We start from the raw sequence: 122,478 nt of genomic DNA, 5'->3' as shown, positions 1-122,478 counted from the left end.
CTACATCTTCTTCCTACGATGCAGTTTTCGCCCACCTCATTCAAGCCTTAAGGTTTACTTCCATTCAAGACTGTAATGCACACCCCCCATTCGTCAATTCCCGATCGACCAACGACCCGCACTTCGTCTCTCTCTTAGCCCAACAACTTCCTTCCCAATTACAACAAGGGATTGGTACATCCGACATGAGGCCTCATGTAGTCTCTGCAGGTTCAGATTCTATTCATATGTTAGATGCACCTCGCCCTCGCTCCTCGGGTCAGCACATGACCTTCCCAGATTCCCCACCGACGGGTGGTTTTAGACACAATAACTACCAACAGCGCACCTCACAGGGTAACCGTAACCGTAACCATAGGGGTAGATCTTCGTATTCCATCAACCGTGGTGGCGGTTTCTCTACCCGCCAGAATGTACATAGCCAATTCCACATCACAGCACCTTCCGAGGCACACATCACATACAGGATGGTGACGGCCGTAATTTTGGTGGAGGTGGGAGAGTCCATTCTCGACGACGCTACAACCCCAATACTAACCGACCTCGTAGTGATAATCACTCGTTGTATTCTCCCCCTAACGCACACCCCCGCCAATCACGTTCTTACTTATTGCCTATACACACTAACTACAATCCAAATCGCTCCTCCTCACATATCCCAAATACCTGGCGACCAGATCTATTAACTCGACCTAATCAACCTACCAACCTCTCCCGACCACTTTCCAATTCTAACCCTCTACCTTCTTCACCTAGCCAACGCCTCGCCCCCCACACCGCCGGTGGCAACATTCCTTTTCCTTCATGCCCCGATTGCGTCGCCTCACGACACACGAATTTCTCTATCCCACATACTTTTAAACCAGGCAGCGTTTGACCAACCTCTGCCCCTCGGCAAAGTTCTAAATTAGAGCACCATATTACACTAGCTGTATTAATTATATACGTATCACGGCGAACCCAGGATGGTCCCCTTGACTATCCCCGTAGTACAATAGTAATAAATGGTAATAATTACCGGTCACCCAGATAGCTGTATTAATTCTATACGTATCACGGCGAACCCAGGATGGTCCCCTTGACTATCCCCGTAATACAATAGTAATTAATAGTAATACTTACCGGTCATCCAGATATATATATATATACGTATTCTAAAACCTACCTATAGGATTTACAAAAAAAAAAATATATAAAAATCCACAAGAGAATTCTTTCTCCTGTGTATTTTTTTGCCCTTTTCCATAGGTGATTTTCGATATCTAGGATTACGTGGACATCCTTCATTCTTTTGTACCACATAACTATTACTTAGAAGCGAAAACCGGATAGTCTACCATATTATACAGCGGTCGCTCTATGGTCCCCACAACCATTCGCCGCATTTAATATATAAGAGAACTAATGACGCGATAATCATTAATCCACAGGAGAGTTCCTTCTCCTGTGCATTTACGTTGCATATAGACTTCCATGGGCATCTCCCCTAATGAGTACCCTCACTCCCCTACCTTAAGATTTAACACTAGTAAACTCCTCCTGGTCACCTTCGTCTGCACATTTTTCCAGTATTAGGCAATCTTCGATCTGTCATTCAACCAGTAGCGAATTGTCGGCTCAATTACATTAGTTTTCTTTCTTAAACGCTACTACGTACCTCCCCGTCTGTTCACGAACCACGTACGCGACTCAGCAATACGTTTAGTATAACGGTATCTTCTACTCTACCTCTATATACTCAATTGCTACAACACTTTGTCCAATCTCACTTCACCGGTTGACTCAACACTTTACTCGCCCCCGATGTTATTCTCAATCCATATACCTTTTGGACCAACTGGACCACAATATTACTCTCCTCGCTTCAGGGCTCATCTCCCATGCTGTTCAAACAATTAGCCGTCTCACTTACAACGATCCGACCCACCGACCACAATCTAGTTCCAACCCACCTTCTACCTTTTATCACACACCTGAACCTCACCAAACCTGTTCTCCGCATCGACAGGACGGCTCGGCCAATCTCATCTCCCACGAGGAAGAACGACCTTCCTCTCAGGGACGCCCTCATTCTCACCTGATTCTCTCCCCTCAAAACCAGTCTCCCTCCTGCCTCAATTGTGCATACTCATCCTGCAGACCATCCAACTCGACCCTTCCTCAGGCCATAACACCCATCACCCACCAACCCATATTCTTCTCCCAGACGACTCTCTTCTCCTCGCAACCTGCAGTATCGCCCCAGACACTGGCTCCTCCGTCTTGTATCTTCCACCTTGTGACAGTGAACGACGTGCAGTTCAACAAGACCACACAACTTCTCTAAAGGAGGATTTCATACTCCCGTGCCATGGACCAACAAGTTCCCAAGTCGCCTAAGGCCACCTTCTCGTCCACCCAATTTCGGGCGTACAACAGCTCAATCCTCCTGCTGACCTATCTCGAAGAAATGCAATTGGCCTCCGAACTTCTCCGACTTTTTGATGCGAACTTTTTCTTCACCCGCAACCACCTCCTCCAAAATTGTGGAAAATTTACGTCCAGCATTTCACCTCCACGCCCATTTAATTTCACCGACTCTACAGCTGTGGATGAAAAATGGTACAACGAATTTACAGCCAGACACCCGGAAGTATTCCGCAACCCCAATATCCTCACCTATTATGGCGCTTATGGATTCTGCACACGACACAATGAAAAACTCACCATTGTCCCCCCTTCAAAACTCATAACGGTGCCAGGTAACCTACGTTTACTTCCTCCACGCCCTCCCAAAAGGGGCCTCCTGTCATACACGTACCAACTTTGTTCTTGTTCTCACTCCCCCCGCTATCTCCCGCGTCTTAAACCGCGTCATACCACGTATCAAGATCACGCCGAACAACCAATCGAAACCGAGGAAACTTCTCCAATCCCCCCCACTCTACCCGAACATACCCGCCGACGGCTCCAAACCTTCCCTGCCACTTCCATCCACTCCCTCAAGGCCTGTGCCGGCTAACAGTAGGCCGTCCCCACCCCCAGATTCAACGCCATGCTCTCCAACACTGCTATCTCATCCAGCTGATCCGCCTCAACAATAAAACAAAAATAACATAAAAAAAAATATATACTTAATCCTCACCCCTCTTCTCCACCTCACCCAACCAGCGTGACAGACAAGGAAGAACTTTTATTGGTCTCCGAATTACGTCGCCTGTTCAAAATGGGACTCCACCTCACCCATCTTCACCTCAAATTTTTTATGTATTCGCCACAACAGTGAAACCCCCACGCTCCAACAAGTTTTGTCACGCCACTTCAACCGTTTACATTGCGTGGTTCGACGAATTTTGCAATAGACACCCAGAAATTATCTCCCACCCTTCAGTCCTCACCCACCAAGGCGCTTTCGACACCTGCAGCAGGCACAATCAAGCTTTGTTTACCCTCCCCTCCTCAGCCCAATATACTGAGGAGGCACATGGGTCACCAGTTATCACCCCCACGACCGCCCCTTCCTCAAATCTACCCCAGACTTTTAAGACACGCCCCGGAATTCTATCTTATTCCGCCTCTCGTCGTCACTCCACACGTCCCATCAGATATCGACCACGCCATAGACTCTTACACACGTCCGGCCTGGCGCAACAATTTTTCAATCCTCCAAAGACCACCCCCCCCCCCCTTCAATTTACAACGGATATTTCTTTTCTTTACACCGAAGACCTCCTCATCCATGCCCTCCCTAATCTCCCCCTGCTTGCGGCTCAACTTCCGGCGACTATATCCCAATCTCTGCCGTCCATCTGAAACCCCACGCCCCACCCTTCCCGTTCTTTCAAGCAACTCAGACACCCGTTTTACCCACTCAGCACCATCAATTTCATTCACAACACCAACACTTCACCACAGTCAAAAATTATTGGAAATATTGGAAATTTTGTCAATTTTATTTCAACAACAAAAAAAATCAACCACGGTTACAAATTATTGGAAATATTGAAAATTTTGTCAAATTTATTTAGACAGCAAACAGTTAACCACAGTTACAAATTATTGGAAATATTAGACAGCAAACAATTTACCACAGCTACAAATTATTGGAAATAGTGCAAATTATTGGACACAACACAAACTTATCTACGACGACGATAATCTACTTCTGGATTAGGATTTCCTTGGCATCCTATCAGATGACATCTTCCTGGATTGCAAGAACCCCCGTTGCAGTTCTTCAGGTGATACCTCCATCGGTCCATAGCGATGAAGACATGGCCACATGGACACCTCCTCCGAAACCACTGAAATCATCAGGACAATTAATTATTATCTTCGCCATTACACCTCTGTCCAACCCCTCCAACAACGGTTCTCCCTTACTCAGTTTCACTTACTTTTTTCGACCTGTCCTTTATCCTCGTTTTTCCTTCCGCCATCACCCTCCCGCTACCACCGGCCTGGTTGGCGCTCCTCTCGGTCTCCTCACCTGCACCAGTGGAAGACTTCTTCTCCTTCCGGACACGTTTCACCTGCCAAATTCAAACAATATCAGACCATCACTTTTTCTCTTCAAGCAAGTACGCACCCCTTCATCCACACACTACTAGCCCCGCTTCTTACCTTAACAAACAACGCCTCCAAGTCGTTCTCCTCCTCCGAAGACACCGGCCCCGAATATTGGACCTACATACAAACCATTTCCGACCGTCAATCTTTTTATCAGGTCATCTACTCAGGGGTTTCATCTTTATTAAATTGGCAAACAACTCATCCCTTACTTGATGATTCCTGCCGCCTGTTGCCCCTCTTCCACCACTACTACCCGGCTGCATCTCAGTTCTGGGGCCCACCTCCTAAACACATGTCACCATTACTTCTCCACTCGCAAGAGAGAAGAAAAATAAACCAACACAAACACAACCACCCCCCAAACAAAAAACGACATAAATAATAATATAAACAACAACAAAAAAAAACAAATAAAAATCAATAAACACAGACCCAATCTACAGACATCTCTACGATAACCACTTACCACCGTACCAACTGCTGCGGCGTCATCATCTAACAAGAAGCATAGATAATTAGATAATTAGATAATTTAATAGCAGTAGATAATTCTTCGATTACCACCATGGTCTAAACACATCAACCAACACATGTTACTTATAATTTTTTTTATCATCATTATAATCCCATCTTAAGAACAGGTAACCATAACTACTCATAAGGACAATATTAATTTCCGTAATTTTTAGCCCAGTATTAATCACCATTATTGTTTACCAATTTTTTCTTTAATTGTTAGAGTACTTTTTATTTTACATTAATTTCTGTTACATTCTAAGACATTTTAATTGTAGGATCTATGAACTAATTTAGATAACTCTTGGCACTCATAACTCATCGTCTATTACTTTTAGTATTTTCGTCATCACACCATTGTTTTCACATCTGGCACTCCTCTGTCTTTGGCTCACTCTGCTTCGACCTGCCGGGCACATATATATTTTTCAGACAGCTCCAATCCGGTCCACAATCGACTACACACATACAGTCCTCCTCACCCAATTTTAACAATTTTCCTATCTAAGAATTTTAATTTTTACAATTTTTCAAACTCCCAATTATAACAATTTTCCTATCTAAGAATTTTAATTTTTACAATTTTTCAAACTCCCAATTATAACAATTTTCCTATCTAAGAATTTTAATTTTTACAATTTTTCAAACTCCCAATTTTAACAATTTTCCTATCTAAGAATTTCAATTTTTTCAATTTTTCAAACTCCCAATTTTAACAATTTTCCTATCTAAGTATCTTAATTTGTTCCATCAAAAATCTGCTGCCTCAGTTTTTATTTTTTCGTTAATAATTTTCCGACTTTCGTACATAAGTTTTAAAATTTTGTTTTAGTTTTACCAGCCATGCACGCATTTATGCATGCATTTTATTCTGCTAAAATACCTCCCCATTATATTTCATTCACGAACACACTTTACGTCAACAAAGCTTACATGCAATTGACCATCCACCACCATCTTGGGGGAATACATACCTATCCATTCTTAATTGAAAAAAAACAAATTTTCTTACCTAGATTTTTGACGAATTTTCCTGACTTTTCTGAATAAGCTGACGCCAAGTAGGTACACAGAATCTGACTGAATTACATCTCGCATTTTTTTCGCTTGTTGCGGTAGGGCCACCGCTTACTAGAGGTGAATATTGTGAAAGAGCAGGTTTGGTCAACTTCATTAATGCCAAACCCCTTAATTACTATGCCACTCACCTCCATCATCTCTTACAAACAAGAGACAATGTTGCAAACCAGCTTCGTCACAACCTCATCTGAGATATCTCTATTCAGCGTGGCCAACCGGTTAATAATCGGTCAACACATAGGTATCAATTAGGTATTGCTAGGATATATAAGCGAAAGCGCAGCCACCAGACGGGGGAACGGTGGAGGACGGGTCGAGGAAGTATTCTGTGCTACTGCATGTTACCTCTCCCAATATTATTGAGAGAGGCAGAGTTCTGCCTGTTTGTACAAGTAATAAATAAAACCTCTCTAAGAAAAGTGCAACCAAGTCTCATCTCGCCTCACAATTATTACGCACACACAACAACAACGACGACGATCGTCTCATCTGCCTCATCACCACCATCAATGCAGTCAACCCCCCATAAACGGAACTTCACATAGCATATTTCATATTATACATGCATGTATAAATAAAAATGAGTAGAATTTACTCAAGGTTGGGTAAAAAAGAGGATGACACAACCAAAAGGTAAAATTTGTCCAACGTTTTGCCCAACGATTTAGAAAATTGTACCTTGTGGTTGTGTCATCCTCTTTTTTACCCAAACTTGAGAAAATGTTACTCATTTTTATTTAGAGTAGGTATGTATATCTTATTCAGGAAATATATTTATATTCAAATTACTCACAACTGTCCAAGCGATTAACTTCGTCAAAGAAATTTGTAAAACAGTTCATTCTCCTAGTGACAACCTCTCCATTGGTAATCACGAACATGGATATCGCCGTCGGTATGATAATGGCATAGATTAGGATATGTACCGTCGTCACGGCACGGATGGGATGATAAGCATGTCGCCCAATGACATACCCACAACATCCCACGGTTAAGATAGTAAAGAGAAAGAAGACGTTAAACATCCAAATTAGAAATTCTCTATAATTTTTTCCGGAAACTTTTTCAAAGTGAAACTTATGCCGCAAGTTTGAGTCATCGTACTCAAAGGTGATTGGTATCCTGCATAAGTACAGGTTCGAGAGGAAATTCCAATGGAGGACTTTCCAAATTAGGGGGGTTGGCATAATGCGGGTTTTTGTAAAATATATCCCTGGTGGCCGGAGAATTTGGAAATGGAACAGTATCGTGTTCATATGTTCAAGATAAGGAATATGGGTTTGACCTTTAAAACCGATTATTATCCGATCGTTCTTAGATACGATCAGTCTCGTATTTACAACGTTAGGTATACGTTTCTTATATCTAAGAATTAAAATTAATTATTTATCTAAAACTTTCTTGGACAGCATGAGCTGATTAAACGTTTCTTCTTAAGTTTGTATATCCTTCATTCGTTTATTAGATTAAGGTTAAATTAGACGGGTATTCCTTTCTATTTAAATATTTCTTTATACGAATGAGCTAAATTTACTACAGTGGCCGAAAAATTGTTCGATTTTGTGCTGAAAATATTTTCTTGACGTACAGTACAAGTCAATTTCTGTAAAAGTTGAACTCTATGTGAATGAAGTGTATATGCACATACATTGCTATGATATATTATCATATATATATATATATTATATATATATATATATATTATCACATATGTATTATCTATGTACATACAAATATATGTAAGTATATATGTTGATAAATCTTGCTTATTTTTCCCCCTCAAATCTTTATTTATGTATAAGTTGTGATTACATATAGTTAAGACTTAATTTAAATCTCATTTTAAATTCGTAATGGTTACTTCAGCCTAGTCAGATATAATTTTTCGTACCAATCAGTTTTTATGATAACGTAAATGAGTGACAGTGCATAATATTAGGGAATGGCATAGCTTCCCAGAATTCTCAATTTCTTTAAAAGTTCATGTGTGAATAAAGAGTATGCACATGCATTACATACATATTTACATACATAAATAAGTAACTGCAGCTACATAGAGGGTGTCCTAAAAGTTTCTCCCTATGGATTTTCCGATTGTTTTATGTTGGTAGCTTTTACATGTGTGACTTTTGTTGTGAATTTTTTTTGCAATACGATACCAAAGGTAAAGTCTTCTCGCAATCACAAGGAATTGAGTATCCCAGCAGTATCCAATGCAGGGGATGGATTTAAGTGGAAATGCAAAAATCTGAAAGATGTTAGGATTGCGGAGTGATAAAAAATATTTTAAACACAAACGCAGTTCAGATAGTTCGAGGATACTCTATCCATCAAAAAATTACTAACTTACATAAATAACATACATACAAATTACATGCAAATTATTCTCAGCTGAAATTATGTAGAGTTACGAAAAAACTTTTCCAAATATTGATGAATTTTAAATTTGCTATATCTTTAAGATTCCTTCATTTATCACAGAAGTTAATGTTGCTGTTATTCTTGCAGGGTCAATAACAATTTCAATATTGTCTTTCAATCTGTTTTCACGTGACTTTGAGCAAAAAGGAGCGAAAACAGTTGCAAGAACGATAAATCAATAATTATTATTTCCAGTTATAAGAAAGTAACACTTGCAACTATGTAAATAACGGTCTGGGAGGGAATGAGTACATACATATACAAATACCTACTTAAGTTGCATAATAATATGGGTATATTATGTACATGTGTGTAAATATATATTTAAATATAGGTTACCTTTAATGACTTCAATATATGCTTAGATATGTAGGCATTTTGCCCTGCTATTTTGAGTATATTAATAACCTAACGTATGAATGTACCCATTTTCACGTCGCGTTTTCCATTAATCCTTCAACGATAAGTGGCAATTATTAATTGCCATCCCTTTCGAAAATACTAGCAAGTATACTTACTATAATTCACGTAGATACGTACATATGCATACATACATGACTAGGTTCACATAAACCGGTACATGGTGTGTGCAGAGTTGTCGAAAAACCAAAAACGCTCTTACACATGTTCAATAAAATCAAAAATTAGTGTACACGTGTAACAGCGTTTTTTCTCAATGTGCCCCAAATTTTTCATGTCGCCCCAAATACTGGAAAAAATGATTGCAACCTTACTAGTAAGTTAATTTCGTCCAAACTTGGCATGCTCTCCTCATTTCGGATTGGCTACATCGCCCTAGAAAATTGGCTACCTACATTGAAATTGGTAATGCCATCTACCTGAAAATTTTGACAATTTTTTTCGTTTTTTCGAAGTAATTTCGAAATTTATGAAATGGTATCTTTCTAGCTTCATATCTCTACAGAAACCCTATATTCTACGTGGAATGCCGTTTCGTTGAATCTCATAGGTCAAATATTAAGGGTACTTTGTAGGAAGATCGATTTTGATATAAGTTCTCATGAAGTACCCTGAATGCTGATTTTCTTCATTACAGTTGGTTTGATGTACCCCAAATTTTGACATGTTCTACACATTTAGTAGTCGAACAATTGTGAATCACACGAAACGTCGAAATCGACCTGTATGACCTTGCTCTAAGGGTCGGGGGTAAAAGTCCGGAGGTCAAGTCTCACATACCCCCATAAGTGTGGCATCGTTGAAAAGGTCTCGGCGTGTGGATTCAGAATATATATACTTTGTGGGGTCTATGACCACTCCGTAGTGTTCCAAAAGTGGATGATTATTTTTGAGTTTTTGCCTATCTATTTGCCGTGTTAGCTTACTATCTAATGCTGTGTTAAATTCTGGAGAATCAGAAATTCTTATTCAACCGCCTCTGGACATGCAAGGAGTGATCATAGACCCCACAAAGTATATATATTCTAAATCCCCTCACCGAGACCTTTTCAACGATGTCACACTTATGGGGTTAGGTGAGACTTGACCTCTGGCCCTTTACCCCCGACCCTTAAACCAACGTCATACAGGTCGATTTAGACGTTTCGTGTAATTCACAATTGTTCGAGTACTAAATGTGTAGAACATGTCAAAAATGGGTTACATCAAACCAACTGTAATGAAGAAAATCAGCATTCAGGGTACTTCATGAGAACTTATATCAAAATCGATCTTCCTACAAAGTACCCTTAATATTTGACCTATGAGATTCAACGAAACGGCATTCCACGTAGAATATAGGGTTTCTGTAGAGATATGAAGCTAGAAAGATACCATTTCATAAATTTCGAAATTACTTCGAAAAAACGAAAAAAATTGTCAAAATTTTCAGGTAGATGGCATTACCAATTTCAATGTAGGTAGCCAATTTTCTAGGGCGATGTAGCCAATCCGAAATGAGGAGAGCATGCCAAGTTTGGACGAAATTAACTTACTAGTAAGGTTGCAATCATTTTTTCCAGTATTTGGGGCGACATGAAAAATTTGGGGCACATTGAGAAAAAACGCTGTTACACGTGTACACTAATTTTTGATTTTATTGAACACGTGTAAGAGCGTTTTTGGTTTTTCGACAACTCTGCACACACCATGTACCGGTTTATGTGAACCTAGTCACATACATACCTACTTGCATATGTCACTCACTTTCTTCATGACCAACAGCTTAACAAATTTCATTCCATATGTATGTACATACATGAATACATATGTACACGTTATTGAAATGTGATTAAGTCACATGTTTATATGTATGCATAAATATATATACATATTTCCTAGTACGACATTCGTACTGGGATTGCTTTGGTAGTACCAAATTGGTACATAATAACTTCTTACCGGGTTGGATGAACTTATTTAAACATGAGATTTGCATTATGTACATATTAACATACTCCACTTGAGATTTATGTATTTTGCATGCAATACTTACATTTGCATGAGTTTTGCAGGATTCAGGTCTCCACTCGAAAATCTGAGACAAGTTTTGGTGCGAGTTTGAGTTTTCATATGATCTCTCGTAAACTTTATACACATTTTTTTTATTCCAGGCCGAAATTTAATTGCTTCCACGAAAAATGTAAAATAAGCAATGGGGTTAAGATTCGTTAGTCAACTCTAGAAATTGTGAGGACTATTTACTCGTATGGATACAATTTACCAGGCAGTTCGTACACATTATTGTTTGGTTAATTACTAAATTTTGTCTGCCCGTTGAAATCAAATCTAAAATGTAAAAAATATTCAAATATGTACAAACCAAGAGTGTATGAATTAATCTAATTTTGTATTGTCCTTTTTGTCTAGATTTGTTCATCATGTCGAAGCAAGTCTGCCTGCTTTGTTTACAAATTTTCAGCAATGAGGAAAAATTCCGGAAAAAATACCAAGTCGCCACTCTCTGCAAACTGTTAACATTATGTCATCATAATTACAAATCTTCTCATCATTTACCACCTGAATTTGAAGATATCTTTATATGCGAGTTTTGCGATGATTGTTATCCCCTCTTCAGCGCAATGAAAGAAATTAGGAGGCAAATTTCACTCCTGGAAGAAGAAATTGGGTCGAAAATGAAGCAAATTCGGGACACGATTTTGCACAATTCCTCCTCCCACGTGCAAATTAATGGAAATGAGAAGATTGTAAAAATTCGTGACATGTTTCTCCGCGTGACAGGTTTGCAAAATTCAATTTATTACCAATTACTATAAGTAATAACTATTTACCTTGTCAACTAGGAGAGAATATGGACAATTTTGTATCAGACGAAGATGAGGTTCAAGTCAAAGTAGAGGACGAAGAGGAAGAAGGCCGTGACGTTGACGTCGACCCTCTCGCAGATGTGGGTGACCAGTTCTTGGATGATGACCCTCAAATAAGCGTCCCAGAAATAAAAGAGGAAGATTTTCTCGACGATGGTGACGACGAAACTGCTTTTTGTATTATTCCTGATTCTCAAATCATCTTGACAAAACCCAAAGAAGCTCCTGAACGGTACGAGAATAAAAAAATATACTATTTCATGATTCATCTCACAATTTGTAATTTGTTAGCATATTTTAAAAATATGAAGTAACAAACACTAATTATATTTGTACACTAACTAATTTTGCATATTTCTAGCACTACGAAACGAAAAAGAGAAGATTTACTCCCTCTACCAAACAAAATTACGAAATTAAGTAAACTGCAACCCGATAAAGCACCCACCCTTGCAGCGTCAACGCCACGATCCTCAACCCGTATCAAAAAACGAACCACACGTGTCGAAAGTCTTGTCTCTTCTCCCACAGCAAAGATAAGGTCTAATCCAACCTCAAACTTGGAATCATCAGACGAACATGTAAAATCTGGATTCGACAGCGATGATAAGGATTCGATTCCCGACGCCATCCGCCCCCGTATCTACAAATGCGCCACGTGTTCCAAATCTTTCTTGACACAAGACGCCCTTACTCGCCATGTCGCCGGCTACCACAGTTTCTCCTGCATCGTGCCGTCATGCACCGACAAGTTTGCCTCTGTAGTAGAGAGATCCGCCCACGTGAAATCTGCCCACCCAGGTTTTGCACCGTATCCATGTCGAATTTGCAAGAGAAAGTTTTATTCTCCCGGCGCCCTCGGTGCTCACATGGTGATGCGACACGAAACCGGGGAAAAGAAATTGTCCTGCGTCAAATGTGGGAAGAAATTCTGCCTCGAGGAAAATTTGGCGCGACATTTGAAACTGCATAAAGTCGAGTGCACGAAACCTATTGTTTGTGACCTGTGCGATAAGCGATTTGAAAGTGAGGAGCGTCTTCAAAGCCATTTGGAGTCAGCAGTACATTCAAACCGTTTCGAGTGTACACAATGTCCACAAAAGTGCAAGAACAGGTTGTCTTTGGAAAGGTGATAAATAGTTAGTTTTTTTATTATGGATTTTAATTAAATGCAACGGGGGGGATTTATTGAGAAATTTTTGTTCATGCTTCCCCAAAGGACGAAGTTTTTAAGGGGAATCTTTGAAGGAGAATCTGGCCTTGATTCACGATTTGAAAGACTAGAAATTGCACAAATAAATGTCTGATAAAACTTTACTATTCCAGACACTTGATGACCCACAGAACCGAAAAAACTGACAAATGTCCTCACTGTGACCACGCAGCGTGCGATAAGCCCACCCTTCAGCTTCATATTGCACGCGCCCACCCTGCCGGACCTCCTAGTCATATTTGCCACATTTGTGGGAAAGGGTACTATGTTCCCGTCGACCTCAAGAACCACCTTGCCCGTCATGAAGGCAGGAAATGTGACACTTGTGGCGAAACATTTCTAGACTTAAACAGTTTACAGGTTCACCTTGTCAAGGTGCATGGCAAAGATCCGATCGTTTGTGATGAATGGTATTTTTATAACTACATTGTCCATCCCACAATAAATTTCCATGCGGATGATAACTAATATTGTTTTAATTATTTATGAAATAGTGGATGCACTCTAACCTCTCGGATAGGATTGAAACGACACAAGCTGGCACGACATGCGGGTGAAAAAAGTGGCCGTCACAATGGCAAGTTTGACAAGAAATGTGACACTTGTAACGAAACATTTTCAGGATTCAGTAGCCTACAAGTTCACCTTATCAAAGTGCATGGAAAGGACCCGCTGGTTTGTAATGAATGGTATTTGGCTACATTTTTCCAGATAATACATTTTGCAAGGATGATTTTATTAATTGTTTTACTCATTTATGGAATAGCGGAGCTACTTTTGCATCCCTTCGAGGACTTAGGCTTCACCAGAAGGGCCATGCGGGTGAAAAAAGGCACAAATGCGAGGTAAAAATCCGAATAATTTTTTTATAAGATGAAAAAACATAATTTTAACGTTTCTGGGATTTGACAGAAATATAATGAGCGTACTCACGTCAACCTTCGCATATCTCGCAAATTGTGCATTGCAACATAACGTGCAAAGTTTTGCGAGATATGAGAGATTCCGCAAAAATTTTACTGGGATTTCTTTAAAATTTACCCAGCAATTGGTCATGTTCTTATTTCGCAAAACTATTTCTCAAACTCATCCTCACCATGCATGGTGAGGCTTACTGGCCATGGCCAGTAAGAGAAATTACAGAAATCCATGGAAACACTACCAAAATAGGTATTTTCAGTAGATTTGCGAAATTGGAGAGATTTGCGAATCCCCTCACATCAGAAATATTTTGAAGTTCGCAAGTTTGCTAAATGAGTTGCGATGCGAAATAAGACGTCGTGAGTACGCCCAATGATTTCATTTCCAGAGACAATTTCTGGAAAGTATGCAATTTTCCGAATTTATGTAGGAAATGGAACATTAATTTTTGCATCTTTAGGATTGTGGGGTCCTCTTAACCAGTAAGCAGAATCTGAAGAAACACATGCTAATCCACTCGGGCGAGCGACCTTTTCCCTGCCCCCATTGCGACAAGGCGTTCAAGTCCAGCGCGTCTAGGAAGAGTCATGTTAATGTTATCCACACTCCGGGCTACGTCGCCCCTACCCCGCACAAATGTCCCCACTGCGATACACGGTGTCAAAATCCGTTCTCGCTAAGAGTTCACATTCGCAAAGCGCACACGGGGGAGCGGCCCTTCGTTTGCGACCAGTGCGGTAAAGGGTTCGTGCTCAACTCAGGCCTAACTGCGCATTTCAAAGCGGCTCACGGCGTCGTTTCGGGGAAAACGAGGGAAAAGTTGGCAGGATCGAGAAAGGATCGAAAGTCATGCTCAAGAAGAGTAAAATTAAATTAATTAATTAAATTCTTACTTAAATTTGCAGTTACTGGTAATGTTAAACTTCTATAGTTAGTTCTATTTTCTATTGTACTTGAAACCATAAAATTACTAAAGGATCAATACCATTTATTCATAATCTCCGAGACTCTGCTCTGATTAAATCACAGATTAAATTACATAGTAATAAAATAAGGACAGATTAATAACTGATGCAAAGAATAAATCCAATATATTTTGTTGGCATTCACGAAAGAAAAATAATAAATATGAATAAATATTAAACAAATTTACATTCATAAGTTCCTAAAAATGTCTCTTAAGAAAAATAGTAATTTTAAAAGATTAATGATAGTTTCATGTTTTCATGAAAAACTCTTCTCAGCCCGAGACGAGTTTTTCATGAAACTTCACTTTGTTCATTTTTGAGACGTGCTTTCTCCTTTTTCTTGGCACGAGTTTGAGTTCATCATCTGCTTTGCTGACAACTTTCAACTTCAAACTTTACAAAACTGCATGTTCGAGATTTTTATCACCAAATTATACTCAAAAACAATTAATTTGCAATTTGTCTTCTCAAGCATAAAGTGTCCTTATAGTCTTACGGTATGGGATGAAAGATTACACAAGTTCAAAATTTCTTAATCTGCCAAAATTTAATTTGTTTTTCAAATTCTAACGTCAACGTAAATTAATTACATTTCTATTTATTTGATATTTCTAGGTGCCAGGTTAATTCGACATGTCGAACCAGCAGGTTTGCCTCTTGTGTTTACAAACTATCGGCGACAAGGGAGCAAAGTCCCCAAAAAAGATCAGATTCGAAACCCTCTTCAAATTGGTGACACCGAATTCCAAAACTTCTCATCCTCCACCTGAATTTAAGGATGACGAGATATATGAATTTTGCAACGATTGTTATCCTCTCTTGAGCACAATGGAGGAAATTAAGAAACAAATTTCCCTTCTGGAGGAAGTAATTCGGTCAAAAGTTAGGCAAATTAAGACCACAATTTTGCACTCGTCGTCCTCCTCCCACCTGCGAAGTAAGGAAAAGAAGAAAATTCTACAAATTCGTGACATGCTTGTAAAAGTGGCAGGTTGGGCGTATTTTAAAAAAATTCTACTTCAATTACTTTACACAAATGGTAACTAATGAAGGTGTCAATTAGGAGAGAATGCAGAAAAGCTTGTACCAGACGAGGGTCGAGTCAAAGTAGACGTGGAAGAAGAAGGCGATGATGACGTTGACATTATCGTCGACGGCGACAATTTCTTTGACGATGACCTCGATTCCTACCCTAAAACAAGTGCTGAACAGGAAGATGACACCGCCTTCTGTATTATTCCCGATAATAAATCGCCAAATAAGCATGAAAAGTCCCGGTATGATTGTTATAACTAAATCTTTGAGTAAATTCATATTGCCGATGCAGACACTTAAATTATTAAATTAGAATTAGACACTTCATAATTATGAGCTAATTTCTCCACTAACTTTGCATATTTCTAGAACTACGAAACGCAAAGGAGAGGATTCTTCCCCTCCTCCAAAAACAAGCACGAAACGGAATAAGCTGCAGCCCGATAGGCCTGAAACGTCACCGACACGATTCTCTCCTCGTATCAAAAGACAAACCGCTCCACTCACACGTGTCAAAATTCGTGTCGCTTCCCTTAAAAAGATAACATCCAACTCGGAATCTTCAGAAGAAGACGACGATGCAAATTCTACACTCGACAGCAATGATAAAGATTGGGCTCCCAATGAAGACGTCGATCCCATCACGACTTCTGGTGCTGTCCACAAATGCACCGAGTGTGCAAAATCTTTCCCCAGCGAATGGCTCCTTAATCGCCATACCGGCCGCTTCCACGGTCTGCCCTGCCTCTCATCGTTCTGTACCTCCACATTTCGATCGGTGAAAGAGAGATACGTCCACATGAAAACTGCTCACGAAGGTCTGGCCTCTATTCAGTGCAGAATTTGCAAAAACAAGTTCAGTCACCAAAGAGAGCTCGGTACGCACATGGTGATTCGACACGAAAACGGGGAGAAGAAATTGTCCTGCGACAAATGCGAGAAGAAATTCTGCCTCGAGGAGAACTTGGCGAGGCATGTGAAACTGCATGAAGTTGAAGGGATCAAACCCGTCGTTTGTGACCTGTGCGATAACCGATTCGAAAGTGAGGAGCGTCTCAAGAGACATTTGGCGTCAAAAACACACTCAAAACCATTCACGTGTTCTGAATGTGGAATGAGGTGCAATGGGAGGGTGGATCTGGAAAGGTATTACTTGTTATTTCGTATTTATGCTTTTATGAACATCGATTCCAGACGTAATAAAATTATTCGGGCGTGTCAGTCACATTATTTGGACACATTTGAGAAAGACATCCTGATCCTGTGACATAAGTAGTGATCAGCAAATGTATTTTGTTTTATTGTATTTGTCCCTGGTCTGTCACGTATTTTAATTAAATGTCCTGCAAATCGATGCTTTGGTGGAATATCTGAGATGCGGAATTTTTATTTCCGGTTTCACACAAAAAATGTGAGCGGACTCCGAATGTCCGCGACAGATTCAAGTGTTTGCGTGACCTGAAATCTCACAAACGTTTAATTTAATTTGATTTCCTTCACTATTCCAGGCACTTGAGGAGTCACACTAAAGAAAAAGCTGTGAAATGCCCTCACTGTGACCTCGCCGTGGGGGACAAGGACACCCTGCAGCGCCACATTATACGCGCCCACCCTGACGGACCTGCCACACATATGTGTCACATTTGCGCGAAAGGGTTTTATCACCCCGTCGACCTCAAGAAGCACGTTGACCGTCACGAAGGCAAGTTTGAAAAGAAATGTGACACTTGTGACGAAACATTTTCAGGATTGAGCAGCCTACGAGTTCACCTTATCAAGGTACATGGCAAGGACCCGCTGGTTTGTAATGAATGGTATTTGGCTACATTTTTCCAGAAAATACATTGCAATACAATGCAAACAAGTATGATCAGTAATTTATGCATTTACCAAAAGCGGAGCTACTTTTGCATCTCTGGGAGGACTTAGGCTTCACCAGAAAGGCCACGCGGGTGAAAGAAAGCACAAATGCGAGGTGAAAATTCGGAATTTTTTTGGATAATGAAAATATGCACATAATTTAAACGTTTCTGGCGTTTCTCTTCAGTTGTTTCATTTCCAGAAATTAGGAATTCTTGAAATTATTTCTTTCATTTTCACTTTGAAAATTTATTTTATCTTTTGTAGACTTGTGGCGCCCGTTTTATCGCCAAAGGGGGTCTGAACGTTCACATGAGAACTCACACGGGCGAGCGACCATTCCCCTGCCCCCACTGCGACAAGGCCTTCAGGACGAGGACTTGTATGAATAAACATGTCAAGGTTATCCACACTCCGGGCTACGTCGCCCCCGCCCCCCACAAATGCCCCCACTGCGATAAAGGGTGTCGAACTCCATACTTCCTGCGGTGTCACATTCGCCAAGCGCACACGGGGGAGCGGCCGTTCGTTTGCGACAACTGCGGAAAAGGGTTCACGGTCAGATCGGCACTGACTAACCATTTGAAAATGGTCCATGGCGTCGTTTTCGAGAAGAAAGATAAGTTACCAAGATCGAAGAAGGATGCTGTTCATGAAGAAGACGAAGATGATGATGAAGAAGAAGAGGAAGAAGACAGTGATTAGATTAAGATTTTTTTAAATTGATTTCTGTTTTTGTAAACTGATTTCTATTAACACTTGAATGAAGGTTTGAAGCAAATCAAATCAGATTTTAAACCAATGATTAAATTAAAATTGGTATTTTATAAGTATTGCTAAATTTCGATCTTTATCAGTTAAATAGTTACCTTTAAGTTAAATAGATTCTTAGAGAATTAATAACATTTGTCTATAATTAAAGTCTGTCGTAATCAGATTTAAAAAATATTAGCCTCACCTGCCCCTTACTTAACATATGTTTGTACAAACCCATGTACAGCAAATTCTGTGAATTTTTTTATGAAAGCAACAGTGTATTTAGGTAACTGAATCAGTTAAACTGATCAAGCTGAGAATAAATTCAAAATATTTTATCGACATGTCCAGACTCATGAGTTTTGCATAAACAATGGTCAACTTGGTGTTTTTCAATTTTCATGAAACTTTACTTTGTTTCGTAGAGTAATTGTTGAGACTTTTTTGGCGCGAGTTTGACTTCAACCGCCCATCTGACAAATTTGCAAATAAATAAACGAAAAATTGCAAATATTCAAATGTAAGGAACAATTGTAAGAAACAATTATTCCTCTTTTCACGCAGTATACTTGTTTAAAAGATTGTTCAAAATTTTGTTTTAATCTTATTGTGCATTTTTGCCTCCTTATTGTAGATTAAAGCGAGATGTCCTCCAACCCACTCTGCCTTCTTTGTTTACAAGTTATCAACCAGGCGGCGAAACCCCCACGAAAAATCAGACTCGAAGCTATCTGCAATTTGCTGAGCCTGTACTATCAAAATTACCAATTTGGTCTTCATTTACCACCTGACGTTGAAAATAACAGGATTTGCGAGTTTTGCGATGATTGTTATCTACTCTTCAGCACAATGGGAGAAATTAGGAGGAAAATTTCACTCCTGGAGGAAGAAATTGGGTCAAAAATGAAGAAAATTCAGACCACAATTTCTCGCACTTCCTTCTCCCCCCAGCTACGAAATAATGGAATGGAAAAAATTCTACACTTTCGTGAAATCTTTCTCCGGTTGGCAGGTTTGGGGTTTTTAGACATTTTAATTCATTAACAATTACTTTAAATACTAATTAAACTATTGGGTTCATTAGGAGAGAATGAGGACAATTTTGTATCAGAGGTAGACAAGGTTCAAGTCAAAGTGGAGCAGGAGGAGGAAGAAGGAGGCGAAGATGACCTTGACCCTCTCGCCGATGTGAGTGACCAATTCTACGTCGATGACCTCGATTCCTACTCTCAAGCAAGTGATGAAAGCAACAATGACGACGTTGACCCTCTCGAATTCGTAGATGTGGTGGACCAATTATTCTGTGACGACGTTAATTCTTCCTGGGAGACAAAAATTGAAAAAATTGAGGTGCAAGATTTTGTAGATGAGGACCAAACTGCTTTTGATAGTATTTCTTGGGCTCAAAACAACCTGACAAAACCTAAAAAAAATTTCAACTGGTATGTAATCAAAAGTATTCGAGTATTTATTTAGATATTTGTATAAGTCAGCATATTGCAAATACTGAAAACTAGAGTATTAACTAACGATATAGACTACTAACTAACTGCAGATTTGCTTATTTCCAGCGCTACGAAACGCAAAAGAGAAGATTCTCCCCCTCTACCAAAAATTACGAGTAAACGGCGGCCCGATGCAGTGTCAACGCCGCAATTTTCAACCCGCATCAAAAAACGAATAGCTTCACCCACAGGGGTCAAAAATCTTGTTTCTTCCCCCAAAAAGATCCGTCCGGTTAATCCAATTTCAAACTGGCTATCAGTAGAAGGCGACGATGTAAAATTTACACCGGATTGGACCCCCAGCATTGAGCACGTCGACTCCATCGCGACTTCTGACGCCATCCGCTCCCGCAAATGCACTCAGTGTGCCAAATCTTTCAAGGCGGAATCTACCCTTATTTTGCATACCGCCCGCTGCCACGGTACTCCCTGCATCGCACCGTTATGCACGGCCACGTTTCACTCCATTACATTGAGGGACGCCCACATGAAAACTGTCCATGGAGGTCTGACCCCTTACAAGTGTAGAATTTGCACAAGCAAGTTCCGTTCCCAAAACGAGCTAGCTGCGCACATGGTGATGCGGCACGAAAAAGGAGAAAAGAAATTGTCCTGCGTCAAATGCGGGACGAAATTCTGCCTCGAGGAAAACTTGGCGAGACATTTGACACTGCATGACGTCGAGGGGATCAAACCCTTCGTTTGTGACCTCTGCGACAACCGATTTGAAAGCCAGGAACGTCTCAAGAGACACTTGGCAACACTAATTCATTCAAACCCATTCCAGTGTTCTGAATGTCCACAGAAGTGCAGGACCAAGGCGGCGTTGGAGAGGTGATAAATAGTTTTATTTGATGGTATTTGTATTTTGAAACTATGCTGTATAAGAAACACAAATACCATGAAATATGTATGTATCATGGTATTCGTGTTTTTAGATCCCATCGATAATTACCCATCGATCTATCTGATCTATTTGATTTTGTAAATTCCCCACAATTCGTGAACGCTATGTAAAGTAACTTTACAAATTAATCTCTCAATTCGTTCAATCATAGATATGTGTGCGATCCCGTTTTTTTGGAAAACGGAATTTTTGTTCACTCACGGTATACCCAAAAATATGGTCCAAACTTTTTTAGAGGGAGGGATTCACGGCGATTCACGCGTTGGAACGAGAAATTTCATGACGTCAGTGAATCCTTTTTTGTGCGAGACTCATGGAGCTAAATAGTTTACGTAGCTTGCCAACATTTTATGATGCAGTTTCGATACAATGATTTACTTTTTAATTACTTTATTTTTTTCTTTCACCATTCCAGGCACTTGAGGAGCCACACTAACGAAAAAACTGTGAAATGTCCTCACTGTGACCAAGTCTATGGCAATAAATACTCCCTACAGCATCACATCGCACGTGCCCATCCTTCCGGACCAGCCACTCATATTTGTCACATTTGTGGGAAGGGGTATTACGTTCATTCCGACCTCAAGATGCACCTCACCCGTCACGATGGGACGTTTAGAAAGAAATGTGACGCTTGTGGCGAAAATGTTTTATCATCAAGCAGCTTACAAGCTCACCTTGTCAAGATGCATGGCAAGGACTCGTTTGTTCATGACGAACGGTAAATCACTATTCGAAACAATGAACTTTGTATTGTAGTAACTAATAATTTATTAAATTAGGAATAGGGGAGCTGGTTTTACAAGCCGGGAAGAATTTAAACGTCGTAAGAAAATCTACACAGGGGAAAAACTGCACAAGTGCCAGGTAAAACTTCGGAATAGTCTTTTTTGGAAGAGAAAAAAACATAATTTTAACATTTCTACTTACAATGGAGGTCTCCCAATGTATGCTCACAGATTTGAACCAAACTACTGATTTGAAACTGGTGTCACTCGATAACAAATTTAATTAGTATGTACATGCAATTTGTAAATGAAATGTATGAAATTATAATTAATCATGTATGAAATTTGCAAATGACACTACCTGCAAATATCTCCCCCAATCCTGCGCATTGGCAGATAGTGTCGTTTGCAAATTTCATGCTAATGATGTGATATCAATTAAGTCTGGTCTGGTCTATTAAATGAGACCTTTAATTAAATTTGAGATCGATTGAGGCCAGTTTGGTCCAAATCTGTGAGCATGCGTCGGAATACCTCAATCCTTAGCATTTGACTGCTGTCAAATACTCATGTTGCGATTCATTCTCCCTTCCTTAAATATTTTTTTTTTCAATTAGTAAATGTCATTTTATTTATCTTTAGACTTGTGGGGCCTGTTTTACGGAGAAGACGAGTCTTGACCGACATACAAGAGGTCACACGGGCGAGCGACCGTACGCCTGCCCCCACTGCGACAAGGCCTTTAAGATGAGGAGGGATATAAGGAACCATGTAAAGGTTATCCACACTCCAGGCTACGTTGCTCCCACCCCGCACAAATGCCCCCATTGCGATAAAGGATATCGAACTCCTTTCTGGTTGAGATGCCACATTCGCCAATCGCACACGAGAGAGCGGCCCTTCGTTTGCGACCAGTGCGGAAAAGGGTTCACGGTCAAGTCGGGGCTATCTCGGCATTTGAAAACGGCCCATGGTATCTTTCCAGAGAAGACAAATCGGTTGCCAAGATTGTAAGAGGATGCGTCTCATGCCAGAAGAAGCCAATGATTAAGAAGTTGAAGATTCAAGAGTTGGAGTTGGTATCTGGCATTGTTAAATTTCAAGTTTTATCAGTATTAAGTAACTTAAGCTAAATAATTTAAGTGACTTCAATTATTTAGCTTAACAATGCTCATGTGCTATTTAACTTATGTTAATAAGCAGACAAGTAATAGAGTAAACAAGGAACTAATTTATGTACCAATATCTACAATTTAAGTCAGATGGCAACTTAAATTATACAAGACAATGCCTTAAAATATTTATAAATACATTAATAACCGGTAAAGCTATTGAATACCAATTAATTCAAAATGTTTTATTGTCATGTCAAAACACATGGTTTTTTGTATAAAAATAAATATTATTAACGTAACTAACTAAATTTAACTTGGAGTAAAAAATAGGACTTGTATTTTATAGTTTTTCATGAAAAGTCTTTGCTTTTGTTTCCGAGAAACCATAATTCGATATTTGTTAAAAAATGCTGCTTAATTAGAGTTAAATTTATATAACCATTCCTGTTGCAGTTCTGCATTTTGTTTTCAGTCTTACTATTAATACGCATAAATGCTTATACAAATAGGCAATCCATCTTCTTCAATAGTAGTGTCCACCTTTTCCACTTGTTTCCTTGTCGAAGAACCATTCTTTTTGCCAGTCGTCGCTTTCATGTTTTTTCTCGTCCTCTTCCTCATCTTCCATGGATTCGTCATCTTCGTTATCTTCTATATCTTCTGAAGCAGGCGCAGGTTCTTCCTTAGCCTTTGCTGCCGGTTTGGCCTTAGGCTTCATCTTGGCTTTTTTGTCACCTTCTTTTTCTTACAGGATTTAGACACAGAGGGACGTCCTACCCGTCGTGGGGTTGGTGACCCGGTAATTTTTCCAAGCCAACTGAATATGGTTCCCAAGGGGGGAAGTTTAAAACCCATTTCCAATAAACAGCTATATCCCTTCTGGCTCAACCTGGAGTACAGGGATAACGCCAAAGTTTTTTCCTTATCGCTCCAACGACTATGAATTTTTTCGTTATACCGTTCGAACTGGATATTAACAAACTCCGCAAATGATTCGTTGCCAGGAAACGAATCTAAAATAGTTGCGTAGTCGAGTTTTTGTCTCTTTGATTTCGAATAACGAAGTTTCTCTTGCAATGACTTATTCGTTTTCTTTAGTTCTTGAATTTCACTTCTCTGCTTACTGATGATGGACATTAGAGAATCTTCAGCCGTAACATGCAAATCACTTTCTGTCTTGATCTGCTCAGTTTTATTGCTAGTGGAAATTGGGCCAAGGGGTTCTTGATTTGGAGAAACTGTAACGGGGGGATACGGGTTACTTGTCGAATCCTACGTCGTCGAAAAGGTAAGTCGTCGAAATCAGGTCGTCGAACGGAAAACTTGTCAGAAAGGCAAGTTGTCGAATTTAAGTGGCATGAAACTCGTCGAATTTCATGTTTAATGAAAATTTCATGTTTCATTCATGAACTTCATGAGTTAACACGTATGCACAGGCAATCACACTACATGTGCATCGTGTGACGGATATACGCTGCGGGCATTCCAAAATACTCAGCAGTAATTGGGAGTATTTTATTAGATGTAAGAATGGCATTTCGAGAAGTGAAAGTATCGTGCAATTTTAAGGGTCAAACTAAAATTGAACTGGATGAGTTTTTTAGTTATGTTCAAAAAACCTACATCGGTTCTGTGTGTCCAATAGTCTTCTGGAATGTGCACCAATGTGTATTGGATAACATTTCCAGAACCAATAATGCAGTGGAAGCCTGGAACAGGCGGTTTGGCATTCTTGCTGAGAGTTCTCATGTACCACTATATAAACTAATAACTTTACTTCAACGAGAAGAGAAGCATGTAGAAGTTCGGCTCAAACAGAGGTTGGCCGGAGCCTCACCTAATTCAAACCGAGGTCACCAGAAGAAACTTGACCAACGACTCCATAACTTGGTGTCAAATTATTCTAACACCGAGCTACAAGACTTCGTAGTCGGAATAGCGTACAATATGTCCACAGGAAAACTCAGAAAAGGCCGAGCCGAACTTAATGATCCTGAAGATATTGATCTCTCAGAGCTATCCACACAACCATCTGAGATTACCATATCCAACCCTGAAATCCCTTCTTGTTCCACCAAACCTGGACAGTTTGCAAAAACTTATAGTTCCACCATTGTTAAGCGGCCAAGAATTAAACGAAAAGCGCCCGCTTCTCCAGAAAATGTTTGTAAAAGAAGTAAAATCATGTAAAAAGTATTATAATGGATCTATCAAATAAAGATATTTTAAGAATATTATTTTAATAAAAAAATGTTTTCGACCGCATTATTTTCGACCACTTGCCTTTACGATGAGTTACCCTTCAGACGACTCGTCCTCGACGAGTTACTCTTTCGACGACCATGTTTTCGACGAGCTACCCTAGACCCGTAACGGGTAGGCATCCAGGGATGAGTAATTTAGAAATTTTGGTGGTATATGAACTCGGTGCAAAGTGTAGATGACACACATGAGGTCTGATTATCTCTGAAGGGTTCAAAGTAATTCCAAGGACTTTGCACCAGGCGTCGGAGCTATGAGTATATTTTGTTTATGTAATTTTCTACAATTAAACAAAAAAGTTTTTTTATAATTGAAATACCTGGCAGGATCCTTGGGAAAAGAAAAGAAGCTTATTCCATTATCTCGCTCCGAACTCCCACAAATAGGGATGCAACACCACTTGGTCATCCTTGAGACTGGAAAAGGAACAGAATTAGTACTTAGTTGAAGGGGTTGATGCTAAACATTTGCATAAATTTGGCATAATAATTTATAAATTGAGCGGAGGGAAATATTCCCAAAATTAATAAAACCTTTCAAATAAATCTCTTGAAGAAGACCTTGACTTTTTGAAATCGACGACACCCGCAACCAGCACGTCCCTCGAACCAGACGACTACACCTACAAAAAATCAACCATAAATAATTAATAGTAGCGAGGAAAAAAATTATGTCAACATAATTTCCAACTGGAAATTATTGTGTACATATAACATTTAATTAATAAATGGATTGTTATGATATCTTATCACGAGAAAATAGGGACTCACCTTTCCAAAGATTCCAATTTTAAGAAATGTGGACGAAGTGGTAGGTTGGAATTTTCTTTTACTTTATTAAAAAATACAAAAAAATTCGAATTTTGTAAGTTTATTGAGAAACTAAAATACTCTACAACTCGGGATTTGTGATTTGAGATCCTTCTCCTGCGAAAATAAATATTTCGCGGTGGTGGTGGTGGTTATGAACAGAGTTCGGTTATGTATGTATTTTGTATTATGTTTGTAATACACAGAGCTGGGAAAATCTAGATTAAAATAATCAAGATTAAGATTAAGATTAAGAATAATTAATCTTAATCCATAATCTTAATCAAGAAATTTGTTCGTATTAATCAATAATTTTAATCTTAATCTCACGTCAATTTAATTTAATTTAATTTATAATTTTTAATCTTTCAATATTCGACTTTAATTTTAATCAGGATTAATATTATGATTAAAATTATGCCATCTGTTACTTGAGTCCTTGTAAATCTTTAAATTTCAACGCACGATCATCTCTCAGCACTGGAACCATTTTTAAAAATCAAAACAATTCTAAATTGACAGGTTCTCTTTTGAAAGGAACGTTATTTAAAATTGTGTTCTTTAAACAGATTAAAAAGTTTGTTGCCATTAAAAAAATTAAGTTAATTTAAAAAAATTATTTTTTGAAACATAAAAACGCGTTGCATTTGAGGTGAGACTGATTTTTACTCGTATTACAAGTTATTGTATTCCCCTTAATTTACTAGATAAAACTTTAATAATTTAGAATAACAATTATATGAAGTGCTGATACTTCATGCTTTTCTCAAATTTTAGAACTTATGATATAACTAGCGTAGAAGCCCGTCTCCCACCGGGCGAGAGTGAATTTAGTTTTTACAATTCTACCGACTAAAATATTTTGTACAGTATTATTAACTGGAATTCTCTGATGCCGACGGAAGTGAAACAAATTTGCAACCAATGTCAAATTGGAAAGTTCATATTGAACAACAAAATAATAATCTCCAAATATTTCCCATACTTTGCTTTGCTATAATCACTAAAGATTTTCACTACACCGTACTATACAGTTCTCTGCTATATCCCGATATCGGGATATTGGGATATCAGCAGGGATATCGGGATATTGCGATAGCGTGAGCTAACCCAGATAACTGCCACCCCCACATAACCACCACCCTAAGATAACCACCACCCAAGATAACCACTACCCCAAGATAACCATAAGACCACGCCACAAAGAGCATCACCCCGTATGACATTTTGAATTTAATTTGTTTTAAATTTTCGTGCCATTCGAAACTTACTTTCCTTGCTTTCACTTCCGTTGTAGGAACGCATTTCCAGCTTATAATATAGATTGTTTTCGACCAACCAAACAACTGAACTATTATATAGGTGCGCAATTTGTTAGTCTTAGTTCCTCCCCCTTGCACTAAAAACCTCGGCAACAAAGGTTCGCAAGCTGCTAGGGTTCCCCTTTTCTGCACTCCTTTACAACTTAACGCTAGGGGCTGAACTGCGGCCTAGTACTACTCGCAACCTAACTCCAAGGACTGATTAGGCTGGGGCTGGGTTAGGGCCCATTACTACTCGTTACCCGATATACCAATATCCTAATATCGTAACAGTTGAACGACGCTTAGTATCCCGATATCCAAATATCTAATCCCAATATCCCGGCAGATATTCCAATATCCAAATATCCTGATATCCCTACCGATATCCCAATATCCCGGCCGATATCCCGATACCGGGATATTGGGATATCGGGATATCGGCCGGGATATTGGGATATCGGTAGGGATATCAGGATATTGGGATATCGGTAGGGATATCGGGATATTGGGGGCATATCTTACCCAGATAATCTCCACCCCCAGATAACCACCACTTCTAGTTAATCACCACCCCTAGATTACCACCACCCCCAGCTAACCACCACCCCTAGATAATCACCACCCCCAGATAACCACCACCCCTAGATAATCACCACCCCCTGATAATAAAAATGGCACGCCCAAGACTTTTCCTGCTTTCACTTCCGTCACGGACAAACTTCCGTCACAGACAAATTTACTTTCACTTCCGTTGCCAACAGACATTCTCGCTTATAATATAGATAATATAGATATCGATGTAAACTCTAAAAAACTACGAAAAAATAAAATTATTCTTAATTAATATAATTAATCTGGATTAATTAATCTTTAATCTTTAATCTTCGTCATCAAAACAGATTAATTTAATCTTAACTAATTTAATTTAGTAGCGGAAGAATAATTTTAATCTTAATCTTAATCTCTGATTCGGGGATTTTCAATCTCAGATCTTAATTTTTAATCTGGAAACTCATTAATTTCCCAGCTCTGGTAATACAAACATACTATGTATCAGGCATAAGGTCACACGGTCGAAAAAATGCTTTAAAATATTTTATGTACATATTTGGAGGTTTCGATACATGTAAATGTTTTTACATATTTCGGTGATTTTGTCAAAAATATATTATTTTAGAAAAACCCTAATTCCCAATAATTAATAAATATTTTACTTTCTCCAAATGCTGTTGCGTATTTAAAGTAATAGTATAGACAAGCATAATAGTTTTAGCCAAAAAATTATTTTGTCCGATCATCCCAGAAATATGACCTAAGAGTATGTTTAATCATGTTACTAGTTTGAAATGTTAAAGCATTTTTGGCATTTCCGCAATCAAATAAATTAAATTTCAAGCAATTTAAAAGAATTCAAAATGTTTTTATACATTTTTCGGCGTTTTTATTGAACATTTTGCATAAACATTTCGGGTTTTCAAGTACATAATTAACCGCACTCTGATTTTTGAGATTCTTTTTTTGGCACGAGTTTGAGTTCATCGGCTCATCTGAAAACTTTGTAAACAAATAAAAACCAACTACAGTAGCTACATTCACACCTGATTTTTATATTCAAATTAAACAATTATTTTGTAACTTGTCACCTCAAGCGTAATATGTAATCGCCATAATCCTATACATCATTCGCACGGTACTTGGTTAAATTATTAAAATATGAAATATGTCAAAAGTTTGTTAAAATTCTTGTGTCTTGTTTTCCAAAATTTCAAATACTCACAACAATTATTTAATTGCATCGTATTTATTTCTAGATTCATTCGACATGACGAGCCAGCAGGTCTGCCTCTTGTGTTTACGCCTTGTCGCCGACACGGCAGTAAAATCCCCCCAGGAAATCAAAATCAGATGGTTCTGATTCAGAACCATCTGCAAATTAATAACAACGTGTCATAAAAATTACCAATTTTCTCAGCATGGATGCCCGGCTGAGAACTAACTTTTCAGAACTTCAAGCTTTGTAAATACCACAAATCGTGCAACTACATTTCCAGTGGAAATTTTCCACCAGATTTGTTACTTTAAATTTAACTGAATACAATTAATTTGTCTTCTTAAGATTCTTGGCGATAAATTTCTCACAGTATTAGATACACGGACACGATTAAGGTAGGAGCTTAAATTAAAATTTGTCAATCTGCCTAAACTTTCAACTTCATTTTTCAAAATATTATCGAGAATTAATTCTACATTTTTATTTACCTCTAGACTAAATCGACATGTCCACCAGTCAACTCTGCCTGCTGTGCTTACAAATTATCGACAAGGCAGCGAAACCCACAAGAAAAATCAGAATCAAAACCGTCTGCAAATTGATGACACCGTGCCATCATAATTCCAACTCTACTCATGATTTTCCACCTGAATTTGAAGATGACGACATATGTGAAGTTTGCGATGGTTGCTATCCCGTCTTCAGCACAATGGAAGAAATTAGGAGCCAAATCTCACTCCTGGAGGAAGAAATTGTGTCGAAAGTAAGGGAAATTCAGGCCACAATTTTGCACGCGTCTTCCTCTCACTTACAAAATAATAGAAACGGGAAAATTATACAGATTCGTAACATACTTCTAAAACTGACAGGTTGGACGATAAAAAAATTAAATAATGAATGACTGACTAATTTATAAATATCAACTCAATTTCATTTCAATTATATTTGTAGGTGAGAATGAGCAACATGACGAGGCCCAAGTCAAGTTGGAACACATTTTCTCAGGTTCCATATTTTGTAAATTTAATTATGTTTTTTTCTATTAAATATTCTTTGTTTTCAATTAGGAGAAAGTGGTACCGAACGTGACACAAATTTCGTACCAAATGAGGATGATGTCAAAGAGGAAGAAGATGAAATTGATCCCCTCGCCGATCTGGGCGATCAATTACTCTACGACGACATTAATTCTTTCTGCGAGGCAAGCATTGAAAAAACAGAGGAGGAAGATTTCATTGAAGATGAAGACGAAGAATCTGCTTTTTGTATTATTCCTTGGCCTCAAACCAGCTCGACAAAACGCGAAGAAAATCCCAAATGGTGTGTAAGAGAGTTAAAAATATTCCAATATTCAAATTCATGTCATGGTTTGCAGTTAGTTAGGAAACAAGAGAATTGTACATTGAGGAAAAATTTACTAATGTAATGATTGGCTACTAACGCACTAAATTTGCATATTTCTAGTTCTAGTCCTACAAAACGAAGAATAGAAGGTTCTCCTTTACCAAAAACAAATTCGAAAAAGACTAAACTACAGCGAGGAGCAGAAGAAGCGTCGGCGCCGCGAATCTCACCCACAAACAAACAAACCGCTCCACCCATACATTTCAATAGTCTTGTGCAGGTCCGTGTCATTAAAAGGTCCAATCTAATATCAAAATCGGAATCATCAGTAGAAGACGACGATGCAAAACCTGGACCTGGCAGCAATGATAAGGATTTGGCTTCCAAAATTGAGTTCGTCGACACTTCTGACGATATCCGGCCCCGTTTCCACAAATGCACCCAATGTGCAAAATCCTTCCCCACAAAACAAGCCCTTAATCGCCACACCCCCAAGTGCCGCATTACTCTCTGCATCTTTCCCTTATGCACCGCCACTTTTTACAGCAAAGGAGACAGGGACGCCCACATGCTGACTGACCACGAAGGTCGCGCATATCAATGTAGAATTTGCAAAACCAAGTTCCGTGGACTAAAGGGCCTCGCTGCTCACTTGGTGATGCGGCATGAAGACGGGGAGAAGAAATTGTCCTGCGTTAAGTGCGAGAAGAAATTCTGCCTCGAGGAAAACTTGGCGAGACATTTGAAACTGCATGAAGTCGAGGAGATTAAGCCGCTCGTTTGTGACCTGTGCGATGACCGATGTGAAAACGAAGAGCTCCTTAAGAAACACATGGCCATGACAACGCATACTAAACGATTCGAGTGTACTCAATGTCCACAGAAGTGCAGGAATAGGGTGGCTCTGGAAAGGTGAAAAATATGTAGTTTTGGTTTTACGGTATTTGTAATTTTAAATCAATGAGGCTTATTTTCCCGTTGGTCTGTCATGATCGATCTGTCTGATGATTTTCGGATTTTCCCCATAAATCATTAAGACCGGAAGTAGCTATATTTACGAGCCAATCTCTCAAATCGTTTAATTCCGTGAGTTAAGTATTTTGGGAAACGGCATAGTTTTTCATGGTTTCCTCCCAAAAATGTGGTTTAATTTTTTACGGGACTTTTTTTTAACTTTTTTAAAGAATCCAGCATAGAACGCTGTCTTTTCTTTAGATCTTTGTGGTCCAGCCTCTGGCCCAGCCAGATTCATTACGATTCGCCGTAAATTTGCACGAGCACGAGAAATCGAACCTGACGACTTTATTATTCATTCACTATTCCAGACACTTGAACACACACACGAAGGAAAAACCTGACAAATGTCCTCACTGTGACCACACCGCGGCCGATAAGTATAACCTGCAAGACCACATCGCACGCGCCCATCCTTCCGGGCCTCCCACCCATATTTGCCACATTTGTGGGAAAGGGTTTTATGTTCATGCCGACCTCAAGACGCACCTCAGCCGTCACGATGGCAAGTTTGGAAGGAAATGCGGTACTTGTGGGGAAACATTTGCATCATGGAATGACTTACAATCTCACCTTGTCAAGGTGCATGGAAAGGACCCGTTCGTTTGTGATGAATGGTATATGACTATATTTTTCCAGACAATAATTTGTATGCGGATGTATAATAGTAGTAATTTTTTACATATGAAAAAGCGGAGCTTCTTTTACAACACGGGGAGGATTAAACCACCACAAGAAAATCCATGCGGGTGAAAAGAAGCACAAATGCGAGGTGAAAATTCGAAATAATTTTTTTTGGAAGATTAAAAAAACAATTTAAACGTTCCTGACAATGCATTTGCGAGAATAATACTTTCTTTATGTCACATTTCAATTGTTATTTCTTTGATTTTGATTTCCAAAATTGTATTGATCTCTAGACTTGTGGCGCGTGTTTTTTCGGCCTCTCGTATCTCAACGTTCACATGAGAACTCACACGGGCGAGCGACCTTTCCCCTGCCCCCAGTGCGATAAGGCCTTCAAGTCAAGGACACATCTAAATAATCATGTGAAGGTCATCCACACTCCGGGCTACGTCGCCCCCACCCCGCACAAATGTCCCCACTGCGACAAAGGATGTACCACTCCTTTCTTCCTGAGATGTCACATTCGCCAAGCGCACACGGGAGAGCGGCCCTTCATCTGCGACCAGTGCGCAAAAGGGTTCGCCGTCAAGTCGGCGCTAACTCTGCATTTGAAAACGGCCCATGGCGTCGTTCCGGAGAAGAAGAACAGGTTGCCAAGATCAAAAAAGGATGTGTTTCATGCAGAAGAAGACAGTGATTAAAGTAAAGTTTCTAATTTGTATTGTTAATTTCAATTTTTTTCACTTTGGATAGTTTGTGTTAAAGAATTACTAGGATCTTTAAAGTGATATCAGAGTACAAATTAAATTATAAGAGTGAGTCCCTTAAAATATGCACACACATATTAATATGTTTGTGTTAGATAATATCTAATAACTGATACAACTTAATGATAATACTTTAAATTAGTTGATTCACATGTTAAATATAATGTATGATTGCAGATTATAGGAAAATTATATTATATTATAATATAAATGATTAATTGAAGGAATTATTTAATTCACTATAGTGCTCGTAGTCGTAGAGTAAAGTTTTGCATGAAAAGATGAAACTCACATTGACGATGTCAGCATGGATTGTGCTAATTGCAAAAAGTATGTACATAGTCGATTTGAAAGTGGGGTAGCGGTCCAGACATCCTATCCGGCCTTGTTTAATGTCACAAGGTGTTCACCAGGGGAGTGGGTAAAAAACATCCAAAATTGCTGACATGCTTTATGTACGGCCCCAGACGAGTTTCTCATGAAACTTGACTTTGTTTCGTGATGTAAATAATTTCGTTTTTGAGACGTGCACTCTCGTTTTTTGGCACGAGTTTGAGTCCGCTGACAAATTTGTAAATAAAAACAAACCTTGCAGCTGAATTTTCGCCAAATTTTTATACTTCAATTTAACAAGAGACACGTACGTAAGATGAGTGGTTGGCGCCCAAGAAAATGAAACCTCAGAATTTTTACCAGATTTTTATCGCCAAATTAAACTAAAAAACAATGAACAATTAATTTGCCTAAGTATGTAGTAAAGTAAAATACTTATTGAGGTATTACATTCTTGTGTCTTGTTTAAACAAAGCACGTTAGTTCAAAACTTATCAATTTGCCTAAATTTAATTAATTTTGTTTTTGAAAATACCTACGTCAATTAATTATCTTACGTTACATTACATTACATTTTTATTTATCTCTAGAAGATTCATTCGACATGACGAGCCAGCAGGTCTGCCTCCTGTGTTTACGAGTTGTCGACGACACGACAGCCAAATCCCGTCAGAAAATCAAAATCAAAACCCTCTGTCAATTAATAACAACGTGTCATCAAAATTACAAAATTTCTGAGCATGGTTTTGATGCCGACGAAATGTGTGACTTTTGTACCGATTGTTATCCTATTTTGAGAACACTGGAAGAAATTAGGAAGCAAATTTCACTCCTAGAGGAGGAAATTGAGGAAAAATCACGCCACAATTTTGCACGATTCCTCCCATGTACAAAACAAGTTGTGCGGTAAAACCGCGGAAAATCATCTATTTTTCCGTCCTATTTTTCAACGTTTTGTTCTTTCTATCAATCCACCTACCTCAAACTAATATTGGATGGCATGAAAACCTTCTACAACGCTAATCATATATATACTTCAACGTTGCAAGGAAGTAGATGGAAAAAATAAGTGGCTATCAGCGGTATTGTCGCATAATTATTTTTTTTTTCCGCTGAATTGCAATGATACACATATTTATTTCATATTCATTATAATGAATAAGTAAATGTATACATTTACTTATTCTTAGTGAACCAACAATTTTCTAAGTCTTTGAATTTCAACAATTAATTTAGCATTAGGCAATTGGCATAACTTTGAGTCGTCCTGTTGTAGAATAGCTACACCATTTAGTGTCCTAGCACGACTTAGGGCCACATATGCTTGTCCATGAGCAAAGAGTTCGGGTCCCAAGTATATGACCGCTAAATCCACCGTTATCCCTTGGACTTTATGGACCGTAACAGCCCAACAAAGCACGATTGGAAGCATTCGGCGACGGATTTCTTCACCGCCACGTCCGTTGTTGTAGACGACGTCATCAGGTCCCAGCTCGAATACACCATCAGCATTTCCAGATATCCTAGGATCATCAAATCTGACGCGGACTGCGGAGGGCATGTCACCAATGTGGTGTTGCTCCCTGGCCAACATGCTCCACGTGAACCCAACAACTGTTCCCATCGATCCGTTCACTAGATACCGATTAGAGGTAGAATTACGGATGACCATAATCCTTGAACCAACCGCAAGCTCGATTGAAGACGGAAAACCACCACATTTATTGCTATCACTGGAACTACGTGATGGAGGCGCGTGATATCCAAGCTTTGCACCAGAGTTAAATGTGTCTATTGCTCGGATCTTGTAGACGGTCGTGTTGGGGTCATCGCGGAGAAGGTTTGTCCGAAGCTTATTATAGCGTGCCGCTTGCGTCCGTGTTGGGTAGATTCGTATGGCCTGTTGAAATTTCTCATGCATCTTTTTCATGTGATCAGACGTGTCATCATCGCGTAGCTCTCTGGTCCTTAGGGTTTCAAGGTCTTCGGTTGTGATGTTGCCCTCACGAAGATTGTTGCAAATTTGCAATAGCGGATCTGTTCCCTGGCGCATGTTAGCTGTTAATTCTCTAAATTCGAACGAATTCCAGATGTTAGCCTCCCCAGTGAAGAGTCGCGGAGTATCGTAGATGCAGTGTCCGTTTACAGGTTCCAGTTGGAATAGATCACCGACGCATATGATATTCTTCCCTCCGAACGGAATTTCAGTGTCGAAGCAGTCACGAAGTCGTTGATCAATTTGCTTAAAAACCTATTTTGTGGCAAAGACAATAATTTAAGGTAGCAAATTTTGCATATTCTTAAAATTTAAATTTACTACATCAACTCACCTCATAGGAGATCATGGAAACTTCATCCATGATGATCCATTCGACATCCTTAAAATTATCCCGCATCCGTTGTAACATTTGAGCACCAAGTTTTGCATAGTTGGGTACACTTCCGGATTCCACAGCAAGATGAAATGTGCGATGGAGTGTTTGTCCGTTGATGTTAAGCGCAGCGACTCCTGTTGGGGCGGCTAAGACTACACCGTCACGCCCAGGTCCAAACTCATTTGTTCGTATTAAGTTGGTTATTAGAGAAATTAAGAATGATTTCCCTGTCCCCCCAGCCCCTGAGATAAACAACTTGAGTTGCGAATTTCTAATGTCTACAGGTAGCGTTTAACGAGGTCATACACCTGTTTTTGTCCCGAATTCATTTTCATCAACTCTGCGGCAAAGTTTTCTTCATCCATAAGTGGAATGTCGTAGCCGTTCTGCGGTGGCACTACAACATTGCTACCATTATAAACGTCGGGAAAGTCAAGAAGGTTATCATCGTCGAATGGTTGAATTTCAGCATCTTCTTGAATGTCCGTAATTTTCGCCACGGCAGCTTCAAGGGCTTTCTCCATGTCGATTTTAATGAGCGGAAAGTCGGAATTCGTTCTCATATCATGCTTCCTTCGCTCGTAACATTCTTGAACAGATTCTCCTGCAATCATCAATTCTTCTTCTTCGTTACGGAAAGGAATGTATAGCAGCATATGAGCATAGATGTAGTTGGACGCGTCAGTATCACTGTGGAACGAAGGACACTTTACTATGGCATGTGTCTCCCTTTCTGCCCATACACCCATCCTGCTATCTTTGAGATTGAAGGGACGAGATTTTTGTCCTTCCACCATTCTATCCTCCTCCTCTTCTCCCTCGTCCAGATCCTCATCCGGTTGTTGGTACCCTTGACGTGGTTTGTATTTTGAGGCAAACTCAAATAGGCAAATATCTTCTAGCACATCCGGTCTCTGGCAGTACTTGTCGATGATGTTGCTAAATATTAAATTAGAACAAATATTTATAGTCAAATTTTGAAGTACGCCTTAATTTCCTTATATTTAGTACTTTATAAAGTTTTATTCGTCTATATTTACCTTGCAAAGGTGACCTCATTGCCATCCAGAAAGGCGTCCTTTTTTAACATACGAATCCGATCCCCAGGTCGAAATGTGGGGATAAAAACAAATCCCCGTGACGAAAATCGCATTGGCAAGTTACATACCCGGGCAGCACATTCTTGAGAGGAAACTGTACGATGGTTCATTAAAAGTCGCGATACTTTCTCCATTTGGGCGCGAATTGGAAGATGATTTTGTCGAAGAGAGTGAAGCGTACGACGGATGTCGTCTCGCATGTTTTCGGACTCGTTCTTGCCAATATATTTTGCAATATATAGGGCGACTGCTGCAACGCCAATTACTGGCTGAATATCCATATTACATCTTAGCAATCTTAAAAGCTTTGGATGGTAATTATTTATCCACCCCTCCGTCACGCTTCGTCGCAAAATCACCCCTCTCCCTCGACTCCTACTATCCTCTTCAGCTGCAAGGCTAGTTTTGGCAACAGGTTCTCGAGGAAATCCAAAACGGCAGGACTTCTCCTTTTTGAAACATGTAGCCGTATGTTTGTGGGTTTGGTAGCGTCTAACGATGTCGGTCAATTCTCCCCCGTCGAGCTTACACGAAACGTTTGCATCGATGAATGCGATCCCTTCTGGAGTAGCAAAATCCGGTGCATTTTCCACCCAAATGAGCGAGTGCAAATGTGGGCTACCTCGGTCTTGAAATTCTACTCGAAATGTGTAATCAATTACACGTCCACCGAATATTGTAGGATCAGAGGTCAGCAATTTTATCAGCTCTTGTGTCCTCAAATTAAAATGACGAGCGGCTGCAACAGGGTTAGAATTAAGTAGCTCACGCCGTTTGTCGTAAGGAAGACTCTGAATGTTTGGCGGAACTGGATCGTCACGAGATGATTTCCACATTGCAGTGAGGATATCAATGGAACCAATATCGTCTGTTGAAACAGTCAGAAAGAATGTAGGTGGACCCAATCTCGTAACTAATGCCATGATGTCTCCAGTATATTTCTTCCAATACGACTTGGAACCTCGAATAGCACTCATGTAAAGATGAATATTTTCAGCAGCTGGAGCATTTTCATTGGTGTCATCCTGGAATTTCATGTTCCCACACACGGCAATCTTAGAGTTAATGATTGATTGTTCAGATCTGGAGAGGGCATAGAAGAGGTAGTCGTTTCGATGAAATCGTCGATCTGCAGACATCACTCGAGCGTTAAAATATTCATGTGGGGTCAATTTTCTTGTATGAGCTTCGTCTCTGCTTTCGTCCAGACCGTAGCGCCCATGTGGGAAGCATTGAATGAAACATTTTTCTTCCAAACGATCTTCAAGCCGCGCACTGACCGGTGGCACCCCTGTACGATGAAGATTTATATTAGCAGGAATGGAACCTTCTGCGGAAAGTGCAACACTAATATTTCTAAACATCTCGAGTCGTGGTTCAACAAAATCGATGTGGTGTATCAGACAATCTTCCTGTGCCTCTTGTCCAAAAGGAGCGCCCGAATCATGGGCATCCACAGGAGGTGACGGCGTAAGGGGAACTTCCGCTTCCTCTGCGATAACTGTGATAGTTAAGGGAGTGATTGTGAGTATAGCAGCGTCGACTCCTTGAGCGCAATTGTTGTTGATTATTTTACAGAGATGGCTATAGCTTTCTTGCTGTCGTTGTAATTTTAGGATTAATGCCTGCTGAACCGCTGCCCTTGATACCATGCCCTGCGGGGATCTCGCGTGACTGTCAAAGTAATGATCTCCATTTTTGATCAATGCCATAGAATAGTGACCTATTTTCAATTTAATTAAAATTAATTAGTGGGTGCCTATATTTAGTTTTTATTTATATCTTACCCCCAGTGATCAAGGAATAATTGGAGTTACTCAAAACGAAATCATTAATTGCGGTCGCTACAGATCTTCTGGCAAACTCGTCCACCTGTGCTATCCATTTGTTGAAGGCTGCATAAAATACCTCTCCGCCACCCACCAAGTTGATGGTGACGGTACTTCCGAAAACGTTGGAAATTTGACCTTCAATCTCATCAGCATTTAGGAAATCGTAAATGACTGGTCGTTCCTCGCCTGTTTGGATGATTCGAGCTGCATTACGATCTGAATAGATATGTAATTGTTATACAAAATTATTTGGCATAAAAACTTCAAATTTCACCTATTATTCTGGTATGACACTGTTGGTAGTAGTAGTCCCCTGCAGTCATAACTCGGTCGCCGTCCTGAACAGTCCAAATCCCGGGGGCTTGACTGCAGCGTAAGCTGCCATGGCCGTGCACTGCTTACCCCCAGTTCCCGATCTCACAAATCGATCTGACCCTTGACTAAAACTTAGACGCATTGTCGACATCCAGGGTTTACCGGGGATGGCAATGTAGCCGCCTTCAACACGGGGTCTTCCCCGTCTGCTTGGAATTTCTTGAGTGGGAGGGAGGTTATCCTTGTTCTGTGTCACAATTACATCGTCAAATCGAATTTTGTCCACATTGAAGTGCTCCAACGTCACGTTTGAATATCCTGGGTTGTGAGTTAGTAGCCATTCTAGAGCCTCACGAAGCACTAAAATATAATTTTTAAATGTTAATTTCTATTTCGTTTAAGAGCATAGTTAATTTTTGTTGAAGTGTTAGCTACTTGCCATTTGGTCATTTCAAATGTCGACGAATGGGGGAAATCGCCAACCGTTTCTGTAACAATTATTGTGCCGTAAGTACTATTAGGACCAAGTCGAAGCTGCTCCTGGACCTCCTCAATGCTCTGGGCGAAATGGACGACTTGGCCTTTGAGTGCTGCTTGTCCACGGCCGCGACTCAATTTGTGGATTTTGAGGAATGGCTTCGCCCGACTGATCATTCTAGCCTCTATGTCCGTGAGGATGCATATCTCGATCGGGGACATGGGGACCTTCATGTTGTTGACCAATGCGGCGGGTGGAACTTTTCCCTTATTAAAGTTGTCATAGCAACGTCTACAGCAGTCAATTTTATTTCCAACGTTTGGCAGTAGACAATTTTTCATACCGGCATCATAATTATTATTTATCGTGGCAAGCAAGTTGTAAATTGCTTGATTTATGGTAAGAGATCTGACCAATAAAACATAGTATTTATTATTTTGAAATTTCCACACCGACTTATTTTTTACTAAATTATATAGTTACGCAGTTCAGACTTACCTAATTCCCTTGTCGTACCAAATTCGATCACATATGAAACATGTTCGATCACAAACTTGGTTAATGTTCTTGATAAACAGCCGCTGTTGTGGTGTCGAGGTCACTTCTTCGTCCTCGGCGACATCTACTTCCATTGGCACCTCTGTTCCTGGACTGTCGCCTTGAAGGGTTGCTTTGACCGAATTTCGATGATGGTCGTAAAGTCGAAGCTTTTGTACTCGCGACGGCATATTAAACTATTTTGGATAATTTAATTAATTAATTTTATTTAATTTCACAAATTTATTTAATTAAAAGAAAATCTGCTGACTGAATAAACAATACATGTACAGTTATGATTGTAATGATTCCCACCCAGTGGGGGTATCTTGAGATATTCCGTATGTGTTTATGTAAAGAAATACAACTTTTCAGGAAACCTGCTATAACTTTTCAGGGAAAGCGAATTTCGAAAATATGGTTATGATGAGGGCAGTGCACGCGACCCTCAGGAATATGATCAATATGCGAGAGATTCAAAAAATTGATTTTGTGAGTGACCTCAAATATGGCATTTCTAATTTTCCCGCCTAAAGGAGGCTTTATTTCAAAAAAAGTTTCAAACGTTTGTTGTTACCTAACCATCCTTGTATGTGACCCAGTTGGCCGTTTTTGTCGATCGTTCACCCAGATCATTTGAAAAAATATTTAGTGTTGAAATGACGGCACACGAGTTCATAGTACGTTAACATGAATATTTCAAAAAGTTTTCGAAATTTTGAAAAACGGTAAGCGTACCCTATCTCTATATTTGGGAGGTGATTGTAATACCGTTACTCGCATTGTTCTATGTCTCAAGGGGACCCCACACGACCTCCCTCAAATTAACATAGGCTGGCGTGATTCCATACTATCCCTTCACATCAACTTCCATGCGCTGCATGGTCGAAGATGGAAAAAATAGAATAAGGACAAGAAGAAAATTCTACAAATTTGTGACATGTTTCTCCGCGTGGCAGGTTTGGTCTTTTTGAAAAATTAAGTTCGGTACTAATTAAATTTAATAAATTCTAACATTTGAATGGTGTCAATAGTAGAGAATTTTGTACCAGCCGAGAACGAGGTTCAAGTAAAAGTAGAGGAAGATGACGTTGGCTCCCTCGGCGACCAATTCGTGGACGATGAGCCCGATTCATACACCCAAACAAGTGTCTACCAAACAAAAGACGAAGATTTGCTGCGTGAGGAGGATGACACTGCCTTCTGTATTATTCCTTGTCCCGATAATAAATCGCCAAATAGCCATGAAAAGTCCCGGTATGACAATCATCATCAAATATTTTAATAAATTCATGTCATAAGGTTGCAACCTTGAACACTTAAATTAGTAAATAATAGAATAATCATGAACTTGTAGCACTGCGAAACGCGAAATACTAGAAGAGTCTCGTTCTCCACCAAATACAATTATGAAACAGAACAAGCTGCAGCCCGATAAACCGGAAGCGTCGGCGCCACGGTTCTCACCCCGCATCAAAAACCAAACCGCTCCACCCACACGTGTCTTTTCCCCAAAACAGATAACATCCAATCCAATGTCAAATTCGGAATCTTCAGAAGAAGACGACGATACCAAGTCAACCCCTGATGATGATAAAGATTGGGCTCCAAAAATTGACCACGTCGACTCCATCGACTTCTGACCCCATGCGCCCTCACAAATGCACCAAGTGTGCCAAACATTTCACGAACAAAATTTCCCTTTTTCGCCATACCACCCGCTCCCACAGTCTTCCCTGCATCGCGGCGTCCTGCACAGCCACGTTTCGTTCCGTAAGAGAGCGAACCATGGCTGGAAAACTGGCCAAAGTGTACTACCGGCACGCAGTACAGCCACGTGGCGACGCAGTACACCTCGGGTTCTAATCTCGGCTGGGGTGCTATTTTTGTATAATTTCAACTTTTTTTGCGAAAAAATTACATGAACTATTTGCTTTGACCCTCGCTCGAAATATATATTCTCAGAATTTTAAAATTCAGCCCCACCCACCCGAAATCAAGGTCACAAGGTCAAAAAACAAGTAACATTTCTGTGTGGAAGCACAAAAATCGAGTTGCATGGCGAAAAAATACCTCGACCCCCTGGGCACTCTGAGCAATGTTCAAAGGGTCGGGTGCCCCACCCTCGGTGGGTGTGGTCCTCGGCGATTTTTCGAATTCAAAGAAACCATGTCATATGATATATCATTTTTCTCAGGACGATGAGGAGATTTCCACTGACCTACTATAATTTTAAAACCGCACCCCCAGTGGGTGTGGCCATCTGCAACTATTCGATTTTGGCACATCCATGTCATGTAATACATCATTTTTCTCAGTTCAACGAGGGGATCTCGACAGTAATTAAAATTCGGAAATCACACCCCCAATGGGCGTGGTTCTCAAAAACTTTTAGATTTTAATAAAACCATGTCATATTATATATCCTTCTTCTGAGGAAGAGGAGGACATTTTAACTGACTTACTATCAATTTAAAACCGCACCCCCAGTAGAGGTGAGCCGGGCCTGGACTTTTCAAAGCCCGGCCCGCCCAAGCCCGGTTGAAAAGCCCAGGCCCGCCCAGGCCCGGAAAAATTGAGCCCAGGCCCGCCCAAGCCCATTGGGCTTTTTGTGAAAAAAGCCCGCCCAGGCCCAGGCCCACTGGGCTACCCAATGGGCTTTTTTTAAAGGCTAGGTTTAGATGAACGGTTACCAAAAATACCTAGCACTCAAGATAGTTATTGAAGGGCACCCTAAAATTTGGAAGATTACATTACTTATCAAGATGAAGGTAAAAATTAAACCACCTGAATTAAAACGTCCTGAAAGAGTTGCAACTTTTAATTGATTACAGTAAAATAGCTGTGTCAGGCTGTGTAGTATCTGGGACTAATTTCAAATTCCTTAAGTGTAAAATTTTTTGAATATATATCAAGAAGTTTTTGCTGTGGTTTTAGCATAGGCAATAAGGATATGTAAATAAAAAAAGATATGTACATACGTATGTATGTATGTATGTATATTTATATAATGTAAATTAAATTATGTAATGATCACAGAAAGAAACAAGTACATAACTCTGTTGTACAAGAAAATAACTGGTGAATTGAAAAAAACATCAAGAAGTCCATATGTAGTTCTACCGGTGTGCTACAATTTTGAACAGTGTCCCATTCACCCCCAAAAAAATATGAGATGGGCTTGGGCTTTTCCTAAAAAGCCCAAGCCCGGCTGGGCAAAAGCCCGCCCAGGCCCGGCCCAACTAAATTTGGTTCCTCAAAAGCCCAGGCCCGCCCAAGCCCGGTTCGTGGCAGGCCCGCCCGCCCAAAGCCCAATGGGCCTGGGCGGGCCCGGGCTAGCCCACTTAAAGCCCAGGCCCGGCTCACTTCTAACCCCCAGTAGGTGTGGTCATCTGCGACTTTTCGAATTTGGCACATCCATGTCATGTGACATTAATTTTGTCAGCTCCCTCAGGGGATATAGGTGGAATAGTTAAAATCTATGGACCACACCCGTAGTGGGAGTGGTCGTCGGCAACTTTTCGGTTTTAACGAGAACATGTCTTGTGATATATCAATTCTCTCAGCTCAACTAGGGTAGAGGTCGACGCCGCCGCGCCGCTGAACGCCGGTACTATTTTACGCGCCGCCGCCGAAAAATTTGATTTCCTATACCTTTAACATTGCGACGCTGCGCCGCGTCGCCGACACCGCTAAAAAAATCATCAACTGGCGCCGCCGCCGCCGAAAGTTTGTCGGCGTCGACCTCTGAACTAGAGCTGAACCAGCCCAACCGTTTCACAAACGCAGTTTCCATTATTTAGCGAAAGGCAGAGTGAGACTCGGATTCTGGTGGGTATCCACCACCACCGCTGACTGTCGTTGCCAGTGCCGTATGGTGGTCCGTCTCACTTCTCACTCTCTTCAAATTGTTTACCGGGATTATGAACCAACTCGTGTTGAGATGCTTTTCATCTCTTACACGAGTTGGTTCAGTTGATAAATCGTTGAGCTTAAGTTTTAAATTTGGGGCGAATTGGACAAACTAAATTTGCTTATCTTAAAAACTGATAAGCGCAGTGATAAGCCCGATAGCGTTTATTTTCGAGTGGATACTACCATTATAAATTCAGAAAAGCTTAAGTTTTAAGTTTGGGGCGATTTGGATAAACTAAATTTGCTTATCTGAAAAATTGATAACTTCGTTGATAAGCCTCATAGCGTTAATTTTCGAATGCATATCATCATTATAAATTCAGAAAAGCTTAAGTTTTAAGTTTGGGGCGATTTGGATAAACTAAATTTGCTTATCTGAAAAATTGATAACTTCGTTGATAAGCCTCATAGCGTTAATTTTCGAATGCATATCATCATTATAAATTCAGAAAAGCTTAAGTTTTAAATTTGGGGCGATTTGAGGCTGTTTTAATAGCTTCTATGTAATTACCTTTATGTATATCATAAATACCTATACATTGTTACGGCTCCTGCCGTATAAGCCCCTCCCTCAGAAACTTTGACCCCAAAAAAGTCATGGTAGCGGTCATTTCGCAGCGGACAACAAAAGCGGAAAATGTGGCACTTCTGACGAAGAAAAATCTGGCATCAGGTTGTCAGCCGCGAAATGACCGCTAAGGTCACTTTTTTAACGATTTATATGTAGGTCGAAAAACCGCCAATTTTCGAATTTTGAAAGTCTTGATGCATCAAAATGTTCATATTCATGAGGGAAGTCAAATGTCAAATGCAAGTTGGTATCTACTTCTAGATACCGAGTGTACATTGACCTTCTCATTTTTCCCAATTTTCTTCCCCAATTTTTGAAGGGGGTGTGGTTGAATATAATTCAAAAACAGCTATGCTATATTAATCCCCCCACCCAAAACTGAATTTGTAATTTTTTATGTGCAATTTGGTGAAATCGATGCGAAAAAGACTTGCACTTTTGGCTCATTTTGTACCACTAGGGGATCTCGACTGTATACTTAAAATTTACGAACCACACCCCAAATGTGCGTGGTCCCCTCAAGCTATTCGGATTTGGCATATGGCATTATATTTCCCTCAGCTCAAGGGACGGGCTACGCAGAAGGATATAATTTTTTATTTACAATACAACCCCATAGGTGCAGAAATAAACGCCACCGATTGTACACATACCTGTTCAGAAAAACTTTTTTCATTCAAAGATCAGTCATCCGATTTCTGACTGAAGATTTTCATTCACGGTCATTTTCTTTCAAGCTCATTTTATTTTACATCATCTGGCTTCATTTCTTATTTCGCTCCATGTATTAAGCATAGGGTGAAAATTGAAAGGGGTGAGAGATCATTCACAGTTACCCATCTGAAATGACTGAATCATTCACTCATTTTCATGCAAGTCACGGGAAATTCATTTTCAGTTACTATCATTCTCTATCATAATCAATCATATGAATGACTCGTTAATGATGGGTCTAATTTGTTATATATCTTCTGTTTTGTCAGTGTAAGCTTGAAAGCAACGAGATTTGAAATAAATTCATCGTTGCAAAGGATATGGTGATGCAATTCTTTAGGTAATCAAATATCCACCTTTTCAGAGCGTTTATGCAAATGCAACACGGTCATCGCCATTTTTAGGGGACATGATTCTTTTGTGGTTAGCTTGTTAGTTCTGTAACAACATAATGCTGATTCGACGATATTTGTTACCACAACGTGCTATCTATGACCAGGGATCCGTGATTAAATAATCGTGATTAAGGATTGGGATTAAGGATTAATAATCCTTAATGCTTAATCCCAATAAAAAATGTGTGAAATTATTCCTTAATCCCGACGAAACATTTACACTCCATTAATCCTTAATGCTTAATCCCGACGAAGCGTGCTCAAATTATTAATCCTTAATCACGATTAGGATTAATTCTCATGAGAGATTAATCACAAATGGAGCGAGGTAACAGTTATTCTCAACCATTCTATACTTTTCCACACTCTCTACTTTCCTGAAGTTCAAGTGTATTATATTCTTAACTTTAAGTTGATGCTTCCATAAAAATACTGATTCAAAAGTTAATCTTGGCGAACAGTAACCTAACTGAACTGAAAGATTTGCCATTTGTTTTGATTGGCAAATTTTTTATGTCGAAGAATTTGATAAGTCTTGCGGCTCTGTAAAGGCCAAGGGTATAGCTTGTGCACTAAAACTTGCCATAATTGATATGAATATTAAGCCAACATCAAATTTTATTACGTACTTAACGTAACATTGCACAAATACATTGCATTGTATGCATTTGACATATGAATATCGCTGTGTCAATAATTCAACATAGCAAAATAAAAATTATATTTGTTAAATGTAAAATGATGTATTTATGAAATTGTTTTAGGTATTTTTGTAAATTGTTGGATATGCGTGTAAGATTGCCCCGTGACGTGGTGGTGGTTGCCATGGTGACGTCAGGGTGGAATTTTTAGGTGCGCGTCTCTCTTTGTTATAGTCGTAGTGAGTAAGTAGGTAGAAGAATTCTACACAGTCGAGTTTTAGTCGTTGTCAAAGTCAGACATTTTGGATTTTAGTCGTCGTGGTAGGAAATCAAGAGTAAGAATTGTTAATTCTTTGTAATTGATGTCCACGATTAATTTGTTAATAGTAAGTCACCAATCAACTCGTGTTAGTGCAGAGCTCTGAATTGTGTTGACAATTTGATAATTTGTTGAAAATAAAATCCAGTTTAAGTAGATAAAATAATCGTATATTCACTCAGTCACTTTCTTTAATTCCAACGAGCAAGGCACAATTAAATATTCGTAAAGACACTATTCTCCGGGTAGGTGATAGCTTGGTTTTTACATTAGTGGTGACCTCGACGTGATTGCTCGTTGGGTCAGTTTTAGTTGAAAGTGGACTAGTTATAGTTGGTCAGTGAGTTGTTACCTTTTGAGTGAATTAGTTGTACGTGCAAAAGACTGTTCCGTGGAAATCCTGTGCTATTGTTGCTGTCTGGAAGAGGAGCAGATTGAATTGGTGTACGTGCAAAAAGTGTTCCGTGGAAATCCTGGGCGATTGTTGCTGTCTGGACGAGGAGCAGATTCAAAGGAGAGGATTCACATCAAGCCTTGCCTCATTGAGGACCCGACCCTGAGTGTTCGGGGGCTGTTCAGGTGATACCTTTCTAGTTTTTATTGTTGCTGTGAAGTAGTCCGTGAGGAAGGAGTGACCGACCAGATTGACATCGGCGTGTCCGACCGAGAGGAACTTCAACTTTATTCGTCTATTAATCAATTACTGTCTTGCCTCGTTGAGGGCCCCATCCTGAGCGTTCGGGAGCCATAGAGGTCGGCATTGTTGCTGATTGAGTTAATAAGCGTGTACTGTTCTAATTGTTTTGTTTGTTGGATTTGAGATAACATCATGGATCGACTGAAGAAGGCGAGGGCTCCAGTTCGAGCTTCCATTACCAAGACGGTGGATGGTGTAGTTGCTGAGTTGGCGAAAGATCCAAAGGACTCGAGAGAACTTACCATCAAGTTAAGGAAGTTGGAATCCCTGCAGACGTCGATCAGAGAACATGATGAAAAAGTGCTTACCCAGATGTTGGATGACAATTGCACGGCGGAGTCTTATGGGGAGGAGAGTGCAGTGAATGAAGAATATTCAGATAGAATCAGAGTTTCTATCATGGATATTGAGAAGATTCTTAATGCAGAAATCCGTCCACCAAGTCCGAGTGCAAGTAGCAGCTATGTCACCGTGAATGGGGAGCGTATCAAAAAGGATAGAAGCTTCAAACTGCCCAAGATCGAGCTACAGAAATTCGATGGGAGTTGGAAGAATTGGTTGGGGTGGTGGGCGCAATACCGTCAGATTCACGAAGATGGAGAGTTACCAGTCAACGTGAAGTTTCAGTATTTGGTGCAAGCCATCGTCCCCGGATCAGAAGCAGAGAAAGTGATCAAGATTTATCCGCGCTCGGATCAGAATTATCCATTGGTGGTTGAGAAGCTGAAGTCCCGGTTTGGTGATGAGAAGATTTTACGCCAAATTTATATTAGACAATTGTTGGGCCTGGCTATCAATAGCGCCGCGGATTCAAGAGAAGATGCCGACGTGGAAGAATTGCATGACCAGTTGGAAGGTCATTTGAAAAGTCTCGAGTCTTTGGGGAAAGTTAGTGATCCAAGTGAACTCATTTATCCATTAGTGGAATCCAGTCTGCCACAGCAAGTGTTACTCCGTTGGCAGAATAGTAACTTAAGGGTACGCGAGAAGAAATCGGATTCAACTTCTGCTACCAATTTAGAAAATTTGATGGAGTTTTTGCGGCTGGAGGCACAGAATGCCAAAGAAAGAAAATTTGTGCTGTCAACCTTCAGGCAAAGTCCAGTCAAGAATAGAGAGAAAGTTAACGTGTATGCAGAGAGTGAATGTGAAGATTTCCCCACTGCTGCCGGTCTCTATTCAAGTCATCAAGCTGAGCAGCGATGTGTCTTTTGTGGAAAGTCGAATCACAAAAGCCAGAAGTGCTATAAGGCTCAGACATTACCTCTCGAGGAGAAGAAGATCCTGGTGAAAGAGAATCGGGGATGCTTCATCTGCCTAGGAAGAGGACATTATGCAAATGACTGCACCAAGGAGGTCAGTTGCCAAACTTGTGGACGGAAACACTACTCTGTGATGTGTCCTGGTCAGGTCCGAGATGAGGAAGTGACGTCAATTAATGAAGATGAATCAAGTAGTTCGGTGGAAGAAACCACCACAAACTTCAGTCAGGGATGCAAAAGTAAAGTTGTCCTGATGAAGACGCTTCGTGTCAAAGTGGGCGGAGTAAGTGGAGTCAAGAAGGAAGTCCGGCTACTTTTCGACGAGGGAAGTCAGAGGTCATACATCAGGACCAAGACAGCCCAGGAATTGAAATGTCAAGTAGTGGACGAGTTGACTCTGCAAAATAGCTTATTCGGTGGACATGTGACTAGCACCGAAGAAAAGAATTGTTACCGGGTCACTACCAGCGGTATCGATAGGAAGGATTGTGCGAGGATGAATCTCCAGTTAGTCAACGAGGACTTTATTTGTGGAGCATGCCCAGCAATCCCACCTGGCCCTTGGTGTAAAGAGTTGGCTCGGAAAAAGATCCACACGACAGACACTTCAGCGTCGGAAGTCGACATATTGATAGGAAGCGATCTGTGGGGAAGTTTGATGACCGGAAGAATGGTCAAACTTGGTTGTGGATTTATCGCCGTGGAATCCGTGTTTGGATGGACTATCAGCGGAGTGGTTCCAGGTGTCAACAATTGCAAGTTGAATTACGCTGGTGTCGTAATTAGTTCAAGTAGAAGGAAGAGCTTTGTAGAGAAAAGAACTCAAGAGGAGCAACAACGAGTCGAGAAGACTACTCAAGATAAACGTGTAAAGGTCGACGAGTTGAGACGGTGGGAGCGAAGTGTTGTGGGGGTTCCCAGAATCGGCCAGCCTGCCATGAGGGGGTGCGGATTGGGAAACGGCAACAGCTACACTCCAAAGACGTCAAGATTACTCTCGACAGCAAGGGTACCTGGTCTAGTCAGTGACAAGTACCGAAATAAAGTGTCGTGTGGGAAGATGGAAGCTTGTAACCCCATCGGATTCAATCGTCCAGCCATTATTAAGCCGAAGATGCTGGTGCAGAAAGTGGTGGAGAAGAATGCCGAATGGTGGGAGCGACCGAATACAAGGATTCCAAGAAGATGTCAAGAGAAGAAGCAAGTCCAGAAGGAGCCGGAAGTTGGTGGTAAGGATCAAGATAGGATCTCGAAGAAACCAGGGTGGTATCCGAAGTGGAATTTGTAATTTAATTGTATAGTATAATTTGAATTTGATATTGCATAATTTGTTTTTAGAATAGTTCTTTTGCTCTCACAAAAGAAGGTGGGAGTATGTTAAATGTAAAATGATGTATTTATGAAATTGTTTTAGGTATTTTTGTAAATTGTTGGATATGCGTGTAAGATTGCCCCGTGACGTGGTGGTGGTTGCCATGGTGACGTCAGGGTGGAATTTTTAGGTGCGCGTCTCTCTTTGTTATAGTCGTAGTGAGTAAGTAGGTAGAAGAATTCTACACAGTCGAGTTTTAGTCGTTGTCAAAGTCAGACATTTTGGATTTTAGTCGTCGTGGTAGGAAATCAAGAGTAAGAATTGTTAATTCTTTGTAATTGATGTCCACGATTAATTTGTTAATAGTAAGTCACCAATCAACTCGTGTTAGTGCAGAGCTCTGAATTGTGTTGACAATTTGATAATTTGTTGAAAATAAAATCCAGTTTAAGTAGATAAAATAATCGTATATTCACTCAGTCACTTTCTTTAATTCCAACGAGCAAGGCACAATTAAATATTCGTAAAGACACTATACTCCGGGTAGGTGATAGCTTGGTTTTTACAATATTAATCCTTAATCAAGAATTAATCAGGATTAATTAATCCTTAATCCTTAATCCCGAATCCATAGATAGATTTTCTTCATATTTGGTACAAAATGATCTGAATAGGTTGTATTGTTTAGATTCCTAAAGAATTTTAAATTCAAGGTCAAAAAAGCGTTCGCACTAAATATAGGCCAAGTCTCACATAACCCCATAACCCCATAAGTGGGGTACCATTTGAAAGGTCTTGGCGGGAGAATTGAAAATATATACACTTTGTGGGGTCTGGGACCACCCCCTGATTATATGGAGGCCGATGAATATTATTGAGTTTTCATCAATCTAATTGCAATGTTAGCTCTCGATCTGCTCCTGTGTTAACGTTTGTATACCTGGAAAACCTGAAATAAATAATGCTCCTCGGTCTCTATTAAATCAGGGGGTGGTCCCAGACCGTATAAAGTATATATATTCTTAATCCTCCCGCCAAGACCTTTTCAACGATACCCCACTTATGGGGTTATGTGAGACTTGGCGTTTTGGCCTTTTTTTGTTAGTGCGCAGAATTTGTTGACCTTGTAAAAAATTGAAAATTTTTGAAAATACAATCCATTCAGATCATTTTGTACCAAGAATGAAGAAAATCTACCCAGGATTGATGAAATGGGAGCTATTTCAAGAATGGTGACGAATGAGTTAACTTTATAAGTGGACTTCATGTCATTTTGAGGTCAAGGAGTACGAATAGGGCCTAGCGCTTCCGAACAACCCTAAAGCATGCCCTGGGGATTGTCCGTTCGAAGTTTTCCCGCAGTGGGCCTTTTGGTTGCTTCACAATGGAGGGAGAAAGTTGACAAGTTTTGTCGAAAGCAGTAGTGCTTTCACCCATGCCATTACATAGAAGGGGTCATGGAAATTTTAAAAGCTGATAAAATCGAATATTTCAATCCCGGTGAACAGGTGTTTGAGCTAAAATACCGGAAAACAAAATAAGATGTTTTTTTTTACCGGCGATAGCTCATGGAGATCGTCAGAAGTCATTCTGCATTTCAATTTCCCTGGTCACGGTACAATTTGATTTTCCCCTGTGGGAGTGGCTGCATAACTAAGGAGGAGAACCTCACTAGTTGCCACACACAGATCTCGATTCCCTTTGGATGTGTTGGAGCATCCCACGAGTGAACAAGAACCCCCAAGTGGTTTGATGCCATGGCCACATTTGCGCCCGCTACGCCCACTTAAAGGCGCCAAAAACACGAAAATCACCATTTTCAAACGCTCGCCAAAAATCCAAATTAATCCATAAGAACTTAACTGGCTGGATATACAGCTAGATACTTGTCGCATGGGAGTGGCTACATATCAAAAAAATTAAATTTCCACAGGACGTGGTGGCCGAATGACAAAAAGTTTAAATTTCTAGAGGGACGGGAGGCTGCGTAGTTAGTTTAACACTGAAATTTCCAAAAGTAAGGTGGCTGCATCGTAAAAAGGTTAAATTTCCTAAAAATAGGTATGTATTGTGTGTTGTTGGTGTTGAATTTTTACTGCTGCGTAGCTTCAGCGAGTTACTAGAGGGGAATTTATTGGTTAAGCCAGCAATCAATTATTTATCTCATTTCGCATTAGCCATCGATTTTCTTGTCTTGAAAAGTCGCCGAGGACCACATCCACTGGGGGAGTGGTTCATAAATCTTAAGTATTCAGTCCAAAGCCCCTCGTCGAGCTGATAAAAATGGTATACCACATTACATGGTCTCGTCGAAATCGAAAAGTTGCCAAGGACCACACCCACTGAGGGAGTGGTCCGTGAATTTGAATTGTTCGATCAGAATCTCCTCATCGACCTGAGAAAAACGATATATCACTTGACGTGCTTTCGAAGATTTACACGTGTTGACAACCACACCCACAGGGGGTGTGGTTTTTTTAAATGTCAATTACGGTTCCGTGATCGCCTTGATTCGCTGAGGAAAATGATATGTCACATGAGGTGGTTGCTGAGATTTACAAGTGTTTCGAAAACCACTCCCACAGGGGGTGTGGTTTTTTTTAGTTTGAACTTTTTAGCCTTAATCGCCTTGACGAGCTGAGAAAAATTATATATCACATGCGGTATTATGTTTGGGTATTGGATAAAGCGCCAATAGCCACTCCCTCCGTCCCCCGGGGGTGTACGCCAAAGCCATGTTGATAAGACGAGGGCGATGGACAAGATTATATGGATTGGCGACGTTTAATTTAGGGAAAAAGACGGAACAGAATGTTTTGCTGTTCAAACAGTTTGAGCGTGCTGTGTGCCACAATGACTCCAATGCAGGGGGTGTGACCAACTAATCGCGACCTAATTATTTCAAGCATTTACGATGACCTGACTATTTCAAGCTTTGCCGCCAAGATTTGGCGCCCAGTTCTGTTGTAGAATTTTCAAACTCGATACAGAATTGGGTCTTGTTTTTTTGACCTTGTGACCTTGATTTCGAGGGGTGGGACCGAATTTAAAAAAATTGAGAATGTATATTTTGCACAATCGTCACAGGTTTTCAAAACGTACGCCATTTTGAAAATCCATCAGCAATTCAGGAATTTACACCCGGGTCCTTCGAATCCCGTCAATTTTAAAATTCCACACGGAAATGTTACTTGCGACCTTGCTTTCGGGTGGGTGGGGCTGAATTTTAACATTCTGAGAATATATATTTCGAGCGAGGGTCAAAGTAATTAATTCATGTAATTTTTTCACAAAAAAAATCAAAAATACATTTTTGCAAAAATAACACCCTAACCGGGATTAGAACCCGAGGTGTACTGCGTCGCCACGTGGCTGTACTGCCTGCATGCCGGTAGAATATGGCAAGTTTTCCAGGCATGGAGCGAACCCTCCACTTACGAACTGCCCACGAAGAACTTGTCTCTCATCAATGTGGAATTTGTAAAAGGAAGTTCCGTCACCAAAGCTACCTCGGTGCGCACATGGTGATGCGGCACAAAGATGGGGATAAGAAATTGTCCTGTGTCAAATGCGGGAAGAAATTCTGCCTCGAGGAGAACTTGGCGAGACATTTGAAACTGCATGACGTCGACGGGACGAAACCCGTCGTTTGTGACCTGTGCGATAGGCGATTTGAAAGTGAGGAGCGTCTTAAGAGCCATTTGGAGTCAGTAGCGCATTCAAGTCCGTTCGAGTGTGCTCAATGTCCACAGAAGTGCAAGAATAGGGTGTCTTTGGAAAGGTATTTAATAGGTTTTATTTTTTATGACATTTGAACATTTGTCATCCCCAAAAACCAGCGTGTGGCTGGACCCTGCTAAAGAGGGTCTGATAAAAATTTGACCCTCTGCTGTCCTGCGGGTTAAATTTTTTGTTTCTTCAACCTTTTTGCACATGTTTGCATATGACAATTTTTGAGTTAGATTCAAAAAACACCCAAAATAAATTTGAAAAAGGGGCGAAATTCATCGTCGTGGTGGGACTTCTTTTTGATCCTCCACCATTAGGGTAGGTTTGATCAGAGATCCGTGGTTAATGATGTTTTTTGTGGGAGTAAGGATTAAGTATTAATTTTATTTCGCCATTGATTAAATAATTCCATTTGCTGGGATTAAGGATTTGTATTAATTCTCAATTCTCTGAGATTCGGGATTAAAAATTAAATTAATTAATCCCCTTAATTCTTGATTAAGGATTAGTGTAATTTTTATTTTAGTGCATTTAATGCAGTTTAATAGTTTATTAGCACAACATGGGAATTTTGATATGTCAATTACATATAAAACAAACAATATACAGGACGTCAACTGTTGCATGTCAAATGGGCAGTAAAATGTGGTACTGGCCTATAGAGATGTGCATAGGGCAGGGTATACCCGAAAAAAACCCTACCCTGCCCTACCCTATAGGGCTTTGGGCGGGCGGGCTTTTATTACCCTGAATTTTTAAGGGTAGGGTAGGCTAGGGCTTTTTTAAGTAGGGTATAGGGCCGGGCGGGCTTTTTTGTATGTACACCAATATGCTGTAGGGCAGGGTAGGGCTTTTCTGCTTTACTATAACGCAGTCAACTGTCACGATGCATAAGCATCAGACAAAGAGAGAAGCCAGAACATGCGTACAACAATTGTAAAAGTCGGGGAAAGTTCTACTTTCTCCGACTCTGCATGATAAAAAGAGTGAGGTGATCAAGAGAGAATTGGTTCTGTTCTGTACTGTCAACTTTCTTTCTGAATAAACATCTAATCTGTACTTCCATTGAAACCTATCCGAACTCGTATCACGTCCCTCATTCGGCATTCCCACACACAATTGACTTACAAATTGGTGTCTGCAGCGAGATTTTGGGATAGTGTAAAATTCTGCAAGAAGAGCAGCAGAAACTACTGGAGACTACTGCAACAGGAACATATTTTGGAGAATTGTTCGTTCTACAAAAAAATTTTTCAGGTAAATTGATGGATGATTAATTGTATTTCTCTGCAAATTCAACACAACTGTTGAAAAATTTAAGAACACAACTGTTCTTCGCTTCCATTATACTTTCTTTTCTTTGCAGTAGCATGTCGTTTCTTTTATATCTCGAATCGTCTCACAACTGAGACACTTAGGTTTTTTTAAAATTAAACAATTGACGTCTAATTTTAGTTGCACTACTGCAACTCTCTTCGTTGCACAACTGCAACTATTTCCTCACCTTCGCACTAAAATTGCACCACTGCAATTAAACCTGCTCTTCTTAATATTGCACCACTGCAATTAAATCTCTTTTTGAAATTGGACAACTGCAATTAATTACTGATTTCGTTCAAAAACTAATTCCTGCTCCCTTCATTACACAACTGTAATACACCGAAACTGTCCTCTTTTTGCCCACCACTTTCCCCGATTCAACAAGAAGAGAAGATGTGTGCTATCTCCTGTTGCCAGATGTGGATACAATTAGCCATACTAATTGCCATCGTTATCTGTATGGCTATGGCATTTGAAGATGTCCAAGCATTTTTGACCACCATCATCAAAATAATCAAACATTTCGTTGAATCTCAACTTGCCTCGTGGAAGACGGAGGACGAAATCATCTAAGGAAGAAAACATTACTGTTTATATCAACTGCTCCAAAATGCAATCTTATCCTGGCCAGATAATATTCAACCTTTTCAACTAAAATGATTGGATGCCAAGCAAACAGACAGACCTCACCAACCGTATGTTGGTGATATAGTTTCCCATTCTACACGGTACCGCTTTGGTTACAACTCCACTCAGTAAAAACCGGATTACTGAGAGCAAAGACAAAAAAGGAAATATAGAATTAAGAAAATAATAGAAGAAGTAAATAAAGCAATGAGAAATTGAAGAATTGATAAATACAGTGTGAACGGTCCACCAAAACCACAGGTTCACGATTCCTGGCCAGAAGAAGCGGACGCCGTCCGGGAACGGTTATTCTGCGCGGGAGCAGTGTCCGACTTAATAAGATTAAGAAAATGGAAAACAAGATTTCTGAGAAACAAATTGAGTAAAAATTTGAATCAGCAAATGGAAATTATATTGCTGAAATATAAAAGAAGGACTCTTGATTAATGGAAAATTGAAGTGATATCAAAGATTTTGAGTGATATCTCAACTAATTGTGATTACAAGAAATATCAGTACCATAAGATTATTCCCCTAGAAATAAACTACCGTAAATAAAGAGTTAAATAAGAAATAATTATAATCATGTTTGACCCTACCGAGAAGCGTGAAGAAGAAGAGGAGGAGGAGGGAGAAGAAGAGGACAAGCCTCTAACTCAGGAAGAAGAAGCCGAACTGAATAAAATAAAAACAGAAAAATTAATAGCAGACGAAAATTTGGATGAAGTATTTAATCAAACAAGCAAAAAAATTGAGAACTTAGTATTGGCATATAAAAAACACCGTTTTCAATCCACCAATTTGGATGGAGAAGCAGGACCAGCGCATTATACATTTAATACGGGAACAGTCTTTCAAGATCCAAACGCCGGAAAAACTCTTGAATCAATAACGAAACCCTCAAGATACACCGTTAAACCTCCAGAATATCATGGAGACGTTGGATCTGACCCCATGGATTGGATTGAGAGTTACAATTTAATTGCAAAATGCAACCATTAGACTGAAAAGATGAAAGTTGACCTTTTCCCGTCATTTATGAGGAAAAACGCTTTCGCATGGTATATTCAAAATACCACTCAAAGAGAGCGTGAAGGAAAAGGTGACTGGGATTGGAAATCCTTAGAATCTTCATTTCTAAATAGTGGAGGACCAATTGAGACGAGACACGAAGCAATCCAATATAAATTATGGCATACAAAACAAAAGAAAGAAGAAAGCTGCTATGCTTTTGCAGTGCGAGTGGATAATCTTTGCACACGACTAGAGAAGGACATGTCAGACAAGAAACGCATAAATTACATAAAGAGAGGACTTAAACCCGCTGTCCTTACTAACCTAAATCTACACAATCCAGAAACCTTATCGAAATTGATGGAACTACTAATCAAAGCAGATGAATCAACTATGCTGGCAGAACAATTAGCTGAACGTCATGAAACCGACCACAACGAGATTGTATTAATGCAGAGCTCTCGACCCGGGAAAGACAGGAGACCCATATACAGAACGCCACAAACAGAGAGAGAGGTATCTTCTTATACATCTAATCCTGGGCAATCTTATTTTTCTCCACCACGTCAATACTCCGAGCAGACTAGAGAGTATCCCTACGAGAGAAATGCGTATCCAAAAAAACAACCAGATTTTCAACAATATCCAAGACAAGATCAGACCCGTGAAAAAAATGACATGAGCGGAACAAAACAAGTCTCATTTATGGAACCACCCGGACGATACTCTCCTCGACCTCAACGTGCCACTTGGCAACAAGGACCAAGACGCTGTTTTGGCTGTAATGAAATATGGCACATACGATACAACTGTCCTTTAAACTATCGAGAGGGGGAGAGAGGACCCCCAGGAAGGAATCTCCCTCACTACCAGAATACAACGTCAACTTACTCCAACAATCACTAACATCAATTCGAATACAAATTCCTGAATTAAACCAACCACATCTTGTAGCAATATTGGATTCTGGATCAGATATTTCTTTAATTAACGAAGAACTACTTAATGAGATACCTTACGTATCAACATCCCAGTCAGACGTCATAGTGTATGGAATTACAGACAAACCTATATTCTTGTCTAAACAAATTATGGTCAATCTCCAAATTGGAGACCAAAACTTTCGAGTTAATTTATTCCCAACCAAGACGAAGATATTCCAAGTCCTATTAGGAAGAAATTTTTTGCGACAGTATGGAATTACATTAGATTTCAAAAAGGAACATTTAGTCATGGAGACAGGAGAAGTAATCAGCTTTCTCCCCAATCGTCCCAATTTACTTAAGTCTCTTCCTTTATTCGATCAATCTGTGATAGCTGAGGAGAGGAATGATGAAATAAAAATAAAAGCTCAACTTGACAGTAGCATTGTACTTTACCCGATGGCTTCTTGCAATGTTGAACTCACTCACAGTAAATTAGATGATGGAATTTATCTCGTCTTAGTTAATTTGTATCTATTCATCAGATATCACATTGTTGTCGAAGAAGTGGAAAGCAACATGAATTCGAAATTTTAAATCATAAAAATGAATAAAAAACTGTTTCAAATCCACTAAAATCTCTTGAAAGCATCGCTTTGATAACGAACAGTTTGATTTACAATGGAAATAGTTTGCATCGTATAGTTTCATCATCATTTCTATTTTATTAACAACAATCAGTATCGAGTGTGAAGGTGCACCCGGTACATTTTCGGTCATCTTTAAATTAAAAATATTAAAGCCAGGGTATTCGGCCGCAATTTCCACTGGGATGAAGAGTTTTTCCCAGCTATCCTCCAATTCAGCCAGCAAATACGGGGAAATGAATGTCTTCTCAAGGTAGACGCATCTTGGCTGCACAGCCCCGTATTTAACATACTACAATAAAAAGAGTATGCTCTATTCAGTATGCATGCATTAGTTTACAAAAAAAAGAGAAAGTCTTACCCGATTGACGATATTATTTCCTTGTAATCTCATTTTCAAATGTGTAATAATGATGTTAAAGCAGCTCCTTCTCGTTTTAAACTGTTCAAGTCCACTACTGTTGGTAAGTTATTATGCGAATTAAAATTGGCTTCCAATGCATTCCTTAAATTCCACCCATTACATTTTGAAGTAGGAGCAACACCACATTTATTTCGTATTTCTACATTCCGATCGGCAGCTTCTTTCACAAAAGAATTCATAAAAACACTGCTACAATCTCCACGCAGTCTATTCAACTTTAAACACATAAATAAATCCAATTGAAATAATTGAGTTCTCATCAGAGGGGTCAATCGATTGTAAAATCGGAATTGTTCACTTTTGCTTTTATTTGTCAGCCGTCCAATTACTTGCATCCACCCCTTTTTAGTCCTCAGAGAAGGAAAGAGACCTACTTCTTCTTGTCGCTTCCAATTTTTAATTACAGGATACAAAACCTTCAGTTTTGGAATAATTTCCGACGGGGGATACACTCTCTTTTTCACCATTTTTATGAAATTGATAGGTTACTTTCTCCAGACCTTTATTTTCAAACTCCAACAACATACTACACCGCTGGGGAAGAATGCATAGCTGCACTTGCATGGGAAATAATAAATTACAGCGAAAAAGATGCGGTAGAGAGGGGACAATATCTAAAATCTAGTTGCTATCCATTCAGGAATGGAGGGGAACTTGTGGTCACATTAAAAAGACATAAAACCATACAATTTCAGATTTCGGGAAAGACCCTCTTTGGCCCAATTACATACATTTTACCCAAATTCTAAAAGTCAACTGTCATCACAAGTCTCATGAAAATCGACACATACAATACCCGCAGATAGTTATACTTTTACATGCTTAACCTTGTCCAGCTAAGTTTCCCTTTGACACTCACTATTTGCATTCAAATTTAGTCCAACGACTAGTTATTTAGCATTTTATTAACATTACCGTAAATGGCGAAAAATTTCAACACCTAATTAAATCTATAATAATAATTGGAGTTATGTAAAATAATATTCCTAATAGACCTAGAAGATTCCTAAGACTAATAAGAATCAAAAATTTACATTTAAGCAAATCCATCAAGTAGTAATTACTATTTTCCGTAAGGAATATTGAATGTACATGTGTGTGTGTTCGTTCTGGTATTTCTCTTCTTCTCTCCCTCTTTCACCCATTTATGGACGAGTTTGCTGTCTGGGAACAATTCGCTTTCTATGTATTCCGTTAAGCTTTTGTCAGCTATTAAACACAATTAGTGCATAGCAAGCAAAAAAAGATAAGGAAGGGAAGGATGTCACGATGCATAAGCATCAGACAAAGAGAGAAGCCAGAACATGCGTACAACAATTGTAAAAGTCGGGGAAAGTTCTACTTTCTCCGACTCTGCATGATAAAAAGAGTGAGCAGCATTCACTCTTGGTTCTGTTCTGTACTGTCAACTTTCTTTCTGAATAAACATCTAATCTGTACTTCCATTGAAACCTATCCGAACTCGTATCACGTCCCTCATTCGGCATTCCCACACACAATTGACTTACACAACCATCGAGCAGGCCATTAGAAATGAGACGCGGGACTATTTTCGTCATCTTTCTGCTGTATTAATTCACGTGTGTTACAAGTACTTAAAATTGATTATACTATGGAGATTGACTACTCCATGTTGACATTTGTTACTGGTGTGGCGACACAAAATTTGGAAAGTTGCAAAAAGTTTCTTGCGCCACATCCCATAGATATAAGAATTGTTCAACCACAGGAGTACAAGAGCCAAGAACTTCATTTTTATCAGGTGGAAACGTAACGAAATTAACTTTGATTTACAAAATTACTAGACCATTTTTAAAGTTTTAATGTCATTATAATTTTTTTAATCGTCATAATTGCGAACTAATAATATATTAATATTATTAGTTGCTTTAAATGATTTGCATAAACAATTATGAATAGGGCCTGGGCCCAAAGCCCTATAGGGTAGGGTAGGGTTTTTATTGATAAAGAAAATCTAGGGTAGGGCTAGGGCGGGCTTTATTTTTCCAGGGTAGGGCAGGGCCGGGTTTCAATTTTACCCTACCCTATAGGGTAGGGTAGGGCAGGGCTGGGCTAAGTAGGGTATAGGGTAGGGCGGGCAATGAAAAATGCCTGCCCTGCACATCTCTACTGGCCTAACATGTTCATTGCCTACCTAAAAATGTATGTGGTCTACATTTTTGAAGGAACAAAGGGATTCATGGCGATTAACGCTTCACACAACTTGTTTGCTTAGGGGTTTGTGCTTGTAATCTAATTTGACATTTCATTCAATTTAACTGAGCGTGATGGTTCTTTTTGGGAATGGGTGTTCATGATTTCCCAAAAAAATGTGGTCTAAATTGTTTTAGGGGGGTTTTTTGAAGAGGAATCCGCTGTTCTGGAGCAGATAAATACGCGTTTGCACGACCAGAAATGGTACAAACGTCGAATCTAACTTTATTTCCTTCATCATTCCAGACACTTGAAGATCCACACCAAGGAAAAAACTGAGAAATGTCCTCACTGTGATCACACTGTGGGCGACAACTACACCTTGCAGCGCCACATCGCGCGCGCCCACCCTGCCGGACCTACTAGTCATATTTGCGACATTTGCGGGAAAGGATATTATCATTCCGCCGACCTCAAGGGCCACCTTGCCCGTCATGAGGGGACTTTTCGAAAGAAATGTGACACTTGTGGCGAAACATGCGCGTCATGGAATAGCTTACAAGCTCACCTTGTCAAGATGCATGGCAAAGATCCGATGGTTTGCGACGAATGGTAATTTCATTGTTTCAGCCACTAAATCTTATATGGACTAATGGACACCAAGTAATTTTTGTCATTGTGCAAAAGCGGAGCTACTTTTAGAACGTCGAAAGGCTTTAACCTGCACAAGAAAGCCCACGCAGGTGACAGAAGACACAAATGCGAGGTGAAAATTCGGAATAAGATAAAACAACTTAATTTTAACATTTCTGAGATTCGCAGAGTCTTAATGTTAAATTTCATGAAATGGTTTCTGGAATTAATTTTTGTAAGAAATGATATGAAATGTCTTTCATTTTGATTTTAAAATTGTATTTATCTTTATATAGACTTCTGGGGCCTGTTTTATGAGTAGGGGGGATCTTAACATTCACATGAGAAGTCACACGGGCGAGCGACCATTCCCCTGCCCCCACTGCGACAAGGCCTTCAAGACAAGGTCGCATTTGACCAAGCATGTAAAGATTATCCACACTCCCGGCTACATTGCACCCACCCCGCACAAATGCCCCCACTGCGACAAAGGATTTCAATCTCCTTTCATCCTGAGATGTCACATTCGCCAGGCGCACACGGGAGAGCGGCCCTTCACCTGTGACAAGTGCGCAAAAAAGTTCGCGGTCAACTCAGCGCTAACCACGCACTTGAAAACGGCCCATGGCGTCGTTCCTGAGAAGAAAGACAGGTTGCCAAGATCGAAAAAGGATGCGTTTCAGATAGAAGAAGCAAATGACTAAATTAAAATTTGTAATTTATTTTGCTAAATTTTAATTTGTGTCGTCCTGAAGCTATATATTGGGGAATTAATCCCAACTATAATTAAGGTGCAATTAAATTTAACTTGAAATTAAATTAGCAAGCCTTTTATAATATGTTCACTCACATGAATAAATAACTGATGGAGCTACAAAATATGTTATTGACATCTTAATTTAAATCCATGATTATTTGTGAAAAAGTGACAATTTTAAACGATTAATTTCAAATTCATGATTTAAAAGATTTATTTAATTCAGTAATTTAGCTACAAGTTTTGCATGAAAAGCTGAAACAAGTTTTTCATGAAACTTTACTTTCTTTCAACTTCATTTTTGAGACGTTCTCTGCTCTTTTTTGGCACGAGTTTGAGTTCGGCTGATAATTTTGTAAATAATGAATAAACAAAAACAAACCATGCTGCTGCATTTTCACCAGATTTTTATCTTCAAAGTTAACTAAAAAGAAGCAATTTGTCGTTTCAAGGGTAAAGTACTTATTTTTCATTATCCTATAATTCGCACGGTATTTAATAGCTGCATTTTTACATTAAGTATTTATGTAAATTGTAAATAAGTTCAAAATCTGTCAATTTTTTCAAAATACTAATACCACATATTTAATTTATTTTAGGAAATCACAAGGAAAATGAACTACCAAGGTTGTTGCTCGATTCCAAGTTGCGTCGAGGCCTACCGAAAGGTTGCTGAGCATCTGTCTTATCACAAGTGTGTAAAAATATGTAATTAATTATATCAAGTTCAAAGGTTTACAATTATTTTCATCCTCGTACATATGTAAACAGGTTCCCACCCAATGGTCCACGACAGGAATGGATAGATGTGATTCGCGACATTAAGAATGAAAATAACTGGCAACCGACGAAATTTGCAACGATTTGCAGCCTTCACTTTCCAGAGAAGTGTTTCAAAACGACCCAGTTTAGAAGAAATCTATCCTCAACAGCCGTTCCATCTCTGTTTTTGCGCCGTGATAATCCAATTGAGAAGCAAATAGAAGATAATCAAGGTAGGCAAAAGCTAGGGGCCCGTGATGACGGGGAACTCGAAAGTAACACAAAATTTCTCTTCTGAAATGTTTATTTTGTAAAGTAAACAAATTATTGATAAATGCAAGTAAGTATTGCATATTTAGTTCTTCTAAACTTTTTTTTACATTTTTAACCAAGGAGTTTTGTCTTGTCCTGACTCAGGACTCCTGAGTTTTGTTGTATTTTTGTCAAAATTAAGGTTTTCATTTGGTTTGAAATGAAACGTGTGAATTTATGAATGTATGTACATATTTACATGATACACAATTTGTCAAAAAATTAGGCCAGATTTTTTACCCGTCGTATTTGTGAATGCAATATTTCCGAAGTTTTTTTTTATATAATTGGCGTATCGGTTCGTGTAAGCTTTTCATTTGATCGCCACCGTCAAAGTTTGTATTCCAAAGTTTGTAGGTGGGGTGTATACCCTAATTTTTATAGATCACCAAAATTTTAACATTTTTACATACCTGTTTCTGATAATTTGAAATTGTTGTACATATCTATATGTAAACAAGTCGTAGTTCCGAAAATGTCACATATTTAATCGTAACGTACATTTTTATTTATTTCTAGATTCCTTCGACATGACGAACCAGGAGGTCTGCCTCTTGTGTTTAAAAGTTATCTGTGACACGGTAGAAAAATGCGCACAACAAATCAGAGCGAAAATCCTCTTCAGATTGGTGACCCCGTGCCATCAAAATTCCAAATCTGCTGAAGTTGAAGATGACGAGATATGCCAATTTTGTACCGATTGTTATTTCCTCTTGAGCACAATAGGAGAAAATAAGAGGCAAATTTCACTCTTGGAGGAAGAAATTGGGTCAAAAGTTAGGGAAATTCAGGCCACAATTTTGCACACTTCGTCCTCTTCCCATTTACTGCATAATGGAAAACAAAACATTATACAAATTCGTGACATGCTTCTGCTGCGCGTGACAGGTGAGAAGTTTTAAAAATAAAATTACTTAATTTACATACTAATTGTGTATGATTTTAATTTGAGGTGAGAACGAGGAACATGACAACAATTTTGCCTCCAACGAGCCCCAAGTCAAGTTGGAACACATTTTTCCAGGTTACAAATTTGCTAATAAATTTAATTATTTATTAGCACTTCTTTTACATATCCTTTCAATTAAATAGGAGAAAATATGGAAGAACATGATACAAATATTCTACCAGGTGAGGATGATATCAAATTTGAAGATGAAACTAATCCCCTTGGCGATGTCAGCGACGAATTACTCTACGACGACATTAATTCTTTCTGCGAGGCAAGCATGGAAAAAACAGAGAAGGAAGATTTCATTGAAGATGAAGACGAAGAATCTGCTTTTTGTATTATTCCTTGGCCTCAAACCAAAGATCCAAACGAAAATCCCAAATGTACAAAGATTAAAAATATGTAAGTGTTGAAATTCAGGTCATAATTTGTAGTTTGGTGGCAATAATATAATTTAAAAATTTTGAGGGAAATGTACTAATGATGGATTACTTACTAACTATGGATTTGCATATTTCTAGCCCCATGAAACGAAGAACTGAAGGCTCCCCTCCTTTACGAAACACAATTACGAAAAAGAATAAACTGCAGCCTGATATAACTCCAACCCGTGAATTAGCGACAATGCCACAAATCTCACCCACCACCAAAGAAGAAACCGCTCCACCCATACGTTTCAATAGTCTTGTGCAGGTCCGTGTCATCAAAGCGTTCAATCCAATGTCAAACTCTGAATCATCATCAGAAGACGACGATACAAAAGCTACACCTGACAGCGATGATGAAGATTTGGCTCCTAGTATTGAATTCGTCGACTCCATCTCCACTTCTGCCGCCATCGACCCCTGCCCCCACAAATGTACCTCGTGTTCCAAATCTTTCACGACGCAATACGCCCTTACTCGCCATTCCACCCGCGACCATAGTATCCCTTGCATCGCGCCGTCCTGCACCGCCACGTTTCGCTCCATCTCATCCCGGGACGCCCACTTGAAAACTACCCACGAAGGCATTTCCCCTCATCAGTGTAAACTTTGCAAGGCTAAATTCCGTCGACAAAATGGTCTCGCTGCTCACATGGTGATTCGCCATGAAAAGGGAGAGAAGAAATTGACCTGTGTCAAATGCGGGAAGAAATTCTGCCTCGAGGAAAATTTGGCGAGACATTTGAAACTACATGAAGTTGAAGGGATCAAACCCGTCGTTTGTGACGTGTGTGACGCCCGATTCGAGGACGAGGCGAGGCTTTTTCGACATGCAGAGTCACACCAAGCGAAAACTGATAAGTTTCATTGTCCATATTGTGGGAAAGGATACACGGATAAGACAGCTATGGAGAAGTAAATATTTAGCTACACTGTTAGAAATCTGGTATAGTAGGGAAGATATCGACTTGTATTAAAGTTGGTTCTGCTTGGTATTAAAACCATTCCGGTGGTTAGAAATTTACTACCGATGTGGCAAAACTTTAATACTGAGCTACTACTGCAGTATTTATCAATTCCACTATGGCAGAGTAATATATAAATACCGCTTGGTATAATTTTACTAGCGGATTTCTACAAAGTGTATAATGTTTCTGACACAGTTAAATTAAATTAAAACATGTTTGAAAAGATTGTTCAGCATTAATTATTAACTTTTTTTTATCCCAGGCATTCTCGTACCCACACTGGCGAAAAAACGGAGAAATGCCCCCACTGTGACGCCACCTTTGTCGAGAAGCCCACCCTGCAACGCCACATCCTCCGGGACCACTCTTCAACCTCTACAGCTCCGCATATTTGTCACATATGCGGCAAAGGGTTTTATCTCCCCGTTGACCTCAAGGTCCACCTTAATCGTCACGAGGGCAAAAATCGAGTCAAATGCGACACGTGTGGCGAAACATTTGTAAAATTGAGTAGCTTACAATCTCACCGTGTTAGACTGCACGGCCAAGACCCGTTCGTTTGTGATGAATGGTGAGCACATAATTTGGTTTTATAGCTGCTACAAAATGAAAGATAAATGATGAACGAATTTTTTATAATTTTCCAAAAGCGGAAGTACTTTCACGTCCGACGCAGGATTAAGAATACACAACAGGCTTCACGTGGGAAATAAGAAGCACAAATGTCAGGTAATTGTTCATAAAATACTTTTTGCCAATCCGGTTTATTTTTCGCAGGACGCAATGACTCGATGACTGCTAAAATGGTCAAAATCAACACATTTCTAATCAATTCTCGGCTCTTGGAATGTATTTAAAAATTCTGGAAGATAAATTTGTTTAAGATGCTTCAAAACTGGCTTAATAAACTCACCGGTATTTTATTAATCAACTTGCTGAATGCAAATTTGTCATCCAGAATTTTAAAATAAAATCTCAAACCCTAGAAATTATTAAAAATGTGCTGATTTTTACGAGCTTAGACTAAAATCGAGTCATCACTAAAAACGTTAGTCTACAAATTTTAGTGATGACCCTTCAGTGAAAAGTGATCACTTTAAACATACATTGCAATTTATTTCTTATGTGTGCAGTAGAGATTTTTAAATTCTTTAATTTCTTAAAATTGCTTTTCACAAATTGATTAAATTCCCAAAATTTTCTATACATTACTTACAGACTTGTGGCGCCTGTTTTTTCGGCCTGTCGTATCTCAACGTTCACATGCGTACTCACACGGGCGAGCGACCCTACCCCTGCCCCCACTGCGATAAAGCCTTCAAGACCAGGACCCCTTTGAACCTGCATGTGAAAAGCATCCACACTCCGGGCTACGTTCCTCCCACCCCGCACAAATGTCCCCACTGCGATAAAGGATTCAAAACTCCGTTCTTTCTTCGTGGCCACATCCGCCAAGCGCACACGGGAGAGCGCCCCTTCATCTGCGACCAGTGCGGAAAAGGGTTCGCGGTCAACACAGCGCTGACCACGCATTTGAAAGGGGCTCACGGCGTCGTCCTGGAAAAAACGAAAGATATGCTGCCAAGATCGAAAAAGGATGCTTTTGATGCCAAAGAATGAGAATGCTTAATTTTTTAAGCAATATTGCTAAATTTCCATTTTTCGACAGGATTAATTTATATTTTTGTAAGGAAAATTATTATTAAACGGAGGACATTGTGTTTGATATTTAATAATTATGTAGAGGAATATTTAAGTAAAATGTGTCTGCTTTGCTCATGCTACAAATTAAATAAGAAATTGCTTTAATTGTATTTAATATATGAACCTATATGAATAATTTAATAGCTGATGAAGCTATATAAGCTATAGCTGATTAGCTGTTGATAAAAATAATTTCAAAATATTTTATTGACATGTTAAAATCCATGATTATTTGTACAAGAAAATGACGCTATAAAAGAATATCATTAAAATTCGAGTTGCATGAAAATTTGTTTCCCTTTGTCTTCATTTCTGAGACTTTTTTTGGCACGAGTTTGAGTTCTGAAAGTAAATAAAAACAAAACTTGCAGCTGCGTTTTCACCTAATTTTTTAAGCTAAAAAATTAACAATTAACTTGTCTTCTCATGGGTAAACCACATATTTATCATAATCCTATAATTTGCATGGTAATGACTAGTTTACATGATTAAATTTTGCGCATATTCAACTACAAATTTTGTCCGTCTGTCTGCTAAATTTTTTTTCTTCAAAATATTCAACACAATTGTAATGACAATCATTTAATCGCATCGTACATTTTTATTTATTTCTAGATATTTATTCGACATGTTGACCCAGGTGTGCCTCTTCTGTTTACAAGTTTTCCGCGACGGCGACAAATTTCCGGAAACAATTCGACTCGAAACCCTCCTTAAACTGTTAACACTTTGTCATCATAATTACAAGTCTTTAAACTCCGAACATGAATTTGACGGCGATGAGATGTTTGACCTTTGTGGCGATTGTTATCCTATCATAAGCACAATGGGACAAATTAGGAGGAAAATTTCAATCCTGGATGAAGAAATTGGGTCGAAAATTGAACAAATTCAGGCCACGATTTTGCACACATCCTCCTCCCCCCAGCTACAAAGTAATGCAAGGGATAAAATTCTACAAATTCGTGACAAGTTTTTTCTCCGCGTGCCAGGTTTAGTATTTTCGAAAATTCAATTCATTACCAGTCACTTTAAATACAACTAACTAAACTAACTATCATATCAATTAGGAGAGCATTCGGCAAATTTTGCCGAAGAAGAGGTTCAAGTCAAAGTGGAGGAGGAGAAAGAAGGGGGCGCAGATAACCTTGACCCTCTCGCTTATCTGGGCGACCAATTCTTGGATGATGACATTAAGTCCTACTTCGAGCCAAGCATTGTAAAATCAGAGGAAGAAGATTTGGTCAACTACGAAGACGAAGAAACTGCTTTTTGCATCATTCCTTTCCCGCAAACCAAAGAAAATCCTGAACGGTACAGGAGAATTAAAACTATTCGAGTATTCGAGTATTCATGTCATGATTTGTAATTAGTTTGCTTATTTATATAAAAAATTGTAAATTTTGATAAGAAGTAACTGACTATGGATTGTCATATTTCCAGCACTTCTAAACGGAAAAGAGAAGATTCCCCTCCACGAAGAACAATTACGAAACAAAATAAACTACAGGTCGACAGACCACCCATCTCTGAAGCCCCAAGGCCACGATTCTCACCCCGTATTAAAAAACGGACCGCTCCATCCGCACGTGTTACCTCTTCCCCCACAAAATTAAATCCAATATCAAACTCAGAATCAGAAGAAGACAACGATAAAAAATCTGGACCTAACAACGATTGGGCTGGGGCTTCCGCCAACTCCATCGCGACTTCTGACGCCATACACAAATGCACCAAATGTACGAAATCTTTCTTCCGAAAATGTAACCTTACTCATCACATCGCCCGCTTCCACGGCGGCATTCCCTGCATCGCACCGTCCTGCACCGCCACTCTTCGCTCCGCAAAAGAGAGAGACCTCCACTTGCCACGAGACTCCACAGGTTGTCCACGAAGGTTTGTCCGCTTTTCAATGCCGAATTTGTAAGTGCAAGTTCGAGTACCAAGGCGCCCTTGGTGCGCACATGGTGATGCGGCACGAAGATGGGGAAAAGAAATTGTCCTGCGTCAAATGCGGAAAGAAATTCTTCCTCGAGGAAAATTTGGCGAGACATTTGGAACTGCATGACATCGAGGGGACGAAACCTTTCGTTTGTGACTTGTGCGATAAGCGATTTGAGGACGAGGAGCGTCTTAAAAAACACTTGGCATCAATAACGCATTCAAAACGATTCGAGTGTACTCATCCTCAGTGTCCTCGGCGGTTCAGGAGTAGGACGGAGATGGAAAGGTATATTCGATATGGAATGCCCTGATAACTTATCAATAAAATAAAGCCAATGATAACTCATCATTTATAAGAGCCAGGGCCGTATTATCATATTTATGCAAATGTGAGGAGGCCCGCAACAATAACTTTACGGAACTCGTGTTCCATAAAAAATGTTGTTGCTGTTACAGTCAAAAAATTTTCTCTGCGTTTTTCGAAGGGATTTTAACTAGAAAAAATGTCCCGTGCAAATTTCCCGTGCAAATTTCTCAGAACAAAACTTTTGAGGAAATCACATAAACATCTAATCTAACTATTTTTCGCAATTCCAGCCACTTGAAGACGCATACTAAGGAAAAAACTGAAAATTGTCCTCACTGTGAGTACAAAACAGGCTACAATTGCACCATGCGGCGCCACATTGGGCGCCGCCACCCCGGGTTACCTGCCCCTATTACTTGTGACCTTTGTGGGAAAGGGTTTTATTCTCCCGCCGACCTCAAGGCACACCTTCCCCAGCACGATGGTAGCAGGGTTGAGCGGAAATGTGACACTTGTGGAGAAATATTTAAGGCATGGAACAGCTTAGAAGCCCACAAAGTCAAGATGCATTCAAAGGACCCGTTCATTTGTGATGAATGGTATTTAACTGCAATCAATTTTGTATGGACAATTGCTAATTTTTTGTAATTATGGAAAAGCGGAGCTACTTTTACAAAGCTGGATGCATTTAAAATCCACAAGAAAGTCCACGGTGAAAAAAAGCACAAATGCGAGGTGAAAATTCGGAACAATCTTTTAATTCTAACGTCCAGAAATACTTTTTGTCAATAAGATTTCCTATTCATTTCTAAAATTCCATTTGTCTTTAGATTTGTGGGACCTGTTTTATCGATAATGGGGGTCTCAAGGCTCACATGAGAACTCACACGGGCGAGCGACCCTACCCCTGCCCCCACTGCGACAAGGCCTTCAAGACAACCACGGGTAGGAGGGGTCATGTCAAGGTTATCCACACTCAGGGCTACGTCGCCCCCACCCCGCACAAATGCCCCCACTGCGATAAAGGATGTACCACTCCTTTCATCCTGCGATGCCACATTCGCCAAGCGCACACGGGGGAGCGGCCCTTCATCTGCGACCAGTGTGAAAAAGGATTCGCGGTCAAGTCGGCGCTGACTCTGCATTTGAAAACGGCCCATGGCGTCGTTCCGGAGAAGAAAGACAGGTTGCCACGATCGAAAAAGGATGCGTTTCAGATAGAAGAAGACAATGATTAAATGTTAGTTATATTTTTAGTTTTAGTTTAGTTTATTTATCGTTAAATTCCTATTTTTTATCATCAATAAATACAAATTGTTAAGGAATTAGTAGCATTTTTCTATGGTTAAAGTCTACTGTAATCATGTTACAAATTAAATTATATACCCCGGCGCCTTGCAAACACATATTTATTACTGACTTATCGACTGATGAAGCTAAGAGTAAATTCAAAATATTTTGTTGACATGACATAACATAAAATCTATGATTAATTTTACTTAAAAACTGATAAGTTTCAAATTGAAACTTTCAATTGAGGGATTTATTAATTACTTAATTTAGCTTCGTGTTTTGCATGAAAAGATGAGACCATGCATGAGACGAATTTTTCATGAAACTTTGTTGTTTAATTGAGACGTGCTTTCTCTTTTTTTTTGGCACGAGTTTGAGTTCGGCTCTGTTGACAAAATAAATAAAAACAAAACTTGCAGCTGCATTTTCACCAAATTTGTATGTTCAAACTTAACTATAAAATTAGTTAATTTGTCTTCTCAAAGGTCATAATTAGATACTATGAATTAGTAACGCTATTGTCCGCCGCTTAGGGCAAGATTATGCTTGGGAGCTGTGTGAGAGTACTCGGATTTGCAGCCGTCATTTTACTGGTCAGGTTATCCTGCAAGTAAACGAGTACTAAACTATTAAACTTGTTTAAATTGCTAATTGAGAACAAGTAATTAAATTAACAATAAACTATGTGATTACTTTTAGCTGGCGTGAACGATCCGTCATCTCCTCAAACAACGTCCCCTTCATCAGGTTCGAATCTGTCTAAATCAAATTGTAAAAAAATTGAATCTTACCTGGATAATGACATCATGTACATTTGTATAATTTCTAGATCTACCCACCATGTCCAACCAAGTCTGCCTTCTTTGCTTACAAGTTAACCACAGCGCAGCGAAAAAATCCCCCACAAAAATTAAAATTGAAACCCTCTGCAACCTGCTAACACTGCGTCGCCATAATTACGAACCTACTCAGTATCTACCTCCTGAATTTGAAGATGACGAGATATGTGAGTTTTGTGACGACTGTTATCCTCTCATCAGTAAAATGGAAGAAATTAGGAACCAAATTTTACTCCTGGAGGAAGAAATTGTGTCAAAAGTTGGTACAATTCAGGCCACAATTTTACTCACTTCTTCCTCCTCCCACTCCCTTAAAAATGAGGAGGATCGTAAAATTGTACAAATTCGTGACATGATTCTCCGCATGACAGGTTTATCAATCAAATTAATTAACTTCATAAATTATGTAAAGCAAGAATCGCGATTTTCTTGAACCCCCCTTTAACATGTGTCACATATGCATTGAAGCCTTATAGACCCCTTCTTGCGTTACATAATTTATGAACGGCCCCATAGTAAATATTTACTTTAAATAATATCATTATTATTTCAATCAGGAGGGAATGAACAGCATGAAGAAAATTTTATAACAGAAGAGGTACACGTCAAAGTGGAACCTGAGACGGAAGTGGAAAATGACGTTGATCCCCTCGGAGATATGGATGACTGCCTTAATCCCTCCCCCCAGCCAATTGTCGACAAAATAAAGGCGGAAAATTCACTTGACGACGACGACGAAGACCCTTTTTACCGTACTTTTAGTACTAGTCCTCCTTCCCCAAAAACGTCGAGGGGGCGGACGTCTCCGACCCCAACTATTACAGCACCACCACTACGGTATGTACGTATATGTGTAAATATGTATTCAGATTTGTATAATTGGATCTCAATTAATAAAAATAAGGGATCCAATATGTTCTGTTTTAAGTACATACATAAATCTCAACTGTTCCGATTTATAATTTATTTCATGCAAATATTCGTTTTTCAGAAAACGAAAGAGAAGAGATTCTCCAGCAGCACGAAAAACGGTGCAGCCTAAAACAGTCAAATTGCAGTCTAAAAAAGCTTGTCAAATAAAATCCTCGCCAGCTAAAAGCACCCAGGATTGGTTAAAATGTCCGGTCTGTGATAAGGTGTTCAACTGTAGTTCTACAAGGTCAAGGCACATTCGTTTCTTCCACCTCCCTCGTGATAAGAAACCATCTTGTGTCGGGTGCAAGCTTATTTTGTCATCAGATAACTCTCTCTTGCGCCATCAAAAAGCTTGCAAAGGTATTTTGTAGCCGGATAAGAATTTATTGGTATGTATCTACATATGTATGCATTGTCGACCTTCACAATATATATTTTTTTAATTTTAGCCTACAATGATTTCAAGCACACACGGGAGAGTGGGTCTTCCATTAGTTCGCTGTGAAGTCAGGGCAAAATTTGCATTTGATTTGACAGCTAGAGGGTCATGGCGTCCTTTCTGATACGATGATCGAAATAGTAATTTATTTATGTAGACGAACAAGCTGCTGCTATGATTGTTAATCAGTATTGCTAAGTTGTCGTAAATTTATTTAACTTATTTAACGAGAGCCTCATTTAAACAGGCAGAGTACAAATTACAAATATGATAATTATATATATATTAAAGTACGAACCATTATTAAATATATAATACAAGTAATAACAATTAATAACCCTGTAATTATTTTGTAATTTTAAACAAGAAAAGGAAGGATTTTATTCATTAAGGTGTACATACCCGTAATATTAAATACAGAATGGTAAGATACTTTGCTGAATTTAAAGATGTCACCTAACAAACTATAGAAATACAAGTTTTTTATGCAAATATTGTGCTCTAATTACATGGTTTTGTACTCTCGTGAAAAATAGACGAACTTCCTTTCCTGAATTTGCAATCCTTGAGATGCGAAAAATAGTATTGTCTACATTTTCGCTGGAATGATTAGAACGTCAATCTTATCTAAAATTCGATTAATTTGTGTTAGCAAGAGGAGTAACGTAGTCCTCATGAATGTAAATATCGATTTTTTATGAACAATTGGATATTTGGCATTTCATAAAGAAACTTAGAACTTCGACCCCAATCCCTCCGAGTTGTAATCTTTATGATCCAAAACATACCCATTTCCCTTAACTCTCCCAACCAGTCTGTTATACGTATCTCGGTGCTCTTTTTCTACTTTTCGTATACATATTACGACCATTTCCAATTTAGGGAAGGGAGACGACGATGTCGTCGATGTCCTATCTTTCCTAGCAGTGGTCTTGACATTCCTAGTTTTCGATTCTTCAAAAAATAGCACGTTGTTCAAGTGAAACTCCATAATGTGAATGTCGTGCGATAATATATGGATGGATTTCAGCACAGGATAGGCATCTTGCAAATTGGAAAGCTTCACGGCATGCAGTCTGCAACCCCCGAGGTCGTTGGCCGTCCAAATTTCTAAACCAAACAAATTCTTAAATGTTTCGAAATAACAATTTCTAAAAATAACAAAAATTCCTACCAAACGTTTCCAATTTCGGCATAACCGGCACTTCCACCTCCTTCCTCGATCCCCCATTGATACACACGCTCACCTCGACCAACTGATCCTTCATCGCCGCCAAAAATCTGACCGCGTAGTCCACCTCGGAATTAAAAAGTTCCATCTGCACCTTTCGGAGCCCCGTGAACCCACCTTTTTCAAGAATTCGTGTCGTCATTGTGGACGTGACTTGCACCTCGTGCAGCTCCTCCCGCCCCGCCACACCGATTGCGTCCAACATGTATGTGGTCATGTCACAACTGACACGCGAATTACTTGCCCCCTTGGGATTGTCAACAGTGGAAAGTTGGAGGAGAGGATTATTTTCCCCGTTGGCAAATTTAGTGTAAACTTTGCCGAGCTTGACGTGTTCCCCGGCCATGGCGATAATTCGATTCGCCAAGGCTTTCAGTCTCCCGGGAGGCGTTCCTATTGCATAGCTGAAGGCAAGCTCGAACTCTACGGTGTGTAAGAAATTGAACATGGGTGTGTTTGGGATGGACATGACCACTTTGCCAAGGTGCGGAAGCTGGTCAGTTTTTTCACGGTTGGTCGTCCGCTCCGTTTTCGGTGGGATGACGATGAGTTTAAAGTGGGTGATGTTCTTGAAGAAGGGGAGTAGCTGGGATACGACGTGGGGCTCGATTATCCTGGAAAAGAGGAAAAACATAGTTATTTATGATGATATAATCGATTGTAGAGGTCATACATATTTATATCCTAAAATTCATAATGTTAAATATTTAATTCATAAGTAAAATTAGTGTGACAAAATTTAAAGTATTCTAATTTCCCAAAAATCATTGAGGCAATTCACGCAGTCGGTAACTTGTAAAATATGTGCGTTTTGTAAAATTATTTTACAAGCTTTTACAGAATAACTTGATCTGAGTAACTTTATGAAAATTCGGAAGCTAATTTTCCTAAGAAATCATCACAAATGACCCACCGATTATCTTACTTTATTTGTGAGTCTTCCCTATACAGAATTTCCAAACAGAGTCGCCTAATTTTCGGGTAGACGACATCCATTACAGGGGCCAAGGACCCTACCGATAACAAATCTAAGCAACCTCGATAGTCCAGAGTGAAACTGAGGGATTCGTGGGGTCGTGGCGTTTGCTGATTCAAACGACAAGCCTTCATCGCCATGATTACACCGTATTTTTCCAACTTGGTCGAATCAAGTCGGATTAGGGCTTCCTGCTCGAGGCGACGAGCCGCCTCGACCGTCCATTTTGGCGACACGAGACAACACGCGGTCAACGAGGGGGTTGGGAGAAAGCGGAATATGTTCTCGAGCACCTTTTCGGAAAATATGTCAAGATATTAGCCTCAAGTATTAAGTTTAGCGCCTCAATAATTAAAATAATTTACCTCTGCTTGAGACAACGCTGTTGCGACAGGGTCAAATCCGTAGATACTCATCTTATCTTAAACGAAATCCTTGGAATAATTACAAATTAAGGAAGGTATTTACTTTTAGATTTCTATTCAGATAACCTTAAAAGTTGCTTACCCTCCACCTTTATTACGTCGATCCGTTTAATTGCGATTAGCACAATTTGTGAATATTGCTATATTTAAACAAAGAACTACAACTTGTTAACTTTCTCACTGATACATTTGCGTTAAAACTCAAGCATAAAGTGTGAATTTCAAATTTCATTCGCTTTTTCTCTCTTCACTCTTCAAATTTGTTACATACATATGGAACTTGGTCGAATACGATTCATTTAAAACGTTTTTGCTAATACATACGTTTGTACTTCGTTTTTATTTCTATTTGTGAAGTATTTGTTTTGTATTTTGTTTTGACAGAAACTTTAGTGGGAAGAGAGATTTCAGATTTTCGGTTGGGGCGACGAAAAACTTTTCTCTTTATATCTTTTTCATAAGAGAGCTTATACCTAGTGTGCTCATAAAATACGAGACGGTTTATATATATTTTTCAGAAATGAACTGGAATATTCTTGCGTCATATGCATCGTCGACCTTTTGTCGATTTAATGGGTCAATGGTGGCAAAAAAGTGGGCTTTGTCGATGGTCCGGTTCCTGATTTTATTATGACCTGTTCCATTTAGTTTTATACGCATTTCATATTCTTAATTCCTCATATCCTCATGGTACTACCATTAGTCAAAACCGCAAGTTAGGGAAACAAAAAAAAAGTGAGTTTGTTCAGATTTAAACAGTATTTGACCTATTTGGTTATACTTGCCGGGGAGGGGCCAAAATTCGAAAAACGGCAAAGGGGGTTGCGGTAGCGAACTTCTCGATGATTGAAAAATATATCGAAATGCTACGTACTACCACTAAAAGATTCGTGCTAATTATTTCTCCACAACCTGAATGCACCGTTTTTCGAACTCCGACACAAAATTCGACATAAAAATGCTTAAACGTTTCGTTTCGTTTTTGCTTTAAACATTATTTTGAGCTTCTTCTGTCAGGGTCAATATTAATGATCTCTGACTTGACAACATGTGTGAGTACCCTACATAGTTCTATCGTAACAAAATGTCTTTTTTTACGATTAATAATTTACCTAATTCACGTTTCAATAATATTTAGTTGTACAAGTGGTGTTCGCTATGTGAGCGTGCAATATCTGAAAACTTATGTGCATACTATGTACGAACATATGTAAAAGCCGGTTTTCCACTGCACCAACAAACCAACTACTTTTTTTCCAGCTGATCAGCTGATTGTGACAAATTTCTCTGGAGATTATTGTGGTAATGACAAAGGATCGACGACTTTTAATCAATCGGATAATGCATAGGAGGTATGAGAAGTAAGTGATTTTATATTCTTCATTTAATGATTAAATTTTAATCATTGAGGGAGGAAATTACAGTTTATTGCATGAAATCAAGAATTTACAAACAAGTACATCCTTGCCAGTGGTAAGTTGCCACCCGGCTGTCAATCAATTTTTCTTCTTGTCTAGCGTTATCCGCTTCCGCCATTGCACAGAATACGGCCGTAATTTGGTGTAATTTAAACGAATAGTAAATTTAAAGGCACATTTCCATTTCACATCATGCAATTCACAATTAACTACACAATTACATGAGTAAATTTGCAATTCTAAATCCAGTTATTTTTACAGATAAATAAAATGACGAAAAACGACGGGGTTTCCAACTCTACGAAAAATGGGACGGGTCATATTTTACGAGATTTACTTTCCTGCACGGTCCTCCTCAACAGGACAAATTTTATCCCCCCTCATCACGATCACAACCTTCCCCAGAAAATTGAGGAGAATAATTCATCCCCAGAATCAGGGTCCTGTTCGATCTGCTCCGAATCGATAAATCTGAGCCCTCTCGCCGTCCAGGAAATGGAAATTCTTGCCAAATTCATTCTAAGTCAGGAGCAAATTTCTCTCATTTTACAAACTGAAGATCATTCTCCAATATTTTGCTGTAAAATTTGCTCCTCTGCGATCCTCTCCTTGGCCAATTTGACCACGCAGATTGAAAATATCACCATTTCTCTGCGTGCCGTTATTTCCAGCAGGAACGGACTGTTCAATAAATTGCGAAAGGAATCCGAAATTAGTGGTAAATAATAATCTACTCGATTATCTAATCTCGGTAAATTAAATTGCAGTTAAGTTATGCTTATGATATTCCTTTAATGTAGAATTGTCCCATGAAATCGTGGCTAATCGTGACAGCTACTGTTCTGGAAGCATTGACGAAGAAGAATTCTCCGTAAAAGTCGAGCCCATCTATGACGACAATGACGACGATAATCGCGACGAAATCACGTCTGATCCGCTTTATGAACCAGACATGTCAGAAAGCGATGACGCCTCCTCCGACGCTGCAAATTCTGATGTCGAGGCGGAATCAAAGTATACGTGCGAAATATGCCAACCTAAGGCCAAATTTTCCAGATATTCAAATTACCTGCGCCACATGACCAACAAGAAAATTCATCCCGACATTTGTGATGATTTCGGTAAGATTTACATGTAAACTTTACATATATATGTGTGAAATTCATTAAAACATGAATTTAAATTTCTTTCAACAGCCATATCAAAGAAAACTAAGCGGTGAGTATAGACTGCAGTCAATTCCTAGAATCTAGTATTTGAGAATTAATCTGATTTCCTACAATTTTTAATTGATTCTCATCCCTTTTCCAACTTGATTAGAAAATTATTGTCACGTTGAAACTTCTGTTCGTCTATTTTTTATACAATCCTAGAGTTTCACTTTCAAGTTAAGAAATCGATTACTAACGAAAGACTCGATGACTCATCGTCAAAATCAGCACATTTTATATCATTTCTAGGCTCTGGAATTTTGTAGAATTACGGACGAAAAATTTGAAGAACAAGTCGTTGCCAATTTTTTGCAAATATGCACTCCAAATTTTCACCGTTTTTGCAAACGAGCCTTTGAAACTATAATCTCACAACCATTCAACTTACTGACAACAAATTTGTCCCGCATTTTAAAATAAATCCCTATCCGAGGCTATAAATGATTAATAAAAGCGTGTTGATCATGGTAATGACGAGTCATCAAGTCCTACGTCAAATTTCTACACTTTTTTGCAGACTCGTCGTCCCTTTAAATCAATTTCCATGTCCAAAATGTGACCAGAGTTTCACCTCGCACGGGGCCTTCCACCGACACAAGAGTATCGCTCACGATAAGGTTCATTCTCAGCGGAAGTGTACCCTTTGCCCGAAAGTCTTCCCGCACTTGAACTTATTGCAAAGACATACTCGCAAATGTCACACTGTTCCAGTTCCGAGTCAAAGAGGGCGTCATTCCTGTGTCATGTGTTTGAAAACCTTTTCCTCATCGGGAAACAGGAATCGTCACGTGGAGTTGGTCCACTTTCACGACAAGACGTCCTGTCCGTACGGATGCGAAACCAAGTTTGGCTCGGAGACCGAATGGGTGACACATTTGGAGGGATGTGACTCCTCAAAAATGGTATTAAAAAAATGCGAATTTTTATTTACCCGTCATGTTTATTAGATATGTGATTTTTTCATTAGAGGGCAGAACCACAATGCGTTTGTAAACATTGTGCCGAGGTGTTCCGCAACATGCTCTTGCATATAGAACATGACCTGCGGGTACATCCCGAAAAAATGTACTCTTGTTCTATCTGTGAGCAAAGATTTACCCGTCAATCTGTCCTCAATGATCACAGCTGTGGGGTAACGGGAATCATTAGCGTTACAAATTCAGAATCCAAAACAGCTGAATCGAAATTTGTGTGCAAAATATGCCAACCTAATGTCACTTTCAGCAAGCATGATAATCTCATACGCCACATGAAGAATAAGAATATTCATCCCGGCATTTCCGAAGATGATATTACCGGTGAGTTCTATAAATAAGAATAATGTACGGGCAAAATACTTCAGGATACTTGTAAATATTTCTTTTAGCATCAAACAAATTCGAGTGCAAAAAATGTGGGATAAAGTACGCCAGCAAAAGAAGTCTCTCGCGCCACATGAATGTTCATTCAGATGAGGTTACTACTTCTGCTCTTGTTTCTGGTGAGATTGCATAATTGGCGAAAAAACTCTGACAAATCCACTTTATCTTACTTAAATTAAATTTATTTCCTCAGCAAAGGCGGCGAAACGGTGAGTGTACATATACTTATTTAAATAGCATATTGCAGATTTGGTATTTAAATTAGCAAACAATAGCCTATTTTTACCACTTTGACTGGATAAATTTCTCTTCTGTAGCATGTTTATAAGACAGGCATTTACTTTAAAACTCCAAATCGAGTTTAGAAATTTCAATTTAAATAATTTGAGTTCAAGGAAAATTAATACATGAAAAATTAATACTTTCCGTGCAATTAATACGTGCTGCCCTAATGCGTCTTTCTGTGCAATCTTAACCAATATTGTCACTAATCATTTAAACAATAAATTTTTCATTTTTTTTGCAGACGCGACCGTCTAAATCGGAAATCAGTTTCTTGTCCAAAATGCGACCAGCGTTTCACATCTTACGTGAATTTGCACCGACACATGCGCTCCATTCATGACGGGATTAAACGAAAATGTACCCTTTGTCCGAGGATTTTTACGCGCGTGAGTATATTGAAGGCCCACATGCAGCAGTCGCATAATGTCTCAAGGTCGACAAAACCAACACGTTATCCGTGCGACATGTGTTCAAACATTTTCACCACGACGACCAGCATGCATCGCCACGTGGAGCTGGCTCACTTTCCCGACAAGACGTCCTGTCCGTACGGATGTCCCATCAAGGTTGGCTCGGAGGTTGAATGGGTGACGCATTTGGAGGGATGTGATTCCCCAAAAATGGTAAAAAAAATTTTGGTGAACATGCGGCATAATTACTATTTTTCATTTTCGTTTTTAGAGTGCAGAATCCGAGCCCGTGTGCGAATTTTGTGGGGACGTGTTCCGCAATTCCCTCCTGCGGATAGAACATCACCTGCGCGAACATCGCGACAAATGCTACCCTTGTTCTTTTTGTGGGGGAATATTTTCTCGCCCAAATGCTCTCCATAATCACAGTTGTAAATGGAAATGAGGAGGTCAAATATTTTGGGAACTCGACCCGGCTAATTTCTGAACTGAAACTGTGGTCGGATTGGCCTATGACCCGATTACAGATAGTTTATATTTTTTGACCGAAAATAAAGACGGCAAAACCTAATTTAAAATTGTTAATGGAGATACATTTTTGCATAGTTTAGTTTAAAATCATGAAAAATTTGCATGAAAACATGAACGGCTTTCATAAGACAAAGTGTGTTAGCACGGGCCGAACGTAAAATATGTGATCAAATTATTGGAAGCAAATTAAAATTAGATCACGGGTCAAATAATGGATTAGCATGTAAAGTTTACATTATCAAGAAATTAATTTGATGAAACCGTTATTATTAAAAATCTTAAAATAATATCAACATCCTGTATGCACGGCCGTCTGAATAACATCGAGTTTTTTTACCGGGATCGTGTTTCACAAAAATATTTAAACAAAATCAAAACAAAATGTGAAATATAGAGTTAAAGTATTAAATTATTTAAAGTTTGAAACACATACTTTAATTAAATTTACTCTGGCAAGTATTTAGCATAGTAAGTTATTTATACTTCATATATGTTCCTCTCATAATTTTGAAATTCAAATGTAAAACGTAATTAACTCTTTTAACCACACATTTAACTAAATCTTTCTTAATTTATTTAGATCATGTCGCAACCACGAGCACTCTCCCCCTTTGTAAGACTGAATCGTGACCCCGAACTGGATAAGATGGTGCAGAACATTGCCCAATGTTTCGCATGTCGCCAAACTTCCGGATTAATTTCAGATCCAGGTCGCAAATACGAGGAGGAAATCGCACTCTTTAAACAAGTCTTCCTTCAGCAATTCCCTTCCGATGGGGGAAACAAATTTCGTACTAATTCGCACCTCTGTTCCACCTGTGTTCCCTCAGTCATCTCAGTTTACGGCATGTACCAACAAATCATCGCCATCCAGAAGCAAATTGACCGAAATTTGCAAATCGTGCGAGATAATTTGCAAGACGTGAACAAGGAGAAATCGAATAATGACAACAAGAAAGGAGAAGGTGGTGCTTTCGCAAAGATTGTCAAAAACTGTGTCGAAATCAGAGCTAAAAATTGTCGTTTTTTTTAAATTTTCACCTTCAAACTAAAAGCGATATACTTCATCATTTGTATAGATAAAAATATTGTCAAATTTTATATTTCGATTCCTTTTAAAATAATCCCAGTATCAAATTTTAGCCTCATTTTCGTTTTTCGCAATACTTTTTTTAAATTTGTTTCTCAAAATTGCTTCAATTTTTGGCATAATAAAATATTAGCACTGCTTTTTGCATGTTTCAGAATCTATCGACTGGTCACTCCTGCAAATGGCGGAAGATTCAGATGATGACGACGACGCACAAGATCCCATCAGCGATCCCATGATGGACATCGAGCTTGGCGTCGCCGTCAGATTACCTTCGTCCTCTTCCGACGAGGAAGAAAACAATTCTACTCAGCGACGACTATCATCTCGCGCCGCGAAGACGAAATCTCTCCAATTTCTGGCCGATACGGAAATCAAAACGGAACCTGATGATTCAGATTATGACAACTACGAGATGGACTTCAATCCTGACGCGTAATCAAATTATGAACGCATTTATTCTTGCAATATTGCAAAAAATCGTGAGAGTTTTAAGTTTGATTTATAAATAGGTATACATACTATAGTTTACCTTCGGAAGATTCTGACTGTGATGATAACGCCACAGAGAAAAAAACTGAGGATGCAAAATCTTGCGAAGTTAATGTACCCAAAATTTCGGTGAAGAGGAAATCCCCGAAAAACAAAACTCCAACTAAAACCATGAAGACAAATGTCAAGCGAAATTCCATTTCGAAAAAGAAACGCACCGCACTAAACCTGCCTGCTCGACTGGAAAAGAACAAATTGAAACCACCTAAAAATTCAGAGGGGATTTATCCATGTGCAAAATGTGGCAAAACCTTCCGTACCTGGCGTCTCGTCCTGGCGCATGAAATCACCGTGTGTAAAATTGTATGGGAAAAGGACACCCTTGTCAAGCTCAACTTCACTGTGCATGAATGTGATCAGTGTGATGCCAAATTTGTATTTAGGACTCATTTGACTAGGTATTAAGGAAAATTTTAAGGTTTTACATTTTTTGCAGAAAAAAATGTAGTTTTTCTGCTCTTAAGTTGACTTTTTCGTATTTTGATAGCACAATCGATCGCAATTCTGTGTGACCGTAAAATAGGCAGTTATGCATTTTTTTATTTATTTTTAAATGTTTTTAATTACTATATTTTGTCAAATAGTGTACTTACATTCTTGTAAAACAAATTTATGTAATTTAATTTGCATTGTTTTACACATGCAAATTGTAATTTACCTTGCTTTATTTTTCCAGGCACAAGAACATCCACCTCAACGTGAAACCATTCACCTGTGAGAAATGTGGTTCCTCCTTCACGCAAAAACAGAGCTTAACCTTTCACCAGCGTGCCTACTGCGGGGGTGTGGACGAAGTCTCCCCCGAAGAAAGGGAAAAATTATTACAAAAAGTTCGACAAAATCAAGACCGTCACAAGAAAAAGCTCAAATTTCCCTGTACCCTTTGCCCCAAGAAGTTCACGACCCAAGCCAAGCTCGACGCCCATGCCCAAACCCCGCACAAAGCGTCGTCATGTCCCATTTGTGGAGAAGAGGTCACAAAAGCGATGCTATTCTCGCATAAAGCGCAGGCCCACCCGGACCAGGTCGGGGCACACCTGAAATGTCCCACGTGCGACAAGTGTTTCTACTCCAAGGGCGGACTTCGGCGACATAAACGAGTAGTACATAACATTCCGGGGGTGGGGAAAGGCAAGGGTGTGAGAAAAGATAGCCGGCTTCGACGAGAGGAAAATGTGGTAGAAAATAGGACGGAAAATGGTGATTCTACAGTTGAGGAAAATTTGAACGATGTGGAGAACGCGTAATTTATAAGGTACATACATACATCCGCACTGCAAAATTTACAATGTTTCCTAAATATGTAAATGTGCATAATTTATTATGTTTTTTTGCAGATATCGTGTACCTAATCTCAATTTCAACGTGGAAAAAAATCAGTGTGAAGGAATTACATGTGTATGCAGATTGAATTAATAATATTTACTTCATAAACAAGAAATGCATGTCATGTTTTTTGCAAATTTTAAAATTGTTTATTAAATACTTCAAAATAATACACAAATCTTCTTTTATAAGCATCAACCAAACACTAAATTTAAATATCTCACGTATTAACAAAAACAACCTTAATTAATTATTAAAACAAGACAGCCAAAATTTGTGAAAATTTCTAAATTTCCAAGTCACGATTTCCTCCCGAAGTATGGAAAACTTTTTCCATCGCGGTGTCCATTTTTTCCTGGGGGACATTATTATTATAATTTCTTCTCCTCGACCAGCCCCCGTGACCTTGCGCCCCAGAAAAATGCGCGTACCCGGACGCGACGGACTTTATGAGAAGGGAAAATAACCCGATGACGACAAGATAGAAGAAAACCAAGCCGAGGTCGATGCCACCCTCGCTACTGCGCCCAACGTCACGGGCAAGCTTCATCAATTCATTGAAGGTGGTGGGAAGTTCCATGATTTTGCTAAAAAATATATTTGTGGAATTTATGTATTATTGTACATTTTTTATGGATGAATATAATTAGCCAATTCACGTAGTCCACCCATACTGAAGCTACATAATTTAGATATGCGAGCAAAAATTTGATGATTCTCCAGTGTGCTCAATGAGAGAGATTTTCATATATATTTATGTACATGTGCGAACTTTTCTATGAGTAAATACGCCCAATCCTACGAGCATGGAAACGCTACTAGTGTATTCTTAAGTTGACACGGTTCTTGCATATTTTATGAACTGGATACATTTCACAAAATTTTTTGACATTTACATATGTACATAATCTTAATTGTAAAACCCTGTAAAACAAATTGTATAATGATTTTACCAAAACCATATAAGACATATCTAAGTGAAGGAACATTTGAGATCGTATGCACAAAGTCTCAGATTCCCATGAAAATTTCAAAACAGTTTCAAAATTTTAGCATGTTTTTTTACAATGCTACCTATAGGATTACATACGTTAATTCATAGAACCACAAAGTTTACTCACTTACCTTTACGTAATTACGAGACGAGACAGATTTTCCTCCACTTGCATCCAATTCCTTTGTGCGACTGACAAAAGTGAAAAACTAGATCTGATCATACAGCAAGTTGCATATCAAGTGCATACATAAAGTGATGCATGTACTTGTACATATGTAAGTAAGTGAAAGTTATGTACAATGCGAATTACGTATGAAAAACCGGATCTGACTCTGAAAATCGCACATGCTCATCATCAACAGAGACAATTATTTATTATTTGTTACGAGAGTAAAACTCCTTCGACATGACAAGGTTACGATCATTGGGTCAATTCTACATAATATGATTGCATAAAAATTACCAGCAAAAAACACACGCGCACAGTTTTCGCGTAGACGAACAACATTTGAAATGCGGAAGTCGTCTCGTCATTAGAACGATATGAAATTTGGTACTTTTGGTCACATATTTTTGATGACTTTCTTGTTTTTATCTTTCAACTAGGTATACTTTTCTACCTGTGACGAATTTCATAAAAGGATCTAATTTCATAAATAAATTTCCCTTGACAAATATTTCATTCGATTATAATTTATTCATCGCAAGTACATTACACATTTTATTAATTCATGATTTGCATATTTATGTATGTATATATTGCTGTTAAATTTTTCAAATTTTGTAATGTTCGCATGTACATTTCTGGAATTGTATTCCAGGAATTTTTCAGGGATCTGTTCCAAATTCCCCAGAAATCAAACTACCACACAACTCCACTGGCTGGTCCCCTTATACAGCGCCACGCAGCCCTTGACCCATTGAAACACTTGCACTGGTGTAAGCCCCACTCCGATGATCGGTGGCCCCCTTATTCCCCCCGCTTCCAAGGCCAACTTTACCGTCTGGGCGCAATTGCTATACAGCAAAGCGTACCGGCTCGTCTTGCAGTACATTTTCCACCAGCGAGAGATGTCCTCTAGAGATGTCCAGCGAGAATTGTCCCACCAGATGGAAATGTCCCTCTCGTTAATGAGCCCTTTTGGAAGGGCGATCGAGTCGTCAGGTTTTCTCCCCTCGGTGGAAATGTCCCCTCGGAGGGACGCCATTTGAAGGGCCTTCGACTCTACCGCGGCCAAACTTCCGGTTCCCTTGGGCGCGTTTGGCTAGTGGCTGATGTAGGTGGCATTGTCCAGTTGAAGGGACAAGTGACCAAAGCCGTCCTTACTGAACCCCCAGTAGAACACTTCCGCTTGCGGGATGTCCTCCCGGTATCCCATGACGAGCTCGGGCTGTGCAGAAAGTATGTACAAACCATTCGTTATAAATAATTTTGGCAGACACACTCTTAAAAATAATGTTACCCCTTTGAAATGTAAATGCACTTCGAATCCTATATTATTTATATAAGTAATTTTATTAAATCCAGGGTAACTTTAACTTGATAAGGAGGAAAGAAAGGTAACTCGCTGGGTGTAACATAGTTTACTTAATATAGATTGAGTTTACTTCTTAAACGGGTATAACATTATTTTTAAGAGTGTACACTTTTCAGTGCGACCTTTGCTTACTTCCTTATGCACAGTTTCCGATTGGAAAATACTGGGAAACTGGAACGATGGAAATTTGAACGATTTCTCTTCTGAATTATGAAGGAAATGTTGCATGAAAAATACATATTGAGCTTAATTAAATACACTCTCATAAAAATTAAGTAAATAAGTTTGCACACGTATAAACGTAAAGCAGGCTTCCGATTTAAGTAGTAATCTTTCATCACGACTCAAACTGGTCAGATGGTTTTTGTAAAATTAATTAAAGTAATGTTTTCACCTGCATATTCCATGATGAACGTATGTATGTATGTGAGTAAGCCAACTTAAGTATTAGCACAATCGAGTAAAATTTGGTACTAAAATTTGCAAATTTGGGAATAAGTTGAAACTATTTTTCGCTCGCGTACATATTTACATACTTCCCAAATCTGTACACTGTCCTTCAATTTATGTATGTATGTAATAGCACCTCTCCGTAATCTGTTGATGTACATGTACATATGTACACAAGATAACTTATCTTCGTATTTGGGAATGTACATAACCAGGGGCTAAGGGATCAAAGTGATAATAAAATTAAAATATGCAATTGGAAGGTCAGGATGCTTATAAAACTGGAATGCTAAGAAAATCTCACACGGTTAGAAATCTGGTATATAGTCACGCAGGTATTGATGTCTCGTTTCTACCGATAAGGTAAAACTTTACTTTAATGCTATTCGTAGATACATGGTATTACTTCTCTGTGTTAATACCATTTTGGTAGCCACATACATACATGAATATGAATACCGCTTGGTATTATTTTAATACCGGATTTCTGCATATATCGCATTTTTTGACATTGATGTCCCCATGCAATTCTGCAGCGTCTGTTTGTTGATACTATGTATGCTGACTTGTATTGAAATTACAAAAGTACGAGAGCTACGTCCTTAAACAACAACAAATTAACATATCCTCAATACATACATAGTGCTTCAAGTGATTGACTTCATTAATTCCGGCTAAAATTACATATATCGTGTTAAGGTAAATGATTTTAATTGCAAATTTATCTTTATTATCACTCTGACTGAAAACTTTACAACTGTTGATAAACTATGCACATACGAACTGGTACACACGTTGTGGTGGTTTGTTTCTGCGTGGTAAAATTTTCATTCCTGGTAATGCCCGTGACTACCAACGTGCCGGTAGAGTCATATATACATACATACATATTCATACATATGTATTTACACCGGTGCCAAAAATGATATAATATGAGTTTCATATGTATGTAAGTGTGTATTTACCATTAGATTTTCACTTGCAACAGTAGTTTTCACGCTCACTATCAGACCAAAATTTTCAGCCTGTGCAAATACATACATATATCATACATCTGTATTACTTATATGCACATTCGAAGATGCTTACACGAAAAAGTAATCGTACATACTTGACAAGTATATAGGAGGCCATGCATAAAGCATGTACATGTATATGTATTCTTGCAAAATGTGATTTGTACCGACATTATGAGCAACTTCGCACCACCACGTCAATTTGTCAATTCGTTGAGAATAAGAATTGGACTTTAGCTATAATTAAAGCACACGTCTCCGGTTACGATGTTGTATATATTACGCTGTAATGTTATAACATTTAAGATCTCGTAACTGTACGTAAGATTGTGATATGAAACTTGACGTAGCGATTTGTAACTTGTTTATCATGTAATTGATCAACCACTGAATGTAACTTTATAGGCGTTTGCCTGAAAAAGTTCAAGAAATAAACTGAATCCATCCATCCATCCATCCACCTATCTTGACAAATATTTATGCAAATCTAGTTTCATTTTCAGGCAAAAAATTTTCTGTCAGAGAAATTTTATTTCAGCACTCAACTTTTGGGGAAATTTATAACATAAAAGTTTCGTACAATCATTCTCCAATTTACACAATTTATTCATATTTATATAAAATAAATACTTGTCATGATGTACATTATCATATTTTAAAACAGCACTTGTGTAATTCAAATAGACATATATCAATACTGTATTCTCGTACACTAATCCAAGTAAAGGGTGTTAATAAAGTCCGATCCCATTTTTCCTATAAAAAAGTGAAGGCTAGTATAAAAAAAACTACCCGTGATACTTACAAAAAATGTTCGACATATTTACCTTAGTATTTGGTCTTGTTACCATTTACTTTAACCATGCCCTCAACTCTTTGTTTAAGGCTCTGTGCTAATTTTTCCAATGTGTCTGTGGGAATCGAATTCCATACATCTTGAACTTTTTTACTAGCTCTTCCCTCGTCCGGGGTTGTGGTTCTTTGTATACATTTTCCTTAAGTATGGACCACAGGTTCTCCAGGGGATTCAAATCTGGGCTGTTTCCGGGCCACACCCCCTTGCTCCAGACCGTTGAAACTTGCGTCTTGATGAGACTCAAACTCGCTTTTGCTGTATGGGCTGTAGCACCATCCTGCATGAAAACTATTTTTCTTTCATTCGGAAATATTTCCTTGTTCCCCATGCTATCGAAATAGATAGGTAATATTTTTTCCATATAATACTTTGCATTGACTGTTTGGCCTTTTGGTATGATATGTAGAGGAGTCACGCCACGTGCACAAAATCCACCCGCTACCATAACTTTAAGCCCGAATTTTGGGACTGCTCTTGATGGTACATCCGATTTGTTTTCTGTCCTGTAACGAACATTTTGTTGGTTCAATTTTGGATATAGCTCAATAATAGATTCGTCAGTCCAAAGGATGTGACTGCGCAATTCTTCACCAAGTCTTTTTTCACTCAAATGGCCACTTTTCTGAAGGAGTTCTCCAAATTTCAGACGGTCATCGATATTTTTTTGTGACATGAGAGGTTTTTTGGTTAGTTTGTAAGCTGTGTGACCCCACTTCGTAGTTTTCACAAATTTTTGCACGGTCACATAGTTAATTTGCTTCTTCTTCTCTTTATAGCGTTTTGAGTCATTTAACTCCCTTGCACAATTACGTAATGAACTACCGGTTTTCTTGTAAAGTCTGTTTTTAATCATTCTCTTTGTGGTAGGTGACACCTTTCTGGGTCGCCCGGGTCGCTTTTTGTCGTGGACAAAATTTTTGTTCTTCCATTTCCAAACAGTTCTGCGGCTGCAGCCCAATTTTTGCACAATTTCTGCAGGTTTAAACCCCTGCTGATGCAATGTTTGTATCTTAACTCTAAGATGCTCATGACTTACACGTTTAGTTGTTCCTCCCATGGTAAAAATTTGAAATAAATAACTTCACTGGTTCAAAAGTTCCAGCTGAATTTGTAACAACCGCGCTCCAAAAAATTCATGGGATCGGACTTTATTAACACCCTTTATGTATTGTTTACGAGTTTGCCTAATATTTAAATTTTCAATTCCAATTTAAACTTCATATTTAGCACCGAAACTAACGCCTCTTCTTGGTCTTCTCGTACCGCCTCACACATCTCTTGACCCATCTGAAAACTTGCAACGGCGTAACGGCCACCCCGATAAAGGGCGGCCCCTCGATTCCCCCCACTTCCAAGGCCAACTTTACCGTCTGGGCGCAATTACTATACAGCAAAGCGTACCGGCTCGTCTTGCAGTACGTTTTCCACCAGCGCGAGATGTCCTCCTCGTCAACCAGACCGTCCGGGAGGGACACCGACTCATCGGGTTGTCTCTCCTCGGTCTCGACATCTCCGCTGAGGGACGCCATGTGGTCGGCCTTCGACTCCAAAGCTGAGCTGAGCAGCTCCAGAGCTGCCAAACTTCCGGTCCCCTTGTTCTGTTCGGGCCAGTGGCTGATGTAGGTGCCATTGTCGAGTTGGAGGGACAGGTGACCCACACCCTCTACACTGATCCCCCAGTAGAACACTTCCGCTATCTTGAAGCGGCAAACGGGCCCAAGCAACGCGTCTAGACAAGGACGTGGTTCCGCCTGCGGTCCGGCTGGCAGGAGTCCCTGTGTATTAGCATTTGAAACCTTTTTTCAAAGCTACACCGGGATTCAGTCGCATGGAAAAAGTACTTACTTGTACCCTTTCTTTTACTGCGGAAAAAAATCTGAAGAGTTGGGACACTACATTTTCGTCCGCTACTTCTGTTCTTTCCTTGGTTTCTTCCTCTGTATGAAAAATTTATACATACATAAGTTAAATAATTTCTAAGTACATACATTACATTTTCCTAAGTTTTAAAGGACCGTGCATAAGTAGAGCATGGTATCGAATTTTAACTCAAATGCTCAGTTAGACGAGGACGCCACAACAATGCCAACCTTGACCCCCACACCGTTAAATCGATCGCATGCTTTATTTTTGCACATGTTCAAACCTGACTTAACATAAGCTTAAAATTTTATACCCGGAGATTTTAACATGATGGACGCCTCCACTGTAAACTAAGGGTACAACTTGGCACCAAAATTGTAGACCACAAATTAGAAATGTTTGTTATAAATATGCACAACAAATTACAGATATTCGTCGGCGTACTACTTCCGAATCTCTGCAAAAACGACGTGTCAAACACGGTACTGCAAATAATCGGATTTCTTTCACACCAGTTTGTCAGCTGTCTTTATGGCCCATTTAACACCCTAGCTAATGATGCTAGACTTTGATACTTTTTTATGTATCCATAAATCTGCTCTTGAACATAACTTAAGTGCTATGTATGAAAGACGTATTAAACCTGATTCAGTGCTTCATTGAATCCTATGTGACTCATCCAGCTCTGGTTAATGTACATATTACATACCTATGCATGTTCTCAAGTTTGCATAAAACCCTACAATTTCGCATTTCTCTGCGATCTGTTTTTGCAAAACGTTTACTCACGATACGACCCTCGACGTCACCACTGCAATGCTATTAGTAATGAGAGTGATGACGTCGAGGATCGTATCGTGAAAAAAATGAGAGTATGTTTGCATATGTATGTATAAAGAAAATCTAGTTATCCACATAACTAGATTTTCTTTATACATATATTTTCTTTATGGGGCTGGGAAATCCCATAAACACAAGCTGAGTTAATCTTTGCATATGAGCAGCACAAGGGGCTTTGAGGCATTAAGATTACATATTTTCATTCTGCCTAAACTTGTGTATAATTTATTCCTACGAATCCTACAAATGGAATAACCCGTCTAAACTATGCATTTATTGACAATAAATTTTCTGGTACCTATTAATCAGCAAAGTGTGAATGCTTAAATTTGTTGCCGAGGTACATACGCATGTACATAAGCTACATGTACATATTTATAAAAGACGAAAGTGAGATATGAAATAATTAAGAGTGTAATTTTCACGTGTAATATGTATATAAGTATGTAGGTATGTATATAGTACTTATGATACCCATATTTCCTTATACCCAAATTTTCATACCCAAATTTCCGAGACCCAAATTTCCGTACACCCTTTGTTTGTACATGCACTTACATGTTTGTACATGTAAAGGGTGTAAATTTAATCTGGTAACATTTTTCACTTCAAAGAAAATGCTTGTTTTTCGAAACTGCAGATATTACAAAAACCAATTTTCTTCAGAAGTTACCTTACTATTTTGTGTTTTCACCACGTACTTCGATCATGCCCTGAAGGTCATGCTTCATGTACTGTGCAAGATGATTTTTGTCGTGCTCAAAACCCACCGGCTACCATAACTGCATAACCTAATTTCAGGACTCCTATCAAGGATTGGTTTAATTTCTTTGCTGTTCTGTATGTTCAATTTTGTCAGTGTAATTTAGGATACAACTAGAGATGCCAGCAAGCCGGCTTATTGAGTTGTGAGTCAAAACAAGCCGGCTTATTGAGTTGTGAGTCGAAGCAAGCCGAGTCAGAACCAAGCCGGCTTGCTTCGACTCACAACTCAATAAGCCGGCTTGGCTTGACTCGACTCATTAAGCCGTGTCAGCTTATGGACATGCATTCTGGTTTCAATAAATGGACAGGAAATAATTATAGAAACCAAAATAACATTCACAAAAATTAAAGTTGACTTTTAAAATGTTAAGCATCCAAATGAAATCATTAATAAAATTATACTAATATCATAAACTACATAATTACATAAATATGTACATATGTATGTAAATAAAGTAATTTTTGTGATTAAATGCAGCAAGTATAAACTTAAACTGAAATTAGATCCATTGTTACAATTAAAAATAAATATTTTCTCCTTAAATTACTATACAGTAGTTTAATAAAATAAATTCAATAAATTTGCACGTTTAAAAACCCTACGAATTTTTAAACACTTAAGATTTATGAAAATAAAACAGCTGATTATATTAGCAGTTTATATTTGAATATCAATATTCGTCTCAATTTTAAATTTTTTATATTGTTAAGCACAAAATCCAATAATAATTTAGTTTATAATTGAAACAAAAATAACATGTCAATACAAGAGGAGCGGAGTAAATATGTTTGTGTACGTATGTACATACGTGTGTAAGCACGAGGAGGCGGAGCGAGCGGCTTATTGAGTCAAGCCGAGTCAAGCCAAGTCCAACTCATTCCAACTCACAACTCAATAAGCCGGCTTATTGAGTCAGCGGCTTACTTGAGGTCAACTCAACTCAGCTTGACTCAACTCAACTCAATAAGCCGATTCAAGCCAAGCCGAGTTGGCAACTCTAGATACAACTCAATTTGCGAGTCATTGGTTTAGAGGATATGGCGACAAAATTCTTGAAGCAGTCAAATTCCCATTCTTTCATAGCGTTTATGTCAATGCAACATGGTCATCCATATTTTTTGGAGACGGATGATTTTTTTTGTTTAGCTTATAAGTTCGGTGAACACATAGTACAAATTCATCGGCAGTTATCATCACAATGGGCTATTTGTGCACGATTTTAATTTAATCCGTTTTATGTTTTTCCGCTCCATTCCACTATTTGGACGAAAACTTCAAGTTATCTCAGGAAATTTGAGTATAGTCATTGATTTTGTGGTAGGTGAGGCCCTTTTGGATGGTTCGGGTCATTTTTCATCCTTGAAAAAAATTTTCTTCCCGCATTTTTAAGACCTTCATCTCAGTTTGATGGTGCTTTTTATTAACAACTATGTTCATACCACTCATGGGAAAAAATTCAAAGAAAAACATTAACGGGATCAATAATTATGACTGATTTTGTCTCGAGCGGGGATCTAAAAATCCATGTTACCGGATTAAATTTACACCCTTTACTTTGTACAGACGTCTCTCTCCGATCTTGACGAGAGTCTCATCATGAGACCAACCTAATTATGTTTGTACCCGTACATAAATAATTACATATGTACGTTTGAGGATTTTTCAAGATGCTCAGTTTAAATCATCAATGAGCGAGAGTTCGCATTTTGCTCCCTCACAAGAAAATCGCAGGAGAAACTACCTCTATATATATATATATCGAGTATCGAGATATATATACATACTTATTGTTAGATATGTATCTCATATCGAGCATTAAAATACAGCACGATATGATAAATATTTTCACACAAGGATACACGCTCAATTCTTCGTACCTGCATGAAGAATGTGGTTCATTTAAACATAAATTATATCAACGCATACTAAAATTAACCCGAAGTTAACTAATTACAAAATGATCATATTGATTACATACACATGGAGATAAATTAATCACATTTCTCCCAAGATTTATCACATTATTTACGCACAGTCCGCACCGAAAGTTTGCACCCTCATAAACCCAGCAATTCATTCATACATATCACGATTATCCGTTTGAGGATTAGTCGAGATCAAGGCTTAACAAGATATCAAAGAATTTATGACTTATAATAACTATAAATGTCCCGTTGTAGAGATGGCCATACTTACATACATATGTAAATTACACATGTCAGGAAATCCCACGTGGCTGGATACACACTTCTCCAGCTGCAAATTTACGCATTAATTTAGTAAAAGTTACGAAAACTTTCAAATTTACAACGAATTAAGTGTTAAACTTGCAATATAATTTTGAACAATGTTAAAGTTTTCACTTTTCTTCACTTTTACATTTCTGATCTTGTTACTTTTCCCATTTCCTGGAAACCTGTCAAGTCAAGAAGAACGCATCGGTTCTGTATCGTTGCGAGGTTACGACTTGACTTGGGAACTTTTTGAGGCTGAGAATAAAATCAGGTTCAAATATAAGGTCAGAACGAGTGGGTGGGTGGGGTTGGGACTAAATGAGAATATCGGCATGAACGGGGCTCAACTTGTCATGGCCGGCGTCACGACGGGGGGAGAAAACGGGACACACATTTATCATCATGTAAGACACACAAGAATTAAAATTAGAAAGAAAATCGATCTGCCATAAATTGACACATCCTTCTGAAAAATATGCTTTTAGAAATATATGATATGAAAATAGTAATAAGCAGGTTTCATGTAAATAGGACTCTACCAAAGTTATACTGATAGTACTTAATACTGTGTAGTAATACATATTTAGCTCGGTATAAACGTTTTGCCATATCTGTTGCAATTTTTTATAAACTGGTATAATTTTTATACCAAGCGGTGCCAAGTTTAATATTGAGAAAGCAATACAAAGATGTCTGACTATATCGGATTTCCGAGAGTGTAGGTGGTCAAACTAAATAACTGTCAAAACTAACTAATTCCCTGCGACATGTTCGGAACAAGTTCTTCAGAAATTTAACATTCTTCAGAAATCATTATAACTTATTGTTCCAATGATTTCTGAAGAATAATGGTTAAGTCTGTCCGAAAACTGAAAATTTGCATTATTACGTACTTTTTTTCAGAAATATATCGGAGCTGTGAACGGTCTGGGGGGAGAATATGAAGGGTCAATGTGGACCTTTCTGACCGCACGAGAACTTCCCGATGGGATTTATACGATTGCAGAGTGGGAACGCGCCCTCACGTCGGAGGATGACCTCGAACTCAAAATTATTCCGGTAAATTTTTCAAATTGAAAGTTATTGCCTAATTAAAAATTAGATAATTGCCATTCAAGAGTATGCACTGTTGGCAAGAATATCTTCATTTATTTGCCAGAAAGCCCCTTTATACGTCCTATTCGCCTACGGGACAGACGACGAGATCAAGCTACATCGAACCTGGGAAATGGAACGGATCGATTTTTACTACACAAAACCTGGTCCAAAGAACAATCAGAGGACAGAATTTTAAATATACGATAGCCTTGATTAAATATTTACTTACAGGGTGATTCAAATGTCTCACTAGAAAATATTGCAAAGGGGAAAGCCCATAAATCTTCGGAACAAAATTTCGGTAACTAAAGGGTGCCGTGCCGATTTAATTCGATCACATTTTTTACCAGAATAAAATTATTGTTTTTTTCGAAACTATAGGCGTAACCAAAGTAAATTTTCTTAAAAACATACCTCACTATTTCGGAGTATTTCGTCTATTTATCATGCGCTTCCTTCACTGATTTCGGGACCTTCGTTAAAGATGGGTCTAATTTGTTTGTTGTTTTGTATCTTATATATTCTGTCATTGTGAGGTTGCATACAACACAATTTAAGAATCATCGTGCACAGGATATGGTAACGCAATTCTTCAGGTCGTCAAATAGGTGTCCACGTTTTCAGGGCGTTTATGCAAACTCAACACGGTCATCACTATTTTGATGGGAAAGATGATTTTTGTGGTTAATTGGTATTTAAGTTCTGTAACCACTTAATGCTGATTAGACGATAAAGTGCATCCCATATGTAAAGTGCAGCTCGGTCAGCCATTGATTTTAAGGGTACCGGCGGGAAAAAATTGATCAGAGATAACTCATCTTTTAGGTAATTTCATGTAGTTTAAGAAAACTTATAACAGATTTCATCAAAAATTCTTGTTTATGGATGACACGAGCCGGAATCCAAACATTCGGGAAGGTGGATTTTCACTCACACGAAAATTCGTCTCTGCGTGATAGGAAGAAAACGGTTGACCACTTGGCCAGGCAAAGAAAACGCAGATTCGTTGTTTGCCTTGAGACTACAAGGTGTGAGCTTGCCGGTGACACAAATTACAAAAAATTATCAGGTCAGACGGCTACACAATCGGCGAAATTAGATGTAGCTAAAAGTAAGGAGCTCTTCAAAAAGCGTCCCGCACGTCCATGGCTGCAGCATCCACAAAACAAAAGATATCAATTCCAATGATATGTCGAATTAAACTTCACATCTTGGGCATGAAAGGGTATGTGAAGCAATCAGCAAGGAAATATGTTGGTTGTCTACACCAGCGAACTAAAACAGCGTCTAGAAAAATTTCCAAAAAATGGTCGAGCAAACTAGTGGTTATTAATGATCAAATCTAAGTGACCATTGACCCTGGTCATGTTCCCTATCATACATATTTCCATGCAACTACTCCAGCAGATAGTAAATACGATGATAGACTGAAGGCAGAGACAATATTTCAAAAGAAAATCTTGATTATGGAGACCCCTGAATACATTGGATGAGATACAAGAAAATCAGACAACGCTCCAAATGTACCTCAAACGCGTGGTATCGAAAATTTCTGGGCCAATTGTCGAAGAACATATTCATATCGAGAGAAAAATATTGCAACCATTCGTGGGTTTCGAAAGTTTCAACCAGAATCGCGAAGGACATTGGAGCAAAGCCGGGAAAACGACTCTTTGGCGGAGCTCGGAAGAACCGAATATCTCCAGGTTACAATTGGATTGAAAATTGGTTTAAGGACAAGACTAACGCACACAACTCCTAAGCTTTTGCATAAAATAATATTCTTTGAAATCAATTGAATTACAACAAAATGAGGGCAATTTTCCCATCTGCACTTTACATATGGGACGCACTTTAGTTGTCACCACAATGGACTATTTACATACATATATTTCATTTTCATTTAATCTGTTTTACCTTGTTCCTCTCCCTGGCATCATTTGGACAAAAACTTCAAGTTCCTACTAGTTGTGGTTCTACGGATATTTCTCTCCGGCCGAAAATCAGGAGTGAAAAACATAGGTATGTGCAAAATTATGTATACCTCACCACCATACTGATCCTCAGTTGGGAACGTCCATATATTACTCCATCATTTTGGTAGGTGGGTGCTAAAATTTTTCCATGTTAAAATTCCGTATCCCTTAATTTATACGTTGGGTGGATGGGTGCTAAAATCGAGAATTTTTGATGACGTAATAAATGGAAGGCCCCTATATCATCGCAGCTGATGCTCCATTTCCAACCAGATTTTATTTGTCATGTATAAGAAAATTACATTCCAAAATAATAGACCTGCAATATCCAGGGGTTCTAGAACCACAAATTCGTAACAAGTGTTCCTTCATAAGCAGAGCCCCATTTTTTTGTAAGTTTCTCAGAAGTATAATAAACGCAAATATGTACATTTGTATAGTACCTCTTTTCTACCTGTCATCCAGTACCTCAAATTTTGTGATTTTCATTTCCCATGTACTCCATTACTCTCTAATTTTAAAATAGACGAATTAATTAATACTTATTCATACAGATCCTTAAGTGCATACAAATTTACTTATCTACATTCGACGGAGATGGCGTCCTATTTCGACCAATCTGAACCCCCTTCAAAACCTCAAGATTCCAATTCAATTTTACAAGATTCCATAATCCAACTTAATTTTAAAGAACCATTAAGTTTCTCCGTTCATCCATTCGCCAAAAACATACAGCGCTGGAGGCCCGACTATCTAACAGCATACATGGACCATGAAGAATCAAAATGTTGCCAAGGCTGTATGAAAACAGTAAACCGTAAAATAACCGAAATTAACGATAAGAAGACATTTAACCAAATGATGAACCACTTAATTGGCCAACCCGTTATCGCCGTTGATCTCGAACATCACGATGCCAATTCATACTCGGGAATAACGTGTCTAATCCAAATTTCTACCATAACCCACAACTTTCTAATTGACCCCTTCCAGCTAAACGAGGAAATTAAGTCCACCTTGAAACACGTGATGGAATGTGAACACCCCATAAAAATAATGCACGGCTGCTACAATGACTTAAGAGTTAGCTATATTTGATGTTAAACCAATCCTCATAAATCACATAGTGGCGAAACTGATGAACTCGGTGGGGTATAAAGTTCACAAGTTTCGGTGGGAATTTTGAATTTTTTGCAAAAAACTGCAAATATCATCTGGAGTTGTTTACATTTTTAGTGGTTTCCAGTGGGAAGAGTATGTGTGGTGGTGGCTTTCCTCCACACATACTCTATGACCAGTTGAGACGAGTCACAAAAAGTGGTTAAATTTTGATGTTATTTTCACTTTGCGAGTTTCAAAGTGCACGCAAAAGTTTGAAATTTTCACAATATAATTATTAATAGTTTTGCAACAAACTACCTTGGACCGATTAGCAATTTTGATGATAGTTTTATTTATATTAATCAATATTTCTGTGATATTGGGATTATTGATTAATATAAATCAAACTATCATCAAAATTGCTAATCGGTCCAAGGTAGTTTGTTGCAAAACTATTGATAATTATATTGTGAAAATTTCAAACTTTTGCGTGCACTTTGAAACTCGCAAAGTGAAAAATCAGATCAGATTTCTGGACCCATGCGTAACATGGAGAGGAAATGCAGAGCTCTTCTCGCTCAATAGAGTGACGAGAAAAAATATAACGCAGGCTTAAGATGGATGCAGAGAGACTACAACATTTTTGCTTGGCCGGTAATTGACACGCAAGTTATTTACCGAACCCTTGCTCGACTCAATGGGAAAGCATCGGAACCAATGATATCACTTGAAAATTTGATGAAGACATATTTTCCAAGAGAAAAATTTGACAAATCCTTTGAACTGACGTTATCAGATTTCCGAATTCGTCCCCTTCCTGACCACCTGAAAAAATACGCAGTTCAGGACACTTTGTACTTATCAGGAATATTTTCCCAAGGAAAGAGAGGCAAAAAGAGGCAAGAATTTGAAGATGACGAGCAATTTGATGCAGCGTTAATCGTTTGTGTAAACGAGCTTGCAACAAAAAAGGCTCTCTACACGGGTAAAATATACCCCACCGTGGAACAAGAAATGACATCTTTTCGCATTACAAGTTGTCAAGATAAATCCAAAGCGTTGCACGCCTGGCGACATAGAGTAGATTTTTAAAGTATTATACAGTTTTATTGATTATGACACCGTAGAGGCGGTCACGAAATTAATGTGAATTGGGTAGTGCCCCCTTGACACGGCTTCGTAATTGGTCTTGTTAGTACCTACTGGACACCGATACAGTAGATGCCTATACATATATACATACACATGTATGTATGTATGTATATTTGTACGTACGTGTGCATACATATGTACAGTCCGTTTATTTACGATACGACCCTCGACGTCATCACTCTCATTACTAATAGCATTGCAGTGATGACGTCGAGGATCGTATCGTAAAAAAACAGGAGTATGTACCCCTGTTTAATTCATGAGCTGATCTAACTAACTAAAACTGCTTGAAGACTGGAAAGTTTTTTCAAGGATTTTAAATCCCAGGGTATCTTATGTACCAACTTTGTTTAAACTTTACAAAATAAACTCTTACTTTGAATTCCAATCTAAATCGAATATTCGAAACCAGAATTTGCCTGAAAACCTGAATGGATACATGTACATATTTGTGCACATATTTATGTACTTCCATGTCCAAATTTACTGAATTTCTAGCACCGTAAAGAAAGCAAAGTGTTGTTCCAAAAACGTACATAGCCTATCAGCATACATACTTATATATAGTAGTAGTATGGTTTATTATTACTGTGTTAAGACATAAATCATTACAATTATTTCCAATATCGAACACAGGTTGCAATAAGTCAGTATAAAATAACTAAAAATTGAATCTAATTAAGTAAGTTTAACAAAGTATGATCATTTCATTTGTGGTTTAAGAGTAAAAGTTTGTTTACAGTGAGTATTTCTGGAATACAAATTCGTCATTTGGTTTTTGTAAAATTAACTGGCGTAGGGCTCTGTCAAATTCTCCGGAGGATTTAATTTCTTTGATACTTGTAGGCAAATTATTCCAATACTGAGTGGCCCAATAAAAAAACGACTTCTTCCCTATACTTGTTTTAGGATAATTAAATGCAAGATTACCATTACTTCTGGTCGAACTTGTGACTAAAGTAAAATAGCTAGAGATATAGAGTTATACTACTGACAAGCCTGATTTTTTTCATGGTATGGCTTCCATTAATTATATTTTCTCATGCATATATTTTTTAAAATTTGTACATCACGTCATGTTTGATACGAAATCTTCCGGTGTGAAGCTATGTTGCGATTCCTGCCTTCCGAAACCGAATTCTTCTCGCCAACACCACAAAATATTCGAATCCGGTCACAAAATCTTGCAAGAATTTCGTACATTCACCCTGGAACTGAAGAAACGGCCAAGCTGTATACGGCGTCTTTCCGCAATTTCAAACATGCTAACAAATTGCGAAATGGAACTTATGTGTCAGTATTGTTTCTGCTATTTGGAGAAAGTAAATAATTCACAAACTTTCTTGCGTCATACAAATATCCAGGAGTTTCAAGATTGAATTATTCTATTCTTAGACCATGCTAGTGAACCGGAAGACGGGTTGGAAACCATGTTGTGACGGATGCGACGTGCTGTATATGAAATCGTATGAAAATCAGGGTTCCATACGTTTCCAAATGATGGACGAAGTTGTTTCTCTAATTGTGAAAGTATTGGAAAAGTTATTAAAGTATTGTACTCAACGTAAAGTTCCAGTTGGTTTGGACCAAGATGCTATAGGGGGCACGACAATGGAGGAAGGTAATTGTGGAGTCTCACATTTTAAGAAGGAAGGAAGAAAATGTAAGCGTTTCTATTAAGAAAGATGAATAAATTGTTGCTTCTTTACTGGATATTTATGTGAGCGGATGCAAGGATCACACATAACTCGATATACAGATGTGTACATCCAGTACATATTTATGAATAGACATACATGCTAATAAATAATTGACATACATATTTAGTTATTTAAATACATACATATGTACATGTTAAATTTCGCGTAAGTTCTGGAAATTAAAGGCTTGTGTATATAAATCTGCTAAGAGTTATGCAGGTATTTAAAAAATTGAAATTTTTCCGGATGCATGGGGCATTGAATTTATTACCAGTGTACGTATGTATGCCACACGGTCGTAGGAAATAAATCCAACCAAATTTAAAGTCTAACTTGAGCTTCGAACTGACATATTTATTTGGTCGTAATGAAAAAGTTTATCTTGAAATATATTTTTTGCAAACAAAATATTATTTGGACCCATCTTCCAAAATAGTAAATATTGAGGTATCATAAATACGCTTTTTTGTACGCCTTGCGTTTCTGGCTTAGGAATAATTTTTTCTTTCATTATGCCCGTTTTTAGTGTTTGTTGGTGTTCAGCAACTTTTAACTTCAGTTTGCCATTCGTTGTACATGTGTGTTTTGGATCTACGAGGGGTGCGGCATAAGACTTTGTGTTGACCATGAAGGGGGTCATTTTAGCCCCACTTTTTTGTTGGTGTGGAAGATAAACTCATATGCAACTTAGATCTCATGGCTCAAAAATTCACGGTCACGGCCGAGTCGAGGAGATCGTCTGATCAAAAACCGCGAAACAGACCAAATCTCTAAAATTGAGCCCAGGTTTGCTACGTAGATTTGGACCTTCAAAACGGAAACCCGTACTTCTTTTTGCGTTTACTCACTGGAGAATAAACCTGGGTTGACTGTTCTGGTCCTAATAGTAAGCCAGAAAGCATGGATTGGAAGTATTCATGTATAAAGGAGAAAAAGGGAAGCAGAAATAGCCATTTTGGTAATGGCCTCCGTTTTTGGGAGTAAGAAGGACTTCTGCTTCTGGACGTTGCGGCACCGGAAACGGCGATACCTGGTGCTTATTACGCTGCGATTTCGAAAAATTAATTCAAGCCGTTGTGGAGAAACGACAAAACCAAAAGTCGCCTGGCTTGCGAAAATGCTCACGGCAACTTTTCGGGTCACACATCCAAAAGTTAATAGGATGCCATTTCAAGCCAAAAAATGTCAAAATTATTTCATCCCCCTTACAGTCCACAAATGGCCTCTAGTGACTACTACCTATTTCAATATTTTCAAAAAAACGTAAGGGGGGAGGAGATTTCGACGATGGATGAGGTGAAATCAGCAGTTTTGACTTTTTTTCGAAAACCTTTCATAAAACCGGGATAAAGAATTTGAAATTTATCGGACCAAGTGTGTTGACCTCGCAGGGGAATATAATGAAAAGTGATAAGGTCAGCATCCCAATTTTATTGTGGTATTATGGTCGACACAAAGACTTATGCCGGACCCCTCGTATGCACGCATTTTTACGTCAGCCTTAGATGCGTTGCGACTTTATTCCCTAGCTACCACATATGGCATAATCTGCAGATTCGTCAATACCCAAACAGCCACCATTATCCTGAGGATTTCTCAATCTGCTCTTCCTCGACAATTGCATGATGTGTCGTATAAGGTCATCTTTAGGACTTACGAGGCATATCTGCTTACGACGAGCTAATAAATCGTAATTGCATCGCAAATTTATATCCATAGAACATCTTAAAATGACAACCATACTATTTTGGGGGAATTCGACTGCAACATTATTGTGGGAATTTAATATTTATTGCCTTAGTTCAAAATGCCTAAAGAATTATTTAGTTTATCTCAAAAACAATTCCGGAGACAAATTAGTAAAAACATTGAAAATCATCTTAAAAGTGTAGAAATATTTAGTTTCCATCATTTCGAAAACACGAATGAGCCCGTTACAAAAACTACCCCTGAAGCTCAATTACTGACGATAGAGGCTCCAAATTATGACCTCAATATAAGTTCCGAGTCGACTTTTTCTCTAGAGAGTGAATTCAGTAATTTATCATTAATTGACAGTGAAAGTGGAAGCATTGTAACTGCATTTGATATTAAAACCGAATTAAGAGCGTGGAGTGTACAAAATAATATTACCCACGAATCAATTTCCAAGTTATTGAAATTATTAAGATTGCATCCGTGTTTCACTTCAGAGTTGCCCTCCGATGCGCGTTCTTTACTCAAAACTCCAAGAACAATAAATTCGACTGTTGTTCTGCCTGGAAATTATGTTCACTTTGGATTAGAAAAGGGCATCCTCGCTATACTTAAATCAACTGAGGATTTGCACCATACAACCTTAGTTGAAGTGTTCATCAGTGTCGATGGTATTCCGGTCAGTGATAGCAGCAAGAGCGAATTTTGGCCAATCTTATGCTCTATTGAGAATGTAAAAAATAATAAGCCTTTCTGCGTCGGAATTTACCATGGATCAACCAAACCAGCAAATCATAATGATTTTTTGGAACAATTCGTTACTGACGCTAAGGACTTGAGTGTGAGAGGAATTTATTTAGAAATAAAACCTATCAATTCAAAATTAAGGGTTTCATCTGTGACGCACCAGCCAGATCGTTCATTACTTGTACGATATGTATGTATGTATGTATTGGTGGGGTGACGATCCTGCCATTGTTGGACAGGACCGTCAGCTGCGCAAGCACTAAAGGCTTATTGCAGTCTCCCCGTATACACCGCTTTACTGTGCTAAGTCATGAATTACTTGTACGAAGTATCATTCCGGATTTTCTGCCTGTCCGAGGTGTACGCAAATTGGAGAGTATTACAGAAACCGCGTTGTATTCTCGGATAAAATTGGGAGAAAAAGAACTGATGAATCATTTGGCGATCTAGGCGATGATCATTACAGGGGACAAACAATTCTAAGTTCTCTATCCGTTGGCTTAGTTAGCAGAGTCCCTTTCGAATTCATGCATTTAATTTGTCTTGGAGTGACGAAAAAACTGTTAAAACTTTGGATATGTGGAAAACAAAAACAATTTAAATTACGTGCAACTCAAATAGCGCACCTCTCAGAAAAATTGCAAAAATTAAAAAAATACATAACTTCTGAGTTCAATCGAAAACCTCGGTCGTTATCAGAATTACCACGTTGGAAGGCTACTGAATTTCGTCAGTTTCTACTATACACAGGCATCGTAGTTCTGCAAAATATTTTGCCTCCCGAATATTATTTCCATTTTATTGTGTTTCAGTGTGCAGTGTTTATCTTATGCTCCAAAAATCTTGTACCAGTTTATGGGGTTTATGCAAATAGTTTGTTGACTTATTTTGTTGGAAATTTTGCAAAATTGTATGGGAAAGAAAATATTTCGTATAATGTACATTGTTTGCTACATGTCTACGAAGATGTTGAAACATTTGGAGATTTGAACCAGTACAGTGCTTTTAAGTTCGAAGATTATTTAGGTGGCCTAAAGAGATTAGTTCGAAGTGGTTACTTGCCCCTGGCCCAAGTGAGTCGCCGGTTATGTGAGAGGGAAATTCCAGAGGGAAATAAACACCTTTCTCAACGTGGTGCTTCTCGTGAGCACACTTTTGGCCCGCTGCTTCCTGGATTTTCTGCTCCACAATATAAGCAGTATATTTTTCCAACTTTTGTACTGAAGATTCGTCGACCAGATCAATTTGTATGGTTATCAACTGGATATCTTTTCAAAGTAAAAAACATTGTGAGTAGTGAAAAGAACGGTGAAGTATTTATGATTGGACAGAAATGCTTAGATTTGACTCCTTTTTTTACTAAGCCAATCAACTCAACTTTAATTGGAATTTATTGCTTTGAAAAATTAGACGGACTGGAAACAATTAATATTTGTGAAGTGAATAAAAAATATATGGTGTTCCCTAAGGACCAGTCCATTAACGTGGCTTTTCCTCTAATTCATTGTTAATATACACAATGAATGAGCTACAGTATCGTTCATTTTCCTGAAACCAACGAGGTGGAAGTTGTGCCACAACTATGGCTGGAGAACGATGACAGAGGACAATTAAGGTGCTGGTGGCCCCCATTTAAAACGTTGAAAAAGGTAACCGAAGCAGTCGAGACACAATCTCCTGTGCAAATGGACACCTGGCTTATTTACAACGCAAGAACTTTGGGACAATATGGCAAGATCATAGTTTAAATTGGTGTACTACGATCGAGTCAGAAGACGACGACCAAAGCAAACGTGGAAACTTTCACCATTCCTATTCACCAACGGTTTCTAGTGATGACGATAATCCTGTCGTGTTTGAAAAAATAATGACCGGGAAGCGTAATAATAAGAATAAGCAACCATCCGTACTGTCACCACCTCCCCCTGAGCTTCCTCCAACAATTTTTGGGTTTGGATTGGCAGAAGGATCTGGAACACAATTGAAGGGAAATTCTGATTTCGCAGGTAAAGTGGGACACTTCATTCGCTAATCTTCATTTAATCTACCCCTCAAACTACAGACATTGAACCCATTTTAGATCCATATGGTTTCAAGTCACCAGTTTCAATAAGAAAGAAGCCAGAATATGTTCCCGTAAAATCAAAGTTTGTATCCCAATCATATGCTCGGGAGGCCTTATCTCAGCCGCAATCTTTACTTCAGTTAAATGCAAATGCAACCGAGAGTCATATTATGGAGAGAAGGGGTTCTACTTTGATATCCGGTTAGTCACATGTTAAACATGCGTAACAATACTGAACAATGTTTCGTATTTTATACTTATCCACTTTCGTAAAATTCTTAACTAGGATACGAGAGCGACAGCGACCAAGTTTCTGATGTTGGTTCGAGATTGGTTAAGAAAATAGGCAAGTTTGCAAGCACATTTCATATCTGTCAGAAACAAAAATTTATGTGAGATTTTTTTCAATTCTTAGCATGTGGACCTCAATTTTCCCGATTTGAGAACTATGTGATTAACGCTCTTGCCCACATCGAACATAAGCTAACAGCTCAAAATCAATTATTGGAGAAGTTATCCATTTCAGCGAATGTCGGACCCAAGAAAGACTATACTTCTGAATTTAACTTCAACTTTCCGCTAACTACTTTGGAGGCCCTGAATGAATTTGAAGAATCATTAAAAAATTCGAAGAAATTCAATGCACTCGTGAGTCGACAGTATTTCACAAATTTATTATTTTATTGAATGTAAAAATCTTTATAAGTTTGTTAAATGTTATTTTAAGGTCGATTACTTATGGTACACTGGTGGGGGAGATTACAACGAATGCATTTCGAATATTCTTTACAAGATTCTACCAGACAAGTTGGCCACCCAATTTTGTTGGGAGGGAATTAGAAAAACTAATGGAAAACTACCGTTCAAAGACTTGAAGATCAAGAGTGCAATTTTTAGTAAAAACGATTATCACATTGAACATTGAACATTGAACATTCTGAATATTTAACAATTCAAGTAGGCATATAGCTATTTTTTAATTAATTGTATACAGATGCGGTGAAGGCGACGACAACTGGAAATTGCTCTGAAGTTACAGAGCATGATTTTAAGAAGAAAGGTTCGTCATGGCTACAACATGCACCAGATCGCATTAAGCAGGTGAGAACATAATTCGTTTGCAATATATATGGATATATATTTATTTTTATCCGTCACGTTTCTTTTTTAGGCTAGCAAAAAGAAGAACAAGCAAATTGAGGATGCTGAAGAAGAGGACAAACAATGAACCTTCTTTTCATAAATATTATTGCCTAAATTTCTAAAATGATTTTCAATATGAGTAGTTAAATGATTATTTGTTGGTTCTATTATTGTTGAATAAAAAATAATTGAGAGATAAAAAGAATTTGAATTTTGTTTTCAATTACCGCCATCCTCAGCTCGTCATTTATGCAGACCCTTCTAATTTCTACCATTGACCTACCATGGACGTCATTATAAGATGTCGTATGGATATGCCTTCACCGGACATTTCTACATCCTCATAATGTCCTAATGTGATCTTACGTCCAAAGCAGGTCGTCCTTGGGACGACATGAAACTCGGTTTGAAAAATCCTGAAGAAGTTCATGGGCTATGAGTTGGCAGCTTGGGTAATGCCGTCTGGGTTCTGCATCCGCGCCCTGGACGCGTATGCTTCGTTGTACCAGAAGATGGGGACAATTCCCGTCAGCTGGGACATTCAAAAGAAGAAGTTCGTATACAAAGTTAATCACAAAGAGTTACTTTTCTGGTATTTCACAATGTCCGTCGTACTGTTTGGGACTCTGTGTTGTTGTTTCATCTGTTTGAGGGAGATCTTCGTGAAAGTGACCAATGTCCCCATGTATATTTTAGTCATTCAGATATTCTTTGGACTAATGGGAGGCGCCGTTGGCTGCGGAGGAGGATTGCTCATGTTAATCTGCGGGCTGGAAGGTACGATTGCTTCTGAAAATTTGAACATTATGGAATTAGCCATAAACACAGGTACTTGTACACATTTACATCTCTGTTTATGTAGTACTTTTACGTTAACAACGTCTAAATGTCTTGGATTTATTACGAATTATAGCAAAACTGTATAGAATTAGAAAATTTTAAAATGATGTTGCTTGTGATTTTCTGGATTTTTTGTATTGGGTCGTCGCGAAATTGAACCCCGTCTCAAAAATTTGCATCTTAAACCTTCTTTGACAGAAGTCTTCCAGCAATATATTTTGCCTAATTTAAAATTGTTCGAAATAATTTGAAATATGAACAATTTACTACTTAGTTTTTACACATATTTATATGTAAATCAAATTGCAGAGTCAGACGTGCCCTTAAGGAGATACCCTTCGTTGGAAGTTTTCACCCGCATCATTGTCATGACCGTCCGAATTTTTCCCGTCTTAAGTTTTATTATAGGTTTCTCAACAACCTGTTTTGATCTGGATCCTTTCTTATACGTGTTTCGAGTCTTCATATCTCCGGATTTCGTCCTTTTCATTATAGGAAAACTTAAACATGGAAAACTATCCATTTGGGTAACATTCCGAGTTCACGATATGGTGCACCTGGTGGCCGCATCAGTCCGCAAAGCCAGCGATTTCGTCGTTGGTTCTGAGCTAATATCGTTGACGTCATCTGCAATTATAGGATTGTACTTGGCCATTACAACCTACGCCTTCATTCCCATCCAGGTGTACTGGATGTTCCCTGTCGTCGCAATTGGCAGCATGAGTTTTCTGCAAATCCTTCTAATCCCCTTCATCTATCAGCATGAGGAGTCGATGGGGATTATTCAAAATTTGAAAATGGCACTAGTAGAGGTTCCAAAAGTTATCATTGGGAGAGACTTCGATCAAAGAAAGTTGGTGAGAATGAGGATAAGGGTGATGCGTACGTTCACATTTTATGCAGGCGCGTTTGATTATAGATTCATTAAATTGGAGAAAAGCACAAAAATTTCAATTATTGATTACATTTCTGGTTTCAGGATATCCGCACTATTGGCGCACCGTAATTAAAACATGTTAACAAGATGTTTAAGTGATTTAAATTAAATTGCAAATAACATATTGGGACAGCAAATACGTAATAATATCTAAATATACATACATATCGTCGTATTAATTCGAAAACGACGTAAGTGCAGTCGTGTGTTAACTTGAAAACGACGTAAGTGCAGTCGTGTGTTAACTTGAAAACGACGTAAGTGCAGTCGTGTGTTAATTCGAAAACGACGTAAGTGCAGTCGTGTGTTAATTCGAAATAGACGTAAGTGCAGTCGTGTGTTAATTCGAAAACGACGTAAGTACACTATAAAACCTTGTAAAAGGACGTAAGCGCAATTATAACTTTAACAACTGGTCAGTTCTTGTTCAAAAATACTTCGTGAGTTTAAATATCTTAGTGCACCCCTTCGGTTTTTTATTTCTATATACGTAGTAATTGATACATGCATAGTTAGTAAAGTTTGTAATTTTATAACATTACTTGTTAATTTTGTAATTGCACAATGCATCAGTTCGGGTCTTCAAAAGTTTATTAAGTAGCTCATGCTACTTTATGCGATGTCTTAGTTAATTTGTCTGTCTGTCTGTCTGTCAACACGATAACCGGAGAACGGATCGAGATAATCGAAATCGGTTTGCGGTATCATACATATGACCTTAGTGGGAAGATCTCGTCATACTTTGTGGCCAACCAGACCACACCCCCTCGCTTCCAGGGGGTGTGGTCGGAGCAAAATGAAACGTTTACAAAAATTGAATCCATGGATGAAATAGAGTTAAAGTGTTCCCGAGTTGTGCCACACCCTCTCGAGCCTAGGGGTGTGGTTTACGCAAAATGAGATTTTTACAAATATTTGAATCTAACACGTAGGACGTATAAAACAGTAAGATTGATTTATTAATTAGGATTGATAAAACAGTAAAACATGTAAGATGCATTATTCTTCAGAGTGGCAAGATAGAATGAGGAAATCTCAATTATTTTGTTAATTTTAAATAATTCAGATTCGGCAATCTTTGTTATCTTTGTTTGTATCGCATTCTCGTCGTTTTCGCGCTACTGCGTTGCCGCAGTTTGTTCACTAATGGAATTATTGATGAAGGTGATAGATTTACTTCAATAAATATAATACATAGGTATATTTAAATTTACCAAGCAATTTTGAAGAAAAACTGACCTGTTGTTAAAATTATAATTGCACTTACGTCCTTTTGCAAGATTTTATTGTGTACTTACGTCTTTTTCAAATTAACACACGACTGCACTTACGTCTTTTTCGAATTAACACACGACTGTACTTACGTCGTTTTCGAATTAATACGACGATATGTATGTACATATATGTATGTAATATTAGATTAAATAAAAGTTCAGTTCAGTCTATTCAAGTAAAGTGTACCCGCCCTATAAATTTCTGAATTAATATGTCCTCCCATATCGACAAGTAAATTCTTATGTTAGAAATATTAGGCAAACTAAATACTAATAAATATTCTGTACTAGATTTTTTGTTATTTTTTTTTAGGTTTTTTGATAGAAATAGTACCCATACCTTAAAGGATTTCAAGTTCAAAGTGAGCTTACACTTATTACAAATAAGTAAGTCTCCTCTTTGGCTTCCTCCGTGCACGACGTATCTCTCTCTCGCTCTGCATCTGGATTCTCTTTCTTCCATCTGGGTCGCGGGTGTGCCAGGGCAAGTAAAGTGTGTCCTAAGGGCTTTTCGCCACGTGAGCCTCGTCCACTCACACCCCCCACCTGCGTGCCTAGTGACACCCCCTGCCACACCCGTCCCAGCAACGACAAGCTGAACCAACAGGCGAAGATGGATTCGCAGGACCCAGTGCACAGGAGGATCTACGCCTTGGAGGGGCTCCCCCAGGTAGGTTTTTGTTTGGCATATCGGGGTGGTGACCGTGGGGAGTGGTTGGTTGAAGAGTGGAGGAGGGGGTCGTGCATGTCGGAGGGCGGCATAGTCGGGTCTACGGGGCTCCCATGACCTGATTGTGTTGTGATGGGAGAAGGGGCAAGTGGGGGTGTCGTCGGCCCCGGCTACGGCTTCCATGGGGGACGTGGGCAAGATCCCGCGGTCCGTGGACAGCCCCCGCCCAACAACCTTCAACCGTCTACTTCCGCATGCAGACGCCACCCTCATTTGAATATCACCACCACCCCACGGAATCCGCCTATGTATCCCTGCCATTCATTTTCCTACCTGGTGTCCAGCAGTAATGGGCCGAATGGTGTATTGGGCCAACTTTCCAATACATGTAGAGGTTTTCCGAGACCATCTCCGGTTTTTCCTCTACACCCATACTGCTACATACATATTATCATTAGATTTTATAAATTTATCATAGTGTGTGATTAGCCTGTATTGGGATGCCGTGTGCTACTTGTGGATTATGCCCACAACTGAGCACATACTTTGTTAATTCTTAGATTTAATCATTATGGAACTATGTATGTAATTTGAATGAACTTTTGTATGAAATGAATGAACGATGATGATTGTAAGAGCTTGCGCTATATCAATCTTGAATAAACCTACCTACCTACCTACCTATTACAAATAAGTACTCCTTCGTGTCTTGTGTATTTCAGTCTTATTTTGCATGCATATTGTGCAAACATATGTATATGCACATATATCCCCTGGTGAATAATACCCATTCTAAATTAGTTTGTATAAGTTAGTGATAGCAATTTATAACCCAATGATTGTTTCACATGTTTTGATTTCGATAATCACACACCTGATAAGCACACATACGCAAACAAATTGTTAATATATGTATGTCCGTATAGATGCTACAGCAGTTTCCAATACATACATTCAGTGTATCACAATTATTGAAATAAAATATGTGTTTACAAGTATTGAGCTCATAACATCTGTTAAATTTGTACGCAAAGTTTCCTGATCCATAATTTCAGTACTCGTTCGAACGACGCCTACTCAAATTGCATAAATAATTTCGTTGACAATTTGACAATAATCTTCCAGCAAAAATGCCAATTTGCACAGTCACGTAAGATAAAATACATATGTCCATTGTTTTGCGGGCGTTATGTATTTAAACTTAAAATTGTACAGACGTGAATTACACACCGGCAGTCTGTGGCATATCCACCTGTTTGGTTTGATGGCCCACCTGGAGAGTGAGATCAAAGCAAAATTTCCGGAACTTGTTTCACATGGGACCGGACATGCGAAATACTTGTACGTTGGGGCAGACCTGCTTGGACCACATAATCCAGAAAATCCTCCCGTCCAATTGCTTCACGACCAAATTATTAATGGAAATACGGGTAAGTACTGTAATCCTCGGAAAGGTTACGGAACCCTGGAGAGAGATGTAGAGGGTTTATCCCAATATGCATGAATAAAGATCGGTCACGATAGTATGGCACTCACGTAATAAAATGCTCATAACTTTACACACAGTTAATGTAATTTCAAAAAAATTGCATATGTATACTACCAAAGGGTTTAGATTGCCATACAGTTCAAATTTTAATGATTCAATTCCGCTATCTGCTGCACATTGCATTTTCTTCTTCAGATTTCGCGTCAGATTCCGCCCATAGAATGCACCTACTTTCAAGCTGATTTTCCTCCATATGTTTTTAAATTTTAAAGGTATCTGGCCTTTCTGAAAGCTTAGAATATTTGGAATTAGTCAGCGCTCAGAACTTCTCTATTGGTCGCAGTTGAGGAAAATTTCGTGGGCTTCCATTTTTTTGCACAAATTCAGTTTTTTTCAGATGTCGGAACTGAGTGATCTTTTTGGCCTCATGGGGCCTTACGAGGTCAGTCAAAAAGAAAACTTTATGTTTTTATGGTCTTTGGTAACGAACGATTTTAATCCCCCTTTAATGCATAATTTAAGACGCACCTCCTGGTTTACAGTACCCTCCAAAATGACGGGATCAGAAACATGACCAGTCTCGATGTGCATTGCCAAATTCTTCATTTTTTGGTTAATTGGTCTTTCTTTTGGACTTTGTCTTCATACTTTGTTTCATAGGGGTAGGAACTATGGAAAAAATGCCTTCCTGGAAGATTTGAGGGGTCAGCTGTGACGTGGGGCTCATCTTCCATGATGACCACTTTCCCCCCAATTTGCTTCAATAATTTCTTGCAGAACCCATGAATCCTTTCCTTTTGTGTTGGTTTGTAATTTGGTGCTTGTTTTTTTGCCCTGGCTGTAATCCCTAGTTTATGGACTTTGATTTTGCTCAGATAGTTTTTTGAAATCTTGACCTTCCTTGTCGTGGCAGCCGTTGCCGTTGATGAATGATTTTTGAAAATTGTTTTATCCGATTTTTGACTTTTGTCGCCGATAGCTTTGCAGGTCGACTAGTGGGGACTTTGAATTTGACGTCATTGGATTCCTCGTACTTTTTTATGTATTAGTTGATGTTGGATTCAGAAATACCTTCTTGTTTAAAAAAATGCCAAGTAGTTTTGGAATCACTGTTTGCTTCATTTTTATGAAACTCAATTCCTCTTTTTTCCAACTCTTGCCTTTCAACCCAAGTTCTTCGAGTGTCAGCCATGACGAAATAATTGGTGACATATATCATTGGAAAGCTAATAACTTGGTCTATTCAAAAATATTTTTTTCAAAATTTAATTTCGCCATGTTCCCGCCCAGCGCGCCTTTGACGGGGCAGTGTCATACTATCGTGACCGATCTTTATTCTAATATATTTACTGCCTTCCTGTGTACTTTTCCTCGTTCTCTCCCCGCAGTTCTATGTACAACCTTTGCGTGAAGCTCGATGATTGTTTAGTTTGGTCTAAACGTATCTGTATGATTATTTAAAAATGAGAAGAATTAGTACATGCATATATTAAATTTTGTACATACAGACATCACCTTCTCGGTGGTCTCAAACTATCTCAACTTCCTGGATTACAACGGCTACAAAGTTCTTGACACTACTGTAGTTTACACTGGTAAAGGGGAGAAAATAATTTACATTCTGCAAAACTGATGTCTTTCGGGTCGCCTAAACTTTTCGCCATCAAAAATCATGAGGAAATAACTGAAAAAGGAGAAAATAGTTTACTAAAATTTATGGCATATGTACATATGTATGCAAATATGTAGTTGGATAACCTAATGAAAGGTGTCTCTTTTCGGACGACCACATCTGCGTTCCGTTAAGATGCGTTCTAAACTGTCCAAAGCAAATTTGTACATGTGCACAATGTTCAAAACTGTCAGTCTTCAATGAAGACTCTTCATTACATATATATACGTCAAATTATTGCCGGAAAATCTTGTAAAATTATACACCATTTGTGCACCAATTATCAATTAGTTTTGGACATTTTAAACATCCAAAATTCCATGACCAAAACTGACTACACCTGGTTTTGGATAGCTGATTTGGATGTGGTTATAAAACCAGAGCGAAACCCTGCTTAATGTCGACGCACTACATTTATGTATATATTGAAGTATATAAGTATTTAAGTGACAATTTCAGATATACAAAGATATTTAAATATATGAATGACAATGAAATAAATGAAACATAAATGTTAACGCTAATGTTCGCAGAGTTTTCATATTTTCGCAAATACAATTTAAAAAATGGAGTCATAATAAGAGATTTTGTAAATAGTTATTATCTTATCAAGACATGCTCAATTTCATGGATGAGTAAATAATTCGCAGTACTGAACAATAATTTGTGCATAATGAAAAAACTCTGTATGAGTATTACTTGTTAGGAAACATGAAACAGTATGCATGCATATAAATGCAAATAATATAATACTCGAAATTTATCAGTTTTAAAAGTGAGAAACGTCCATGATTTATATTGTCCAAACTAGATATAGTTCGGAAATTCAGAAGGAATCCTTTAATATCTAAGATATGTATGTAGTTAAAAAACTACTTGGAAATGCAGAAGTACAATGGGTTGGTGAAGACTTTTCTACGGCAGATTTTGAAGTTGTTACACATATATAAAATGGGTTTGGCGAATACAAGGAATACAATTTATTCTGGGTTTTGACATTTTAAAAGCATTTTAAGCTGCATACCAGGGGTGGGCAAGATACTTTGGTCGCAAGATACAAGATACAAGATAAGATACTTTCTAGGATAAGATATAAGATACAAGATAAAAGATACATCTTGTTCAAGTACACAAGATACAAGATACAAGATACTTTCCTAAAGATTGAGTAGTCAAGATACAAGATACAAGATATGTATCTTAAGATACTTTTATACTAGATAAGATACTTTCTTTTTTTACCTTGGTATTCATGCCCAATTGGTCATGTTTAATAATTTAAACGAAAAAATCTAGTGAGTACAGAATTTAAAATCATTCTATAATCATCTTACAAATTTTGTAGCCAGCGCTTATACATACTTCGAAAAATTTCGAAAAACTAGAACTCTACCTAACATACATATTTTTAAGAAGTTGATATTATTTTTACAATATTCCCTGCTTATCTAAACCCTATAAGATATATACACTAGTTCAGCGTAGGTACATATCATGTAATGTGCATGTATGTATACAAATGTACGAGTACACATGAACATATATACATATACATATATATATGAATATACGTACATATGCATGTAGAAGTTTTTTACACATTGGCAAAACATAAACTAAAAATTCACCAAATTCTGGTTACGACAAATTCATGGTCAAATTGACTGCCAGTAGTACGAAATTGACTTTGACTTAAGAATTTTACGGAATTTTTAGAAAAAGTATCTTGTATCTTGACAAAACTATCTTAAGATACTTTTCTGCCAGGCATATCTAGATAAGATACTTATACAAGATACTATTCGACTTTCTAAAAGATACAAGATACAAGATACTTCTCTGATCAGGCGGCCAAGATACAAGATAAAGATACTATCTTGTATCTTGTATCTTTTATCTTGACCAAGTATCTTGCCCACCCCTGCTGCATACATATATACATCAATCCAAAGGAAAATAACGACCGCGAAATTTGTTGCTATTACATAAATACCTGGGAGTTAAATGTGTTGCCAATCCAGTTGGGCTATGAATTGGATTGGAGCCGAGCTATTTTCATCCTCTGGGCGGTTTGCGAATCTTCATTTGCACCTTTTTTAAGGAATATTTTGTTCCTCTCCAGTCGTTCCAGTGCACTCCTACCGCAGCCTTTTCCATCTCGCCTGAATTATGATATATTGAGTTCAGATTGGCCTAAGAATCATGTAAATAAAATCTTTTTAAACTATTGAAACTATGGTTTATTGCGTATTTATGAACGCACGTACATCTGAACAGAAACCGTACCACCATCCGCCTCGACGGTCAGCTGCACAATTTTTTATCCAGCCATCATTGTCCTTATCGTATGTACTGAACTGTTGTCCGTTGCTGCGAATTAATGAATTGCCTGCAAAATAAAAATATTTAGTAATCAACATGTGTAGAAGTTAATTTTGTCGAGTTCGAACAAACTGGGTATTTTGGCCTGGTTGTGGCTAAATTATACGTACATGGTCACATAACCAATTAATTGTGTACATATGTATGCACATGCAACATTGTATATACATAGATATATACTTGTCAGAAAATCTCACACCCGAGATTTCGTGGATTCAACGAGCTTATTAAATAATCGAAAATTGGTAAAATTCAAATAGACAAATTAGAACATTCCAAATAATGTCTGGGCAGGATAATACTTCGCCTAACACTCGCTTATATTTCTATATTCGCAATTTTTATGGTTGTGAAACTACAAAAATCCATCACAATAATAATTGGTATGCTTAAAAACCCCTCACCCGCTGTCCCAGTATATCCGTCTACGGTTAAGTTATACTTAGTCCGGACATTAGCGACTCTGAAGGTGTCAAACATAGCATACTTTTTGTTCCCCTCCCAGTCCTCGAGGTCAACTCGTAACTGTGTATTTCCTTCAACAGTGAGCTCATGGATGGTTTTTAACCCTGTATTTAAGAATCTAAGTTAGCTCTGATAGTTTAAAATTTGCTTAGTAAATCTTACCGAGCCAGAAATCTCCGTCCAGGTTGCCAAACCCATTTTCATATTCATTCCAATTTTTCTCGAAATCGGTTCTTCCCTTTCCTTTCAGGATTGGAGTACCTCTTTGCTGAATTAGTATCCACTCTTCGTCACAGACGAGCTAAATGCATGCATTAAAGCTTATGAACATATGTATAACTGAGTTTCAATTTTCAAAGGTCATACAAGTTGTAATAAATTGAAAGATTACCTTTTTATGGAGAAATTTTGCGTTTGAAAGGTCGGAATCATCCATGCAAGGCACTGATTTTCTGTTCGACGATGGGTAAGACTGAAATTTGAGTGAGAGTAAGTTTTATAAGTTGTGTAGAATGTAATGTTCTAGTTTTTAAGCTCGTATCAGCCTCATACATTGTTCATGTAATGCTTCAAACTCTCGAACTCCTTCAATACGTTGCCGAGGCCCTGAGACACGTTAAAACTGGTGCTTTTTATCTCTTTCAAAGAGGCGATCTCGTCTTCCTGAAGGGTTAGAAGTTGCTCCACAAATCTACAGGACTCGTTGAAAGAAGACTATAAAACATGGAAAGTTGCTCATTATAAGTTTGCAGGCTCTATTCTGGAAGAAAACACGAGTTGAAAATTTTTCCTGAATGGTTTGATGCGCCTGACAAACAGATTCATTGAATATTCTACATTAATTGAAGCGAACACCAAAACATGCCTACCTTTTGTACTTCTGACGCTAATATTCCCAATCGGTAATCCGAAGCCGCGTATTCTGGTAACTTAAATATATAAAAAACTATCGTAATTCTAACAATCAAAAACTGAATTTGCGAATTTGGCCGACCTTAAAATATGCTACATACACTAATTCGAATACCGAGGTTACTTACGTGCATGGACCTCCGATTTCTTCGATAAGCAGTTTCTTCCCTGATAACTTTGCCCTTCACAGTGTCGGACTTGACGAGTGCTTCCAGATCACGTTGCAGGCTTTCCAATTTCTTATCTAATCTCATTTCCATAGCTTCAATCTTTGCAGCAAAGTCATCTTTCGTAGGAATGTTTGATAACTGGGCGGCTAACTTAAGTAAAATTGAAATTATGGCATTCCATTAAAATTGTAATTATAAATTTGAACTGCAAATAAGCCCTCACGCGTTCCATAAGGTCTTTCAAATTCAACGTTTGTTCCTCATTAAGATCCGCACCTTCAATCTAAAGGAATACAACATGTGCTACGTTAAAACGGTCATTAAAAAAACTTATGGTTTGAAAATCAAATATGATTTCCAAAATATTATTTGCTCCTTGCGGATTCTCAACTTCATCATATGAACTTTGCATCATATGCACTAAGCATGCACATGTAAATATATTACTCAAACTTACTTACTAGGTGATAAAAGTCTTTGGCTGGCTGCTGGAGAGTGAACATCATTAGCTCTCATTCATTCGTACACATGCATAAGTGTATAGAAATCCGCGCACAAAATTAAAATGCATAAAAGTTCTCAAGTATGAGTAGTTTATACGGATATTTTACGAATTCGAATAAAAATAAAGCAGCTAAAAGAGACAGGGAGGAATCCAGTGACTCTAGTGCAAAGTCGACGCCTGAAAAAGAAAACGAAAGAATCCGCTAGCCCAATAACCGAAAATAATTCCCCCTCAAAAAATATGGCTACCATAGAAGAAATCACCAAATTAATACTCGAAAGTGAGAAACGTCAAAAAGAGTTCATAACTACCGAAATCGGCAAACTTTGTGACCAAAGTTCCATCGTGACCAACCTTCAAGTTAAATTTGATAAACTGTGGAGTGCTTCAAAAAAGAATAATGTAATTGTGTATGGGTACCCCGAAACCCCAGGTGAAACCAATGAAAATAAAGAAGCAATTGTCCAAGACTTGGAAAAACGCATTGGAGTGACCCTTATGTTTGACGACATCTATCGACTCGGTAAACCAGGCCGGCCTTCACGCCCACTAATGATAAAGCTGATGAGAACTTGGGACAAGCGAAATCTGATGACAAACAGGCACAAGTTAAAAGGAACAGAAATATTTGTTAATGATGATTTGGATAAAGAAGAACGTCTCACAAGCTCAACTTTACTCAAAAAGCTCAAGGAATTAAGGAGTGCGAAGCCTTCAATAAAAGGAAGAATTCGGCAAGGAAAATTATACCTTGTGGATGGAGAAAGTACCACTGTTTATGCTGTCAATGATAATCATGAAGTCTTCGAAGTAAATGACAACAAAATGCAACAATGACACCAGACGCCTTTACTTCACCTCCTAAATATATTGTCTTGGAATATCGAAGGAATCAAAAATAAATTTAAACCATTCTACAACAAAATAATTGGTTCAGAACCTCACATATTCTATCTCTGTGAGACATGGCACACAACTCAATTCAAAAATACAACCTTGTCATCAACATTTAACATAATAGAACAATTTGGCAGTAAGCAACATGTGAAAGGCAGAGCGAAAGGTGGTTTCATAGTGGGCGTGAGTAAATCAATTTGTGAAAACTGTAAAGTGATTAAGACTGATGGTGAAAGCTGTGAAATTGTAATAGAACTTAATGGTGAAAAACTTGCTCTAATCCTAATTTACTTATCACCGACAAGTACAACTGATCTAATGGCACTGTTTCATGAAACGTCTTCAAAATACTCGAACTGCATTATCATGGGGGATCTAAACGCTAGAATTGGAAAGTATAATGAAAATAACGAGAGACAAAGTAAAGACACGTTCATAAATCAACGAGGAAGGGAACTCATCAGAATTTTACAAACCCAAGACTTCTCCGTACTCAATGGCGCAACACAATCCGACCCTTTGGGGGAATTTACATTTAGCAACAAGAACGGATCAAGTATTGTTGACCTATGTCTGATTAAAGACTCTTCGCACACAGTTTTGGATTTCGACGTACTTACTGACCCCTCCTCCTCACACTCCCCGATATTATTAAAGCTTAACCCGTCCGCACAAACCAAAGAAACTCAGATCCCCATGATAAAGTGGAACGAAGAAAATAAAGAGCGTTTCTTAAACCAATTGACACAAGAGATGATATCTGTGAACAATTCCATACAAGATTTCACCCAAGCGCTAAGAATATCTGCAGAATTAACGGGCATGCAAAAGTACAAAACTTTGTCTAACAAAACTCAGTGTCACAATCCATCCTGGTACGACGGTGAATGCCAAAAACTTAAAAAAGCGACTCAATATTCGATGAAAAAATTCAGAAACGCAGCAGACAACACAATAAAATCTAATTGGAGAAACACATACACGAATCTGAGACAGAAATATAAGACTATTGTCATAAAGAAAAAAACAGATTTCACAAATAATCTAACTCATAAATTAGGGAACGCAAAACGACCGACTGAATTCTTCAAAGCGTTGGCATATTACAGACCTAAATTCAGACAGCAACTTACGAAAATCCCAACCCCAACTCATTTCAAATCCCACTTCAGTGACATTTTCGAAAGCAAAATTACCATCCCAGAAAGCCCATCATACCTCATCCGAGACGAAATGCTCGATCGAGATTTCTCACGCTCTGACCTTGATGATGCAATTAAGAAACTCGCCAGAAACAAAGCACCAGGCCCAGACACCATACCAAATGAATTATGGAAATCACTTGAACCTCACCACAGAGAGAAGCTGCTCATCTGCATCAATCATCAGTGGAATGAAGAACGCCTCCCAGAAAACTCATCCGAAATAATCATCCGCCCCATTTACAAGAAAGAAGATCCTATGCTACCAAAGAATTATAGGCCAATCTCACTGGTGAATACTTGTCTCAAATTATTTACAATTATGCTAAGTAATAGATTAAACGTGTGGTGCAGACAAAATAATATTATATCAGATTATCAGGCAGCGTATAAAACTGGGGCGGGTTGCCCCGATCATGTTTTTACCTTACAGTCTGCATTACAATGTAATCTTAAAACAAAGAAAAGTGTAGTATTTGCATGTTTCATTGACCTGTCCTCAGCTTTTGACTCAATTAAAGCAACATGCTATGGAAAAAGCTACAGAAAGTAGGAATTAGCACAAAAATGATCAATGTAATAAAATCAATGTACAGTAGTGCAAAAGCAAAAATTCGAACATCCGAAGGTGATAGCGACTGGTTCAGATTAAAAAGGGGCGTTTTTCAAGGAGAAACGCTATCTCCAAAATTGTTCACAATTTTTCTAGAAGATGTCTTTAAAATATTTGATGAAAAAACATCACCAATTAGAGTGGGTACTGCAGATATTGATATGTTAGCCTATGCAGACGATTTGGTTGTACTAGCTAGAAATATATTCGAAATGCAAGAAAAGATAGATAAATTAGTTAAATATTTTAATGATAATGGCTTAATTGTGAACTTATCAAAAACTAATGTCGTCCTTTTCAAAAACAGAAATACGATTAAGAACAAACCTAAATTATTCTGGGGCGACTCAGAAATAAACTATGTAGATTATTATAAATATCTAGGGGTTCCTTTCTACTCAAATGTAAGTAACAAGAAAATGTTCGAACATTTCCATGCCAAGTCTAGATGGGCTCAGAATGATTTAATGAAATTATTTTACAGAGCTAAAATTACAACACTCAATAGTAGAATGCAACTATTTAACTCCCTTGTTCAGTCAGTTCTCTTGTACTGCTCACCAATATGGGGAGTTAACTTTATGGATAATTTAGAAGTATTTCAAGCAAACTTTATAAGGAAATTATTTCATTTACCAAATGTAACTCCGCAATGGATATGCAGATTAGAAACTAATGTAAAACCTATTCAAGTCATGTTTCTCAAATCGCTGTTGTATTTCTGGTTTAAGATAATTACAAACGACAGTACTCTAGTTTTTAAATGCTATGAAGAATTAATTAAACAGAGCACGTCAGAAACAAAGAACAACTGGTTTCGGGATGTCAAAACTCTTCTCACTACTTACAAAATAGAGGACATTTTAGATGTTAACGTTCAAGAGAAAACTGATAAAGAAATTTTACAACTGATAAATAGCAAATTAAAACAGGTAACAATTGATATTACAAACAAGGACGTGGAAAGAATGACCAACACTAAAAGATACGCAAATTATAGAATGATTAAAACCAGCGTTAAACCCGAAAATTATTTAAATTTTGTAATTCCATTTAATAAAATAAGGCAAGGGGTACAGCTTAGGCTAAATGTTGAACAACTTTCTGTCCACGATACCGTTTTTAAATTAAATAAGTTAAATCATAGTTTCTATCCTGAGTTTAGCCCGGAATGTCAATTATGTAATAGTGGTATGCAAGAGACAATGTACCATATATTATGCGAATGCCAACCTCTGAGAAAACTGCGAAGAGAAAGTGCTCCAGAATTGTGTAACATAAAATCCTCGGAAGAATATTTCTTATACCTTAAAGATTTAACAGCACCTAAATTACACACTTTATGCTGTTTAGTTGAGAAAATTTATAGTTTAAGATCCAGCCAATAGATTGTAAGAATATGTATACTAAATTTAAATAATGATTGTAAAGGCTATGGCCATACACAATCTCGCAATAAATCATTTACTTACTTACTTACTAGGTGATGTAGACTAAGTTGTAGACGGCCACTTAAAAATATTACTAGGAACAAAGGGTACACAGAAATCATCACAGCGTAATAAGTACGTATTTCAAAATTTCTAAGTTTGTTGCCGGTAAATACTTCTGAACAACGAAATAAACTATACGACGTACATAGTTATGTATATATTGATCAATTGTGCAGACAAGTGGTTTATAATTTGAGCATGATTTCCAGTGGTAAATATGCACTGGTGTACACATTACATATGTACATATGTTGGTATC

The 122,478-nt window shown here is 38.5% G+C and overlaps 17 protein-coding genes and 4 long non-coding RNA genes across 44 annotated transcripts in view; 14 read left to right on the top strand and 7 right to left on the bottom strand.

Moving 5' to 3' along the window:
* Window positions 1-3,973: 3,973 nt before the first annotated feature.
* LOC118433139 lies at window positions 3,974-6,785 on the bottom strand. 3 transcript variants are annotated; one of them, XM_035844792.1, is made up of 6 exons: window positions 6,080-6,785; window positions 5,018-5,046; window positions 4,761-4,835; window positions 4,603-4,665; window positions 4,377-4,511; window positions 3,974-4,283 (listed from the first exon to the last, which is right to left on the bottom strand). In XM_035844792.1, the coding sequence occupies exons 3-6, from the start codon at window positions 4,812-4,814 to the stop codon at window positions 4,119-4,121; spliced, it is 417 nt and encodes a 138-aa protein (XP_035700685.1). In that variant the 5' UTR covers window positions 4,815-4,835; window positions 5,018-5,046; window positions 6,080-6,785; the 3' UTR covers window positions 3,974-4,118. The 3 variants fall into 3 exon arrangements, with proteins under 3 accessions (XP_035700685.1, XP_035700684.1, XP_035700683.1); XM_035844791.1 differs by having other exon boundaries at window positions 4,761-5,046; XM_035844790.1 differs by lacking the exon at window positions 6,080-6,785 and having other exon boundaries at window positions 5,018-5,343.
* A 4,294-nt stretch (window positions 6,786-11,079) lies between these two features.
* Window positions 11,080-15,061, top strand: LOC110861634 (oocyte zinc finger protein XlCOF6-like). 2 transcript variants are annotated; one of them, XM_035844801.1, is made up of 8 exons: window positions 11,080-11,323; window positions 11,398-11,769; window positions 11,832-12,087; window positions 12,217-12,984; window positions 13,182-13,478; window positions 13,563-13,757; window positions 13,835-13,913; window positions 14,420-14,550. In XM_035844801.1, the coding sequence occupies exons 2-8, from the start codon at window positions 11,409-11,411 to the stop codon at window positions 14,432-14,434; spliced, it is 1,971 nt and encodes a 656-aa protein (XP_035700694.1). In that variant the 5' UTR covers window positions 11,080-11,323; window positions 11,398-11,408; the 3' UTR covers window positions 14,435-14,550. The 2 variants fall into 2 exon arrangements, with proteins under 2 accessions (XP_035700694.1, XP_021966461.2); XM_022110769.2 differs by having other exon boundaries at window positions 11,086-11,323; window positions 14,450-15,061.
* A 223-nt stretch (window positions 15,062-15,284) lies between these two features.
* Window positions 15,285-18,950, top strand: LOC110861608 (oocyte zinc finger protein XlCOF6). The gene is made up of 7 exons (XM_022110738.2): window positions 15,285-15,454; window positions 15,573-15,948; window positions 16,021-16,234; window positions 16,362-17,138; window positions 17,501-17,806; window positions 17,889-17,967; window positions 18,120-18,950. The coding sequence occupies exons 2-7, from the start codon at window positions 15,591-15,593 to the stop codon at window positions 18,555-18,557; spliced, it is 2,172 nt and encodes a 723-aa protein (XP_021966430.1). The 5' UTR covers window positions 15,285-15,454; window positions 15,573-15,590; the 3' UTR covers window positions 18,558-18,950.
* A 97-nt stretch (window positions 18,951-19,047) lies between these two features.
* On the top strand, window positions 19,048-22,994 carry LOC110861588 (oocyte zinc finger protein XlCOF6). Of its 2 annotated transcripts, none has more exons than XM_035844802.1 (7): window positions 19,048-19,128; window positions 19,243-19,620; window positions 19,693-20,050; window positions 20,180-20,947; window positions 21,436-21,741; window positions 21,803-21,887; window positions 22,391-22,994. In XM_035844802.1, the coding sequence occupies exons 2-7, from the start codon at window positions 19,254-19,256 to the stop codon at window positions 22,760-22,762; spliced, it is 2,256 nt and encodes a 751-aa protein (XP_035700695.1). In that variant the 5' UTR covers window positions 19,048-19,128; window positions 19,243-19,253; the 3' UTR covers window positions 22,763-22,994. The 2 variants fall into 2 exon arrangements, with proteins under 2 accessions (XP_035700695.1, XP_021966409.2); XM_022110717.2 differs by having other exon boundaries at window positions 19,062-19,141.
* A 96-nt stretch (window positions 22,995-23,090) lies between these two features.
* On the bottom strand, window positions 23,091-26,070 carry LOC110861631. The gene is made up of 5 exons (XM_022110766.2): window positions 25,896-26,070; window positions 25,659-25,747; window positions 25,445-25,541; window positions 25,231-25,376; window positions 23,091-24,101 (listed from the first exon to the last, which is right to left on the bottom strand). The coding sequence occupies exons 3-5, from the start codon at window positions 25,531-25,533 to the stop codon at window positions 23,578-23,580; spliced, it is 759 nt and encodes a 252-aa protein (XP_021966458.1). The 5' UTR covers window positions 25,534-25,541; window positions 25,659-25,747; window positions 25,896-26,070; the 3' UTR covers window positions 23,091-23,577.
* A 2,686-nt stretch (window positions 26,071-28,756) lies between these two features.
* LOC110861630 (zinc finger protein 2 homolog) lies at window positions 28,757-33,361 on the top strand. Of its 5 annotated transcripts, XM_035844847.1 has the most exons (11): window positions 28,757-28,928; window positions 29,050-29,255; window positions 29,355-29,404; window positions 29,504-29,772; window positions 29,851-29,878; window positions 29,961-30,014; window positions 30,077-30,329; window positions 30,474-31,265; window positions 31,679-31,984; window positions 32,061-32,139; window positions 32,288-33,361. In XM_035844847.1, the coding sequence occupies exons 4-11, from the start codon at window positions 29,515-29,517 to the stop codon at window positions 32,693-32,695; spliced, it is 2,178 nt and encodes a 725-aa protein (XP_035700740.1). In that variant the 5' UTR covers window positions 28,757-28,928; window positions 29,050-29,255; window positions 29,355-29,404; window positions 29,504-29,514; the 3' UTR covers window positions 32,696-33,361. The 5 variants fall into 5 exon arrangements, with proteins under 5 accessions (XP_035700740.1, XP_035700741.1, XP_021966456.1 ...); XM_035844848.1 differs by lacking the exon at window positions 29,961-30,014; XM_022110764.2 differs by having other exon boundaries at window positions 29,504-29,878.
* A 7,235-nt stretch (window positions 33,362-40,596) lies between these two features.
* On the top strand, window positions 40,597-43,189 carry LOC118433173. The gene is made up of 3 exons (XM_035844849.1): window positions 40,597-40,690; window positions 40,766-40,988; window positions 41,089-43,189. Exons 1-3 carry the CDS (start codon window positions 40,672-40,674, stop codon window positions 41,372-41,374), a joined length of 528 nt encoding a protein of 175 aa, XP_035700742.1. The 5' UTR covers window positions 40,597-40,671; the 3' UTR covers window positions 41,375-43,189.
* A 9,766-nt stretch (window positions 43,190-52,955) lies between these two features.
* Window positions 52,956-53,439, top strand: LOC110861586 (protein krueppel-like). Its single transcript, XM_022110716.1, has 2 exons — window positions 52,956-53,338; window positions 53,397-53,439. The coding sequence occupies exons 1-2, from the start codon at window positions 52,956-52,958 to the stop codon at window positions 53,437-53,439; spliced, it is 426 nt and encodes a 141-aa protein (XP_021966408.1).
* A 5,862-nt stretch (window positions 53,440-59,301) lies between these two features.
* Window positions 59,302-61,894, top strand: LOC110861585 (zinc finger protein 626). Its single transcript, XM_035844850.1, has 4 exons — window positions 59,302-60,003; window positions 60,702-61,007; window positions 61,083-61,161; window positions 61,325-61,894. Exons 2-4 carry the CDS (start codon window positions 60,973-60,975, stop codon window positions 61,730-61,732), a joined length of 522 nt encoding a protein of 173 aa, XP_035700743.1. The 5' UTR covers window positions 59,302-60,003; window positions 60,702-60,972; the 3' UTR covers window positions 61,733-61,894.
* A 209-nt stretch (window positions 61,895-62,103) lies between these two features.
* Window positions 62,104-67,671, top strand: LOC110861584 (zinc finger protein 37-like). Of its 2 annotated transcripts, none has more exons than XM_022110714.2 (11): window positions 62,104-62,238; window positions 62,385-62,479; window positions 62,557-62,780; window positions 63,379-63,747; window positions 63,812-63,883; window positions 63,952-64,213; window positions 64,333-65,151; window positions 65,467-65,775; window positions 65,855-65,933; window positions 66,423-67,338; window positions 67,524-67,671. In XM_022110714.2, the coding sequence occupies exons 2-10, from the start codon at window positions 62,400-62,402 to the stop codon at window positions 66,822-66,824; spliced, it is 2,616 nt and encodes an 871-aa protein (XP_021966406.2). In that variant the 5' UTR covers window positions 62,104-62,238; window positions 62,385-62,399; the 3' UTR covers window positions 66,825-67,338; window positions 67,524-67,671. The 2 variants fall into 2 exon arrangements, with proteins under 2 accessions (XP_021966406.2, XP_035700738.1); XM_035844845.1 differs by having other exon boundaries at window positions 66,423-67,376.
* A 2,727-nt stretch (window positions 67,672-70,398) lies between these two features.
* LOC110861662 lies at window positions 70,399-72,942 on the top strand. 3 transcript variants are annotated; one of them, XM_022110787.2, is made up of 6 exons: window positions 70,399-71,062; window positions 71,152-71,199; window positions 71,282-71,662; window positions 71,849-72,128; window positions 72,283-72,566; window positions 72,656-72,942. In XM_022110787.2, exons 3-6 carry the CDS (start codon window positions 71,293-71,295, stop codon window positions 72,709-72,711), a joined length of 990 nt encoding a protein of 329 aa, XP_021966479.1. In that variant the 5' UTR covers window positions 70,399-71,062; window positions 71,152-71,199; window positions 71,282-71,292; the 3' UTR covers window positions 72,712-72,942. The 3 variants fall into 3 exon arrangements, with proteins under 3 accessions (XP_021966479.1, XP_021966482.1, XP_021966480.1); XM_022110790.2 differs by having other exon boundaries at window positions 72,283-72,595; XM_022110788.2 differs by having other exon boundaries at window positions 70,399-71,070.
* LOC110861663 lies at window positions 72,639-75,701 on the bottom strand. Its single transcript, XM_022110791.2, has 5 exons — window positions 75,360-75,701; window positions 75,218-75,286; window positions 74,802-75,145; window positions 73,820-74,490; window positions 72,639-73,755 (listed from the first exon to the last, which is right to left on the bottom strand). The coding sequence occupies exons 2-5, from the start codon at window positions 75,266-75,268 to the stop codon at window positions 73,379-73,381; spliced, it is 1,443 nt and encodes a 480-aa protein (XP_021966483.2). The 5' UTR covers window positions 75,269-75,286; window positions 75,360-75,701; the 3' UTR covers window positions 72,639-73,378.
* Window positions 75,702-76,483: 782 nt separating this feature from the next.
* LOC110861660 lies at window positions 76,484-83,504 on the top strand. Of its 5 annotated transcripts, none has more exons than XM_035844844.1 (10): window positions 76,484-76,638; window positions 76,957-77,413; window positions 77,496-77,816; window positions 77,892-77,913; window positions 78,424-78,808; window positions 81,074-81,458; window positions 81,739-82,018; window positions 82,111-82,533; window positions 82,812-83,390; window positions 83,473-83,504. In XM_035844844.1, exons 2-9 carry the CDS (start codon window positions 76,966-76,968, stop codon window positions 83,380-83,382), a joined length of 2,835 nt encoding a protein of 944 aa, XP_035700737.1. In that variant the 5' UTR covers window positions 76,484-76,638; window positions 76,957-76,965; the 3' UTR covers window positions 83,383-83,390; window positions 83,473-83,504. The 5 variants fall into 5 exon arrangements, with proteins under 5 accessions (XP_035700737.1, XP_035700734.1, XP_021966477.1 ...); XM_035844841.1 differs by having other exon boundaries at window positions 82,096-82,533; XM_022110785.2 differs by having other exon boundaries at window positions 76,511-76,750; window positions 82,096-82,533.
* Window positions 83,505-83,587: 83 nt separating this feature from the next.
* Window positions 83,588-84,717, bottom strand: LOC118433174. Its single transcript, XR_004833227.1, has 2 exons — window positions 84,587-84,717; window positions 83,588-84,048 (listed from the first exon to the last, which is right to left on the bottom strand). It is a non-coding gene; the product is annotated as an uncharacterized LOC118433174 (long non-coding RNA).
* A 442-nt stretch (window positions 84,718-85,159) lies between these two features.
* LOC118433187 lies at window positions 85,160-86,646 on the bottom strand. Its single transcript, XR_004833231.1, has 3 exons — window positions 86,391-86,646; window positions 86,129-86,199; window positions 85,160-85,849 (listed from the first exon to the last, which is right to left on the bottom strand). It is a non-coding gene; the product is annotated as an uncharacterized LOC118433187 (long non-coding RNA).
* Window positions 86,647-89,450: 2,804 nt separating this feature from the next.
* LOC118433186 lies at window positions 89,451-90,756 on the bottom strand. The gene is made up of 3 exons (XM_035844873.1): window positions 90,495-90,756; window positions 90,164-90,255; window positions 89,451-90,093 (listed from the first exon to the last, which is right to left on the bottom strand). The coding sequence occupies exons 1-3, from the start codon at window positions 90,508-90,510 to the stop codon at window positions 89,554-89,556; spliced, it is 648 nt and encodes a 215-aa protein (XP_035700766.1). The 5' UTR covers window positions 90,511-90,756; the 3' UTR covers window positions 89,451-89,553.
* A 3,238-nt stretch (window positions 90,757-93,994) lies between these two features.
* On the top strand, window positions 93,995-95,494 carry LOC110861648 (putative DBH-like monooxygenase protein 2). Its single transcript, XM_022110779.2, has 3 exons — window positions 93,995-94,425; window positions 94,925-95,080; window positions 95,181-95,494. Exons 1-3 carry the CDS (start codon window positions 94,135-94,137, stop codon window positions 95,313-95,315), a joined length of 582 nt encoding a protein of 193 aa, XP_021966471.2. The 5' UTR covers window positions 93,995-94,134; the 3' UTR covers window positions 95,316-95,494.
* A 1,834-nt stretch (window positions 95,495-97,328) lies between these two features.
* On the top strand, window positions 97,329-101,403 carry LOC118433176. Its single transcript, XR_004833229.1, has 4 exons — window positions 97,329-97,487; window positions 97,650-98,412; window positions 98,720-100,670; window positions 100,744-101,403. It is a non-coding gene; the product is annotated as an uncharacterized LOC118433176 (long non-coding RNA).
* Window positions 101,404-105,131: 3,728 nt separating this feature from the next.
* Window positions 105,132-106,849, top strand: LOC118433169. Its single transcript, XR_004833218.1, has 4 exons — window positions 105,132-105,496; window positions 105,571-106,203; window positions 106,283-106,656; window positions 106,727-106,849. It is a non-coding gene; the product is annotated as an uncharacterized LOC118433169 (long non-coding RNA).
* A 4,504-nt stretch (window positions 106,850-111,353) lies between these two features.
* LOC110861627 lies at window positions 111,354-114,098 on the top strand. The gene is made up of 3 exons (XM_022110761.2): window positions 111,354-111,569; window positions 111,635-111,849; window positions 113,417-114,098. Exons 1-3 carry the CDS (start codon window positions 111,550-111,552, stop codon window positions 113,539-113,541), a joined length of 360 nt encoding a protein of 119 aa, XP_021966453.1. The 5' UTR covers window positions 111,354-111,549; the 3' UTR covers window positions 113,542-114,098.
* Window positions 114,099-114,395: 297 nt separating this feature from the next.
* The window catches only part of LOC110861582 (microfibril-associated glycoprotein 4), an 8,162-nt gene continuing 79 nt past the window's right edge, over window positions 114,396-122,478 (bottom strand). Inside the window, exons 1-11 of one of the 9 annotated variants that reach the window (XR_004833223.1) lie at window positions 122,207-122,478; window positions 117,733-117,792; window positions 117,468-117,659; window positions 117,297-117,356; window positions 116,980-117,141; window positions 116,819-116,899; window positions 116,590-116,728; window positions 116,367-116,531; window positions 115,848-115,969; window positions 115,513-115,773; window positions 114,396-114,621 (exon numbers count right to left, since the gene is read on the bottom strand). The exon at window positions 122,207-122,478 is cut by the window's right edge and continues 62 nt beyond it. Coding sequence is in view for 6 of the 9 variants with exons in the window: in XM_035844835.1 (XP_035700728.1) it covers window positions 115,636-115,773; window positions 115,848-115,969; window positions 116,367-116,531; window positions 116,590-116,728; window positions 116,819-116,899; window positions 116,980-117,141; window positions 117,297-117,356; window positions 117,468-117,659; window positions 117,733-117,792; window positions 122,207-122,278 (1,191 nt within the window). In the remaining 3 variants the exon portion in view is untranslated. Of the gene's footprint in view, window positions 114,622-114,711; window positions 115,774-115,847; window positions 115,970-116,366; window positions 116,532-116,589; window positions 116,729-116,818; window positions 116,900-116,979; window positions 117,142-117,296; window positions 117,357-117,467; window positions 117,660-117,732; window positions 117,793-122,198 lie in introns of those variants that run through there. The other 8 variants (XR_004833225.1, XM_035844836.1, XM_035844835.1 and 5 more) reach the window with 8 other exon arrangements.

This window comes from Folsomia candida, unplaced genomic scaffold (genome assembly GCF_002217175.1).
Source record: "Folsomia candida strain VU population unplaced genomic scaffold, ASM221717v1 Fcan01_Sc043, whole genome shotgun sequence".
Classification (NCBI taxonomy): domain Eukaryota; kingdom Metazoa; phylum Arthropoda; class Collembola; order Entomobryomorpha; family Isotomidae; genus Folsomia; species Folsomia candida.
Note: the sequence above shows the minus strand (reverse complement) of the source record. Positions and strands in the feature narration are given on the sequence as shown.

Excerpts from the sequence above, each read along its gene's own strand:
- LOC110861584 (XM_022110714.2), top strand. The coding sequence starts at position 62,400 with ATGAACTACCAAGGTTGTTGCTCGATTCCAAGTTGCGTCGAGGCCTAC. Across the intron at positions 63,748-63,811 it reads GCTTCTGCTGCGCGTGACAG|GTGAGAACGAGGAACATGAC; the intron begins GTGAGAAGTTTT and ends TTTTAATTTGAG. Across the intron at positions 64,214-64,332 it reads TGTACAAAGATTAAAAATAT|CCCCATGAAACGAAGAACTG; the intron begins GTAAGTGTTGAA and ends GCATATTTCTAG.
- LOC110861663 (XM_022110791.2), bottom strand. The coding sequence starts at position 75,268 with ATGAGTATCTACGGATTTGACCCTGTCGCAACAGCGTTGTCTCAAGCA. Across the intron at positions 75,146-75,217 it reads CAGCGTTGTCTCAAGCAGAG|GTGCTCGAGAACATATTCCG; the intron begins GTAAATTATTTT and ends TTTTCCGAAAAG. Across the intron at positions 73,756-73,819 it reads GCCGAAATTGGAAACGTTTG|AAATTTGGACGGCCAACGAC; the intron begins GTAGGAATTTTT and ends TGTTTGGTTTAG.
- LOC110861627 (XM_022110761.2), top strand. The coding sequence starts at position 111,550 with ATGCCAATTTGCACAGTCAC. Across the intron at positions 111,570-111,634 it reads ATGCCAATTTGCACAGTCAC|ACGTGAATTACACACCGGCA; the intron begins GTAAGATAAAAT and ends AAAATTGTACAG. Across the intron at positions 111,850-113,416 it reads AATTATTAATGGAAATACGG|ACATCACCTTCTCGGTGGTC; the intron begins GTAAGTACTGTA and ends TTGTACATACAG.
- LOC110861660 (XM_035844841.1), top strand. The coding sequence starts at position 76,966 with ATGACGAAAAACGACGGGGTTTCCAACTCTACGAAAAATGGGACGGGT. Across the intron at positions 77,914-78,423 it reads ATATCAAAGAAAACTAAGCG|ACTCGTCGTCCCTTTAAATC; the intron begins GTGAGTATAGAC and ends ACTTTTTTGCAG. Across the intron at positions 78,809-81,073 it reads GATGTGACTCCTCAAAAATG|ATCATGTCGCAACCACGAGC; the intron begins GTATTAAAAAAA and ends TAATTTATTTAG.
- LOC118433139 (XM_035844791.1), bottom strand. The coding sequence starts at position 4,814 with ATGCAGCCGGGTAGTAGTGGTGGAAGAGGGGCAACAGGCGGCAGGAAT. Across the intron at positions 4,666-4,760 it reads CAGGCGGCAGGAATCATCAA|GTCCAATATTCGGGGCCGGT; the intron begins GTAAGGGATGAG and ends GTTTGTATGTAG. Across the intron at positions 4,512-4,602 it reads TGGAGGCGTTGTTTGTTAAG|GTGAAACGTGTCCGGAAGGA; the intron begins GTAAGAAGCGGG and ends TGAATTTGGCAG.
- LOC110861585 (XM_035844850.1), top strand. The coding sequence starts at position 60,973 with ATGCATGGCAAAGATCCGATGGTTTGCGACGAATG. Across the intron at positions 61,008-61,082 it reads CCGATGGTTTGCGACGAATG|CGGAGCTACTTTTAGAACGT; the intron begins GTAATTTCATTG and ends ATTGTGCAAAAG. Across the intron at positions 61,162-61,324 it reads ACAGAAGACACAAATGCGAG|ACTTCTGGGGCCTGTTTTAT; the intron begins GTGAAAATTCGG and ends ATCTTTATATAG.
- LOC118433173 (XM_035844849.1), top strand. Across the intron at positions 40,989-41,088 it reads AATAGCCATGAAAAGTCCCG|CACTGCGAAACGCGAAATAC; the intron begins GTATGACAATCA and ends ATGAACTTGTAG.
- LOC110861662 (XM_022110787.2), top strand. The coding sequence starts at position 71,293 with ATGTCCAACCAAGTCTGCCTTCTTTGCTTACAAGTTAACCACAGCGCA. Across the intron at positions 71,663-71,848 it reads CATGATTCTCCGCATGACAG|GAGGGAATGAACAGCATGAA; the intron begins GTTTATCAATCA and ends TATTTCAATCAG. Across the intron at positions 72,129-72,282 it reads ATTACAGCACCACCACTACG|AAAACGAAAGAGAAGAGATT; the intron begins GTATGTACGTAT and ends TTCGTTTTTCAG.
- LOC110861630 (XM_022110764.2), top strand. The coding sequence starts at position 29,515 with ATGTCCACCAGTCAACTCTGCCTGCTGTGCTTACAAATTATCGACAAG. Across the intron at positions 29,879-29,960 it reads CATACTTCTAAAACTGACAG|GTGAGAATGAGCAACATGAC; the intron begins GTTGGACGATAA and ends TTATATTTGTAG. Across the intron at positions 31,266-31,678 it reads AATAGGGTGGCTCTGGAAAG|ACACTTGAACACACACACGA; the intron begins GTGAAAAATATG and ends TCACTATTCCAG.
- LOC110861634 (XM_022110769.2), top strand. The coding sequence starts at position 11,409 with ATGTCGAAGCAAGTCTGCCTGCTTTGTTTACAAATTTTCAGCAATGAG. Across the intron at positions 12,088-12,216 it reads CCCAAAGAAGCTCCTGAACG|CACTACGAAACGAAAAAGAG; the intron begins GTACGAGAATAA and ends GCATATTTCTAG. Across the intron at positions 13,479-13,562 it reads CCGATCGTTTGTGATGAATG|TGGATGCACTCTAACCTCTC; the intron begins GTATTTTTATAA and ends TTTATGAAATAG.
- LOC110861588 (XM_035844802.1), top strand. The coding sequence starts at position 19,254 with ATGTCCTCCAACCCACTCTGCCTTCTTTGTTTACAAGTTATCAACCAG. Across the intron at positions 20,948-21,435 it reads ACCAAGGCGGCGTTGGAGAG|GCACTTGAGGAGCCACACTA; the intron begins GTGATAAATAGT and ends TCACCATTCCAG. Across the intron at positions 21,888-22,390 it reads AAAAACTGCACAAGTGCCAG|ACTTGTGGGGCCTGTTTTAC; the intron begins GTAAAACTTCGG and ends ATTTATCTTTAG.
- LOC110861631 (XM_022110766.2), bottom strand. The coding sequence starts at position 25,533 with ATGACCAAGTGGTGTTGCATCCCTATTTGTGGGAGTTCGGAGCGAGAT. Across the intron at positions 25,377-25,444 it reads TTTCCCAAGGATCCTGCCAG|CTCCGACGCCTGGTGCAAAG; the intron begins GTATTTCAATTA and ends ATATACTCATAG. Across the intron at positions 24,102-25,230 it reads TGGATGCCTACCCGTTACGG|TTTCTCCAAATCAAGAACCC; the intron begins GTCTAGGGTAGC and ends CCCCCGTTACAG.
- LOC110861586 (XM_022110716.1), top strand. The coding sequence starts at position 52,956 with ATGGCAAGTTTTCCAGGCATGGAGCGAACCCTCCACTTACGAACTGCC. Across the intron at positions 53,339-53,396 it reads AATAGGGTGTCTTTGGAAAG|CGTGTGGCTGGACCCTGCTA; the intron begins GTATTTAATAGG and ends CCCAAAAACCAG.
- LOC118433186 (XM_035844873.1), bottom strand. Across the intron at positions 90,094-90,163 it reads CAGTAAAAGAAAGGGTACAA|GGACTCCTGCCAGCCGGACC; the intron begins GTAAGTACTTTT and ends GCTAATACACAG.
- LOC110861648 (XM_022110779.2), top strand. The coding sequence starts at position 94,135 with ATGTTAAAGTTTTCACTTTTCTTCACTTTTACATTTCTGATCTTGTTA. Across the intron at positions 94,426-94,924 it reads GGACACACATTTATCATCAT|AAATATATCGGAGCTGTGAA; the intron begins GTAAGACACACA and ends ACTTTTTTTCAG. Across the intron at positions 95,081-95,180 it reads TCGAACTCAAAATTATTCCG|AAAGCCCCTTTATACGTCCT; the intron begins GTAAATTTTTCA and ends TTTATTTGCCAG.
- LOC110861608 (XM_022110738.2), top strand. The coding sequence starts at position 15,591 with ATGTCGAACCAGCAGGTTTGCCTCTTGTGTTTACAAACTATCGGCGAC. Across the intron at positions 17,139-17,500 it reads GGGAGGGTGGATCTGGAAAG|GCACTTGAGGAGTCACACTA; the intron begins GTATTACTTGTT and ends TCACTATTCCAG. Across the intron at positions 17,807-17,888 it reads CCGCTGGTTTGTAATGAATG|CGGAGCTACTTTTGCATCTC; the intron begins GTATTTGGCTAC and ends ATTTACCAAAAG.